The sequence below is a fragment of the Apteryx mantelli genome, chromosome 13 (assembly GCF_036417845.1).
Source record: "Apteryx mantelli isolate bAptMan1 chromosome 13, bAptMan1.hap1, whole genome shotgun sequence".
Taxonomy (NCBI): Eukaryota; Metazoa; Chordata; class Aves; order Apterygiformes; family Apterygidae; genus Apteryx; species Apteryx mantelli.
In genome coordinates, this window is record NC_089990.1 from 6,252,986 (window position 1) to 6,358,416 (window position 105,431).

Below are 105,431 nucleotides of genomic sequence, written 5' to 3' on the forward strand. Positions count from 1 at the left end.
TTGCATTACTCCATGCAGAGACATAAACTGCCCTTCTTGAGCGCTCCTCTTCTTGCTCCTGCAGTGACCCTTCCTGCGGCGTCGCGGCTCCTCGCAGCCAGCCCGGACGATTGCTTCCGCGCTCCGTGGGTCTCCTTCAAAAGTCGTATTGCTCTGCCCGGGGCCTTTTGCACCAGCCCCAGCGTTTTGCAGCTCCCCGGCTCCGTGCGTCGCGCGGCAGCCGCGAGCTCTCGTGAGCTCCGCCGCAGCCTCGGCGGCAAGCGGGGAAAACGGGTGCGGTGGCGGCGCCGACGGGCTTTCGGCAGCGCGGCTCGCCTCCTCTCGGCCCGGGCAGCGCCCGGAGCGCAGCGTGGTCTGCACAGGGATTCGGTTACCCGCCGCGCAGCCTGCCAGCGCCACCTTGTCATTGCAATTTGTCACACGTATTTGCGATGCGTTCAGCATCTCGCTGCGGGCTTGCTCGCCAGGCGATGCATCGCCTCGCTGCTCGTCCGGGGCGGAGAGCGGCTCTGCATTTGCCGGGACGAAGCCGGGTTTCGGCCATGCCGTGTCACCCCGGCGGGGTCCGGCAACACGCCTCCAACGGGGGTATTGCAGCCCGCCCTGGCCAACCCGCTTTGCTCTGAGCCCAGGAGCCGCGGTCCGGCCTCCGCGCCAGCTCCGGGCTCCGTGCGCGCCAAGGTGGCCCTGGAAAGGGCCGGAGCGCTTCGCCACTCCGTTTCCTCCCGCTGCAAAAAGCCGAAGCACGGCTGCGGGCACTGGTACGGGGACGTGCTGCTGGCTGCGTTTCTCCTACCCCTCCTGCTGTTTTCCTTTCAGCAGCCGAAAACGGGTTTCTGACCCATGATAGAGAAACACCAAAAGGAAAAACACCCTGGAAGCTTGTAATTTCTCTTCGGGAGTCTCCGGACACAAAAATAAAACGGACCAGGAAGAGGTGGCAAGCGCCATTGGCAGAGGATGGGCGAACGCCGGGAATCAGGAGCCTTTTGCATCCTGAAAACAAGGCAGCTCTCGCACGTTTGCAACGGCGTCGAGGCGTTATCCAGTGCAGCAGCTCCCAGGCTCTGCTGCAAAGCTGTTAGCGGTTTCGAAGATGAGTATTTATTCCAGCTGCACACGATGACTTTGCTATTGCAATTTTCCCATGTCTAAACAGTCTCGTGTTACTTCCCTAAAACCTGCAGGTTTGGAACTTTTTCTGCCTTGTGTTACCAAACTTGCAGTTTGTCGTTAATACGGTATTCTGTCAGAAATACCCCACTCCGGGCTTGTACGTGTAAATATTGTACTCTCCTGGCAAAGCAAAACGCCATGATAACATGATGTGTAATTTAATACGGAGCTGGTGATTAGACAGGGACATTTGCAATACAAATCAGGCCTGACGTCAGGCATTTGCAAAAATCCTTGTTATGCTGATACAGTAGGAAACTGATATTTTCAGTGGAATATTCTTCGTATCGTGCTCCTTTACCCACCCCATGGACATCTGCCGTATGCCACGTAGTATTTAATTATACTGTCCAAGAGTTATTGAGCACGATTCGGGGCGGTAACCGCAGGAGGCGCCCCTTAGACACGCGAGGAGCCTGCGAAGTAGTAAGTTAAAGCTTGTCTTCAGACGCCGTGGCTGTCCTCCTAGGAAAGAGGGTCTGCTCGTGGCTTTTTACCTGGGGGGGATATGGGTTCCTACAAGCCAGGTCACGCAGGATGGGTGAGAACAAAAACCAAGCAGCGAGGCCGTGCGGTGCTTGCGGCCGACATCCGCCAAGCCACCGGCTCAATCCCGGCGTGCCGCGGGCAGCCTCTCCTTCTGGCCCGGGCTCCGGTGTTTCCTGCCGTTCCCATCTTTCTCCTCCCGGAGCTTGCTGCCCCCTGTGCCCGGCCTGGCGTGGAGGCTTCAGGGTTGAACTGGGAATTTAAACCACATGGTCAAACCTGACTTTCTATGCAAAACTGCTGGCTCGCGCCAGGAATTAATGCAGCAAGGGCCAGCGAAGAAGCAACGGTACAGCAGGCTTCAAACAGTATTTCTCATGCTGTCCTCGGTGCAAAGAGGGGATGTTGTGTCAGGGATCCCAGACCCGCACGCGGCATGGAGCACGACCGCGCTGCGCGCCGCTTTGCAAATCCGTTCAAAACAGTGCCGCTGGGGCAGAGGCTGCACACGTACCTGCTGCGTCTGGCTGCGTCCCGCAAAAGCTGATAACGGCTTCATGCTTTCCACCAAAACTGGACGCTGCAGCGTTATTCGCGGAGGGAGAAGCGGTATAAGGAAACGGGGGTTTTGCACCGTTGCCGGCTGGCTCTCGCAAGCTCCGCGTGTTGCTCGGGCCTGCAGAGCAGGGCCCGGTCGGGGGTCCAGCTGCACGCTGGGGCTGGTGTGGGAGAAACGGCGGCAACCTTTCGCCCCGTGCCGGAGCGGGGAGCAGCGGAGCCGGCCGGCGCGGAAATCCCCGGCGGCTGGGGCTGTGGGCGCGAGCGCGCCGGGAGAAAAGGCGGGAGGCGGCAGCGAAACCAGTCTAACCCCCGAGGCCGCATGCCAAGGCGAGACCACCCAGGCTACGCTTAATTAGCGCTTCTCCTCCGTCAGCGCCTCGCTGCTCGCCCGCACCCGCGGGAGGCGGCAGCCGGAAGGGTGCAACGGCACCTGCGGGGCGAGAGGGGCCGCGGGTGCCGTGGGGGGCCGGGGCCGTGCCGCAGCTCCGTGCTTCCCACGCCCCCCGCGCCGGCGGGTTTCTGTCCTGCCCGGTGCCCCGCTCCGATTCGGCACCGAGCTTCCCTCCCGCCCCAGCGCGTTTCGGCTGCCCTCGCAGCATCGCCCGCGCGCCCGGCTCTTCGCGGCCCCCTCGGCAATTCTCCCGGGCCGGCCGCCTGGGAACGCCGAGGAGCGCGGCACCGCGCACCGGCCGGGCTCGTCCGGCGTCTGGGAGAGGCGGCAACGGGACGGTCTGCTGGGACGGCCGCGTTTTTATTTTCATTCTGCTGCGGGAGCGTGCTGACTACATCTAATAAAATATTTTAATAAAGAAATAATGATTCCCGAACCTCGCTTCTGGGAACGGGACCTAAATTTCTCTGCCTCTTACAGGAAAGAAATCCAATTTTGTATTAAAGAGAGAGAGATTTTAGCCTCTTGGGGAAAATACCTAACTGTAAAGAGAGAGAAGAAAAAGCCCAAATTAGCTGCGTGATGTCAGTAAATGATACCATGAGTTGAGAAATCCAGCACGAGTTTCGCTGAAACCGCTCACGGTTTCCACCCCCCGTCTGCTGAGAAACCCTTTGCGCGGGCTGGGGGGGGGCGGAGGGAGCTCCGTATTCCCACATCTGCTTTTAGGAAGATTTGGAAAAATAATTTCGCTGAAGAATTAACAACGGCAATGAAGTTTATTCGTTTCTCTCGATATATGGTAATATACGGGGACTTGCACACAGCCGCAAGCTTGCCGCGCGGGGCAGGCGCTGCTGGCGGGGCACGTGCGTGCCGGGGACGGCCAGGCGACTCACCGCTTCTGCCTCCGCTTCCCGCCGCCCGAAAAGATGATGGGGCTATTCGCAACCATGGGAAAACTTTCCCTGTTTCATGTTATATGCCTTTAAGTGGGAGAGTTTTGCTCTCCGAGCCCTGGTTCTTTCACACTTTCACTTATTTCAGCTCTGTGGTTTCTTGCACTGAAGGGAAAGCAGCTGCTGATGATACCGAAGAAAGTTTAAATAGGAGACACCTACATGTTTTTAACCATTTATGTGCATCTACAAAACTGGTTGCAGAAAGCAGGGAGCTCGGCTTGGAAACACAAGGAATTTGTCTAGGGAAAGCCTTTTGCTTAACGAGTCGCGCAAAGCAAACGGGTGCAAAGCGCCACCTGCAACAGGCCCCGGAGCTGGTTTCGTTTCGCCGGGGATGCTCTCGGACGGCGTGGCCAGCGCTGCCGCTGCCCGGGCGAAGCGGAGCGTTGCGGAGGCATTTGGGACTGGAGCGGCGTCCGAGTGGGAGCAGCCCGGCAAAGCGCGGGAACTGGCTGCTCTTCCCCTGCGGGAAGAAATTCCCGCGTCCCCCCGGTCCCTCTTCCCGGCCTCGCGGGTTTTTAGCCTCTCCTCACCGAAACTTCTGGGCAGGTTTTGTTTTTCCCAGCGCTCGCCGGCTGCGGGCTTGAGCCAGCAGCTGCCTCCCGCGCGCTCCCTGGGGATGGCGGCGGGCAGGGAGCCACCGGCGCTCAGGAAGCGCCGCTTTGTTGTGCAGCGGAGCCATTGAATTCAGCCGCTTCCAGGGAACCCGCGCTTGTTCGGAAGATTTATTGTTCGCTGCGGAAAGCGGCTCTGCAACGCTGGGCTGGCGGAGCAGCGTCCCTCGGCGGCGCCCAGCCTGCCGGCGGCTCGGGAACGTGGCTCGGGTCGGCACCGAGCGGGGCGGCCGGACGCCGCGGAGAGGCCGGCTCTGCGAGCGTGCCAATGCCGCGGGGCAGCTCCGCCGGCGGGTCGCCGCTCCCGCGATGCTGCTCGGCTGCAACGAGGCAGCTTGAGCCATAAAAGTGCTTTTTATTGGTCATCCGAGACGGTATCCTGGCAGCTGTCATTTACCCGGCGCGGAGCGCGGCTCCCCCCGCCGCCGTCCCCCGTCGCCGATAACTGCTATAAAGCAGCCTTAAACAACCACCGGTTTTCCAGCAGAGCTGGCAGGCGTCGCCAACGCGGAAAACGCAGGGGTACCGCGTGCGTCCAGCTGCGGCCCCCGTCCCCATCCCCATCCTGCGACGTCCCGCCGGGCGCGAAAGCACAGCCCCCCGCTGCCCGGCCCGGCCGTGGCCTCTCCTCCGCCCCACGGAGCCCCCGAAAGGCGCTTTGGGGCGTCCCGGCGCCCGGGAGCCCGAGCGGCCGCGAGGCCTCGGCGGTGCCGCGCGGTGCCGAACGGTGCCGGCCGGGCCAGGCCGAGGACCAGCAGAGGGAGCACAAGAGTGCCGAAATCCCACCTGGGAGCCGGGGGCCGCCGCCGCGCTGGGCCGCACTGGGCCGCACTGGCCGCGCTGGTGCAGCCGCACGGGGTGCCAGGAGAGCGAGAAAAACGTCCCGGGCTGCATCTGCAACCGCAGCTGCAATTTGCAGTTGCTGGGCTGGGCCGGTTGCCCGTTCAGCAGGGCATCGAGACACGCTGCCGCAAGGGCTCAAACGAGCAAAATGACGGATAACGTCCGGCACGTCGCTGCCAGCGGCGTGGTACCCAGGGCCTGGTTCTGCTCGTGGGTTCCAGAGGAGCGGTGCTGGGGCGAGCTGCCCCGCGCCGGGCCGGCTTTGCCCCTCCGGCTCCGGAGGAATTCGCTCCTAGCCTGCGCTAATATTAAAAAGGTGCCGGATGGTTTAATTTTAGGCACAGTTATCTTTCCCGCTGCAGGGGTTAGCACAGTTGCGTGGCAGGGTGTCCGCAGCGGTCCGGCGGGAATAACGGAGGTGTTCGTCGCTCCCGAAAAGGAATTAAACCGCGCCGGGGAGTTTGCGCGGTTGCTTCTGGCACCGCGGCGGGGAGAATCGCCGGGACTCGTCTCGCGGAGCCGCTGGATTTACACGGGAAGGCAGAGCTGGCATTTTTCACATTTTCTGCTGTCTTTTGCAGCGAGCCTGCGTCGCAGCTGCCATGCGAGACCGTCCGGGCCGGGAGCCGTGGGAAGCGGCGGGAGCATCCCGCGGCATGGCGGGGAACGGGAGTGCGGGGGCGCCCGGAGTAGTGCCGCGGGTGCATCCTCCCCAGCCTCAGCCCCCCGGGGCAGCCGCGCACCCGGGAGCGGCGGTGGCTTTCTCGCTCTTGGGTGATGATCGGGGCCTGAATATTGTGGGGGATTTCTATAGGAACTGCTTTCGGATTGAAACGGCCCTGATTGCAGCTGGTGGTGTAATTTGCTGCGAACGAGATTCTTTCTTTGCAAAAAGTTTGGCATTCTGGTTTTCGTTGTGTAATAATTAGTGATTACATCTTTCCAGTATTTAGCCTGTGCTAATCTCGATTTGGGCCTGAAATGCCAGTAGCATGATGACACGAGCCGGCCGCCGTGCAAACCAAGGCATCATTTCCTTTCCGCAGGCCAGGAACACCAAGTGACTCACGACTGCTTCTCTCTCCCACAAACACGTCTCATGGACGCCCAGTTGCTGCCTTAAATTTTATTAAGGGCTCTGCAAGTCCCTCTTGGGGTGTAGATGCAACAAGGGAGATGCATTTGTCAGGCTGGCGCACCCTGTGAACAAAAACTTTCTGCAAACACGTATTCCCATTTTTGAACCCGTTTGTTCCCACAGTGTTCCTTCCCATCATTATGGGATCACAATTTTGGGAATGAAAATAGGGGTGAATTGTCCTTAGCACTTCCACCGACACCGACCACCTACATCACCAGAACTTCTTTCCTTCCATGCCAAATCCTGGCAAAAGGAGGCGTCAACAAAATTATTTGATAAAATAATGATGAAAATCAGCAACTCATTATAGAGATGTAGTTTAGACTCAATGCATGTTTTTGCACAGAAATATGACTCTAAGGACACATCTAGAGTTCCACCGGTTAAACTAAAAATGTGATATTTAAAGTGGAGCAAAAAACTGCATGGGCACTGCTGTGTCTTAGTCTAAACTGGAATAGGTCTGATTTAAATTGTTAGGGAGTGGGTTTTAACTAAATTACAAAAACCCCCGACTTTAGACCAGTGTGATCATGTCTGTCCATGAAGCTGCATCAGTATATTTAAGCCAGCACAAATCTGTGGATAGACAAATCCCGGAGGGGAGGGTCGGCGGCGCGTCCTCACGGCGGTGGCATTTCGCATTCGCAGCGCCCGCTACCTCGTGTGCTGACCACAAACGTGGCGAGTGCTACGAGCGACGGCGGGAGCGTGAAAAAAGGGGAGATCATTACGATTTGCCTGCAGTGATTAGTGAATCCGGGACAAAAAAGTTACGTTAACAAGTCAGCTGCAGCGGATTAGTCACCCGGCGTCTGCTGGCCGTTCTGCCTCCTGCACTGGGTCTCGGCTGGGCAAGAGCATTTACAGGAACTGCATTTTTCAGGCGAAACACGATTTCTTGCAAATCGTGACTTGCAGTAGCCGACGCGGACGGCTGCAAGTCCTCTGTCCGCCTGTCGCTGCGGCGGGTCGGCCGGCGCGTGGGTGAGCCGCGTGGTCTCCGTGCGCGGCCGGGTCGCTGCAGAGCACCGCGAGGGCTCGGGACCCGCCGCTGCTCCGCACGCAGCGAGACCCCGGCCGGGGAGCGCGGCTGGCTCGGCTGTGCGTGCCAGGCTGTATTTATAAACAAATCCGGACTGGAGGGATGGCACGGCTCTATTTACTCCGGTGGCATGTAAAAGTAAACACCCCGCATGAGCTGATCATTAACTCGCTCGCCGTGCTTTGCTTTCGTGCCTTCGTGCAGGAATAGAAACATCCCCCCCCTCGCCTCCCTTGCGCCGTCTGGTTTTGTTTGCTCTGTCTCCACCAGGGCTGATTTAATGGCCCTCCTCGAACCCGGAGCAGGCTATCGTTTGCTCGCAGATCAAAACAATGCTGGCTGCCTCACATCTGCAAAAAAAACCTAAATTCTGCTTTACGATGAAGATAAAAATCCTCCTCTCGGTTTCAGAAAACAAACAAGCAGCAAAAAACTCCGTGTGGTTCAGGACAGTCCCGTGAAAACAGAGACTTTACTGTGCACTTGGTAGCAAGCCAATTTGATGCATTAATCTAGAGAAGTAAATCACAGAAGTAAGAGATAAGCACACGTCTCCCCCAAGCAAGCAGAGGCCACTTGGCTGTGAAAGGCACGTCCTGCTCAAATAACGAGTGGGAGACTTTAATTTCGTGCTCGCAATTGGTGCTTCTTTGGGGGCTTGCAGGCTGCGAGTAGAGGAGTAGCTGCACGCTATCAGCCATCTATTGAAAGCCTATATGTCTTGCACGGTTCCCATAGCTCACAGAAAAGCCAGAGCAGACTATTTTCCCACCCACACACTTTCACAAGGAGCGAGCGGCGCCACTGCTGCGCAGGTCTGGTGGAGGGTCAAGGGTTTATTTTTCTGGAACAAGCAACAAACCTTCCCCCCCCCCCCGCAGTAATATTTTGGGGCTGTAGCCCCTGCTACCACGGGTGCCGCCGCCGCCGCGGGCTCGGGGTGCGTGGCCGGACTGCGGCAGCCTGCAGAAACCCCTTCCTTGCGACAAGGTAAGGTTTCACAGGCAAGGGCCGGGGAGGTAGGAAACACCTGAACGGCTGCTTGTGAAATCTTAATCCGCCTCCCTGATGTTTAATTACGCGAGCCTGTGTAATCAGTGCTCAGGCAACGACTGCCGGCTTTCCAGGCAGCTCCGGGGCCGTCGTACGGGGAGGAAGAGCCCCACGACGTGTCTGCCAGGCACCGGGCACCGGCAGCACGGAGGGGGCTAGCAGGCACCTGCAGAGACCCAGGCTGCCAAAATGGAAAATTAGGCAAAAAATCCATGTTGCTTTGTATCCATCTTGGGCTGTTTTTCCCTCCTTTGGACAGCTAGGATCCAGGGGTTTCTATAGGGAGCAGTCGCGCTGGCGAGGTCTGGTGCAGGTCTCCTCGCCCTCCTCCTCCAGCTGCGGGGCCTCACGGGACGCTCGGTGCGGGGCAAGGAAAGGGTCTTCACGGAGCCTCCTGCAAGGCTGCCGCTCACGTCCCGACCGCGTATCTGCTCCAACAGCGCTTTCCTGCTCGTTTGCAAAGTCCTTAACATTTGCCAGGAGAGGTGCAGCCTCCGCAGCCGATGGCTAGCGGCGGCGCGGTCAACGTACACCCGCAGGCGCCTGGACTGCTTCTGCTGACGGCCTCCGCCAGCTCCGGCGGGGGACGTCACCGGCTGCTGGGAGCCAAGAAAACCAGCAGAAGACCGAGAAGAGACGCTCCATTGCGACAACGGCCAACGGAGGCAACAGCCATAGCGAGCGGAGCCTCTTGGCTGGGAAGAGGCAGCTGCTGAACGGTGCCGGGTTCCCTTCCCGTGCCCGGTGCTTGCCGGGCGGCCGGACGCTGCTCGGGGCCGGGGGGCTCCCCGGACCTCTGCCATGGCTGTGTGTCCATCCGTGTGTCTGTGTGTCTGGGCATGCAACAGCGTTCCTGCTCCTGGCCCGGGAACGTTTTAAACGGGACACTAAAGGGTAGCGACCAATGGAGACCGCACTGCGCTCCGAGTTTCCGGATGAGCAATCGCTGGCGTTGAAACGGCGGCAGCTCTGTGCGCCGGGGGGCCGAGACATCGCCCCGGCACCCGGCCGCGGTCCCAACACCCACCACGAACAAAACGGACCGCCGCGAGCCCGGCCCAGGGAGGGGGAACCCTCTCGCCTCTTCCGGCGCCCGGCGAGGGCACGGGGCCGGCCGGGGAGCGAAAACGCGTCCCAAGCAGTGTCTGCTTTCCTTCGGCCATTCGTACGGCACTCCGGGTAAACCGGAACCAAACCGCGTTTGCAGATTGCTTCGTAACCGCTCCCAGCTCCTCTCGCCGCCAAAGCGTGTGGCCCACGGGGCTCCGGGGGAGACGCGCGTGCTGCCGGCCCGGAGGAGCCGCGCTCCGGCTGCTGGCGAGGAGTACCGCCGTTTCGTAGGGCTGCAAGCGAGCCTCGGCCGCGTGTTTTTCTTGCCCGTGTCGAAGTTAACGCCTTGTGCTGGTTGCTCTTTCTCTAGGTATCAGCTCTGTTGGATTTCAGCTTATCCAGCAAACTTTTCGTCCAAACGTCAGCTGTGCTAAATTTGTGCAAAGCAATTCTCATGCTGTCCAGATGCCACCGCTGCTGAAAATAGTGCAGTCTGGTCCGTTTTCCCAGCTTCTTGCCTTTTATCAGTACTACTTTTAGTAGTCTTTGCAATATTTTAAGAAGAAGCGTCATCTGTTCGTGTCAGGCCAGCGGTTACTGGGAGCAAGAGGCCTTCCCAGTTCCCCCGTCCCCCCCGTCCGTGCTCCCACGCAGAAAGAGAAAACGGCTGTCAGGGAGCCGGGAGCTGCACAAGAGGGCTAAACCTGGCGGCTGCCGGCTCCGGCGGGAGCCCCGTGCCTCGGTTTCCCCATCTCCCGGCAGGCAGGACCACGCTCACACGGAGATGCCCGGGGTGTTGGGGTTGGAGGCGGCGGCAGCAGCGGCGGCAGCGCTGTGAGCGCCGGAGGCAGGTCCACCCCAGGACGCCGGCTCGCTCGCTAACGGGTCGTTTCACGAAAAGTTTATGCCGTTTCTGAAGTATTTCTGCCAACACAGGCGGGTTTTAAGGACGTTGGCATCTTTCAAGCGCCCAGAACAGTTCTTGCGCGTTGCAGCTTTTCCTGTGTTTATTTTTCCTCCTCTTGGACATGTTGCTCAACAGACGGCGGCTTTTTTCTCCCCCGCCGGCTCCGTTTTGAGCACGCGTCCGCGGAGGTGCAGCGCCGACAGGGCACGCGCGGGGACCCGGTCGAGACCGCCGGGGTGGCCGCAGCAGGAGACTTGTTGCGAGCCGGCGGCCCCGAGAGCACGGCGCGGTCGGCCTCTGCCCGCGCGCCCCCCGCTCTGGCGCGTGCAGACCCCTGCCGCAGAAACCCTCCCGGCCCGCCGCCGCCGCCGCGGAGCTGGGGCGGCGAGCATCCAGCCGAGCGGCCCTCCAGGCGTCTTCGTTCCCCCCAAATTCGCCTGTGACCCGGCCCCCACAAGAGCGTCTCGGATTTGCAGCGGCACGGAGCGGAGCGCTCGCTCTTCCGTGCGCTGGAGCGTCGGGGAAGGCTCGGGAAGCGCTGGTGAAGCGTTTGCACCCGGCGTCTAGCAAGCCGGCGGGGAAAATGCGTGGCAAGAGGATCGTTCCCATAGTTCTTCCAAAAATAAAAAGATCCTTGCCGGGGTGCATTTGTGGAGTGGGCTGCGTATAAATTATCCATAAATAAGCTTAGCGGTGCAGCTACGACGGCTCCTTGTTTCGGGAAGTGGGGCTCAGGCCTTCGGCTGTCGCAGGGCCAACAGGGCACAACGGCCGGCAATTTCAGGTTTGACGAAGCTGTTTGACAGCATTCATACGTTAAATGATTATATGCTACCAGCTACTGCTGCAGCGTGCACATCTCAGGAGAACAGCAAACGAATCCGTTGAGGCCAGAGTATGGCGTAACAGGAGATGCAGTTATTAAGCTAAGCAAGAGGGGGAAAAAAAACCCCAAATCTGTTGTGGTTTTACGCAGCAACTCGGCGTGTCGAGTCAGAACAAATGAGCAATACGGATGGACACGGACGCACGCGCTGCCATTGGCGCGTCTCTCGTCTGGATGCGCACGGTTCAGGCAAGACCCCTTTTTCCCACCTTTCGGCACGCACAGGAGCCGCGAGGCATTGCCGGTGCCGGCCGATGCCTGTGGAGGCAGCTCCGGGCTCCTCCGAGGCATTCCCAGAGCAGGGCTTATTTTGCTTTTATGCTCGCTGCCTGTTCGGTCTTTTGTGAGAAGCCACGAGGAATTGAAGGGAATTTGAAACGGCAGCGAGGATTAGAAGCCCCCCGGGTCAGCGGCGCTGGGATGACGGGCACCAGCGTCCCCTCCGGAGCGGCGGCGGCACCGGGGGAGCAGCGGGGGCAGCCGGCACGTGGCCGCCAAGCACAGCAGCCTGCCCTGGCCGGGACCCGAATCACTGCAGGAAACGCGGGATAGAGGCAGCTATACCGAGAAGGCGTTAGGAAAACTGCCTCCTTGCAAGTAATTCGGCAGCGACAAGAATAGCTGCAAACGGGGCGGAGGTGGAACCGTCCTTGCTGGACGGCCCCGGTTCAGGGGGGCTCTGGGACACCAAAACCTGCTGAAAGAGCCGGGTTTCCTCCGTGCCGTCCTTGCCCTGCCTTCGCAGCGAGCCCTGCCAGCCTTGGGGCTCAGCTGGGGAGAGGGAGCGTGGGAACGGCCCGGAGCAGCCCTTCCTCCGGGAGCACCTGCTGGGAGCGGCTCCAGGGCTCCGGGGCTCCGGCGCCGCATCCAGCCCTGCAGCCCCCGCAGCCCCTGCCGCATCCAGCCCCGCGGCCTCGGCACCGGCTCGCTCCCCTGCGGGCCTGCTCCGTGCCCAGAGCGGGATGGAGCGCGGCGCCGAGGAACGGGCCGGGAAAGGCTCTCGTGGCTGCGGCGGTCAGGATCTGTGCCGATAAAGCAACTGGCAGCACCGCTGGGGACGGGATGGGACGGGGTTACGCTTTGGGTCGTGTTTAGGACAGCAGGCGACGACGGAGACGTGACCCCTCTGCCTTTCTTTCTGCCCCATGTCTTGGGCTGTCCTTGCGGAACACCCACGGGCAGCACTAAAGAAACGGGAGTTTGCGGAATAGCTGGGGCGCATGCCTCGTACGCAGCCGGGCGCACCGGGGCTCCCAAAACCCAGCTCTGCTCCAAACACCCGCTTTCTGGATCGCTGGCTCCAGTCGGCGCCGTCTCGATGAGGATCCCGTCTGGTTTTAAATCGGGGCTCTCTAGACTGCGAAGGGATTTTTTTAGGACGCTGTGCTGGTTCACAGTCCGCTCCTGCAGGCACTGGGAATTAATTTCAGTTAATTTGCCGCTCTCTTTATGCTCGATGGGCACGTGCCAGGTTTGAGCTGCCTTCCGAGCGATCTGTCCGGGCTGTCTTAGACACACGGCTTCGGCTGGCCGGGAGTGACGGGCAGGGATGGGGCCAGGCCGGAGGCAGGGGAGAGGGGCCGTGCGGTGCCGCCAGCCCTGCCGGGCTCTCGGGAACCTTTTGCACGGCCGTGGCGTTTCGGGGAGAAACCAGCTTCACCCGAGAGCAGCACGGCTGTATGCGGACCCGAGCGCTCGGCACCGCTCTCTTACGGATGGGGGAGGCGTTTCCAAGCCCTGTCTGTGTGTCCGGGAAGATATTCCCCCCTCGAAACTTTTAATTCCCGCTCCGCTATTGCCAGCTGCCTTTGCCCAAAGCCCACAGATTCCCCCTCCCTTCCTCCCCCCCAAAAAAGAGAGAAAGTTGCAAACTGTGCAGAGACTTTTACCTGGAGCCGGAGGGCTCTTGGAGAGCGGCCGGCGGCCGTGCCGCGGGGAGGGCAGGCGGCGGCGGCGGCCGGCGCGGAGGGGAGCCGTGCAGCCGGGCTGCCTCGCGCGGCGCCGCGCTCGCGGCGAACCACATTGCACTGAAAGGTTTTACTGCCCCGTCCTCTAGCCCCTATCAGTCGACTCTTTGGCCGAAGGAGACGCGTCCATTCAAAGCCAGTTTACAGCGCAGGCTTTATTTTTATTTTAAAAGCATCTGGAAATTAAAAATCCCCTTTGGCGCTCGTCCACTTTGGAGAGAAAGCCAGGCCTGTCGTCTGGCCAAGCAGCCCTGCTCGAGCTGAATTGGGTGGATCCAGGGCCGGGACGCTCCGCTAAGGCGAGCGGACGCGGGCTGCTGGCGTCCCCCCAGCGTCCCGACCAACTTCCCAGCCGCGCGCCGGCCGCTTTCCCGCGCCGCACGCGTGACACCGTGTGCGCATCGCTCAGGCGCGGGGGTGTCCGTCACCCGTGGGTTTGGTCCGCTCGGCGCACGCAGGGCTCAGCCCAGGTAGATGGCACCAGTGCAAAACAGGGCTCATGTATTTCCCTTCGGGGACGGCTTATCCGGAGGAAGAGTTTAAGATCTCCAGATGCAGCTTTTACCTGCCACCTGCTGAGTCCAGGGTCCCTATTGTCACCCGCCAATAGTAGCTGTGCCTGGGGAAGGGCTGGTGGACAGCAGAAAGGTTTGACCCGTGACATTTTAGCTCTTTTGGAGCAGAGTCTCGTTAAGGGGTGCACAACCAGCATGAGCAGCCCCAGGCCCGGGGGACTCTCACACGGCTCCTTCCTCGCTTTCCTCTGTACCCAGCGTCAGAAAATGCACCGGGGATCTCGTGGGAGAGAGTGGGGCTGGGGCGGGAGATGAATTATTTTCTCGTCCTACAAAAGTATTCTTCATTTGAGAAAATCTGTGCCGCTCGGGCTCAGGAACTGAGAAAGTCCCCTCTTCAGGGGTCACGCTCTGCAGGACAGCTCCAAGAGGCTCGCGCGTGGCCCGCTTTGCCCAGCCCGCCGTGCTCAGCGCGTGGCCAGGGCAGCACCTGCAGGTTTGGTTTCCCCTCTCGGTCACATTGGGCCGCCAGCCCTCAGTCACTGGCAATATCCAAAGCTTCTCCGCAGGCAGGATTATGAATTCCCTCCCGGGCCTTTCCGCGGTGCCCAGACTCCCACCGCTCCCTCCTCCGGCAAGGGGCTCGTGGGCCAACTTCACCCCTCGTGCAGGCCAGCGAGGGCCAGGCACCAGCAGACTCAAGCAGAGCCTCTCCTCTAATCTCAGCTAAGCTCTTGCAAAGCTCTACTGCACATATACAAACTAGGCTTTCTCAAAGGCTCGTAAAACTGAAACAACTGTGGTCAGATCCTTATGGCAATGGCAACGCGCCCGTCCTTAACACAAAGCCTATCTTCCCCCATTGGATTTCAAGTCCTCGCTTCAAAGTATGGAAGCATTAGATCTTTCCAAAGAAAGGATTTCCTGAATTATTCTAGCACTGAAAAAACAATGTATTCTTCTCTGCCCTGGCTCTTGCCGGCAGTTGAACTACTTGGCTGAAATTTTCTCAAAAAAAAGAAAAAGACAGAGTCCTGACAAAAGAACAGGATCTTGCAGTTAGAAGGGTCAAGCAACCTTCGTAGCCAGCTGTGCTACCAACTCTGCCTGTAACAATATCTGCCAACTTTGTGAGCTTTGTACATTGTTTAAAGAACCTAATCAAGTTATACATTCCTTTTGAAGTCAGACAACTTTGATTTAACAATGGTTTCAGAGCTTTGAAAATCACGGTCTTGTCTAGTTTGTCTTCCATGATGGTTCCTTACCTGCCTCCCATCATTGAATAAATCATTAAAAACATAAACCAGACGCTGGATGCTAACAATAACTGCAGAGGGCCCTGCTTCCCCTAAACTATAGGGGCAATGACTAACACACTTTTAGCCTCCAGACTTAATTTAAAGCATTCTCAAACTGTGCGCTGGTGAGATGAAGTCTGCCTGAGACAATAACTTTTGCATTAGAAATAATCTCTCTCTACAGCAGCAACAAAGCGAAGATTGTCCTGACACATGACTTCCTTCAGCCCTGGTGTCTCAGCCTGCCCCGTGCGCTCCGCAGGCCACAGATTTCACTTACGTGAATCATGCCTGAAGACGCTGGAAAGGAAGACTTTGCACCACCTTAAAGAAAATAAGATGCCTGTGTTTAAATGCATGGGAGCAGTGGTTTATGCAGCTTGCGGTGAGCATGCAGCAGCCAAGCATAGCTCCTCGCAGCAAAGTCTGCCTTATTTTCAGCTAAAACGTGTGCCTGGTGTGACAAGGAGCAGTGCCGAGTCTCCAGCCTAGGCACGATGGCTCTCTCTGGCTGGAGCAGTAAGCCGTTGAGTTGACCTCAGCCTCCGTGTTGCAAACAGGCATTGAGCTAAAGCACTTTGAAAACTGGAATTTACCTTGCCAGAAGACAGATTACCCATGCATGGAGCTGTTCAGGGAGATAGGATGGTGGAAGATATAGCGTTTCTGACCCAGAGACCTCAGCCTGTGGAAAGCCTGTAGCTAACAGCTGCTCAAGAGCCGACCTGTGGGGAATATATCGCTTAACAGAGGAACGCACTTAACTGCATTACTAGTACAGCTAAATTAGCGTCTGGAGTTCGAGCTCTGGCAAAGAAACAAAGTTTTGAAAACTTAGTTCAATATTCTTTCACTTTCCTATGACTGCACAGCCGACAGCTCAGTTAATCTTGCCATTTTATTTGCATATTTTGTCATCCCTTATTTACAAGGTTTGCCGTATTACTCATTTGAAGCTATAACCAAAAGGCGGGGAGCAGACAGGAGGAGAGGAGGAAATCTTAGGGCCTGCTAAAGCTAGGGAAATTTGTATCAGTGAAAACTCATTCATGCAGATGGGCTTTGTCTTTGCAACGTACCGATGTGGCGCAGCATGATGGGGAGCTCGGTGCAAAACTTCCCAGCGCAGAATGGACCAAAAGGGACGTCACTAAAGATACACCAACAGGGAGGCTGACGGGGGGCTCAGGGAGGAGTATTGTCCTGAAACTGTTCTACAAAAAGCTCGTGGTAACGTGGTGACGGCACCTCTGCTTTGATTTAAGACCTTTGCATGACGACCTCCCAAGTGACCTGGACACACTCAGCCTCAGCGTCGTGTTGGAAGCCTTGATGAAGATATCAAGTGAATATTTGCAGAGCCCTGCAAAATCCATCTGCCTTTTCATTAATGTGACAGAAGAACGGGCAATAAACCAATTATCAGGTTTCCTCAGAAAACCTCCCACATACTAGGCTTACACAGAAGTACAAAAAAAGTAACACTTCCTCCCCTCTAATACTAGAAGCTGAATTATCGTGCCCAGTTTGGGAGTAACATAGTAATGCAATTCCAACATCGGAAAGCCAGTACAAGCTGTGAGTAAATGGCCTTCAGTGGTGGTTTTGGTAAATCCATCATTTTAGTGGAGCATTGCGCTTCTTGTTGCAACAGATCAGGAGCACGTGTTTGCAGTCAAATGCAGGGCTGGGGCCAGCATTCCCAGCGAAGAGGTGGGATGGCCGGACTGTGCCAGCTTGGCCATGCAGGATGACCTGTGCTCAGCTGGAAGGTGGGAACACTCCTCTGTGCCCCGTCGTATCTCCCTCCTGGTCCTTCGCTGCCGGGGCTGCCCCGCTTTATCTTCACACCACATAGATTCATTTCATCAGAGCGGTGATCAAGGAGGGTGAAGAGCCATCGCTGCCAGGAGACACTGAAGTGGTTCATTCCTGATTGTCCTCAAGAAAAAGACCCCAAACCCTTCTTCCTGTGAAACCTGGCCAAAGCGGTAACATACTCCAGAAATTATCCATTGCCCGGGGAACTTACTAGAATATAAAAGACCATAATTTCTTCATTCTTAAGCCATATTTTTGATTAAGTTATGTAGGATGGTGAGCAAAACCTGAAAAGTATCTTTTATAGAAAACGTTAATTCTCTATGATGCTTTTTCCTTATGAAGAATGATTTACCTGTCTCTTAGGTTATGGTCTTTGTACAACACAGCACATGGCTGTTCTGGTTCCTTAAAGCTGAGATACAGACCGCAGGCAAACAGCTGTCCCATGGTATCGTGGGTTGTTGATGACAAATGGGAAGCCTTTACAGGCAGCTTGCGTTTTTTTCATCTGAAAGTCTCGATATATTAGTAGCTGCCAAAGCCTAACATACTTCCATATCTATTATGCCATCACCTCTGCAAATGCTTTCAAATTAACAACCAGCCAGGTTTCCTTTCCGCGACCAGGCAGAAAAATAAAGAGAAAAGAAGACTGAACAGAAGTTATTGCATTACAGACTACCTTCTCCTTGGTCCCACTTAGCAGTCGCTTTGTAAAGTGATACGAAAGGTTGTTTATGTTGGGATACATCTAAGGGGGTGAATAGGAGCAAATGCTCCAGAAAGGGATCACAGCTGTTTCCTTTCCTACCTTTGCCTTTCTCTGATGCTGGAATTGGGATCCAGCGCAATCACCCCTGCGCCGGCAAGCAAGCCAGGGCTGCTGCCTGCTGTAGGAACAGCTGTGGTGAGAATTAAGCATTAATTCATTAGCAATTTCATTTCCTTTTTAGCCCATTACTTTTTTCCTCCTGTTTGTGTCTGGAGAGGGGTTACTTTTAGTCTCTGCGCATAGCTGGAGGCAGCCATGCAGAGGACGGGCCTTTCTGTAGAAGCAGATCCACTGTTCCCCTGGCAAAAACACTCTAGGAGGAATGGAACAGAAAACAGGACCACGTTGCGATAGGAACATTTTATAGCAGTGTATTGCACAGCTGTCCCATCATTGCCAACACGGGCTTCCAAACAAGCAGACGTGAAGGGATGTACAGCGAAAAACTGGAACACGGCCCAACACCTTGTCAGAATAAGGTGTCACGATCCCAGGCTCCAACTCTGTGCATCTAGGGAAAAGATAGTATGTCTAAAAATAATGAGAGTGATACTCAAAAATCAAGAAACTTCACTTTTATGTGTCTTCTCATGACTCTGAATTCTTCCTGTAAATTGCTTCATCTTTTGCTCCTGATTGATGGCCTCATCTGCTTGGCAATGGGAAGCGGAGACAGTGGCTTCGACGATGACTTGCTGGGCAAGGCTGGGTGCTCTCAGTCAAGCAAGAAGGTGCTCCGAGACCTCCGATGGCTGCTGATGGGAGATCACACTAAGGCAATCCCAGGGATCCTCCTTGGCTTCCAGTGTATCAATAAAATCTACATGGGGGGCTTCATATCCTCAAAAATTGCCATGGTGAGTAATCCTCTGAGATTTGAAGTTATTCTTATAAACATAGGCTTGACAAATACTGTTTTTTTTAATATCAAAGGTTTACATTTGCTTTTAAACCAATGTTTAGAAATAAATAGCCATAATATTCTGTTCCTACATGTCAGTTGCTTTGGGGAAAGGCTGTATTTGTTTCAGGGTAAATGATGCAGGATCTGTTCTGCTAACTGATACGCTTTTAAAATCGCATATATAACAGATGCTAGTACACAGTTCATTTATAATATATGCAACTAATAATAGAGTATGTTGTATCATGGGAAACACGTTTTATTTTTACCTTCACCGAGAAGAGGACAGAGTTGCATTCTTGTACTTTTTACAACTCTTCCTAGGCCCAATTATAGCCAGCAGCAAAACTTCCACCAACTTCTTTGGGTCTGGCTCCACGCTCTGACGCGCGGCAGGTCCCATCTCCCAGGATCAGGTCTAAGGTAGCGCAGTGCGGTCTCAGGCAGAAATGAACGCTTCGGTGGTTTGGTGTCTGGTGAACCCAGTCCTAATTTAGCAGCTTTTTTACATGCACAGAAATTGCAGAGCCCTGTTGCCGGCTCACCCAGATGCGCTTTTGCTGCTCTCCTGGCCATCCACCGGCACTGGCAAGGGCGACGGAGCCATGCAAGGAAAGTTCTGTAATTAAATAAAGGTGTTTTCTTTGCTCGGAGATGCTTCTTTGTCAATACGAAGTTGGGCTGGCTTTACGAAAAGAGGGGGAAGCCTGAAGGGATATCACCAGCATTAAGCAAGACCCCTGCCTTTTCGTTTTTGCTAGCTCTGACCCTGGGTCCATCCGCAGCTGCCGCAGGTCCCGTTGCTGGTGGCTGGACCGAGCTTTGAGCTGGTAAACCAAGCGCACTCCCTTGCACAACCCCGCACAGCCGACTCTCCTTGCGCGTGCAAGGCCCATAAGCGACCACCTGAGCCAACTTCTGATTTAAAAGCAGGACTGAAAACGCTCCTAGCTCTCAGGATGGCAAAGCAAAGCTGCTAAAGGGACCCGGGAGCTCCCCGCTCGGGAGACGGATGGCGTCGAGCCCCCGGTTTAAGCAGAGCCGCCGGCGTTGGAGTTGCTGTTGGAGGTATTTCAGCTGCTGCCCCGCGCTCGCAGCAGCTCTCTGCAGGTTGCTCGCCTGCCCCGGGCAGCAGCTTTCCGCTCGCTGACTTCCATCGCGGCACTGCCGTGTTGTCCGTACGGGCAGCCCCAGCGCCGCCGGGGACGGCTACGGTGGGGAGCTCGTATCGAGGGGACTCCAGGGGCTGCTCCCCTCTCCCTTACGCGACAGCTTCAGCCAAAAGGGACTGCCAAGGAATAGGCTCAGCCCCGATTTGTGCAGGTAAATGGTGGGGCAAAAATCAGAAGCGTAGCAAATTTTATTACCCCTGTACTTCTGGGGCAGGCAGAGAGCATCTTCAGCCTCTTTGACACCTCGAGACAAGCCTGGCAGGGCTGTTTCTTCTTGTTTCTATTCCACGTGTAGCTTTTAGCATCGCGCAGGAGGAAACCACAGCAGAGCGAATGCAAGATGCGAACTCTCTCTTCTTAGCCTCTTGGCTAAAACCCAAATATTTTAAACATTTCTGCTAGGGGTCGATTCCCCCAGCGAGTCTCATAGCTCTCATCTCTAACCGCTATAAACCAAAGACTGTTTACATTAGATCAGCACATGCCCATAGTGCTTTACACTTTACAGCGCGTGCACATCGTATATAGCTGCATAAATAGGGAAACCCTCCGAGCAAGCCCTCTAGCGGTCTCGGCTGGGGAGGTGGGGGCTGCTCACACACCCGTGTGCACCGCCGGGGTCCGGGGCACTAAAGGAAACCGGTGGGAGGACTCGAGAGAGCTTCCCTAAGCCTGCGCTCTGAAGCCCTTGAAAGAGATGAGCTAGCAGAACGACTGCAAGAAGCAAAGGCGCACTTTCCATCAGCACACTCAATGGGCAGCCAGGCTTGGGTGATGTGACAGATAGGCAGAAAGAGACTGTCTAACGATAAGATACACACAACACATTTCTGGTAAATGTGCAGAAGTATCTTCTGGGTATGAGAGCTGAGTTTTGCATTGTGTCCTGTCACAGTGCAGCCTTATTTACAATCCTGTGGTTGATTTCTTTACGAGGGGAAAGGAAAAAAAAAGGATGATGGAAGTCACACAAGTGGTTACATGGAAAGATCTGTTGAACTTGCAAGACCACTAGTAGATAATTTAACAAAGATCTTTAACAAGTCTCTTTCTAAAGGAAAAAATAGGTCCACTTTAAACCCTGCTTTTCCAATTTGGATGTCTAAATCAGTACTGCAGCCCTTCAAAACAGCCAAACTCTGTAGGAATTGCCATAGCGAATCAGACACAGAGTTATGGCTGCCAAATGTAAAAGAGAAAACGTGAGAAACTCCGTAACAGGCAAACATGGAGTAATCTTCCTTCCCCCAGAAGAGCTCACCCCAGCCCTGGAGACTGGCTAACACATTAAAGCAAGAGGTTTTGTCCTATACAAACTAGGGGTCATATGAATTCTCCAGCAATGGCTCTTCTCCACAGGAAGGTTCTGCAAAGCATTTGATAATTTTATAGAAACACCTCATTGCATATTTTAAGTATTCCCTTTACCGTCCTCCTCCCAGAAGCATATTAATCTCTCCAATAAAATACAATTAGAGACATAACATCTTGTGGTCACCTGAACATATGGAGAAGCCTTCACTAGCACGACTGTTTCAAAGCCACTGGAGAGGCTCGTGCGAGGAACGTGGGTTCCTCCCCAGGAGACACCTGATTCTCAGGGAAGGAAGTGCAGGGCAATTAGTCATTGTAAAACAGTCTAATGTGGCTAAAGAATTAGGAATTGCCTAGGTCCCAATAAAACCCAGTGCTTTACACGACTCGAGATGCAGTTGGAGGAATCTGGCTAATCTTTGACTCTCCTAGTAAATCATTCATTGAGGCCATCTGTGAAATATGAGAAGAGCAGCTTCGACCCAAGATTCCCGCTTAGCAAAGCTCTTACTAGCTTGGCCAGAAAGAAGCTTTCCTGATAAAGCCGATAGCTAGTCCAAACCCTCATGATTTCCAGCAGCAATAATCCTTCTGCGGAGATTAGAGAAGCAGCCCTTGAAGGTCCTGAAGTACGGGTGTGCATTTCAAAAAAGGTCAAGGGAAAAAGCCCAACAGCACTTGCCAGGGGAGGGTCTGGCCCAGCAGGGCATCTCTTGCTGCTTTCTGATCCAGCAGCCTCCACAGACAGGTCCCACGTGCAGCCCGTGTACGAGGCTGATCACATCCCCCCTCGGGCACCACGGGAGCTTCCATGGGGCACAGAGAGAGCAGCAAGGAAAGACCCTGGTGTCTCGACGGCCTGGACTGAACCTTGGTTTTGTTCAAGGAGGAGCATGGACACCCATCTGGAAACTGCTATTCAGCTCTCGCAGCTCAATCTGGAACCCAGACTTCCCCATTTCTGGAAAGTTTGTACCTGGGTTGAAACAGTGTGGTGTGGGACCATTCCTTGAGGAGGAATAACTTCCAAAACAGCCCCTCTGATTCTCAGCAGCAGACCGCTTGGTGCGCATCTGCTGCCTCTGTCCAGATTTGAGTCTATTTTTTAAGAAGCAATTAGTTTCTCTCCGCAGGTGTTACTGCTAACCTGGGAATAGAAGAAATTCCTTAGGCAAATACTTCATACAGCAAAACAAATAAAATTTTTAGCTTATTGGAGAAATGGGCTGAACACCTAATCACAGCATTCAAAAACGTGAGTTACGATCTGTCTCCTTCGTGAAGTAAGACAATACCATTTTTGACTTTTTTTTTTAAAACCTTCCAGTTTCCAAACTTTTAGGAGCTGCAATTCTCAGATGGCTCAACAACTAGAAGGAAGAGAGAGTTTCAAGGTGAAAGATCAGATGTCCCAGCCCCTGGAGCCAAATACTTAAAGGGAAGTGAAGTGAAATCCCAAATAGAAGGCAAAATAAGATCGTGAATAACGGTCAAAGCCTGCACCTACCCGGTGCTGGGCTCCTAGAGAGGGCATGGCTTGCAACCTTTCCTTATGACTTTATCCTATTCTGACGCACAGAGTGTGAGTGCCAGCCTCCCTGGCTGAGGCACAGCGCTCTCATCTGCTCCTCACCGACAGCCCCGGCTTGGGACAGAGACGCCGTCAGCCACACACATCTACCTGCTCTCCTGGGGGTCCCGACACAGTGCCCTGTGGTCCCTGGCGCACTGACACGTGGCACAGAGAAGATGAGGAGGTCCTACCTTTGAAGACCTTCAGGCCTTATGCATGGTGCAAAACCCTAGGTATTTATACTGTGGTTAGGCACCTTGCAGACATACAGACCAAGAAGCCCAAATACACCCTCTCCTTCCCTGATACATACGCTTAAGCTTGGGCATGACATTCTTGGTTTAGTGTTGAAGGCTTTGGAAAGCCTGAGCCCAAAGGATAGAGCTCCTGAGGACTAAGTCAACTTTGGGAAGTGATTATGTCTTGGACCAGCACATGTCAGACAAACAGTAGGAGTGCAAGTTCCTAGGAAGCCAGTGATCCTCTTTGCTGTTTGAACTTTAACCAAAATTTGGTGTGATAATCCCTCCGTGCTGTGGTTTGTAAGGTTTAAGTACTCCTACTGTTTTCCTTGGCTATCTGGTGTTCGCTGCACTGGGCCTTGAGGTCGGTAAATGTGTGGAATGCATCAAATGTTCTGCCTTCTCCCTGAAACCTCCTCAGATCTAAGCAAAGCAGCATCCCAGCAACCATTACACCGACCAGCTTATTAATGGTGCATTTTCTGTTGTGGAGAGAAATAAGGCAAGCAAGACTGGGAATTGCTCTATTTTGCAAGCACAGGGTTCTTCCTCCCACCTTACTAAGGATATAATTGTTGAAGAAAACATTTTTTCCCTGTGTATTGGCTGAGGATGTTATGGAAATGATTCCTCCATCTCCAATTATCTGCAAAAAATACTATAAAGGAGAAATGGTAGGGATGAGCCAGCATCCTGCCCCTGTGTCAGAAGCAAAGGAGAGGGGAAGGGAGATGATATCCAGAGGGTAACGGAGAGGCACTCAACTTCAGCCGGTCCATGGCAGGACCGGGGATGTGGTACTGATGACTGCCCTGAGCAGAGCTGTGGAGAAGATACGCACAGGATCCACCCCAGCATGGCAGAGGAGACACAAGAAAGGGATCTCATTTCTACGTGTTATCTGGGCTCTGGGGCAGAGGGATTTTCCATTAGCCAGGCAGGACTCGTATCGTTCAGCAGAAAACTACTCCGACCTCCCCAGCACGGCAAACGCGGTGCATCCTCCGCCCTCCAGATCGCACCCAGGGAAGACTGCAGGATCTGTCATAAAACCTCCTCCCCGCGCAAAAGCAGGAAGCACAACTTTCATAGGACTATCTTAAACAGAGAAAATCATCCCAAACCTTCCCTTTGCAAGCATCGCATCCCTCCTGGAGCCCTTTGTGATCTAAGCTGTTTAGGAAGCAAATGAAACTGAATGAGCCAGAGAGACATTAATGGCTATTTCTCCAAGAAAGCAGAGCTTAATTTTACCAGGGGGATCTTGCGTTTGCCATGACCCCTCCAATGGCGCACAGGAACACAGAAGGTTTGTTCTTGCAGATCTGCAAAGAGTTTTGTCTTTGTTCTTAAAAAATTATCCCCCTTCCTGGAAAAACCAAACCCCAAGAAGCAACAGCTCATCTTCAGTTAGTAACATGCAGCTTCTCCATGGCCTGTAGCACCTTTCTGTTTCTCTCTAATCAAATAGACCTTGGGCTTGTAACCTCTTCAGAGACCTTCTCAGGCTGCAGGTAAGACGGTCGATGCATTAAAAGCAGGCAACGTTTTGCAAGTGGTAACCCTCAAAGTGTGTGCTCCAGGGAAGGAGAGTGGAACAGGAGGCAGGGAGGAGGATTGCCAAGCTCAGAACCGCTTGTCTTTTGCTCACAGTTAGTATCTGTTTAGCTAACTGGCAATTGAGATCAACAGCTAATATTTTTCCATCCAATCTAAGTGAGCTAGCAGTTGGGTTTCATTCAAGTAATTGTTCTAATGGATAATAATGTGTTATTATGACTAGAGAGCTTATTACTAGAATGCCGCACTAAATTCAATAACCCCAACTCACCATATATTGTCCCTCTTGTGGGAGGTTCAGCTGCCTGAGAAGGAGCCTCAGAGAGTTGCATGATCATCTCTAAAACCTTCTCCCCTAAGTTCCAACTTTGGAGAACAAGTTGTTCATCATATACTGAATTCAACCTTGGAGTACCTCCAGTGAAAACAAAAGGAGTAACAACAGGAATGGATTAGACCCAATTACTTTCACATTTCTCCAACTTGAATTTCCAATTCCAATACTAAAGGAGGAATAAGAGAAAATGTATGGCACGATGACAATATTCACACTTCAAAACATAAGTCTGCCTATGCTGTGAGTCCATGTCTTTGGAAAGTGCAACAAGGTGAGCTACCATAGGCTTATCCGTAAACAAAATCCTGCTGTCGTCTAGCAGAAGCAATGTATATTCCCACTTCTGCCACTGCGTTGTAATGATTTTTGAACAAAACGGTCAAATTCATCCTGCAGTTCTAGGTTGCTATGCTTGAGACTTACACGTCTGAAGAAAACTAGCATCTGCCAAGCTGAGATATAAAGTCACAAGGATTTCATTTAATGAAAACATACTGAGTAAAAGTAAAGAGTAGGTGTTCTATACTAATGCCATTTTCTAGGGGGAGTTATGCACAGATCAGGAGAGGGCATAATCTCACCCACAAACCCTTTTCTGATAGATCATCTCTTTGGCATCTGCAGTAAAATAGATGCGAACCAACAAAAAGCAAGTGGGTAAGCACTGAGATACCGAACACCACTCTCCTTTGCTGACTATCAAGCCAGCTTTCTCTTGGTGTGTGCTGCACCGCTTACTTATTAGCTTTTAAGCAAGTTTCTTCTGGCTTTGACCTACTCTTTCCTGCCTGTGCTGATGAGCCACGAGTGTGGAGTGGCTTCCTCTGGGCCAGGTCTTCAGCGCGCTCTTTCAGGGGCTGCCACATGAAGTTAGCTTAAGAAAAAATGTTGCTCTTTTGTTTTCGCTGGAGTTATTCCAGGGCTGGATTCAGTGTTTTACAGAGGGTGTAACAGAGTTATCCAGTGATCAGAGAACCAAACTGCAAGTCAGAAATCCTGGGCTCAATCCCTAGGTCTTATTAAATCAACGCTAATCATTTACTCCCTCTGTGGTCTCACATACACATTCGAGAGTTTTAATAATTATTATGACAATATTCATATAAAATTATTCCTTAAGAGATAAATATAAGAAACATCACAGAAGCAAAAAGATTAAGTCTCAGACCAGGTTCGACCCAGGAGCTTTACAGAGCAAACGCACGGCTCCCTTCAGCTGACATGCTGGAAACGGAGGAGTTCAGCTTGGTTGCTATCTAGTTCAGAAATCACTGCACATTGTTTGCAAACTTATCAGGAGTGACTTGAATCGTGAATTAGCCTCGGCGAGGCAGCTGGCAGGCTGCTGAAGCACACAATGCCTGCTGAAGCCGCACTTCCTGCTGGAGACGTGCGAAGGAGAAGGCAAACTATGAACGAGCAGAGAAGCCGCTCCCAACTCGAGTCAAAACTACGTGCAGCACAGTCACAACCGGGCCCGTCGCCGATCCGGGCTCCAGACCAGAACTCCAGGCAACGGCAGCACTGATACTGCTCAACCCACCTACAGCACTGGCCACGGAGAGGTCCCAAAGCAGTTTATGAAGATCAGGCTCACCCACCTTCCCCCACCTCCGCGCTGGCTGGCTGGGGCCGCAGGGCTGCGGTCGGACCCTTCCCGACCGCCTGACCTGCTCCGCAACCCCGCGGGCGGCTCTCCGGCCCACAGCTCATGGTTGGAGCTTGGTCCTTTCTGCATTTTGGCTTTCCGTAAATAATCCCCAGTTATTTGGACAAAAAGCAGCAGCAGACCCCAAGACACGTGCTAGCCAGCCTCACCCAAGTGCTCACCTGGACGCGGTGTCAGAGCACGGCTACGGGGTCGGACACTGGCTCCGCACGGGCCAACGTTCCCCTGGCACTGCGGGGTACAGAGCTGAGTCTGCTTCAAGTTCTCCAAGATCCAGGTCTGCACATGCCCCCCCAGAGAAAGAGCAGAAAGACAACCTTCCCGCGCGTGGTTTGATGGGAACACCGCAGCCTCAGGCTTTCAGGAAAAGACTAAAACTAACTTAAATATGCCACAGCACGCTTCTAAAAGACCTCACGAGCCTGAGAAAACAACCAGTATGCACCATAATCTTTAAAAAGCTCTCTTTCTGTGGCTAGGGCCTTTCATCCATTTCTGGTTGTCAGTGGATTTGATCAAAGTCTCTCCAGCACAGGATTGTATCATTCTTGCATTCAAACAGCTTCCACCTGTTTTGTTTTGGTCAGTTTTAACATTATCAATATAACGAAGTCCAAGCCTGACTCTGGAAAGCCATCACTGACTCCGAGAGGAAGAGTGAAAAGAAAGAAAGCACCAGAAATTTTTAGCAATAGAAGTTGCAGGATGGTCACAATTTAGATGCACTTCAGCTGATATTACCGCTGCTCCTTAAATATCGCTCTGTGCTTTGCAAGCCATGATACGCCATCCTGTGGTCATACGGATAACCATTAACTTCTCCTTTCTTCTGCTCCAAGGCACTGAACACAGTCAGATTATACGCAGTGCGTGCTGACACTTAGGTGGTAAGTACTATATGCACCAAATCCCTTGCTGCTAATACAAAGAAAGGCTAAAAAATCGTAGATACTCCCCCAAAAATACCTGAGAAATCCCGATAAGCACAAGTTGTATGATGTGGCTGTTGCACGGCTGGCTCGCTGGCTGCAGAGCAGTACCACAACTCCTCTTCCTCAGCACGGGCCTTTTACTGGCAACAAGCTAACCATGATACTTAACAGGAAAACCATCATTTCCTCCACACCAAGCAGCGTCCCAGCCTCCCACCCCGCTGTGCCATCTCCGTCCTACTTCCCCTTTCTGCTCCAGCATAGCGAGCTCTCCACAGTCCCTTGTCCAGGCAGGTCCATCGCTCCCCCACCGTGGCATGCTCTCTGGACACTTCTGTCCCGCTCCTACATCCCTGACACGCTTGGTTCCTCTCTCATCACCCCTCTCCCCCATGGAAAGTTTTGCCCACCAGTGCCTAGGACACGCGTTGTCGCTCAAAGGAAGCTGGCAGTCGCGTTCCTGGAGACAGCAAGTTGAGCCTTGCTTTAGTTGGCCAACAAACATGACTCTCGTCTTCAAGGCAGATGCAATCCCAGCTGGGGGTGGTGGTGTTAAAAGCAGACACGCAAATCCAGCTAGCCCTCCATACCCCTCCTTGTCCCCCACCTCTCTTCCAAATGTGCGTTTGATCCTGCTCCGAGAGCTGTAACCCGGCCCACCCTACCCAGGCTGCCTTGATTGCTCACGCTGCTGGGCTTCAATACAGGAGGAAAAAAAAGTGACCAGCAGCAATAACAGTCCTCGAGCGGCAAATGTTTCCTATTACAGTACTAGCTCTTTCAAGCTCTTTGATGTTGCTTCTCCCACACAAAGCAAGCTGTTTCTTTCACAGCCTGTTCTTGCACACGAACAAGATGTTACATGTACTGGACGTAGCACATCCTCAACTCTTATTTAAAGCACATTTGTCCCAACTCACTATACTTTGTTCTTTGTGTCATTTTTCAAACCAGTACTCATACATCACAGGCACAGAGGCATTTTTATTCTAGCTTTCCCTTTCACATTTATTTTTCTTCCAAATTTTTAGAGGTTCTGACCTTAAGTAGAAGTATCGACGCTGAATTAGAGTTGAGATTAAGCTGTGGGGCTCAAGGCTATAGCTGAATTTTCCCCAAATGTTAGGAGCTCAGAGAGGAAAGGGTTTGACGTGTCAGAGGCCAGATACAACACTTAGATTTGGATTCCAGACTAGCTGATTTTGGTTACTTTCTTGGTTCTCCTTAGGTCTCTGCTTTGTGATACCACCCCCTTCCTACCTGTGTATTTGTGCCCAACTTTCTTTTTTTCATACTGAAAAATTGTTGACCACCCAATGCATCGATAAACCACCGTAGTTCTTGTGACAAATTTAAATTGCAAATGATTTGGGGCAAGGAAAATCTTTTTGTTCTAGCACAATAGGGTTTTCGTAATCTCAGCTATAAACTACCCCAACACAAATAATAGCCTGGCGCTTTTGCCAACTCTTTTAACTGTGGGGAAAGTTAACGAGTGGTGGCGGCTGTGGCTGACTGCAGGACATTTGTTCAGGCAACGCAAGAGTCAACACAGGCAGCGGCTGAAAAAACAAGCGCATGTCATTGTCTCCAAGATTCATTTGACTCATGTTGTTAAATATGAGTTACTTTTATAGAGTTCGGCATAAACCATATCCAAATGCCTTGCAGAATTAAAACACAATGGATAATTCTTCCAGAAGAACAACATGGCGTTATCTGAAAAATAATCAAAAGCCCCAAACTCTGTTATACCCCAAAATAAGAGATACATAAGAGTCCATGAAGTCCGATAGGACTTTACCACATCTGTTACTTATAGTAAGACAGTCAACTCATAGTTATTACCAGCAGGTAATCATTTCCGTTTCTATAAAGGTAAAATCTCATGGCCCTCAGAAATAATCTAAGGGAGATTAAAGGTGTCATTATTACAGTCTAAAATGATGCTTTTTGGAGAGAAAGGACGTGCCAGACAGCTTGGTGTCATTAGTGGCTCTGTCGAATCATGGGGGATCGTTACTACAAACCGTTATTCAGAGACCTGAAACAGGTCATGCCCTCTGTTACAAATGAGCAAAACTTGTGGTCATTCAGCAATAAGTTCTTACTTTACAGTAAGGAAAAATGTGTGTGGGGGGGGGAAACGGGAACCTATTAGGTTGTGTTGCTATGTTACTAAGGATATATTCAAAAGATTATTTCCTACATTAAAAAAAAGAGGAGTCTGGTATAAAATCAGCATGCTAAAAATAGGTGTTTCTTTGTTCTGTTTTCAGCTTTTTTTAAAAAAAGAACTTTACAGTCTTTAATGATCACTAAAACTAGCATGCATTCTTTGCTGAATGCAAGAACGTACCTACTCCGCATTTCCAAACTTTTAGAATTTAAGAGCAAAACAAATTGTTCCAGGTTTGAAAAGACAATATTGGCCCAGGCGTGCTAATCAGAGTCAAGACTCAAAACCGAGGCCCAAAAGGCCCCATATCAAAAGGCTTCCAGATCTAAAAGCAAGTAATAAAAAGCAGCTTTAATGCAAAATGGTTTGGATTGAAACAAGAGACTTCCGTTAAGCGCCCAGTGCACTAATAAAAGGAGAGCCTTGAGGTATATGTGCAAGTTAAAAGTGGAAGTTGTGAGCAGTTGCCTTTATGGGAATGGTAGTGACAAGCCAGCAGCCCCAGTCATTATAATCCACTTACACGAAGACTCTTTACTTGCAGCAGGAAGTAAATCCAGGCTGTTATGCTTAAACCAGCACTGCAGCTTATTCACTCCTTAAGAAAACAGACCTGTCCTAAAACGACATCCACTTTTGATTTTAGCCTGAAGGCAAAGGTCCTTGCAGGGAGGTAGGCAACTGGAGTCCTTAAGGAAATCCAGCCGCCAGCTCCCTGCCCTCTCCAAAGACGGCTCCGAAACTTGGGCAACTGTGACTCCCATTTTTGATTGGCAAATGTGGCTTTTTCTTTTGGGGATGGATTGAGCAAACAGTCCTAGACTTGCCAACGAGCTTTTTTCTAGAAGTCTGAATAGGCCATGCCCTCCTGAGGCTCTCTCAGCTGCCGAAAAATGCGTTTTTGAGTTGAAAGTTAGTTGGGGGAGTGAAGTCTACATTCAAGGCTAAAATTCCAATTTGTATTCAAAGGAGCTAGGTACTGGGTCTTTCAGCTGCTCAGAGTCATGTGGTACCTTCAATGACCCACCTTACAGCAATCACCAGATTGGCTAAGGATTATTTAAGTAATTTGGAGAGAGACTAAAATATTGAATGGTAGGCAAGTCTCTCTGCACTTACTGTGGACTGTTGCCATTTATATAATAGCCTTGGAATACAAGAGGCAGTTTGTATAGCTGCAGAAATATTTCTTGGCCTTTGCTCCAAAAAAGCAAATGAAACAGTCCTATGACTTCATGAAATATTTGAACCAAAATTAACGCAAAGCTTTTTTATTATGAAGTTACCAGGAAGATTATATGCAGATGAAATTGCTCCAGGAAAAACAAATTCACATCTTTGTCATCACACAATAGATTAGTAAGGTCTACAGATAAGAACGTGGACAATTAGAAAAGTTCCCAAGACTAGTCAACTCTGGCACACAAACACAGTAAGAGAGTCCCAAACCCGCCTAAGTTCAAGTCAACTTCTGCATACAGCCTGCAACATAGTTCTGTCCAGATAAATCTGCCAGATTGAAGCTTTACATTTAAAATGTTTCTAGCATTTAGAGATGTTGAGTACTTTACTTTTATCATGATTTTAAAAATTTCCACCTCACTGTTTCTATACACATTTTATTTCTCCTTGTGCATTTCAAGACTGAGCTTCCCAAGAAAGTCTGCAGGACTCAGATTTACCTCCTCACCCACTGACAGTTTAATTACTTTCTTTGTAAGAGAACATATTTAATCACACACAGTCAGAAAAACAGCCTCTTAAATAGAGGCTTTTTTTGGGCCCATGATCCCCAATTTTGAAATTCAATGAATTAGAATGAAACATGCACACTGGGATCCATTTCCTGATTCGGAACACTTGATATTATCAAAACATGAAGAATTCTACAGCTGACGTGCACTTTTTTTTTTTGGTTTTCTAAACCACCGATAAAATCCTGCCAGCATTTTAAGCTTGCTAAATGAGGGTTCGTTATGCTTCCAGTAATAATCTAAAGGCAGCGCTAGTCAATGAGCCATACAAAGACTGACAACGTAATACTGTACTAATTAACGTACTAAAAATAGTCTATGTAAAATGCTGCTTGAATTACACTGGTTATTTGCAAGTATTTTTTTCTTCTCAATAGTCGCTGTACCAATGGTAAGCCATCTCTGGGGTTTCTCAGCAATTCTCAGCAAATATGCTTTGAGTAGCCCCTAACTTCCAAAAAGAAAAAAAAGGGGGGGGGAGGGAGAAGGAGAAATTCTCAGACACCCATCATGGCAATTCAGTACAAATAAGTCTGGTGAAGTTAAAAACAAACAGAAAGCCCCCAGAGACTGCATTCAAAGTGTCTGTGGTTATCTATTAAAGCTGGCTACCAGCACCAGCTGGTGTTCTTCCCCAAACCAGTATCTAATTCACTACAGCAAGGGCAGTTAATAAATCCAGAAGACGCAACTTTTAGTTGGTTTTAGTCAGAGCGTGCTGCACTAACCTTTACACTGCAATAAAGATCGCCTCTGTAAGCGGCAGCAACTCACACGCAGTTAAGTGCAAACACCAGCTGTTAGAATATTAGAAAACTTTGTGTGTCCAGTTTTAAAATGAACACGTGGACTTACAGCTGTGTGAAAGATTTCAGTCCTAAATGGGACCTATTACAATTACACAAGGACATTCATTCTGAAACAACAGACACAGCGTGTACATATATATATATATATATATATTTTTTTTATAAAAGAGCAATGTCTTCTGAAGTGTGAAGACTAGTCAGAACATTAAAAAAATGCTGTAACAAGAGTGATAGTTGTGCGTTTGCTTTATGAAGCTTACAGTCTAATGTTTACAAAGGCCAGCACTTATATAAGACTCTCCACTGACAAACAAATCTGGAATACATCAATTGTACAGGTAAGTCAGCCAAAAATAAGAACTATGCTCTTCTCAGTTTTAAGAAAGCATGCAATAGGTTGGCCCCTTCTGCCACCCCGGTTCAGATTTCTAACTCTCAGTACCAATAGACGCATGGTATAATGAAACTGGGGCACAAATAAGTTGAATTTTATCACAGACCATTTATCAGTACTTTGCAAATGTAAAAGCAGCCTTCTTTTAGCATCAAGGAGGCAGAGAAAATACAAGCATGAATAAAAAAATTAAGCAATTTAAGACATCAAAAATTCAAGAAATAGCACTGTGCATATACAAATAAAATTAACATTCAATATTGTAGAGCTCATTTAAAAATGGCACCAATGGACAGTATTTTTACAATATGCACATTTATTTGAGGTGTGGAACCAATGCTCCACAGAAGAAAATGATAATACACATGAAAGTGCCACTGTTGGCCCATTATGGTACTTCTTACAATGTAATGGAAACACTTTAAAAAATGATATTGTATGTACATGTCTTCTGGAAACTAAACAGCTTTTTCAGAACAGAAAAAAATCCTACGGTTCGCCCCCTCCCCTCTTTAGCCAGACAGTATTGCCAGAGACTGTGCTCACTTTTAAAGCACATAATCTTACTTTAAATTCAGTGCTATTTTCTTTCAAAAAGGATCAGAAGTTGTACTTTTAGATAACAAAAGCATTTATGTTACTTACAAACATTCAAAAATGGAAGCTTATGATTCTGGCAGACAATGTTGCGTATTAAATACAAACCAGCCAGCAATTACTGAACATAAAAAACTTATTCAATCATAAAAAAATACTATAATTCATCACCACAGACTTTTTACATAGTTATAAATAATAAATAGCATAACACAGTAGATTACAAACGGATTTATTTTGCCCCATTAAGTCTTTTTAAAAAGTAAAATATCTATTGTCTTACCTTAGACTGACCAAGGTACTGTATCAAGACTACTCATAGCTCAAATGTAACTCCTTAGCCAAACAATTTGCAGAGCTAGTATGCAATCCAAACTTCAAAGTCTTTCCTTAGAAACCAAATGTTCATTTAGTTGCTCGCCCTGCTCATGACAAAGGCATAAACGCTGTACACAGCAGCTTCGGAAGGTATTATAAGGCTGCCGTCTCACAGCGTGGTGGGGGCCGCCCACAGCACCTCGCAACGGAGCGTACACCTTGGAGAGAAACACTAAGGAAAGCAGCACTGACGACAGATTCTGGTAAGCACTCTATAAACAAGCTGTACACAAAGGACTTTTCCCACCCACCCCGCAGGTTTACATTCCATAATTTTGTAACAATGTCCCCTAAGGCACAAAAATACCTATGACCTCAATGCCACAGGAGACATTGATGGTGCCATACATGTTCTCCTACACAGTAGTTTCAATAACTTAGTTATTTGCACTGTATGTCTTAGATTGAGGCATGGATTAATTTTCCTTGGCCAAATGCTTCTGAAAATTGACCATATTCCATATAATCTGTAGGATGAAGGGTCTGGAGAGAGAACTATGCAGCTATTTTAATCACGTTCATAGAGTATTGTTATTTCTTCAACTGATGGCAGAAGTACCAGTCACTATTTTTTTTAAAATGCAATAGAGAGATTTCCAGACCCAGAGTGGTCTTCTCTATTAAAAGAAATGACTAGTAGCACTAGGTAAAAAAGGAAAAAAAATCAATTTTTTTCCCTTCTGCAAGAGAATTTGAGGCTAGTTATTGGAGGGGGGAAAAAAAAAAAGAAAAAGAAAAGCAAATAGAATAGTTTTACTTAATGGTAGAAGTGCCAGAGAATAAGTTAATATTTTCAAATCCTTCTGAACCACATTATTTCCCTAGACATAGTGACCACAGTAGTGATAGAAGTATTTTTCTAAAAACTGCAACACTAATAGGTAGACACCTATCTTGGAATCAAAAAGTGTATGCAAGTTCTTGAAAGCAAAAAAGTTAGTATAATCTGAGCAGACATCTTGCTTATAAAATAAATCCGCAAAACCAGACATTAATATGGTCTAACATGTCCATTAAATGGATAAACCAAAATCACTGGAAAGTTGCCAAGGATTACAGTTACAATAATTTTTCCATTTAATATTAATCCTCGTGTTAATGGTTCAAGGATCCGAGTTCGTTTCTCTGTACAAGTGTACAGTAAGGAAACAGCACAGCCAAACACTGACTCAGAACTGATTAAGTCACTTAGGTGAGAGATCATCCATCAAGATGAATGAAGAGCATGAGTTTGAGCACGTTACTGGAGACTCTGTGGTTATGCTGCCTTTAGTCAGTGAATCAGAGGAAGAGCCAACACTGCTGCTACTCCCATCAAGAATATCTGAAGACAGGCTGGGGAAAAAGAAAAATGGTTATTTAGTAACATGGGCACTACGGCTTTGTATACAAAGTTAATAAAGTTAATGCACTTTCTCCATTGTAGAAGAGATGTAGGAGACATATACTACCACTCAGTCTTTACTACAAGACTGGCAGCCCTGAAGACTCCTTGTTTTTTGTAGCATGTTATATATACGTTCATGCTCCTTAAGGGAATGAGGAGCAGAATGATTTTTTTTTTTAACATGCAGAATAAACTAAGACTCTAACTTTAACCAGTTATAGAAAAGAGGTGATAACTAATGAGAGCAGAACCGTAAAAGGTTATAGGAAAGGAATAACAAGAATCTACTCAGCAATGCAGCAGAAATGTCATTAATTGGCAAGCTTGTTCTTTAATATTACATTATTCAAAGCAAAATACTGAAATGTGTTTTTCCTTTGTATACAAAGAATTCTTCTGGTTGGATTTTGAAGTCTTGTTGTATATCATTCCAGAGGACATGTAAATTGATACTTCATAATTTAGCCGGAAGCAATATGGAAAAAACATTTCTAGGGGGTTCCAATTCTGTAGGTTAGCTGAAATTATGGTATACAGTGTTGATATTTTAGAATACTTTATCTGACTTCTTTTGACACAAAGAAGCCAGCTTTTTATGGTTTACAACAAGGAGACAGTGTATAACACTAAAAATCTTAAATGTATCAAGAACTATGTGACTGCATCAACCATTCACACAGAATAACACATTTTCTAAATATTCAGGCAAGTGCCACAGATACTATATGACCACTGCCTACAACACACTGAAATGATGAGGCATCTTTTACGCAAAGTAACTTTGCTTATGAACCAATTATTCAGTATGTAAGTTCTGACACAAAATCTAGGCTAGAGTCTGCTCAGGAGGAACTGATCAAACAAGCAGGAACATTGTTACACTACATGATCACAACAGTAGTTCCTAGTAAAGTGTACATGCAAGCTATACACAAAAATTATTTCTGGAAAAACAAGAAAGCTTGTGACAGATCTACATTCTCTGTTTTGGCATTGCAGGGCATATAAAATATTTTACCATGAACTGAGATCTGTCAGATGTGTAACATCTGGAGAAAGCATGTTGGTTGTTCCTTGAAAAAGTCTCTTTGGCTGACTTTCAGTTTCCATTTCACCTAAGGAAAATAGTGCAAATAGTCAAATTCACTTGGTCTCTGGAATGTCCATTTGATATTTGTCTACTTTAAGAGAGATGTTTGTCCATAACAGAGCAAGGCTGCATTTGTAATATTATAAGGTCTCTGGTTCAGCCAACTGAGCACTTGGGTAAGGCATGTTAACTTGATGCTAGCTGTTTCATCATCCAGTCCATCCTTAATTTAACTATTGCTTCAGCAGTATCTGAGGGACTAAAATAGTCTCAGTCAAAAAAACAGGCACTTGCTACTTAGAGTACAACCAGACAATATGATCTAAAGCAAACTAATTACCGTGACTTAAATTTAAGCAGCAGCTGAGCTAAGACAAATGACATAAGACAAAACATGGAAATTAAAATTCTTAGTGATGATTAATTTGAAAATAGAAACATCAGCTTTGTACACAACTTCACCCTGAATACAGCAAATACTCATGTGCACGTACAGTTTTGCATAAAAGCTGAATATAAAGATTTAACATGTGTATGCATTTGTATTTATTCATCATGGATCAAACTTTCTTTATACCTGTAATCATTTACTGACATTAAAAGTGAGAGAATTCATCTAATCTGTTTTGTATAACCTGCCCTGAAAATGAGCTAGCTTCTTATTAGCTTCTGTACAATACATCATGAACTCACCAAGAATAAGATTAAAACATAAATATACTGTAGCTGAGAGGATTTTCTTTTTTTTTGTCGTCAGACTGAAAATTAATCAAATGGAAATAATTTTCCTGGCTTTTTACCTATACTTTGCAGCAGTTGTGGTGTCAGTTTAAAAACTGATGAAGGTTAAGCATTATAGTAAAACAGTATATATTAACATTTTATGAAAGAGAATTACGCTACCACTCGTTTTATACAAGACTGACGACCTCCCCAAATTTATTTCCTGTAGCATGCAAGGATACATTCCCTTCTTTGAAGGGAAGGAATGATGGCTTCCACCAGGCGCAATGGGGAGGGGGAAAAAAAAAAAAAAGATATGAAGTACTTAGTCTTGCACAAAAGACAAAGTTGCGCTGCTACAAAGCACTGCACATTCTACTAGTATTAATTCTCCATAGCAATGAAATGCTCTTAAATACATTATGTTTTCTTCCCTCCACATTATTTCAATTTGTTACCATGTAAAATTCGTAGAATATGAACCATGAAGTTGCTGCTAAAATTGAGGAAATAACAGGGTTGTGTGTTTGGAAAATGAAGTTAGGTTCATTTAAATGGATTAGATGTTTTAAAATTAGGTAACATTTTGAAAATTTGTACATCAAGTAAAAAAGGCAAACTCATACCTCCACTTTGTAAAAGATGTCCCACAAGAGCACAAGCATAGGATAAAGAAAGCCTGCCCTTTATCTGTACTGTTTTTAATATAACCTGTATGAAGTCTGTTGTAAAACGTTTTAAATAAAATGTCAGAATATGAATATCTGTTCCCTATTGATCATTGAGTTTGATACACTTTTGTCCAATTTCTAATGCCTCTAAAATTCACAGAATAATAACAGCCAAGATAGAAGTGACATCTCCAAAAAGCCGTCTTTCTTCCTATCAATCCAATATACATTGGACAATGTTACTTAACAAGACAAGCAGTCAGACTTAAGAAAAAATAAACCACCCAGTAACTTTTCTCGAAGGCTAAACCATAAATGTACATCTTGTAAAATAAAAGAACATGCTTTTGGTCCAGTCTAGAATGCTTGAGTAGGGGGGAAAAAAAAAGGCATCGTTAGAGGCATGTTTGCAAATATCTTACAATTCTATTATGAAGACTTGTTCTAGAACGTATTTTAAATATTCTTAACACTGAATGCTTCCAGGAAGGAATGCACTTTTCCCCCTCCAAGAGGAAAGAACACTGATCTATTCCATTTCTCTAATTCTCAAACACTCACCTTCTGAACTTTCAGAGTAAAAACAAACATTTGGTACTAAGTTTAGAAGACATTGCATGATAAGCAACATTCCTAGAATGATCTGAAGGGTGTGCACCGTACAGTGATACTCTTCAGAATTTCACAGCTTACAAACATTCATAAACATTTAATTTTAAATGGATTAAAGTGTGCCTCTTAAGCAGTAGCTGCTTTTAAAGTTTTTTATTCTTATATTTTAAACTAGCTACTTTATATCTGGAAGTTTGGATCAGCGAATTCCAGTTCATCATGGATGCAAGTGCATTGTATTTGTGAGACAATACAAAAACAAGGAAGAGAGAAAACATTTAGCTGCAAAACTATGTCCATGTTAAAACATCTGATAACGTGAATACACATACCTTTTCTTTTAATGGGGCCAAGAACACTGGGCCTGATACAGTTGATTGGACTTTGACTCCTCCTGCTAAAGAGATATTAAGGTCTGTAAAGCTTCCAAATTTGAACATCATACCTAATATCAAATCAACACAATCGATCACATGAAATGCTCTTTAAAACTATTCTGATACAACTGAAATGTTAGCGAATCTGAATATGTAGATAAACAAGGAAGTGTTGCCTATGAGAGCAGACTGTCTGCTGTACAAATGTGTAGTAGACTTTCTAGTCTTCTGCACAGCACATCACATTCTCACTTAAATCCATTTCTAAATTGGATATAATATTGATATAATATTAATAAACTTCATGCAATTTGTCAGCATGTTATACCTGAAACACCCAGGAATTTCCCAAAAGCCTATTTTAAAGTTGACACAGACTATTAAGGAACATCCACAGGAAGTTACCATTGGTAAGGTTTGAACTTTCAGAGCATTTTCGTGTGGCAATACTTCAACTTTGATAAAGTGAAATCTCTTTTAATGCCTGAACATCAGGGGAATTCAGCAATTCAAGCCAATGAATTCCTGTTACTTTGAGAAGTTACTTACCTAGAGAATCGCCTTGTTGGACTGGGAATAGGACTTGGAGGTAAACCATTGCTACTCACAAACATTTGCAATGATGGTGAAAAACATTGCTGCAGAAAGAGTCACATGAAGATGCTTCAGAATTCCCTTTTAAATACTCTAGTGTTCCCTTCCCACCCCTTCAAAACATCCCCAATTAAAGAAAACCTAGTAACAAAATAAGGCAGAGATGATCAAACACAATCTTAGAGGCATTAAAACTGAACTTACAGAAATACATTGGCTAAAGCAATACTGCTCACACTAACCTTAAATTCAAAACCCCATGAAAACAGAAGTTGAAATAGACACCGTTTTCTAAATAAAACTGCTGTTGCAGTTCTTCCCGTTACATTTAAGAGTAGCAGTACTGTACCCAGGACTTTTTTTTTTTTTTTTTTTTTACAAGATGCCTGTTAAACAAAGAAGCAAAGTTTACTCAGAATATGTCTGATCCGAAAGTTTAACACGATCTACCAGAGTAGAACAGAATATTTAACTCTGTGTTCCTGAAACCAATTTGAGCTTAGCCCATGAACGCTCATAGCTAAGTACAAAAACATTTATATGAAGTTTTCTACTGCTGCTTTACAGTTGCAATTCTAAAGGCGCAGGGCCAGCTCCCAACATTACAGCACTACACCAGGATCGGATTTACCCAGCACTAACATGTGGCTGCTCTATGCATCAACACAAATACTGGTAGAGCCACGCAATGATATAGTAGCACTACAAAAGGAGAACCACAAGAGAGCATGAAAACAAGGTCAAGACGACTGTCTTCAAACACAGTTGCCAGTTTCTCTGCGCTACATTTCAGTTCTCCAGTCGTAAATGAAAAAAGTAACAGAAGATCTTTATCTGAAGTCCACTTTCTGTTTTCCAGCATCTGCCAGTCTCCAGTGCAAATTCAATGTGCCCAAATTTGAACAGAGTCTTTTTTTATGGCAACTTTATGCCCTCCTTTCCATATCCAATGGACACATTGTCATCATACAGGTCTGCAGCTTCTCATCTTTACCTATTCTCTTCTCTCCACATGTGGTACATTCAGATCTTAATGCTTCTTCCACAGCATCACCTCAACTTACGCAATTCATGTCCTTATCTGATTACTATAGTGACTTTAGAACCAGAACCCTAAACCTCCCAAACACCACACAAAAAGCAGCAAACACTGAATGTGGCAGAAAAACTAGCACAGTGCTTAAACTCTGCAGGCTCTAAGGCAAAAAGCAACTGAGTGTTAAAAGCCAAGAAAACGTGAACTTCTAGTTGTTAAGTTTGTTTTTTTTTTAATATAATGTCAAACAATTTGTCAAGTTTCACCTGTCTTCACAGTTTACCTTAATCTAAAATTCTAAAATGCGTTCTCCTTTTGGTATTTCATTTATCCTACCTTTCCTATTCCTCTTGTAGGTGAAGGTGCAGGCGAAACAGGGATGAAGTCTATTCTCTTTGGGGAGGAAGATTTCTCAGACTTGTCCAAGTCATTGTCGCTCTGTAAATACAAAAGTTTCAAACTTAACAGTGACACAGGATGTTACCATAGAATCCAAGCCAGAGCTTTCTGATGGAAAGTTATTAGGCCAAATGCACAAAAGAGCTAAACCAGATGACCTTAAGACTTTCTTAAATTATTTCCACAGTTACTTCCTCTCCTTCCCTTAAATTCATCAGTTGAGTGTAGAAGTGGAATTAAAAATGAAACATCTATTACCAGGCTCAAGCTTTCCTCCCATGACTGGCTTATCTGCATTGCTGTTTGCACTTCCCTAGAAAACAAACAAAAAAAAGATCTCATCAGTAGCTACAAAGAGGATAACTCTGGCTACTTCATCATCTTGTTTCAATAACACTCACCTTTCATGTGCTGTTTCCCTGTTCATTAAATCCACTCCTTCCTCCTGCAGAAGATAGATGTTTTAAGTTTCTCCACAACATATGGTTCAAAGGTACTTAGAGTAACACCCCTGGTTCAACAATTTGCCTTTAGAATTGAAATTTGAACAGTAGGAGCACTCCAGAAAGAAGAGACTGATACCAGCCCATTCATCATTTCTCTTTAAGAAAAAAGAACACTTTAAAAATGCAATGAAGCTTAAAAATGACAAGCATTGCAAGTACACTTCCATGCTGGAACTGAGTTTTTCAACTACTAAAGGAAACAGAGCTGAAAAAGAATTAATATGACAGGAATTCCCATTATAGAAGCATTTATGTAAATACTGAAGCACTTATCATCCTGTTACTAAAATATACAGTTAAAAACTATACTCACCCTTCTGATCTGATGAAGTCTGCTACTAGGAATACGAATAGGTGATGATGACAGCAACTGAAAAAAATGACAGCTGCCATGTTTAAATCACATAAATCAATGGCTTGCACACATCCTATTTATTATCAGTCTTAATTCACCAAGAATGTAATAAAACTGAGCTGTACAACTACATGTGGATGAATCAATGTTGCAACAAGAAAACACTGATCTGCAAGAGAAAAGACTAGTCCTACTACTTACAAATTCGTTCCATCACTCAGCAAGCGGCACAGATCTCAGACTTACAAGCAGACACTGCTTAGTACCTCAAATGCAAGAATAGCTATGTATGCCATTAAGAAAAGTGAGGTATTACGAATGAAACTAAGAATGTTATGTAATTTAACTCTCTAATGCCAAGAATAAGACAGACTCCAGTATTAATTTATCCAACCAGCTGGCTTATAGAAAAGAAGAAAGATCTCAGTGTCTCAGCTTCATCTTGAAAAGCATTCCCTAAAACTTTACTTTTGCAATAGCCTAGTATTTTATGCATCTAATCCCTCTAGAACTTTGGCTACTGCCATATACAAATGGGCTAATGCTCCCCACTCAAAATGTAATTTGTCTATTGCAACATCTACTGCTTTGAGTTCTAAAATTTTGGAAACTTATTTTTAAGAAATACTGTAACAAAAGACTTAGAACTAAAATTCTATTCCACTTTTTCTGAATAAAATAGAATGCATGTTGCTTCTCTGTCTTCCAGGACTTTATGTTCTACAGGTTTTGAGAAGCAAAGCTTAATCTTCACTATCCTTAGATGAGAAATAAAAAAATTAGTGGGAAAGAGCAGAGAGGTCTCTGAGCTGACAATAAGGAAAGAGAGAAAAAGAGAAATGCAACATCTCTAAGAAGTTAAGTAACTGCAGTACTATATGCTAACAGACTTATAGAATAGGGGCAAGAGTATCACCCAGCATATAAACTACTCTTCATCATATGATGCTCTGATGTCTAGCGTTCAGCTTTTTGCAAAAAGAGAGCGTGTCTGTCAAAAAACCTGTTTAAAAGAAATTTGTGACTCCCTCTTTTACATTTTAACTAAAAATTAAAGCAACCATTCAAGACTTTCAATTGTGACAGAAGTTTTCTCTTCCAACCCATGCTCAGGTTGCACATTAAGTTTAAGATTGTACTTAATACTAGGATTCTAAAGTAGCTTCAGCCATTTTTCTCTTCTTGGGGATATACATTTAATACACAAGCTTATTTTATATGCAAATTGTGGTTACAGGTGGAAAAAATACACGACATTCTGTAGTCTGGAAGCTTGCTAGGATGTTCAGTGCAAACAAAAACCAAGTTTAACTTCATTTCTCCAAGTCAATTAGTTTTTGTTAGGTGTAAGCAAAAACATGCTTAAGATTCCTTACCATACTGTGACGGCTCATAACTGTTGTACTGTTCCGGCGAGTTCGCAACACATAAGGCTGAAAAACCTGTGAGTTGTCACTGGAGGAAAAAAAAAAAAAGTTTTGCGAATAACTATTTCAGGTGTGCGTTAAAAAAAAAAAAAAATACAGTATCATGCTAGGCTGCAAGTCTCCAGGGCACGGAGGATGCGCGTTTTACCTCAGCGAGCACACGGCTGCGCCTGACGGAGCCCCGCAGGCGCCTTCCCGGGCCGCCCGAGGGGCCGCGCACGGCGGCGCAGGAGGATCGCGCAGGACCCCGCGAGCGCGCCGGGAACCGCGCGACGCGTCTCGGCGGCCTCCGCCATGTAAGAGCCCGCGGCCCGGCCCCGCCGCACGCAGCGGGGCCTCGCAGGCTCCGCGGGCCAGCGCGGGACCCCGCGGCGCCGTCGGGGCGGCGCTCACCTGAGCCCGTGGATGAGGGGGGCGCTGTTCGACCGCCTCAGCCCGCCCCCGTCGCTCGCCGCCGCGGCGCTCCCCGGCGGCAGCTCCAGGTCCAGCTCCATTTTCTCCTGAGCCATCGCGGCGGCGGCGGCCCCAGCCCCGGCTCCGGCTCCTCCCGCTCCGCCGCGACGCCCATTCACTGCCGGCGGCCGCAGCGGCTCCTCATGCCGCCGCTTCCCCGGCGAGGCGCGGCGAGGCGCGGCCGCCCCTACAGGCCCCGCGGGCGGCGCCGCAGGCAGCGTCCGGGGGCGCGGCGGGCCCGGCGAGGGGGGCGGCCCCAGCAGCGCCCCATGCCGGGGGCGGCCCGCGGGCGGCCCCTTCCCCCAGCCGCTGTCGCCGCCCGCCCGCCCGCCCGCCGAGCTCCCGCGCGCGCGCGCTGCCGCCGCCGCCTGAGGGGAGCGACGCCTCGGGCCGGACACCCACAGCACCCCGCGCGCCCGCCGGCCCCCAGCGCGCATGCGCAGCCAGCAGGGCGGAGGCAAAGCTAACCACCTCCCACTACGCATGCGCCCTGCAACTGCATCCCACTATTGCGCATGCCCACGAGAGCCGCGTCAGGCCCGAGCCCCAGCTTCGGCTTCGTAAGGAGTCCCGAGAGCCTCCGGACGCGGGGAGCACGCTGATTGGCTGGCGGGCAGGGCGTGCTTTTGAAACGGGACAATGAGCGGTGAGGCGCGGGTCGCGTCGAGCGGGGGCGTGGCCTGCCCAGGGCCGCGAGTTCGAGTCCAGCGCCAGCTGCGCTGTCCCCGCGTGGCGCTGGCTGTGTGTGCGCGCCGCGGGAGTGTTGGCAGGCAAAGGCTTTGCAACCCCTGTCAGGTTTAGACGCTCTCTCTTCAAACTCGAATTGTACAGTCCCTTCCGGTGTTTCTCCCAGTCTGTGCCGAATTTCGTTTTGCTGCTGAAGCATGCACCGTGTTTTTAATGAATTATTGTAAAATGGGGCTCTGCACTATTAATAGAAATCTGGCATAAAGTTCATTGAGACACGTGATTCTAGTTCTTGGCTGTATTTTTGGACAGACCTTTAGAATTCAATTTCATTTCATTTGATCAAAGTATGTAAGTTTGTGCTTACTGATTTTTAACAGTTCATTGCTTTTCTGCAGTAAGTTACAATATAGACATTTGTCTTTTTCATCCAGATCTTTAAGATCTTTACCAGTATCAAATTTCTAAAGTTTTACATTTTCTTCTGGAAAAGAGCAATAGTTGTCCCAGAGTGCTAGCTATAGAAACAGTTAGGATGGAAAAGTTAAGGTTTTCACCATTTCAGCTTCCTTAAGTGAGAACATTGCTGAACAAATTATTCTCTTACTTTAAAATGATTGGATATAAATGATCCTAGATAACTGAACAAACTGCTGCCTATATAACTTTGCTGTTTATTATGGCACCTGTTTGCACTGTTTTTGTTAATCAAGACTAACGTGAGTGCATTCCATTGTTTCCACATTCAGACTTTTCCACTTTTTCCATGTTCCACTTTCTATATTTCTCATCAACTGTTTTTATTTATGCTTACATTTCTGGCACTATACTGACAGTATTAGCAAAGAACTTTGTGCTTATTATGTATCTGAGACCAGTTAACAGGTCTGCAGAGATTAAATTTTAAAATTTTCAGGCTTTTTCTCAGAATAAATTTTGCCCTCATATCAAAAACCTGGAGACAAAACTCAGTCTTGTATTGTTGCAGAAGGAAAACCTTTTATAGTCCTGTGTCACTGTTCACACAATCATCTATTGTAGCCAGGAATGACACATTCCTATGGGATGATACAGAATTCCCATCCCCTTCAAAGACAAACAAGGTAAATAATATAAAACTTCATTTTGCTTGGTATTCAGTAATTATGATAAGCTTGATTTGTGGGAAAAATTAGGATCTGGTACTGCAAGAGGAAAAATTTGTTATTCACCTTTTTTTGCCATCCATTCACTAAAAGCAACAGCATCCTTGCAGTCTGAGTTTTAATACAGAACCTGCACCATTCTCTTTGTTAAGTATTTCAGCACAAGCATTTCATATGGCAGCTGGACACCACCCAAGAGGCAATTCAACTGACAATATCTAGCAAAACAGCTAGCCCTGAAGGGAATGGATGTTGACTTTGTTAATGCAAAAGCCACCTGCAAAATGTGACTACATCACCAAGCTATTATGTGGATTTTGGTTTTTGTTATTATTGCAGAGCTATTGTATTATGTCCTTGTTGCCACAGACGGCAAAAAAATTCAAATGCTATGTTCCAGGATACCACTCGGAAAGAAGCCAACACCATTCAAAACGTGGCAGAGAGTTCAAAAACATTTGCTCCATGGACAGCAACTTTGCAGTGCCAGACTCCATCACATCAGCTTGCTACCTGACCAGGGGTTTACTAGAACCAAGAGAACCTTAATGGGAATGTGTATATATAAGAGAAAGCGGGGAATGTCAGGGTTACTGTCAAAAGCCCTGGGGGTCAGTGCTAAGAGGAGGAGGACTAATGAGGCAGAGAAAAGGGGAAGTGGCTGAGGGAGAGCTGTGCTAGGGAACAGAATGAGGTGAAAGATGAAAATGAGGAAATCAAACCCAAAAAGCTGGGTGCAGAAACTGGGCAAATGGCCATGGGAACAGGGATTAAGAAAGGAGGAAATATGTTAAACAGAGCCCTGGGAGGATATGGGTGAAGGAAGGAGATTCAGGGTGGAGAAATAGAGTGGGGAGAAAGGGGATAGAGGGGTAAAGTGATGCAGAGGGACTGGTGGGCATGAAGAGCCATGGCCTGGGAGTCAAAGCAGGGACTATTTGATAAAATCAGGGAAATATCTCAGTGGATTAAATACACATTGCCAAACAAAGTTACAAAACACCATTTCTCCCCAGCCTTAAATAAATTACTAAGTGTGGAACCTGTAAAAAAACTGTTTCTACTATCTATAATCTACCTTTCTTCTCCAGTTATTTTTGTTCTGAAAGACTGTCTGGAATACTCACCTGGACTGTAAACTGAAGCAGAGATGTCTGAGCCTGCAGAGAACCACCAACCGTATTTCTGAGAATTGACAATGGCTTCATTCATCTTGGCAAAGTATTAACTCAGATGCTTAGTTATGGATATTTAAATGTCAGCATTTTGGTGCTTAGCAAGAGAGTACTTATGAACATATTTTTAGACACCTGCAATATTTACATCTGAATTTCATATGACTAATATAAGCAGAGCTTAGTTTGAAACATAGTTTGGAATGAAGAAACTCATTCCTCCCTTTCCCCTCATTGCTCTCTACACACATTGAGACACACAAATATCCAAGCGGTGTAATTCAGAAACATGAGTAAAGCTACCAATAAAATAAGCTTATTTTTCTCCTGAAAAAAATACTGTTAAACTTACTAAACCTAGAAGACACAGCAGAAGTAAAAACTGCAAAGATACTGTATGTAGAAACGCACTTCCTAATCAATGGCAAATACAATGAGCTGTTTGTACCTCCACCAGATGTACAGGGAAACGAATGAAAACCCACACTACAACCGTAACTAGTTAGAACAGTACATGGCAACAGTTGAGTATAGACATTAGTATATAAGATAGTGAGTGCACAAGGGTATAATTGCTTTCCACATGAACTGATCTTTAGATAGGGCTTGACAAAAATTACTATGGCATAGAAAATTAAGTGTGCAGATGTCTTCTATAGCATTGAGTATTTGCACCTCACAGTGGAGCTCATCACGGCTGATCTCAGCGAGGGGGTCTAGGCCAAGCCTCTTGCTCGGGCTCTCCCACAGACAGCAGAAGGGCTGGCACCCCACAGAGGTCTCACTCAGGGCCAGGCACCCCTGGGCGGGCCTGTGAGTTAATTTTTAAGTTTTTCAGGCCAAAGACCACTGCTTTGAGTTGCGGCTGTACATCTCTGAGCATAAAGGAGCCCTGCTCCTGGTGGACCTCCTTGTGACCCACGGTGGCAGCCCCTGCAAAGAGGTGACGCCAGGACCTGCAGAGCGGGGCCTGTAGCCTGGTCACCTCAGGGGTAGAGCACTGCCTCTTCGGATCCGTTCTAAGTCTCCCTCTTTTTTTTATTATTTTTTTGTTCTCGGCTGAGAGGCTCCCTGTGAAGAGCAGCACTTATTCCTGCACCCAACCCCTACACCCGGCTGGTCACAGCCCAGGCAGGAGCAGAGAGATCCGGAGGGTCGGACGGCACTATGGCCAACACCGCCCCAACGGCCGCGCGTGGGGGGGGGGGGGGAAGAGGCGCCGAGGCGCTCTGCGCATGCGCCCTGCCGGCTCGGGCCCGCCGTGCAGGGGCTCCCCGCGGCGCATGCGCGCTGGGGGGCGGTGGGCGCGCGGGGTGCTGTGGGTGTCCGGCCCGAGGCGTCGCTCCCCTCAGGCGGCGGCGGCGGCAGCGGTGCGCGCGCGCGCGGGAGCTCGGCGGGCGGGCGGGCGGCGACAGCGGCTGGGGGAAGGGGCCGCCCGCGGGCCGCCCCCGGCATGGGGCGCTGCTGGGGCCGCCCCCCTCGCCGGGCCCGCCGCGCCCCCGGACGCTGCCTGCGGCGCCGCCCGCGGGGCCTGTAGGGGCGGCCGCGCCTCGCCGCGCCTCGCCGGGGAAGCGGCGGCATGAGGAGCCGCTGCGGCCGCCGGCAGTGAATGGGCGTCGCGGCGGAGCGGGAGGAGCCGGAGCCGGGGCTGGGGCCGCCGCCGCCGCGATGGCTCAGGAGAAAATGGAGCTGGACCTGGAGCTGCCGCCGGGGAGCGCCGCGGCGGCGAGCGACGGGGGCGGGCTGAGGCGGTCGAACAGCGCCCCCCTCATCCACGGGCTCAGGTGAGCGCCGCCCCGACGGCGCCGCGGGGTCCCGCTGCGCTGCCTTGCCCGCCCCCCGCGTGTCTCTGTTGAAGCTTTAATCTCCCACATAAGGGGCGAGGTGCGAGGCCTTGACCAGCGCCCTGAGCGATGAGGGGCCTAGGTGAGGTCTCCTCGTCAGTGCGGAGTGACTCGAAGCCTGGGCACCCTCCGCTTTCATTAAAGCGCGTTGCTCGTTTTCATCCTGCTCTGCCGTCTCGCTGCGTAGCTGAGATAAGCGCTCTAACGGTGCGTAGCGTCCGAGTTGTGGCCGTAATTATAGATGAAGTAGCACCTCTCTCTAATTTCTGTGATGGTTTAAATTTGTCAAAGAACATTCACTGTATTATGTAAGGTTAGTACAGTAAATGTCTTCAGAAGAACTAGGCTAATTCAGTGAGGAACATTGTTGGATGGGACCCTGAAAGACACCTGAGTTGCACTTTTAGGTTATGTATAAAACAGTGTGTCAGTTGTTCTGTGAATTGTTCAGGATGATGTTGGTTTTGTTAGTGGGGAGCATATAACACTTGGAGGAACGCATGGGGCTGTGTAGGCAGTTTTGCCTGGATATCGCCGTCAGCGTGGTGGCGACTGGTATTTGCAGGGTGGGCTGGATGTTTGGTCCAGGCCTAGCTCTCTTCAGCTGTTAGGGCGGCGATGGTGGCAGTCCCAGGCAAGGACTAGGAGGAAAGATCTCAGATATGCTTGGTCTGTGTATGGTCTTGTGTTTGGGTGAGTTCAGAACTCGGAAGTCCTATTTCTTGCCTCTTCTGGGTTGTCATAAAGTCGGGAGGTGCCCCCACATCTGCCGCCATCCGTGGTGCGGCTAACATCTAACTTCAAGGTGGTCTATGTGCTGCTACTTGTGGTATGCCTACCACAGTCTGGGAGAGGATAAAGATATGAAAATTTTGTAAAACTTAGTGTAATGCATGATAAGTACTTACTTTTTTTTTATTAAATGTAATGTTTCTGTAAGGATCTAGATATCAAGTGATGAATAAATCTCATAAATCCTTTGTTCAAAAATAGCTAATATTTCATGACAGTTTAGAGAAAATATTAATTCTTGCCTCTTATGTCATGATTTAATGGTAAGTAAATGTATTTGCAATTTTTTTTATGTAACTAATGAAACATCTATCTTTTTATATATTTCCATGGCATATAGAACTTTTGTGTATAGTAGTTGTTCAGCAGGGAGATTTCCAAGCAGGTAAATTAATTATGTAGCTGAGACACAGACATTTTTCATCACCTCCTCAGCCCTATAACTTTTTTCTTATGAACTAGGAGACCCTTGGCTTTTTTTTTTTAAACATCCTATAACCATGCTGTAAACAAATTTTGTTCAGGCTCTGAGCAGGGAGGAGAAGGGTAAGCCTCAGCTCTTACCTTGAAACTGTGCATATAACGGGTGTTTATACAAATTAAACAGGAATCCCATTAAACTAATTTCAGGTGTTTGCAGTGGTTTGCTTGTTACTTAGGATTTTTCCAGCTGTTTTTGAAAGATTGCAGCTCTTGGCGAGAAACTTCAATTTTTCCCAGAATGGCTTTGTAGGGTAAATGGAAACAAAAGCTTCTGCTCTTGGACAGCTTGCTTTTTCTACTCTGCCACTGCCTGCTCTCTTGGTTTCTTCGTTAACAGATTTAATAAGAAGCTTTGGGAATGGGTTGCTTGGAACCAGAGAACATTTTTAGGTGAAATATTTTAGATCATGGAATTTACTTTTCACAAAAGTTTCAATTCCTGTTTTCATGCTGAATCGAAATGATTTTTAATGGGAACCATCAGAATTTTTTGTGAAAAGTGAGTTTGAGATCTGACCAGCTCTGGTGTTTTTGCACGGGAGATTGAAGGTAAGGATACTTGTAGGATTTTTTTCTCTCCCTCTTTTCTTTTCCAGTTAGCACTGAATATTAGACTTGGCCTATGATAAAGGATTAGGGTATCTTTCAAACCTGTTTTCTCCATTCAAAACCTGGATTTCAGAATGTGCTGTTTAAGCCATATGTTGTGTACAACTACATATATACTAAAAAGAAGCTGTAACTGTTGGCCTCAGCCAGTAAATCTCATCTCTCGACTTCAGACCATGGACCCTTAAATTTCTCCTGTTCCAGCTCCTATCAAATCACAACTGTTTGATCTCTTGGAGATATAACCTGAATGAAACTTTTTTGAAGTTGTGAGTGATGTCTATTCACCTGTACTTGATATTTTAGAAAAAGGGGTCAATGCATTCATCTTGGTGGAAAAACACCATGCTTCTAGTAATGGCTAGAACTGTTTTGGATGAGTTTATATAGGCTTTGTATTTCTGAGGTAACCTTTTTTGTTACCTTTTATCTAGCTGTAAGTTTAAAAAAAAAAAAAAAATCTAAAACATGCATGCCTAACTGGTGCATTTTAAACTGGAGGATTCTGTTTATGATGTGTTTTTAAAGTACATCTAATGAAATTTAGTTTGATTAATAGCCTTTAGAACAAGCTAATACTATTGGTCAGGTTAGTTTTAAGAAATAATATTTTGTATAGTGCTTTTGTTCATCTGAGGCTAGCAGTTGAGACAAAGATATAACCCAGTGACTTTTTGTAATTTGGATCTAATTATGATCTTACGTTAGGATATGTGTGCCTGTGCAGATCCTCAATGATTTTTAGGCACAGAGATTGCAGGATTGTGGCTCTGAATTTTAATTCTAATGACCATAAAAATTTATTTGATTTCTGTAGTCTTGTTCATTAAGGACAGATCAACAGCTGTTGATAATACCAGTTATGACAGGATGATGACTTACTTTAGGAGTCAATAGAACTCAATGTTTCCTTGAAAAAAGGAGACCATGTTGTATCAAATAAATAATGTTGTTTTAAATGGATATGTTCCTTCCTGATTAGAGATGTGACTGTGGTCAAAAGTCTTAGGGCTTTCAAAACTGGATTTGCAGTATGTTTAATTTAACCTCTGCTAAAAAAAATCATAACATATTAAATGTTCTTAACAATCACGTTTGTTGAAGTACTGTATTTTTGATTCTACTGGCTTTGAAGCTGCTTTCAATTACTTATTATATGCTATTTACAAATTTATTCTGTTGAATGACTTGGTTGAAGCAATAGGCAGTCTGTAGCCATTCCAGACTTAATAAATTCCCACAGAAATGATCAGTCTTAACAATTGTGCAGTTACTCTGATGACTCAGTATGATTAATCAGCATCATTAAGTGAAGTAGCTGGGACTTGGGGTAAGATTTGTTTTCGGCTCTTGGCCAGCAAACTGAAAGAATACTTTCATACCTATTTCTCAAATGCTTTGCCTTGAAATGCTAGCTGTCTTAGAATTTGAAACTGAGATTATATTAAGAAGTACTTTTTGACGGGGAGGAAATGGCTCTTGCGTTTGACAAGTGTTTCTTTTCACAGTGATAATTCACAGGTGTTCCAGGCTAACGTTTTGCGAACCCGCAGGAACAGTACAACAGTTATGAATCGTCATAGTCTGGTAAGAAAACGATTAGACCAACCATATTAGGCCCAAAGCAGAAGTGTGCAAACAGGATTAAAGAAAAAAAGGAGACTGTAGGCTATGAAACTAATACTGCGTGTTTTCAGAAACAAGGCTCTAGACTGTGACATTAATATGCTGTAGCTATAGTGAAATGCTATTTACAGACCATTTGGCCTTGGAGAGCGCTTATATTTCATTGTGATCATAACTTTGTTTATAAAATGCAAGCAGATGTTCTAACATGGAATAAGAAAGACATTTTACAAAGAAAACTAATTACACAAGATGTACTGTTGTTCAGTAACTGAAGGGCTAATCATCTCTGTTTAAGGAAAAAAAAAAAAGTGATCGGGTTTTAGCTTGTCTTATCTTAATGCCAGAATAGACTGTTGTAATCACCTAGCTGACTGGTATAACGTAGGTCTTGGAAACTTGGTTCCATATCTCTCAAACATTCATTTGTAATTTCAACTTCTGTTGAAATGGAATTATTATTACAGCTCTCAAAATCTGTTTTTTTTTTTAAATATTAATCTAAAAGTATAGTGCTTCAACACAGAGAAAATATCGCTTTTCTTGTATTATAGCATCTTCTGAATAGTGGTGAAAAGGTGTGACTTTGATTTAGAACATCTGCGCAAGATAGCATGGAATGGTTTGCTAGCCCTTATAGAAAGGGGTAAGGTATGTGGGTAGTTACTTCCTCTAACCAAAAGGAATTTTTGGCCAGACTGTGACCTATAACCAGAAACTTAACTTTTCCCCTAAGACAGCCTTACGAAACAGATGCACACAGGGTAAGGAGCCAGCTGCATACAGTTCACTATTAGAGTTTTGGAAAAATTAGGACATGTTGGGGGGAGAGGATTAGTGTTAATTTTCTTTTAAGTATGGGAAACAAAATGATGCTACCGCATTGGTTTTCAGTGCATTCTGATTTGTAGATACCCATAATTTTTGCAGAGCTGGAGTCCCCTGTAGTGCTAATGGCAATTAGCCTGCTTTTTAGCTCCCTTTTGAAGATGCCTTAGAAATAATCTGTTAGCTCTATGTTAGTGGTTGAAGGCTACTGTTCTACTATCTTCTTGACTGATGCCCTGTAGCTATTTTTTTTTTTTTTTTAAATTAGGACATACATCTACTTCAGCAAAGACTTGCATCTATAATAGAATTGGAATACTTATGTAAAGGTTTGGAAAGACTGTTGGAAAAACCTTTCTTCTCCTCCTTTAGCATTTCTGCTGCTAAAAAAATTAAGCATAATGGAACAAATTATGGTAAAGAAATCTTAAACAACAGTCATCTTATTCATGCATTTTTCGGGTTGCAACATAGGATGCTTATGTTTATGCATATGGTCAGACTAAAGGAGAAACAAACAAAGGCGAAAGCTCAGTTTACTGGATTTCCTTCTTAAAGATCTTCAATTAATTGTTGGGGGAGAGGGGGAAGCTAATTTAGGGAGCATTGCCCCATTAAGGCCCAGGGTTTTGTTTTTGTTAACTTGTTGGGAACCAGGAACCCAGAGAGAGAGATGGTGTTGTTTTTTGGATTTTGTGATTTTCTTCTGAATATCGTCAACAGCAGATTGGAACTATTTTGACTCAGTGGCCAAGACGTGAAAAGATAAATGCAGTACTTGAGAACAAAAATTGTTTTACATCTAACAAAGGAATTTTCAGGACACTTTGCAGCTTACATTTAGCTTACATTTTTGGGTTGAGTTTTCGTGTCTGAAGTGGAAGCTTTTCAGGGATGGGAGTGTGGATGTCCAAAGCTACAAGACTGTAGTTCACAATCAAGAGGTTGAAAGTAGGGTAAGTCTCTTTTCCCTTCTTTCCTCTCCCTCCTCCATTCTCCTGCATGAAGAGCTCTTTCTTCATGCTTATCTTACACCTGGAGCGATGTGGGTCTCCTTTCTTCCTGCTGTTTCCCTTTAGACTCCAGGGGAGCACAGGTAAGAGACTCAAAGGAAGCACCAGCAGCCGTGAGGATTCACCCATCTGGCCTTGCAGAGATACAGTGCTTAGGCTTTTAATTCATAGGACTCAGAAGAATGGCTTAAAATGTGTGCAAAATCTATTTGAGAGAACATACTTTTATGTACTATGACCACAGTATAACTTCACATAAGATTTCCTGAAAGATCCAGTGAGCTCTGAAACTTTCTAGTGGAATGACTACTAGCTGTTAATGTTTTGTAGTTTAATTAGCTGATCATAAAGGAACATCTCTGAACCAGTGTTAACTTCTTGGGAAGATGTTCTCAAACCTTCATCTCACTTTATTAAGTTTATTATTATTTAGGTTTATTAAAAAGCATCCTGAAAGTTACCTCTCTTCCTTTCCATTGTTGACCAGGTGCTGATAAAACACAGCTTAAGTTTTACTGATGCTAAAAATGAATGTGGAACCCTACATCAGCACCTTGTCCACTTTGAAATAGCTTGGCTAATTCTTAGTGACTTTGAATTATGGTCTGGTTTATGGTTCTCTTAGGAAGGACGGGGAGGATGGAACTGGAAAGGAACCTGGAGATCATCTCATCATTCTACTGTCTTAAGCCAGGATCAGCTATAGCTAAACCATTTTTGGATGATTAACCTCTTCAGCATTAAGGACTCTAAGTAACTGCACCTGGTATTCTTGCTATAGTGAAGAAATAACTGTAGTTTTATGATGTTTGAGAAACTATTCTAGGGTGCTAGATGACATGAGTTTTGGTAGGTTTGATTTTACAACAGATGGATGATGAAGTGTACTTCAGAAACCACTATTTTTTTTGTAATTAGAAAAACAAGTCCAAGTTTTATTGCAGTGTAAACTAATAAGGAGGGAGAAAAGGTTCAGTAAGTGACAAACTTTGCTAACTTAGTATTGTAAATACAGCTAATGTTTTGTGCTATATTAAACTATGAAAAACACTTACTAACAGTTAGTAAAACTTAGTAAAAACTGATTAGTAGTTCTGTTTTCCTAATCTGTTGTGTTAACTCTTAAGGGAATAATGGAAGTTGATAAAATGCTTTGATAACTGAAGGTCATATTCTAGCTCCATATTCAGGGCTGTTGTGGCTGTCCCAGCTACTCAGCTGAATTCTAAAATATTCTTTTATTTTTTGAATAACTTCTCCAAGTCCCAGGCTCCAGCTCTTTTGTAATGATGATTGCAGGGGCAGCTCTGCCATTCTGACTATGTCTAAATCTGCAGTTTTTTGATACTAAATGTAACTGCCAAGGAAGGCTCAACTATGTTCAGTTATTCAGTGTTTATTTCCTCTCAGAAGTTACCAGGGGCATCTAATGAGTAAATGGTTTTCTTAAAGCAGAGCATTTTAGGCTGTGGTTAGATGCTCAGCTACTGTTTCAGCAAAAGTGGTTTGTTTGTTTGTTTTTAAAAGCTGAACTTGTTCCCTGTTGTGGTCCACTGTGTGGCCCCAGAAATGTGTGTGTTGGCAGAAGACAGGGGGCAGTGCAGGGAGGGAAATGGAAGGGTTTAGGTGCCAGGGGCAGGTGACTGCTTGGTTTGGCTCTGCAGCCAAACTGACATTTGTGAAACTTTACCCTCGGTGAGAAAGTTATTGCACCTATCTGACATACTGGAAGAGGGAGAGATGGGAAGGTGCTTCTCTTCCACGTGATATTCTAATAGTTTCTAATGTTTTCTATTAAGATTGTGCTCTCTTAAAAGATCTAGGATTTAAGTAGCATGATTTTAACAAATGAGTTTAATCTGCTTTAGCAGGTATCCTTTAAAAGCTGCTGAGGCTTCTGATAATTTATTTTCACAAGAATTAAATTAAAGGACTATTAGCAGGGAAAAGCATTTTTTGAGCATTGACAAAAGGATCATGACTTGTTGGAGATGGGCTGTAGGATCCTTGGAATTAATAGATTTAGTCAAATCTGTATTAGATCCTGTAGAGAAATACTTAACTGCTGTTTTCTGCTTTTTACTTTGCACTAGGCCCCACTAGTTTGGTATATATTTTATTAACATTAAACCTTAGAGTAGGTGGATCATATTTATAAAATATAAAGAGTGCATTTCTACTGTGCAGTGATGGAGTGAATGGGCAGGAATGTACTATTGTCCAGAGCCTTTTTTCTGCATGCAAATCAAAGTCAACTGAAAGTGTATGTTGGCTGTTACAGTTTGGAGGAATTTTTACTAGGTGCACAGGATTTTTGGAAGCTCAGTATAATAGTAAAGCTGATGTAAAGTGGACTTAAATAGCTAAACAAAATGTTATAACTGCTAGACTGTAGTAGTATATACTATGATGGCTAAGTTCTGACAAAAGCTTTGGACATTCTATGTGAGTGTGTGGTAGGCTAATATTTTTTGAAAGAAGAAAGGCTTTATGTATATGTGTGGGGGTGTATATAAATTTTTATATAAAAATATATTAAAATATATTTATTTGGAGGGAGGATTCTGGTTATATGACATGTTAATGATCTGTGATAACTTACCATGACTTTGTGTATAAGACAGAGATCTTTACATTCTCTGTGTCACTGATCAGAAGATGATGCAGTAAATAAGTGAATTAATGTTAATTCTCCGATTTCAGCATAATGAAGAGCTCTAGTAATGTTTTGTTTGAAGCTGACGAAGCCTCATATTGCATAATGATATGAATCTTTCTTATTGAGCACATGTCCATTTTACAAAGAGACCTTGTCATTTGGAGGGGTTGTCAGGCTTACAGAGGGGAAGAGGTTAGGTAAAACTGACTAAAGCTTTGAATTTTTGATCCCAGAATGGATTATGACAAATGTCAATTGATGGTTAAATGTTTGAGAGACAGGAAATATATGAAAGGAAATGATATTTTAACGACTTAATTTGGTTTTGAGTATGTAGTTTTAGATCATAATATTCCAGTGAGAAGATCTTCATGCAAAACTGACAAAATTAATAGAAAAGCAATTTTAGTGATACCATGTCTGATTTCATTTTCTATCACTTGAATTTGTGAAGCTGTTGAGAAACTTTAAGGAAGCTATTTAATTCTTTGCTAGCACCAAATTTTTGCTAGCTGAATTTTTTCATCTGTCAAAGTACTCATTTGTAGGCTGACAACAATCCAGAAATCTTTCTGCACGATGTGTGGTTTTGGCTTTGTGTTTTTTAAAGGATCTATTGGGGAGCCTTCTGGACTACTTAAGAACAGATTAAATGTTTATGCAGCCATATCTATTAAGGGTGGCAGCATGCTAGTTAAAAGTCAGTTCATTCTATAAAGAAGGCTCTGAGTTCTGGTAGCCTGGAACTGAAGTGAAAGGCAGATTGATATCCATTAGCATCTCTGAGCATGCAAAACAGTATGATATGGAAATACACATTATCATGTTCTTGTAAGTGCTTAATATGGTTTGTATGCTCTGTAGATGTTATAAAAGTTTATTTTCATTTGGGAGATTTTTTTTGAGATTGGGATAGTGTTTTAGAGTGGGTACTAACATCCTAACACCTTTCCCTCCCTTCTCCTGTGGTTTTTAAGAAGGTTTCAGTTGTATGTGGCTTTGTTTTGCAGTTTGTGCCATCATCTCCTGTTCGTATTCCTAGCAGCCGCCTTCATCAAATCAAACAGGTAAGCACATGTTCTAATTTTTTGGAAATAGTAAGTTGCTTACAGTGTATGTGGTTTTTTTTTTTCTTTTCCCATTAATGTGCAACGTCCTTCAAATGACTATTGATTTTTCTTTGAAACAGTAGTACAGAGTCTGCAGCAGTCTATCACTTCAAAGTGCTTTCAAAAGTAAAGGTTGTATCTGTTTTTAGAGTTCCAAATTTTATAAAAAGTAGAATGTATCTTATAGAAGGAAGATGATTTGAGTGGAAAGAGAAGACAAATCTTGAAACGGACATTTTAGTAAGGAAGCTTTTAATGTAAACCCCTAGGGTAAAGTTTCGCAAAGTTTTTGGCTGCAGTGCCAGCATAAATATTCAGGGCCAATGACAGCGTGTTCCTTGTGTTGGCACAAGAATTTGTGCAGCCAGAAAATGAACTGGATAAGGAAGCAATTTGGCTAAAAAAAAAATAGTTGAGACTTCTGGCTGGACTGTTTTTCATCTGTATAATTTTCTTATCCAGGTCACTGTACTTGTGCTGTTATAGCATGAGTGGAGGGGAAGGGCACAGGAGCAAATACCTTGGAAGGGAGAGGGGTGCGGCAAATATCTGAGTTGGCTTAAATAGCATTACCACCAAACAGATCACAGTCTGCAGACTCAAGTTTCAAAAACAGCAAACACAAACTTTTGTGGCTCTTCCATTTTATATGTTGACTTTTTGATAGTAGAATGCTTATAAAACTGGCTTGAAGACTGGCTTGAAGATGCTTGTTTTTTTGTTTTAACTCGCTAGTTTTCAAATGGATAGGCTTGTTTTCTTACTTTTCACTCTGTAAAATCAATTTATGCTTCAGCCAGCATTTTCAGGGTATGATGCCTGAAGTGGATTGTATGTGCTCTTGCTTCCCACCTCAGAGATTAAAGGTGCATAGCAATCCTGTAGAAAATAAATACTTGTTTTCACTATTATAAATAATTTACTGGGTTAAAGAGACTCTGAAACACTCAAGTCAGTTGGTGTGCTGTTTTTTTATTAATAAAAAAGTTTGGATTAATATGTAAATCCGATGAGAGCAAGGGGATGAACTCAGTGCTGTGCTTCTATTGCTATATTTATTACATGACGTAGTGTTTGATGTTTCAATTTTTTTCAAAATGCTTTGTATCATAATTATTCCATACACACATTTATTAAAGTGAACAATGACACCTCTTAATTTGTGTTTGATCATTAAATTCACAAATTGAAATTCTCTTTCCTGTATACTTATAGGCAGAGATGGGAACCATGTGTTGTACTTATGTTTTTTTTTCAAATCTTAGCAAACAATCATACAATTGAACTAACGTAGGAAGACTCTTCTTACATGTGATGCAGACAGTGAAACTAATTATTTAAACTTTTTTTCTTGAATTATTCCTTCACTGAACACACTGGATAGTACTCAGTTAGTTTTGAGAAATGGTTCATGCCTTAAGAGGGGATTGAATCAAATTTGTTTATACTTGCTGTTAATATTTAGTGTGTTTAATTTTATACCTTTGTTCCATTTTAGTAATATTTTATAGCTGTTTTAGAAAAATAACACTAAAATCCCAAGTTTATTACATATATACAATGCATTGTATACAAATGAGAGGCTGATAGTCTAGTTAGTTTCTAATACATAAAATAAGGTAAGAATCCAGTCATGCTTTTAAGGATTACCTGTGCTAGTTTCTATCCTCTTGAAGTGAGGAGCCGGGAGAAGAACAGTTTCTACTATGAAATGATTTTATGCAAGATTATATAAAGATGCGCTAGCATATGTAAAAGCTTTGGTCATGTTATTGCTCAGTTTTGTAACCATCTCTTGAATGGTGATAAAAATGAAAAAGCTACTTGAGAAACAACCAACTCCCTTAAGCAATGCTTTTTATGTGATGGTTTCTCTCTCCGTCTTTCCCTTCCTTTCCACCCCGTTGTTGTTACTTAAGATAGTTGAATTAAACTGACTCCATACCTGAATGAACTGAAGGTAAAGTTTTTCTGATTTGCTGTAGCAAACTTTTTTTTTTAAGTCTTTATTTTTCATCTGCTAATCTCTTTTAGGAAGAAGGAATGAATTTGATGAACAGAGAAGCAGTACGTGAAAGGTAAGCCTTAAGGCAAAGTATACTTCGTATACTTAATGAAATCTTTTATGGGCCTGGGACAACACATTTCTTTTCTTCTTTATAGAGAAGTGCAAGTAGCAATGCAGATGAGCCAGTCATGGGAGGAGAGCTTGAGCCTGGTAACGCATTCATGGTTTAATTTTTGTTTTCAGTATTAGGACACTAGAGACTTTCATGTCAACATTTTCCTATATAATTTGATCTAAAAATGATGGTGTTAATATATTGCTGCTTTTGATCAGCAGTGTTTCATACTAACAAGGCATAAAGTTATCAGTAGTTCAAGGATATAAGTGGGTTTCTTGGGGTGATATTTAAAAAGAAAATTGCATGGATATCTGCCTGTCCAAATTTTTTTCCATTTTCTGATACTCAGCAAATAATGTTTAAGGCTTTTTTGTTACATGTAATATATGTCCTCATAAGTGTCCACATAAAAAAAATGATAAATATGAATGAGGATAACTTTGGAATCTTATTTAATTCAAAACAAAACAGTCCTTTTTTACATTAAAATACTTGCTCATAAGATTATTATTTATATGTACTATTTACAGAGTGACAATGATTTTGAAAAATTGTCATCACCAAAGCAAGTAGACTTTGTCCCAGTTTCTCCAGCTCCTTCACCTACCAGAGGAATAGGGAAGGTAAGCAAAACGTAGTAATAAAGGTTTTCTCTTGAATCGTGCTGAATAAATTAAACCAAATTAACAGCAAAAGATGAAGCTGCCTTCTCCTTTCTACTTCAGCTGCAAGCAAGAAACTAGAGAGTAAAACAAAAAAACTAAAATCCAGAAACAGAAGACTGCAGTTAGCAGTTGCATATCTTGTGGATGTGAATCTCTGGGAGGTGTTTGACTGTTAACCTGTTGTTAATGTTCTTTATTTGCTTTTCCCTTGGAGAAAGAGGAGGGGGCATACGTTCTTATTTTTATAAACTAGTCTGTTTAATCAGACTATGGCAAAATAAATGCTTCTCAACTTGCATGTATTCTACATGAAAATGAAATCTGTCCAACTTTTTCTAGATTTTTTTTTTTTTTCTCCTTAACCAAAAGTGGTATCTCAATATACCTAGCCAGATTGGCTGGTTGCTTTAAATTGACAGTGGGTTGTTTATTTGCCTGTAATTAGGCCCAGTTGTTACTATATGGGTATAATACAGTGTTTGTACATAAATAACTCAAACTGTTTTGCTCTCAGCAATGCTTCTCACCATCTTTGCAAAGTTTGGTGAGTAGTAGTGGATTACCTCCAAGTCCTAGCCCAAGTCCAACAAGGCGATTTTCAAGGTAAGTACCAGCCTCTGTTAATAATAGGAAGTTGGCATAGCTTGTTCACACTAGGCTTTTGAAATCTCAAAATTTGTTATATACATAATTAAAATTGATTTCAGATCACAAATATCACTTTTTATATTCATCTAAACTTCACATTTTACAACGCCCCAAGTATTTGTTAAAATCCTCATGTCTTAACATCAGGAAGCTGGGCTGCATTTCAGGCTCTGATTTTGCAGTGTAGTCTGTTGCTCTTATTCACACATTAAATAATTGAATTATAAGGAAAAAATGGATTTAGGGGATTGTTAGGCATTCTGGCTTCAGTTGTACTGGATATTGTTTTGAGTGATGTGGGCGCACAATTGAATTTGATCAAGCCATAACAGTTCAGCGAAGTACAGCCTGTTAACTGAGATGTGGTTGGTACCTAATGTGAGCTTTTGGACTGTCCCGGTTGTGAAACAATGTGACTTAACTACTTCTTTTAAGGTCTATGCTGCTTTGTCTGTTTTTCTTCAAAAAAATTATTTTGAATAGGCTGTTTTAATGCCTGTGTTTTTAGCATTTTCTTTTTAGTAGTTTAAGTTATCTGAACATCTTTTGATTCTTTACTTGTTTTGGGGCTTCTTATGTTAATGACGATACATCAGTATAGCATCTGCCTTCTTTTAGCAGGAGAAGCCAGAGTCCTATTAATTGCATTCGACCAAGTGTTCTTGGGTCAATAAAAAGAAAAGGTACAGTATTTATTTCTGACTACTGTAATAGGCCAGGTTGTTAATTTAATAGTAATTCATATAGCTTGCTTCCTCATTCTATTCATTTGGCTGATACTATAAGAATGACTAGAAATAGAGAGTATTACCAGTGATCAAATATATGGAATTGTTTGTAGTGATAAAACAGAAAAATCGATGAACTAGTATTTACTATTTGGTAAAACTATAATAATTATTCTGTCCTAATGCCTCTCCATTGCTGTAATAATATGCATCTGATAAACTAATGTAACCTGTTTAATGAAAGAAGAAATATAACTATTGGTATACTTAATTTCACAAACAGAAATTTGTGAAAGTCCTGGCTAACTGAAGTGCACAAATACTGTGGGTTTAAAATCACAGTTGTACAACACAAGCTGATTTGAGAACCTGATAGACACTTTATAACTTTATTTGGAAATTGAAGAAAAATGCAGGGATAAAGAAACAAGTCCCACTTTGACTTATTTTGTTGCATCTGTTTTTAAATGCATCTGCATACTTCACCTTTGTAACAGAACTCTTCTGGCTCTGAGACAGGTTTTAAAATACTTTTATCTGAGTGTTGCCATAGCCTATTTAAGTATGTGTCTGTCCATCCTTTTCTAGTATATTTGGAATTCACATTCAGTATATGTTTAGTGATAATCCTGGACCTTGTTTTAATTGACTGCAAGATGAAAACAAGCTTTCCTTATTCTCCTCTTCTCTACTTTGAGGGAGCTAGTCAGTGCACTAATTAGCTGAATAAACTGAAACAAAAAAATTATTCTCTACTACTGAATAGGCATCTGATAGGTAATTCCTCAGTATCTAATACCTCAATTCACAACTTTAAACTCTCCCAGTGCTTGGACTAAAAGGTTTCCAAGAAATACTCTTAAAATTTCAGCATGAAACATCTATGTTTTAAATTTAAAATAACACTCAATAGATTGTAATAAGTTTGAACCTCTATTTGGTTTGTTCTGTGGAAATACACTGAAAATAGATTTAGCTTAAATGAGGATTAATTATTTTTTTTATCACCCCGTATCTCTTATTAAGGTGTAACAGAGATGGAAGATCATCCAAAAAGATTATTCCAAGGATCCACCAGCATGCTTACCCCTGAAGTTTCACATCAGGCAGACCTTGGGGGATGGTAAATACTGTGCTATTGTGTGAAATTCATCAAGGGCACTAATATATATTTATTTATTTATTTATCTATCTATCTATCTAGCAGTGAGCATGTTTGAAGCTGTATTTTTTTTGTTATTAATACAAGCATCCTGTATTTTTGAAACACTGAAAGTATTACAGTAAATAGGCAATAACATTCACTACAATTTTAGAATTTCCAGGGCTGACAATCTTCTGTTAATGTGCTTTATGTATGTGGGAGTTAAGCATGTTTAGGAAAAGATACATCATGGCTGGCTATTTTTTGGAGTCTAGTTTCAAGTTGCAATCAAACGCGAGTGTTAATGCTCTGTGTTGGTTTTTTTATGCTTCTTGTTCTTAGTCACATGAGAAAATGAGTCCATGTCTGACCCTCCCTGCTGAGAGGAGATAAAAAGTACTACATACAAAATTATAATGACTTAAAATAGTGAGGGATTTTGCTTTAGTGTTTTAGTCAAGAGGGTAATAACACATAGGGTGTGCACACACAAAATTATCGAGCCAGAGTTGTTTACGGTATGTCTGTCCTTTCTGCCTCCCAGTTAAAGCACATAGCTGTGTGTAAGCTTTTAGCCCATTGCAATAGTAATAGTAAAATGGAAGTGTTAAAGATACTTTAAAAGCATACTTTTTTGCTCATCCTAATCACAGTAGGCATAGCAGTGTAGGTTCAGTTGCTGCATCTCGGTTTAGGAGAGGATAATTTTTAACAGCACTTAAATGCTATCACTAAGTGATAGAACACCTACAGTTAATTTTGTGTCTTGTGAAATAAGCAGCAAGTGGTAAAGAAGTTTATATAATTTATCTTTGAGCCTCCTCAGAAAAGAGGCATCTGGGTATGTAGAGATGCTAGGCTGGGACCAATAGAAGATGGGATTTTTTGAAGCACTGAAAGTATTACAGTAAATAGGCAATAACATTCACTACAATTTTAGAATTTCCAGGGTCTGCTTGATGTGTCCAGTATGTAGACTATTTCTGGGTGAGCTGAGGGAGCAAATTAGCAGAATGTTATCCGTCTGTTTGGAAGTGTCTGTAAAGCATATTATTACAAATTTATTTCAAATTGTAGGGCTTACTGTTTCTTCAGGGATGTACATTTATTTTTAGAATGGTTTTATAGTGAATGGAAGGCAGTATTTGAGATGTTTCAGGAAAAACTAAGTACCTCATTTCTCCTATCTTGATATCACTCTGTTTTCAGTCTGTCGTCACATGGTCTTGATGACAATAGGAGCAGCGCAGGCTCTTCCTGTGACTCACCAGCTGAGGTTGGCACCAACACAGACTCTCCAGTCTCTCTTTCTGACTCCAGATCTCCATTTTTACCAGTAGATTTTACAGCTAAGTTACCTATTAATTAAGAAACATAAGTCTGCTTAATGGACACCAAGAAACATCTGGAAATTGATAAGACTTTCTATTGTGTGTAACTGCATTCTTTATGTGATTGTTCCTCATAGGAACTTCCAGAAATGTCATTATTTCTAGAAAACTTCCAGAATAGTTCCTTGAGGAAGAATTCACGTTTCTAGTAATTTGTATGACATTTACTAAAATACAGTAAGCATTTGAATTACAAATATATTTGCTAACATCAGTATACAAGCTGTTGATTTACAATGGATTTTGTCTCATTGGTGTAAGTTACAAATATTATATGTACATTCTGCTTGTAGAAGCCTTGGCTTTCCAACAGCCTGTCCTCAGGCTGTGTCCTCACTAATATAAAGTGGTGCTGATGTAGTAACAGATAACTTTCGTGTTTGTCCTCAATCTGAAACCAATGAAGCATCTTTCTAATTTATGTTTTTATTCCCTGAGTGTTAGATATTTTTTTTTGTTCTTGAAATGAAAGTGAGAATATTGGAAAAAATTTGATTTTTGTGTTCTCTGATGATTGGCTGTTAATCAATTCTGTATTATAATTAGATATGAAAAGAACAAGTTGATGAATTGTCATCTTATTTTTATATGTTGGATTTTATTCATGATCATGACTGCTGTTGTAACTAAATCCAAATTTGGTGTGGAGCATTCTTTGGGGGTTTGGGGAGCTTTTTGGTTTCTTTTCCCCATTTGATGATGTATTAGAGTGGTAGATGCTCTGTTAAAGGTCTTTTAATAGAGGAAAAAATAGTAGCAATATTTGGAACAATACACTAAATCCTGAGATTTTAGTATTTAATGCTTCAGAAGTGCATTATTTTAACAAACAGTATTCATCTTCATATATGACTTCTGTTGGGAAAAAAAAAGTGAGGGGCCTTGAATGCTTTTATACAGGCTGAAGTGATCAAATATGAACATTTAACTGCAGATTCCTGCAGTGTTTAATCTCTTGATGTCACTTCCTCAACTTAATGGCATCAAGTTATTTCTGCTGATATAAACTTCAAATGGTGAGTAGAGCCTACAGTTTAGTAATCTGATATGGGTTCTTGTACTATATTTGAAAAGTCAGTGGGTTGAGGCATCCTGATCTTAACCCTGAAATTCCCAAGACAGGAGGAAAAAATCTGCAAACCACCATAGACAGCTGTTTCAAATTTTCCAGTGGCAACTTCATTTTGGTTGTTGACTCCTGTTGTACAACTGAACTTCCCTCCAGCTGGGGCCTCATTTGTATGTGTGTATACATTTGTACTATGTGGTCTCTCCCGCATGGTTAATAATGAAGCAAAATATTTTATTTTTAAACACTAAGACTTTGTAATGTATAATAAAGTGAGAAAAGAATAGAAACTTCTTGAAGTGGAAGAGAAGCCTGTTCTGAACTCTGCTGTGAAAAACTCACATGGATGAAGCTTTGATTGACAGCAGCTATCAAAGGTAGAAATGGAAGATGTAGAGTGTGAAGACCTGGTGACCTGAGGACCAATGACCAGTTTCAGCATATCCTTATTACAGAAATAAAATAGAATCTATTTAATAGTTTTACTCAGATCAAGTAAAATATGACATGGTTTACGTCTGCTTTTATTCCTCCTAAATTATTGTAACAGTCAACTTCCATGTTGCAGGGTGGTGTTTTTTTAATTCAAACTGTCCTTCATCCCTGTGGTGGATGGACAAGCTTGTGTTTAATATCTGTTTGCTTTCTGTTATGACATAGTTTAGTTTTGCAATGTCAGATATGTGCCAAAGACTTACTGTGTGTTCACTCTTTCATGGTGAGGGCAAGACTGATTTTTTTTTTTTTTTTTAATCTTGCTTATTTGTTAAGAATGAACCTCCTCATATCTGTTCTGGTCTGTTAAAGATGCATCAGTAGCGTGTGGGTCAACTTGTCTCTTTTCTGTTGAATATTTATACTATTTTTCAAATAAGTGCCAATAAATGGAAAAAAGTAAATGTGATCTGCTATTTCTGCACTTTGTTAGAGTGGTAACCACAATCTTGCTTTCATTTGTGATTAAATGTTTTTGTTCTTCTTGAATGAAAGTATTTATTGTAACCCACTTCACCCTTTTAAGTTGGCCCTAAGTGCATTTAAGTTGGCCCTAAAATCTACAGCACTTTTTTTTTTTAGTGCAATGCTATCTTAAAGTTCTGTGACAACTCTAGGAAAACCCAATAACAAAAATTGAGTATTTTCAAAAGACACTGTTGCACTTTTACCTTACCTATTTCTAGCTAAGTGTGTCCCTAGTGTATGCCCAGAGGAAGTTGTGGTGAAATAGTTTGGAAGCTAGAAGCTGTGGCTCGCTAGTGGACAGCACTGGGTCTCTTGCCTTTCAGGGAGAAGTGGGGAGGTCTCTGTGGTTTGCATTAACAGAGCAATTAATGCTGTTGGGGCAAAGAGAGAAATAGCTGTCTTCAGTCATTCTTTTCCCTGTTTTAGCAAAACAGCAATCACTTTAAACTTGTAGAAAAAGTTATCTTAATATCTTGTCCATCCGTGTCATCAACTAGCTGCAGCTTTGGAATCAGGAGACATGTCTAGTTTTTTCCATTGAAATAAAGATTAAATTTAGGAACCAAATTATGCTGCAAAATATATATCTGGACTTGGGGAATTAGAATGCTATACAGTACACATAATCAACCCTGAACACACATCAACTCATAAGCTATTAGTGTTACCTATATTTTGCTAATTCCCCATTTACGCATGAACAATGTATATTGGATCTCAGCTTGAATAGTGTCATAGTTGCAAGATTATTGCACACTGTTCCCTAACTGATCTAGGTGTCTATGCCTTTGTTCCCATTCGGCAAAGAAATGTGCAGCTTTCTTGTCTCGGTCTGTTTTGGAGCTATTATAATCCTATATATAAACTTTTTGTTCTACAACTCTTTAGGGACATGCACCTGTTTCTCTCCAGGATTCTGTAGCCGTGGAGTTAGGGTGGCTGTGAAAGAAGTAAAACTACTGTCCTCTTGAATGTCACCCTTCTGAACTTGTGCTTGCGACCAGCTTTTGATTGGTCTGTTTGAAAACTATGCTGTAGGTTTTGTTGGCAGCCAAGTCAGGTCTTGGGCCAGTGTGTCTTCCTTGGCAACTGATAGGTGTTTTTCTTCCTTCCACCTTCTCCAGAATGACATAGTTGCCTAGAGAACATCAATAACCGTGCCAGTGCTCAGGGGGACTGTATTTTTGGAATGAACGCTTTAGCGGTTGCTGCATTTAGCAGAGGAATAGATACCTCAAGTTAGAGGAGCGATACAAATGCCAGGGAAAATGAGCCTGTGCATCAGCCAGATTAACTTGCTAGGTTCTTCTCTGTGTTGTCAGCAAGCCAGATGACCCGAATTCTCCACTCAACAGCTGTCCACAGTCCTCCTGAAGATTAATATGCAAACTTACTCTCAAGTTCTTTCTTTTCTTTCACCTTTCTTCAGAAAACTTGAGTGTAAATGATCACCAACCTGTACAAACAGAAGACTGATCTCCATTGTATCTTTTGTATATTTGTGAATCCAAGATTTTTTGATTTATAAAATGTTTATTGTGATTCTAATATTAGTGCTGTATTTGTGAGTCCAGTCGTGCTGTTGTGAGATTATTTGCTAGTGAAGTAAGTAAAGATGGGAGTAAGCTCTGTAGAGCTCTATAAACTAGCCTCAAGCTTGATAAGAGCTTGTGCGTTTCTTAGCAGTAGTCACTCCAGAAATGCTGCTCACTTCATGCTGTTCCATTCTTGCATGTGTTGGAGTCAGAACTCATTTACTTAGAATTCTATTTTGAGAGGGTTTAGGAGTCGTAATTAGACTATGTGAGCTCTTCGTATCCTGTTTTAAGCACCCTTTCTCTCATCGTCAGCTGGCAGATGGAGTTCAAGTTGATACCTCTTTGCTTGTAAGCACCAAGTTAAAATATTTGAAAATATAATTGAATGTTTACAGCTATAGTAGAACAACTAAAAGCTTACCAATCTGAAGAGGAGTACTTGGGATGATAGAATCCTTTTCAGTAACTTGATACGAGAATGGTCGCCTCGCATTTTTGATTTGGGATCTGTTTCCTAAGGGTATATCTTGATTTTTTTTTTTTAATCCTTAACTGTAGAGTATTTTTTTTCCCCCAGTGTCCCATTTCTCTGTATTTGGTATGTGGTTTGTGAAACTGAGCATCCTTGTTTGATCTCGGTATTCGTATGATGAACATGGGCACAACTGATGGCCAAGCTAGTTCTTAGAGGGATGCGCTTCCTCTGACAACGGCTTTCCTTCCACTGTCTGCAGTGGGGCTCCAGGCAGAAAGCTACCCTGCCTCCAGAAGACCCGGACCCCACATAATTACTAGGAGGGAGAGAAATGCTACGAAGGAGAGTAACCTTGCTTGACTTTTGGTAGCTGGCTGGGTGACACAGAAATGTTTGGGGGTAGGAGTTGAGTGCAGTTAAGCCAAAACCAAGCACAGTCTGTTCATGCCTACATGCTGGTTACTCCATGTCTCTCAAGAAACTTGTGAGACTTTCCTGTTCCCATGAATCAGACAGATTTGGCATTTATCAAATTTAAAACTCTTCTGCTAGTTTAATTTCTTCCTTTGTTACTTGCTTCATAAGAGCTTTGTAAAAAGTTCATTATTTAATATTTCCTTCCAAGATTAATAATATATAAATGTTTATTATTTTGCTGGATGTCAACCTAAGTAAGAAGTGCTGTGCTCAAGCAGGAGCAGTTTTTGCTGAAGGTACTGATTTTTGGAAATTTGGCTCTTATAATTACTTTTTCTCCTTGTGAGGAGAGAAATCAAAACCTTATTATGCATATCATGCATTGTTTTTTATGGCACAAAACCAGTGCACTGTTTTGACTTTAAAACCAGCTTAAATCAGGTCGTGCGGCACTGAAATTATTGCAGGAAACTTCCTGCTTACAACAAAAGGATCTTGATTTATTTTTTAAGTGCATTCACTTCAGCACCAGGTGTTGTTTTTGAAGTTTCATGGCAGATTCCTGAGGGAGAGGTGCTAATGGGTTTGGTTGATAGAACATATTATTCTAGAGCATTATTGCAGAATTTTGTTTCTTGATGATGGTTTCTCATTTGTCAAATGATATGCTCATCTAATGCCTTAATGTTCTTATCTCAAGCCACTTAGAGTATCTGCAGTTTCCTAGGGAAAAATGGACTCATTTTGTTATTGTAAATTGTATTGATAATTCCTCTTTTTTTTTTTTAAACTGGACACATAGCTTTATGTTCCATTACAGACTCTTGGGTTTTTTTTATTCCATTTCTTTTATATCCATTTTATCAGTCATGTTTATTCCTTGTTTAGTATCTCTTGGTCCTGCTAGGATCAGGATGACTGCAATTACATGTGTCTGAATTTATATTCCACTCTAGGGCTATTACAGGGAACCTGTTACTCAGGCCTTCTTAATAGCCTCTTCCTTCATAGTGAGGAAGTCATCCATTGCTTTGATTGTGCTGCTATAATCATGATTGTGCTTTTGCTTAAATTATTCCTCTGCATATTCTCTGCTATTTCAAAGACCAGCGTCCATTACTTTGCATGTAATTCCACTTTTTATTATCAGCGTGGTTATACAGCTTTGCAAATTTTCACGAGCTGATATATGTCAGTTACAGTTTATTATCTTAAGTAAATAGAGAGCTATTAGTTTACAGCAGAGAGCTTGTGCAGATTGTGTTGTGTGGAAGACAAAAATACTCATGTATCCCCCTTACTTGACTTTAGTTGTTACACTGTGAGTGTTGCCTGCCTGTGCTCGTATGTGTTCATACCTTCATTACTTATTTCTTGAAATTACATGGGTTCTCTAGACTCCCTTCATTCATATGTTCTCTCAAAATGGCTCTTGTTAGACTTTATAGGAATGGTTTCACGATCTTCACTGCAATACAGAGCAAGCGATAGGCTGCTGGCAACAGCGTACTTTGCTCTCCTTCAGCAGTTTCAGTCTTTAATTTCCTCAGGCAGCAAGCTATGGCTACAAAGAAGATAGACTCCATCACCAACACCATTAACCTCAGACGTTTCTCCTCCAAGAGCTGGTGCCTTCTCTAGCATGACCGTGAGAAGGCTAGTACCCAGTTTCACAGGGACATTGGAAAGAATCTATTTTTCTACGCCCACTAAGCCCTATCTCTGCTGGCAGCTAAACAGCAGTGTCGTGCCAGGATTACTTGGCCCTGGATGCTCTGTACTGCAGTCTATTCCCTTACCACTTCTAGCATTTCTTGCCCAGGAGGGCCTCATAGAAGGTCAGAGGACAAAGTACCTGAGTTGCTTTGACCAAGAATTCAGCCTCCTTCCTGGCAGAGAGAATGATTTAAAGGGTTTTTCTTAAGACCTCCTATACAGCTTGGCCCCTGAATTTTGAGGTTGCACTGAATCACCGCAGAACCTTTGAAGCATATCACTCCGTGACTGAGTTTTCCTTCCTGTAAACAAAGTATTCTTGGATCTAGCTTACTGACCCTGGCAAGTTCCTTTCTGTAGTGTCTCTATGAGTGGAATGGGTTGGCAACGCATATAAGAGGGAGAAGGTGCTGAGTGATTAAATATGAGATTCATACTCCTGACAAAGGAAGGGGGGTGATGGAACTTGACATTTACAAGAAATAAGCCAAGCATCTTAAATAAACATTGAAAACGGACTAAAATATGGTGATTCATTGCCAGGCCTATCTGGCAGCCTCTCTTTAGTTTGGGCTTGTTGGTTATCAGATGATACTTGCCACTTAGACCATAAAATGAAATAACATGTAGTTGATTTTGAAAACTTAGCTAGTTGATTCCAGAAAGGATTTCTCTGTTCTGTTGGTGAAGGCGCAGTTCTGTGCGTGACCTTCTCTTCAAGCTATTTGACTAAGAGCAGTAACTGTCCCCACCAGACACATGCTCGGTTATCGTCCTCGGGCCTGTTTGGAGAAATGTCAGCAGCAGCTGAGGATCTCCCTTTGCAGGGACTGAGTCTGTTTTCAGGTGACTTCCACATACGGCTGCCTGACCCACTCTCCAGTCTCCTGGGGCTTCCTGGGGCCCCTGATGGGAAGAATTGATTACCTGAAGGCCGTATCTGCCCCCAGAGCTCTGAGACAGTAACACAGGATCTATTGTAGTTTTAAGCATTCTGTGATCCACTTCATTGGAGAAAATGGGGAATTCCAAGCATTTTCTGATCCAGACAAGTGCAAACACCTACAGGAGATCATGTACCAAGCCTATAGCTACTAGGAATGACGCTAATGAAAAGCTCTTTAATAGCAGTTTCATTTCCTGCCTGCCAGCACTGCTTGTTTGAGGTATTGGTGCCATAGCAAGTGCTGGGTAAACAAGACAATTGTTTCTGCTGGATGATCTTAAAGCACTCCTAACTGTCTGCTCAAAATACTTTTCCATTTCAAGGAAATGACTGTTTTGTTTGTGTTAAGAGTCAGGAATAGGAAATGACGTGAACACTTAACTGTTTTTCCTGGTGCTTTTAAGAGGAGGCATATTTGCTGTCTCAGGTCTCATGTCCAAAGGCATTCAATGTTTTCCACAGTCCCACTAAAGGAGCCTCTAGGTACTAGATGTGTTTGTGTGTGTAAGGAAAAAATGCATTATAAACCTTGTGTATCCACCTGGTAAAATTTTACTAGTCTCTCCCTGCAATCATACTTTAAAATCAGTTGATACATTCCCCCTCACAGTGCTGAATTAAGTGCTAATGTCCTCAGCTCTTGTGTTTCCAACAGTGGAATAAATTTGTGATTATACAATGCTCTGTAATCTCCCTGAAATAGAAAGAAGTCAAAATTCACATTTTTCATGTTTGTTTTGTCTAAGTAGAAGTTTTATCTGCATCTGCTGAGATACACCATCTATTTAATCTTTTTATCTGTGTATTACTCCTTGCTTGACCTTGAAATGAAATGTTCCAATTTTTTAGTCTTTTTTTGTTGCTGATACATTTTTTGTAACTGATTTTTTTTCTTTCTTTTTCCCCCCCCCTAAACCAATTGCTTTTCTTTAACTTCCTTGAAAAATGACACTGGCAATATAGGTCTCTGTGTCATATAGTCTCACTTCCTAATTCTGGTATGTGTTAGTGCACCGTCATTCAGGACTAAGGTGGCTGCTGGTGTCCAGACTTGGTTATAGCGATTGTGAGTTCCCTGATGTAGGATTTAACTCCCTCTTTTGTACTTCTGCAAGTGCTTGGCAAAACAGGACCCTGGTCCATGATTAGAATGCCGGGGATATGGAAAAGATTTTTTGGTCAATATTTAGCTTAGATATTTAAGACAACACCTTTGAAGAAAGTCCTGCTGTTGCCCACAGAAAAATGTAGGTATCTCAATACATAACATAGACTAATGTACCACATGACAGTTTTTCTCCCTGTTCCACTCCTTTGCCCTTCCTCAAGAAGAGGCAGATGGGGCAGGGTAACCACCTCATGAAAACCAGGTTTAACAGTGTAGGTACTGGAGAATAACAGTGAAGCTACAAGAGTGCAACTCCACAATGGCAGAAAAACAGTTGGAGCTAAATAGGATCTCAGAGTTTGTAGCTGGAAAGAAAGCACTGCACACGCAGCACAGGACTTGGAACACCAAGTTCTCAAAATGGTTAGTAACTTCTTTTTTTTTTTTTAAACTGTTAATGTTTCACTGTTTATCATCTGACTCTGACAGATGACACAATCTCAGTCCTTATGAGAATCAAATTAAAGTAACATTTTATTGCCGTTTAAAGACTTAGTGTATTATATATAAAGAAAAACATACAGTGATTATTAACTTAAATTCAACCTCACCTTTTGTGTAATCCCTCTTTTTTTTTTTTAAGCACTCATGTCTGCATGGTTTCTTTATGCCTCCATGCATGAACAGAAAAGTGACTCATAACATGCAGGGGGAAAGAAGGTTTAATTTCCAAAACATTTTTTATACAAATCCAAGTATATTATAGAAACCTCTTATAAACAAGGGATTTCTGTGCATGAACCAAATGCATGAATACTGGGCCCTCAGTAGAAATAAGATTTTTAAACTAAGTATCTCTACAATGAAATATCAAATGAAGGGAAATACTTGTTAAATGAAACAAGATAAAGTGTAAACACTCACCTAGAATATAAAAAAATAAATTTGAGCAGGAGGTTTCTCATACAAAAGAAATCCACTATCATAGCTGTTTAAGGGGGAGGTGTAGAGGAATGCCTTTGTTGCTATACTTAGTTTAGTCTCTACCAATAGAAAAATGATTTATCTTCTATATTAGTTTGCAGCGTGAGTTCCACTTGTGTTAATGCCACTTCATTTGTATATTGCATGTATCCCTAAAAAAATGAAAGGATCTAATTATAGAATTGTTTATTTTCTATAATCATGATAAAAATGGCTGTTGCAGCAATTATTTCCCCAGGTAAGAAAAGCACTCAGTGGTATACTTGTAATAATGAAGTAAGGAATTTGAGAACTACTTCTTCACCTAAATTTAATGGTTTATTTCATAGTTTCACTGATGGAATTTTTAATTTTCTTCAATGATTAGGCATGACTTTCATCCTTCTGGTATGTATACAGAAGTGTTATGCACCAATCTCGGTATGTACAACCGCGAACCAAATGAACGTTTTACATAAGACAGTTTGCTTTTATAGTGATCACACACTGATGTGAACATAGACTAAAAATAACAAATGTTGCTTTAATAAGGATTTTGTACAGTAGGCGTAGATATAAAAGTTTTTCAAATTATTTTCACAGGTATCACTGAACATTTCATAGCTGTCTGTTACAGAAGCACCTAAAAGTGCTTGAGTCTTTCATTTATTATACATAGTTAAAATATATTACACTTCTGAAGGTATCTTAAATCACTGAACAGTTTTGCTAGCATCTTAATGAGCCAAATGGGAGTAAAAGGCAGTCCACATTCATGATGTGAATATACAGTAAGGTGTTTGACATCCTATTAAATCATTGCTCATGTTCTCAAAATAACCATGGTGATGAGACCTGAAAGACAAGAATTAAGAACTAGACATTTTAATTTCAGTGAATAAAACATTCAAAATAGAGAAAAGTCAGTTATCCTGTCACAGGCCAGAAAATAAGGTGAGAGCAAAAATGCATACAGAATGAGTTTATATATACACACTTAAGTATTAGAACTATTGCTCCAGAACTCGATGTGGTCAAAATCAGTGTAGGAAATTACACTGAAGAGCAGTAAATCTACTAACAGAACTTTAAAGAAGCTGTAAATGCTCCAGACAATCGTAGATCTCATTGCTAGAAAATAATACCCTTGAGATTTTAACTTAGGTAAGCACAATACTAGCACACAAGATGGCAAATTTGACTGGGGTAGTTATGGGCAGTGTAATTCAAATGCTGAATCATCACTAAGGCTAATTAATGGAAAACTACAAGACATTTTTGTTTCTGCTCTGTGCAGAATAGCATCTTTGTCTAAAACTAGTCTTTGATCAGTTAAGCTTCCTTGCCGGTCTGTACAGGGAGCCTTCTACAGACTCTTTGTTGTGACCTTTAAAAGGGGGAGGGCGAGGAACTGCTCTGATAGTTAAAGGTAAAAAACAGTTTAAAAGAGGGGCTCAGCAGACGAAAGCAGGAGATGTGGGGCTAAAAAACCTGTTCATAACACACTGAAAATTTCACTTTAATGATGTGCTGACACAGGAAAAAGTACAAATCTGCAAGTTCTTAGCCATAGGGTTATACTGTACAGGGCAATGAGGCATATGAAAAAACATTAGGCCTCCTTGAATTCCAACCTTACGTAACAAGAAAATAGTAATTTTCTTGAGTTTTCTGAGTTTTTGGGCAATCTTGCTTTCTTCCAGGCTCAGAAAATATTAATATAATAGCCTTTCACTACAGAGAGTTCAGCTAATGTCCAGAGATCTCACCATGGACAAAGAAATTGCTGAGTTATTTTATTATCCTGCCACTACATACTAATTTAAATTATTTACTTTATAAAGATTTCAAAGATAGAAGCATGACAGAACAAAGTTGCAACACTGCCTTCCATTAGATAAGCATTTTATCCATTAAACAGGAAATACAGATCAGCTATTTGTTAAGCTGTGCATTAGCTCAGAAAATCAGTACTACAGGAACTGGAATAGGCCTTAGCTTAGGTTATCTAAATCTTTGCAGAGTAGCAACAGAGGTTACAAAAGGTGCTACAGAAAGCCTATACCACTTCTACAGTGATGTTCATGTAATAAGTGGTTTATTTTGTAAAGCATTTCTGTAAAGGAAATACTTCTCATATGTCACGTAGCCCAGTTGGTGTGGTATAAACCTCCATTTTCAATTAAAAGCTAAGCCTTCCAGTTTGTACTTAGTTGTGGAAGAAAGTGTTTTTGTCTTCTCAAGGGCAATCAAGACCCATAAGAATTGCATACAGAAGAATCTGTCCATGTACCTAAAAACACTGCTACCAAAGGAATCAAAACTGGTAAGAACTTACATGTTACTTTATATTGCATCTAGAAACAGGTAAATTGTTGCAAATGTATCAAGTCATACAGTTGAATACTGTAATTGGCACCAGCTGAAATTGGAGTAATTTTCAAGACTAGAGATAAAAATAAAGCAAAGGCTACTGCAAGGTCCTGATCCGAAAATACATCACCATCAGCTCAGACAGAGATGTGGGCTTTTGGTTAGTGACAGGTGAGTTAAAACACCATTTCAGCACTACAGACTGACTTGAATGAGCCAGTCATTAACATAAGTGTGTACTGAGAACCTGCATCTTTTTCCATCACTACCTCACCTCTATCTTTCAGTTTGAGGCTGCCTAGCTCCTTTCCTTTAACTCCTGATTTCTGCCAGGTAGTGGGACAGGAGAATGAGTTTAGTATGACTGTTCTTCAAATCTGAAACAGTTATAGAAAAATAGTCATATCAAATGAAACGTGCAACTTTTCTATGCTTGCTAATTTAGGAGCAAATTACAAGTCAAGAGTTGTGGATGGTAGTGGTCTATTAGCAAGTAGTTACAACAACTTATTTCTATACATTTCAACTCCTTATTAAGAAGCTAGTGGATGGGGGCTTTCAAACCAGCTCATCTAGGTTGGGGAGAGAATTTAAAATAACAGAAGAGATCTAGGTTCTCCAATATAACAATTCTATATCTCAATGTAAGAATAAGAAACAACAACACATTCCTTTCAGCTTTGTTGGCAGATTATAGGCATTGGCAATTTGACCAGTCGCCAAATTAGCATGTAGGGGCCTGTTTATTACAAATATCAACTAAAATCTAGAATACTTATGATAATTGATTTCTCTTGATATCACTGTGGCTGTACATTAAATATAAGTGGAGATGCAAAAGAAAATGCACTATGGTGCTTTGTCTCCACCAAGTTTCCTGAAGCAAACATGGGAGAAATTTTCTTGAATCACAGAAGTTGCAGGAAAACATTTACAAAATCCAAAATACTTACCTAAAACATAAGCAGCTACTAACTTTTGATTCACACTTAAATGGAGGTAGAGAGGCACCAGGGATTCCATTTCCCCCAAAGTAGGTAGCATTAGTGCTGCAATGCACACTATACCCAGGAAGACTGTTAGTAAACTAGGTCCCGACGAGGCAGTTCTGTTTTCTGAAAAATAAAATTATACCCCTTGTAAGGAATATCTAAGCAGTATAAATGTTAAATATTTTGCAAAAATGTCTGCAGTACATCAGAGCTGCAATATTCTGAGATTTTTTTTTCCTTTGAAGTTTAGGGAAGGGGGGAGACAAGACAAAAACCCATCTTCCTAAATCTTTTGCATTTTGCAGTGAGAAAGCTGCTCCCTGTTCTGAGCCTGATGCTGGAACTTGTTTTCACATGACTTACCAAACCCCTCCCTTTTGCAGGAACACAGCCTGACAGGCCCAGTGGCTATATATACACACTCATGACAGCTGGATGGTTTCAGCAATGCTTGAGGTTTCACCACGCATCCTGACTCCATGCCTTGATATTCCTTCAGTAATTAGTAATCAATTAGGAAAGAATACCTGAAGGAGCAGCACAGGCAGCAAACTCTGTTTACTTCTCCGGAAAAAAACCCAAAAACCTGGCTACAAGAAGAGCAGAGATTCTTGGGCCAGATGAGTTCCCCTGCTTTCCTTATAGGATTCCAGGGCTGCACCTGCCAGAAGCAGTTTATATGCCATAAAGTAGTAGCATTTGAAAGTTACTTTAAAAACTGCGAGTGTGAAGCACTCTGACAGTGCGGTATAACTACAGAAATGCAGACTACGGATGAAATTCTGTCCTTCGTATTCTTTATTGTGCTGCAGTTTAATAGCTGGAACCTACTCAAAGGCACACTGTGTAACCTTTAAAAAGAGCTGATAATGTGTTAGTTGAATATCTCTAACCAAGTTCTTAAGACCCATTAGAAATTAGCCCATGTTTCTATCAAGTTTTTGTATTCTCAAGGAAGCTAGCAGTATGGGTCCTATTTTAATTCCGTCAATCCATTATTTCTAGACTGCAGGTTTTGTACAAAAGACTATAGCTGCTCTGTTTACTGTTTTTCTTTAAGCAAGCCGTATAAGGTAGCAAACAAGTTTCTTTTTAAGCAGAGGAATAGCCATTTGGATTAAGACCAGTATCAGATTCTTCAGATGGTTCAAACATTTTGTTCTATGATTCCAGAGCTCTTATAGGTTTACTTTCTTTAACCATGGATCTTCCTATTATCTATCTTGAGTTTTTTTTAGTAAAAGGTGTTTCACCAGCCAATAAACCATATATAAATAGTGTAACAGTTTGGTTTTTATCAGGAAGAACTTTCTCAAGCAAGTTAATCTATTTTCTGGAATTAATTTTGTTCTCATCTTGAAAAACAAACAGTGACAAGAATATTACAGTATAAATCAGTGAAAGTAACAAGATAGTCAAGAATGAGAACCAGTTACAGTACAGTAAAACTCAATACATTTTATATCTTCTCCTACCATTTCAGTTTAATTGTTCAGTCCAGACTTTGCCCGAGGCTGTTGATTCACCTCCTCATGTACATAACCTGCAGAGAGCTTCCAGCTAGCAACTGTACTTTTCTGTACTTTTCAGACTGACAAGGGAGATGGCATAAAACAAGGAGCACTTTAGAAGTTGTTCTGGCAATATTTCCTGCTCATCAGGAAACAGAGGATTAAGGCTTTGGAACAAACTCAGAAGGGGTATATATTCTGAAAGAAAGAGCCCAAGGGAAAAAATAACTCCTATCCTTTTGCAGATGAGTTCCTATTGATTATAATAGGAATTCTGCACCAGAGGAATGCAGTATGTACTCTTCGAGGCACAATATGCAAACTTCGGGCAGCAAAGAATCTTTATCTTAAGCAGAACAGTCACAGTTTGGGTTCTTGAGCACTACCATCCTTCAGTGATAAAGATGGCAGTCTTACAGGTAATTAAAAGTATTAATTTTAAATTTATTTTAGTCTATTTTTTTCTAGTCACTTGAGCCATTCAAAACTGTTTCAGAGGACCTGAGGAGTAAAAGAAAGATTTCAACTACCTGGTTGACACAAAGTCTGCTCAAAAAAGACACTTTCAGTCAGATGTTCTTTTATTCGTTTTTCCTCCTCTTCCTTTTGTTGTTGTTCCTTTGCAGATGGAAGCAGAGTAGCAATAATCTCCTTTCTCCCCAGTGCTTTCCTCTGGCTCTGCTCAGACACTTGCAGACGGAATTTATCTATCACACCATAGTGAGAAGCCCGAACATCTCTGTGACGGATCACACTGCAGAGGAAAATAACATTTTTGAACAGGGGAACTAATAAAGCCAGGTTTCCTATGGAAATACATCCTACATCCCAATGTTTCCCCTTTCCCCTGTACACAGATTCAATGCAATAGTCCAAATCCTCATTCCCTCCTCCTCCTCCACTCAGCATTCTTGGAGACCTGATCTCGCCCTCTCTCCCCCCTCCCCAGGCTGGCTGCACACGAGAGGGTTCTCTGGTTCCCAAATGCACCTGATCCAATCGGCTGACCTAAAAGAATATTTAATTCTTTATCTCAGAACACAGCCTTTGCCTCAATCTAAGACCTAGCTGCCAATTTTCATGAAGTATCAATTATTTGATAGATGCCTAATCCTTTATCAAAGTTGTTTGACGTTGGCCAATGAGTTCAAAAGGTATGGGGGGCAGGGGTGGACAGGGAAGGAAAGAAGAAGAGCCAAACACTTGGACAGACAAGGTGATGGCAAAAGTCAAAAAGACAAGCTTTTTGAGAAAATCATGCTCAAAGTTTTACAATGTTTTCTCAGAAGTAAAACTCATTCCCCCTATAGCAAAAATTGAGCTTGCAATAAAGACATTTTCAAAATCACTAGCCCACCATTCAGGGCATGTTTACAGTGCAGTCAGAATTATAGCTACACATCTGTATAGACATGTCTTGGATGTCTTTCAGTGAGCAAGTCTGGATATCAATACTAGGGCTCTGTGCTGTCAAAGCTTTGTTTATCTAATCTAGCTAACCTTGAGTATGGTTTGCAGCCTGCGTTGAAATGCATGAAGTTGCAGCTACTCCACTAGCCAGCAAGAGCTAGGTGGGGTACATCTGTGCAAGCGGTAGTCGCAACTCGGACTGCAGTGTAGGCATATCCCTCGAGTCCTGACCAGAGATTCAGTTGTTTTCCAGGTAAACTTCCTCGCTGCCCAGAAACTACACTGAGCTCTACTGTCTTGAATAGGTTGACCAAGATGGCTTCAACAGTAAGACAGAGTGATGGTTGTTATATTCCTTCCAGTTTTACGGTATTTCATAGAAAAACTGTATGCAGGACCCATAAAAAGCAGTTTTAAAATAACACTGATCAAAGGCCATACAGACCTCTCTGTGAATGGTGCTTTGCTCAGCTGTCTCCTCTCTGCAAATATATTATGAAAATACTCACATACCTAGCATTAAGAAAACAATACCATTTAAGTTTTGAAGTCATATCAGTTCTTAGGGTTAATATGGATTGTAATTATTTTTTCCAAAGTGGAATACCTTTTTTTTTTTCCTTGAAAGGCTACCCTACTTTTCTAAGAAAATAACAGCTAATCTGGTTTTAAAAATATATATATATGTATTTGATTTGTAAATCAGCAGTGAGAGTAATATGGTAATAAAACCTGCTGATTTGGCTTCAAGAAAGTTGATGCCTCCTGAGAGGGGGAAAAAAAAGGTCCTTTTACCTTTAGTGATACAGGATAGCACTCTTAAAATTGTTCCAAGAAAAGTATCTTTGTGATAACATACATATTAAAAAGCTGCAAGAAACAGATTTTTATGTTTTAGACTGCATTTAAAGGAACTATATGACATCAAGATATCTACAAAGTCAATCATTAACACATAGCTAGTTCTTGTAATTGGTATTTGGTTTGAATAGACTATTCAACAAGGAAACAGAGAGCAAATCATCTTCTAAGCTAGAAGCTTGCAGGAATATAGGTAGCTCTACATTGCTTTAGAAGCAAAAGCGTGTGCTTATGACAGGCTTTCAGGAAGTAATTTGACTGCTGGCTGGGCAACTGCCTTCACTAAAACAAAAGGCTTTTTTCCAACAATCTTAATTCATACAACTGAACATATCAGGACATCAGGTTCAACTCTTTTCTTCCTTTAACACTTCTTTTTTAAATTTTGTTTCTACTCTTAGTGCCATGGTACTAAGTATCAACCTAAACAGAATCTTTACATAACACTGTGCTATGAGAACATGCATCTGCTGCCAAGCAAAGAGATGTTTCTCTGCAGACCCTTATAAACAGATACATTCTCCTGTTTCTTTTTAGAGATCATTGCATAATTACAAGCTCTGTAGAATATCTGTTTATCTGGCAAATGGCCATACTTAACATAGTACTGCTCATATCCTAGCAGTAAACACTGCCTTTAGACGACAACCATTGCAACAGGGTGGGGTTTTTGCTACAGAAAAAAATCCTGTGGAAGAAGCATACATCTTATTTTTGTTTAGTTATTAAAAGACTTTTGTCAAAATGAACTAAATGTAATCAACATTGTGTAAGTGTCTGCTAAAGACTAGAACAGCTCACTAATACACCTGTATCTTCTGATCAGTTTTGTGCTGATGTTAGGATTACTCCCCTGCCCAATCGAACTTATTAGTCCAAACAGTGTTTTAAACATGCTCTCTATTTGGCGAGTCCCTAGAATTTTCTAAATTATACCCAAGGAAACTAGCATAAGGAAAAGACCAGTTTCCTAAGCACAGTACCGTTTACCTGGCAAAACCTAGATCATTCAGTAGTTTTTTGGTTTTTTTTTTAAATGGCTGTTCATTAGCCAGAGATTCCAGAATCTTACAGTTGGCAACTTTCTAGTCAGAAAGCTCGGTCTGCTCTTTTAGGTACTTCATACTCTCTTTAGCCATACCTGACTACCCAGAACTCACATACATCAGCACAGAAACAATGTGGCAAATGGAAGATCAAAAAGGTCAGGCTATTTTAAATTAAATATCTATTGCTTTCTCGACTTTGAATTATAGCAGCCTACAGGCCCTATACATTGCTGTGGTAACTTAACCGATCTTCATCTTTTCTCTGTTATTGGTTTGGGACCTGGAAGGATAAACAAGGAAAGGAGAGAGAGAGACAACAAGAGTGGTGGTCAGGGGGAAAGGTAGGCAAAAGTACCTTTATTAAACATGTCCCAGGAAAGTGTGCTCAGTAGAACTTCATACATTTTCATTTTGCCAATCTGCAAACAAATATTTCTCACAAAGAAATCCCAACCCTGGGGGTCTTGCTTTTCTTAGAAATAAAGTACTTAGAGGAGACTCATATTACTCTCACTGCTGATTTACAAACTATACTACAGGATGCATTTACTAGCATTTTACTTATGCTTAAAGACAAAATTAAAAAAGAAAATATATCCGCTATTCCAGTACCTCTGCCCTAAAGCAAAGAACAGCAAAGACTGGGCAGCCAGAAGAATATAAGAGATTAGAAAAATACTATATATTTATCCAATTTAATTTATACTATATATGCTGGCATTTACTACCTCTTGAATAATAAAGGCAATCAAGGTATTTTCAAATGTCCTATAATTAGGAAAAAATAAATAACCAACTTTTACTTACATATCAACACAGCATTGAGGCTTCACTGCACCAGCAGCATCAACCACCGCATATTTATTGGGAGTTGTACAAAGAACTGCAATTGAAAAGGACAGTAGTAGTAATAAAACATGAATCCCTCACAGACTGTATAAACAGATTTACATATAGGCACAAGTTTAGTTTTGCCACCAATATGATTTGTTACATGAAATATAGTTAGGCTCTTCAAGATCACAACTAACCCTTTAATAGAACTTAACCTAGGAAACCCACCTTTGAATTTTAAGGCAAACTCATAGGGGTTATAAAGAGTCAACACCTGCTTGTGTGTTGACTGGTCATCTGCATAAAATATAAGTTCTGTAGGAAAAACAAAAACAGGAAGATTTCCTTCCACTAACTCTGGCTGTCTTTTTTGTTGCTGCATTGGCACTGAATCCTCCTTGCTGCTTCTTGTGTTCTTATGATTCTGTATCCTCAGAGACTCCAGTTTTTGAATCGTTTAAGAATTCCAAAGCATTTTGGCAATTCTGAAGGGGAAAAAGGAAAAAAAAGAGAAAAGGGAAGAAGATTATTTCCATAAATCCATAGCAAACTGATGCAGACAACAAAAATGTAAAAAATATAGAACCTGATGCTTGGTTATGAATCTATATTTAAGTTCCTTCAAAAATATGGAAATAAAAAAACATATTTGCATCAGGTTTCCCTCTAGTTAAAAACACCTGAGAAAAGACAGAGCAGAAATGAGGAAGCACAAGATATAAGGCAGCAGTAGTCATCATTTAAGCAGGAATCCTGCTGCAGCAGTGACCTACTCAAAACATTCCAGGATGAAGTGTAATAACTTATGTATCTGCTCACATATGCACTGAGGTATGTCAAATCACAGATTCAGAACAAAAGAATGGAGAACACCTGCATGCCTTGCTTGAACTAAACTCATTACAATTGGATGTTAGTTAAAGGCAATTAATTTAAAAATAACTGGGATGAATAATACCAAATAGATTTTGGATTTGTTATTTGATTAAAAAATAAGAAAGGTATTCTACCACTACTGTCTCTAACTGAAGTACAACCATCATAGTTCTCCCTCCCACCACCCCCAGTTTTGTTTTATTTTGAGTGTCACTCCAGAACTAAAACCAGAACCCATGACCTGATCAAGCAACAACCCTAAATCCAATTCATAAGATAAAGTTAAGGCCAGATTCCTGAATGTACTTATCATTGACTTTACATACTACAGACAGAACAAAGTAAAACAGCTACATATGTCTTTTTCCAAGAACGTTGTATTTTACTGTATCTCCTATAGATTACTAATCAAATTCAAGGTCTCCTTTGCAGCTTAATGTTATTCTACCATAGAAAATATTAAAAGAAGAACACAAATAGCTTCCTGCTGACTTATTAGCTGTAAATTCCACTTCCAATGAAGCTTTATAAAACAATGTCCATTTCAGGTGTTCACTGGACTAGTAAACTAATCTGGTAGCACCTGAAGAAACTTAGTTTCTAAGATTTCTAGCAGAGAATAGCCCTAGCATTATGAACAATCAAAAATATGTGCTTATTTTTATGTTCTGAACATCATAATGTTCACATTTCCAAGCACCAGATAAATTTTTCATATTTGAAACAACACACAAATGTAGACGTTCATTAGAACATGCGTAGACTGCTTTTGTAGTTCCTTTCACACCTTCATATCTGCGGGATCTGATCCTTATTCACAATCTAAGCTTTTCAGCCTCTCTATTTTTTAAAAATAGAAAATTATCCTTGTAGAATTTAAAAGTATGGTTCTTACTGGAATCTCTTTCCCCAAGATCCAGTTTCTTTTCAGAGCACAGATTTATTTCCAGTTCACTGAAATGCTACTAATAATATTCTGAAAACAAATCTCCAGTGACAGTGTTCCAAGTTGATGTTCTGCTACCTTTTTAAGAAGGGTCTAGAAAAAAAAAGCAGATCTGTAAATGGCAATTTGGGTTCTAAGTGCTTGCTAGAATTTTGGTAAATCCCTTTTGTTCCAGAAGAACTAATAAACTCTGGAATCACTTTGCACAGCAAGTCTAGGTATTATTTCTTGAACAACTTAATGTACTATTGCTGAGTAAGAATCATTGTTCCATTCAAATACATGAAGATTATATGAGGATATCTAATGTGGAAAAAACTGCCAGCTCACAAGAATACAAAACAATTTATTCTGAAACTTCTTGCAGGCAGAACATTAAGAAAAAATCCTGTGAAAAGTTAATTCAGTGCAATACACAATAAGCATGTATGCGAACCAAAGGTTCTCATACCTATACATACTGCAAACATTATACATACATACAGGCAATCTTCTGAAGTGAACAAAAGTTATTTTTTCTAATAAATGCTTTAAACCATATTTTAATATGTTCTTCAGACTACCATACAACCAAAACTACTGCTAGGTGTTTCAAAGTGACTGTATTTACTAAAATTAAAAAAGATTATTTCAAATCATTAGCATGATGTTGATGCTTTACTGTTCATTTAAATTCTGCACTCATTGCTGTCATTCTGAATCCTGGAGTCATACTACAAGTCCAGCTCCCCATGATCTTCAGCTCCGCCAACAGCAAAGGTTTAGATTTCCAAAAACTCACAAATCACAACGTCAATGGAGGTATGGATCACTAAGCCTAATAGCTGGCTTCCTTATGTACTCACCAAAAACACAGTGCATAACCCCCGCCCCAGGATTCCACAAACTTGCAGGCTGAAAGCCACTAATCTTAAAAAAAAAAAGTATATCCTGCTATTGCTTCCTTTTCTTATTTAACTTGGCTGGATAAGAAGTTACCACTCAAACCAGCAGAAGTAAAACCTGGCAAACCCAGGTCTATAGCACACATTTGCCAACACAGCAGTGTCACTCAGGATATAAATTTGTGTGACATTTCTATGAAAGCAACAAGCACCCATGTGGAGACAATTATTTTGTCTTAAAAGTCACCTAGCTGGAATATCCCACCAATAACATCAGTAAAAGTACTTTTCCCCAAGACCACATTATAAACTACACATATGCTGAGGACATTTGCTGGTATAGTATTAATAACAGCCTACCTTTCATACAGCACTCATCAACCTGAAACTTTAAAGATCTTTACACAGAAAGTCTGTATTATAAGAACTTCTTTGTGCAGACTAAACCTAAGCATCATTCCTATAAGTGTTCAGAATACAGCTACACAACAGACTGCCTTTGGTATCCCAGCTTGCTCATTTTAAACGAACTTCGATATCGCTATTCTACACTGTGAGCAACACAGGCAGATTCTTAACGTTACAACTAAATTTTCACAGTCAATAGTCACCATGATCACTTGCACAATGTGAAGTTAAGCACAAGCAAATCTTTGCAAAACATAGATCTGTGGCCTTACTTCTACAACCTAAACTGTGCAGATGGAGTCCTCCACCAATGAAACTCTACACAGGTGCAAGACTCTGTCAGAAATAATGCTCGTTACAGGACATGGGCCAAAGCATAACACCTTAGCAATGTCAGCCAGTTTTCCAACACTCTTTGAAGTCAGGACAAACAATTGTCACTGATAATTTTTTAGCTCAATAAAGATCTCTCCTCCCTGAAGTTACTAAATATAATACTGCTTGTAGCACAGTAGCACAGATCCGCCAGCATTTCCTTTGAAATCCCTCTCTTCATAAATTTAACTTGACAGAAAAAAAAAAACATGAAATGTAACTTTCCTCTAGGCTCAGAAATAAAAACAAATCACAGTCAATGTTATTTAACAAGATCCACTGAAAAATTAAATCAAATGAGGAAGTTTTTTGTTCCATTTTGACTTCCAACAGCCTCATCACCATGACTTCTGAATGTTTTTTTTTTTTCCCCTCCTAACAATTGCAAATAACTCTACAGAATATCATCTGGTAAACATTTTATCCAGAACATAGCCTCCTTAGAGTCTTAGTCTCCACATTTCTCTTTTAAAATTTTTCTAATTAGTGTTATCTATTTTTGTTATAATGCAATAATATCTCATAGTCTACCCTCTAAATCTACACAATAAACTTTCCTACACTATATACTCAAGTAAATTCATGAATGAAGTATGTATGCCTTTTGAGCGTGGATTTACAAAATAAGCCACAAACTCTTCTTCAAAAGTCTTTCCTATGTCAAGCTGAGCAATTACTTTAAGCTGCATGCAAATACAGCATAACATCTGGAGCAAGTCTATTAATATTTTGTTTCTCCAAAAGTTTTTGGAGCCCTGAATATGCGCTTACACAATCTAATGTTTAAACTACCTGCAATTATTTGGGAGAGTCATCCAATGATTAGAGCACAGGACCAGGAGTTGGGATGGCTGGACTCCATTACTGCTAACTCCGTCACTGACACTCTGTGACCTTGAGCAAGTTGGTTAACCTCACCTCAATTTGCTAATCCATAAAGGCACATATTCTGCAAAATATTTAAGTAGGCGGATAGTGACGTTTAAACTGGCAGAACTACTCTGAGACTTTGCAAAACCTAGGCCAAAATATACTGCTGTTTACTTCTCTACAGGATGATGTGAAATGTAATTAATAACTGTTTCTGGGATGCTCTGGAGATGAAACAATCTTGGAGCATTACCTATTAGAGCGGATGACTACAACATGAATAAATCGTGCTGATACAAACACCAAGATTTATTAGGTCCACATTAATTTATTTCCTTCTATTTTTCAAACGTTGAAAAAGTGACAGTAACACAGATTTTACTCAAGTACAAACGAGATATGCGCAAAAGCAGAAAAATGGGAAATAGCACCTGTGCATTGTTTCTCCTCCATGCTATTACCTGCCTCGGAAGGACTGACCCTAGGGCAGACTTTCAAGGGCACATCTGCTTTAACCTACATTTTCTCACTTTCAGGTTGCGCCCAGTGTCCCAAACTGACCGTTTCTTAAACATGAACCGTGTCCCTTAGCGCTACGTGGCTTTTTTTTTTTCCTATCTCAGGCCAAATACCCAGCTCAGACGCCAAGATGCCACAGATTATCTGAAGAAAACACCGTTTCCTAAGAGAACGAAGGGAAGAAAGGCGTTCAGATTCGACTCTCAAAGCGCGTCTGCTGAAGGGAAACCAAATGACATAATTGCATACGCCGAGTTTCCCTCTTTGTTATTCGACAACGAAGAGCAGCGATAAAGGCGAAGGTAACTGTGCGCTAACGGCCTTTGCCCACAGCTCGCGCCCTGCCCGCTCTGGCGGGGACGATAACGCCGCCGTGGCACGGGCCCGGCCCGGCACCTTCACGCAGCCCCGTCCCCACCTGCGGCCGGGCCCGCCCGGGGCGGTCGAGGCGGCCCCCGGCCCCGGCGGGGCCTGGCAGCGCGGCCGAGCCCCCCCGCTCCTCCCCCCTCTCCCGCCGCGGCGCCCCGGCCCGCTGGAGGCGGCGGGGGAGGCCCGGTCCGCCGGGGCCCCTCTGGGCCGGCGGCTGCCAGGCAACGCGGGGGGGCGGCGGCGCCCCCCCCCCCCGGGGCGCGCGGCACGGCGGGGTGTCGCGCGCCGCCCTCCCCCCGCCCCCCGCGCACTCACCCCTCCGGGGCCGCTGGGTGCGGGCTCGCGCGGCGCCCCCTTTGTCCGCCCCCCCCCGCCTGCGCCCGTCACTGCAGGTAGCGTCGTCGCTATGGCTGCCGGGATCGCGGCGGACTCGCGCCCCCCGGCCCCTCCCGCTTCCCTCGCCGTCGCCAGACATCGCGAGACGTCACGTAGCGCCGCCTCCTGGCGCCGCGCGGCTTGCTCCCCCCTCAGCCGCCATGTCAGCGGGAGGGGGCAGGCGGGTTAACCCTGTCGCGCCTGAGGCCTCTGCCCGGGCGGCGCGCAGGGGCCCGGCGCGCCCCCGTGAGGGAGCCCGGCCCGGCCCGGCCCGGCCCGGCCCGGCCCGGCCCGGGGAGGCGGCGGTGCTCGCGGGCGGGAGGGCGCAGCCAGGGCCTGCCTGCCCCCGCCGCGCGGCAGCCCCGGGAAGGGCTTCCGGGGGGCGGGGGGGGAACGGCCCGAATGTGGCACAGTGCTCGCAGCTGCCCCGCTCTTCCCTTGCGGGGAAGTTAAAAAAACAAAAAAAAAGCCTGATCTAAGGGTTCCCGAGGGCTAGCGCCTTCCCAAAGGGGCTCCCGAGCCGCCTCGCAGCTCTCGTTACGGCTGACCTTGGAACTGCCGTGCTTTGCTGCGCGCAGGGCCCGCACTGGGTTTCGGGTTCACTTCAGATAGGGGCCTGGAGAGGTCTTGCTGGCTACTTACAAATCCCCCGGCAGGTAGGATCAGCATGCCTCACCTGCTCTGGGTGTATAAGAGCACTGGTAACAACTAGGACACACATTTCGTGATCATCTGATCATACAGTAGTACAATTTAAGTGACGCATGTGGTCTCTGTAGCTCCGTTTTTGTTGCTGCTACCTTTGTTCTCCTATATTCATCTTACAACTTTCATTTGCTGTGTTTTATCTTTATGAAATCAGACTTTTCTGTGGACTCAAACTCATTCAGTATCTGTTACCATCTTTCTTTGTTTTTATTCTAATTTGGGCTTTTAAGCCCTGTATAATACAAAAAATGCCGCAGCATAATTACCATGTAAGATCATTCCCAGCTGTACAATTATGAACATTGCGATATATTTTTGTTGCTAGTCAGATGAATAATTAAGGTTTATATTAAGCCTTCCAGCTAGCAGGATTGCAAAATATTTTACCAATTACCTGACTTTACCCACCAGTGAAACGAACGCACTTCTGTGGTGAAATAAACACAGCAGCCATTAGTATTTCACAATAACATCATGTAACAATCCAGAACAGGAAGTAACATTTTGTCCATTTGAAATCATGGAAGATACTAAATAAAAAAAGTAGTTCTTCATTTTTCCTCCTGCAACTTAAGCAGGATGTGTGTGTGTGTTAGCACTCATCTTTTCCAAATGCTTCCTTCTGCATGTCTTCATCGCTGCTAATAGTTCCATTAGCAGTTTCAGTCTTCCAGCTGCAAATTATGTAATTTTATGGTTAAAATTTCTATATATAGAGAAATTATAAGCTTGTCAGAATTTCTGAAAACATATGCAGTGAAAACAGTGATGAAATAATTTTTTTTTTTTGTTTCTTGACAGGTTTCAATCAGCTAACAGAGTTTAACATGTTTAAAAATAAACTAGAATTCTTGTTTTTAAACATTCATGCTAGCAGACTTCAATCTTCAGGATACATTCAAAAAATTAAGATTTTTTTACTGTGTATTGATCAAATGTAATGTGTTTCTCATTTTGGAAACCTGTCTCAGCAGAAGCTCCTAGTGCAGTAGACATAAACATGCTTCAGAGATATTCAAATTAATAATAAACAGAATGATCAAATTGGAAAAAACATAATTTAAAGTGGCTAGACTTAGAAAGACATTAATTAACCAAATTGATATTTTCCAGTTCATCCAGCTCATTTACAAAGAAAATTCAAAATCTCTGAGGACAGGTTTTAGATCTCCCTTTATAAGTTTTCCAGGATTCAACTTTGGTTGCTTGCTTTTTCTATCACACACTTAATAACATTTGCATCCACTGACCACCTGTTGAAAATCAGAAATTACTCTAGTCTCCTTCCTTTTCCACCCATCTCTCACTACTACTTGTTTCTAGGTTCTTTTGTTATTTTAAAAGCCCTGTGTTGACTCCAATGAAATGTGAAAACTATTGTATACACAAGAGTAGGAGTCAGCGTTCTTGTGTCTGTTGCTAGTGCCTGATGCTCCAGAGAGCACAAAACCCCACATAATTGACAATTGTGCAATGATGTGCCCTTGAGGGAGATTAGGCCTGATACCAGGCAGTATTAAAGGTATGTAGGTGCCACCACTGTTTAGCCAGCTCTGACATCTGCAAAAATATTACAGAGCTGCTTGCTAAGCTCGTTGGTGCCTAGCTTTTGGGCACGCACAGAGCTCACCTAGCTGGATTGACACAGTCCTACTGCTCCTCTCGCTGCCTTGCCAACAGGGCTCGGTTCTTTAGGTGGATGAAAAAGTCCTTGCAAGGACGCGTGTGAGTGTGCCCACGTGCCGAGGGCTGTGGTTAGACTGCTCATCTGAGATGCGGGAGATTGAGACTTCTGCCATGTTTTGTGGCAGGAGCTGGAATTTTTATCTCGCAGGTCTCTGGGAAGTGCCCTCCTTTACCATTAGGTTACTGTTTCTTTCACTTTCTTCTGCTCAGTTTACTTTATTTTGCCTGAATAATTATTTTTTTCTGGGACTAGAGACAAACTGAAGTTCCAGTCCTTATTCTGATGCTGGTAGGGCAGGGAAAAGGTGAGGGGAAAAATGCAGATGAGGAACAGAAGTCCAGAAATATAGAGTGGTCCGAAGAAGTAGAGATATGAGAAGTAGAGAATCTGCGATAAGTTTGTCAGGTCACTAAACCTGTTGTCTGAGGAGTAAAATAATTGTATTCCTGTAGCCAGTACTGGGTCTTCTTGATTTTATACTGATCTTGGAAACCACTGTGAGTTACCTAAAAACATTGGCTAGTCTGCTGTTACATAAAATATTGCCTGCCTGCATTAAGAAACCTGAGACTGGAGTCTGCAGATAGGGAATGCTCCTGAATGACTTATGTCGTGGAAGTGTTTTTGGTTGCTGTGGTGATTATCCATCTGTTTAAATACTTTATACTGGGAGATTCACTACTCATTTATCATGGAGACGATTTTCTTAAGTCATCAGAAACACTGCATTACGCTCAGTTCCTGCAGTTTTCACACTTGCATAGCAAAGACTCTACTCTTTCTGTCATGGCAAGAGGATGCGTGTAGTATTTAGATAGAGAGTGCATGGCACTGGGGTTCACCACTAGCTAGGATACCTCCAATATTGGCAAATATTGTTACAGTGGTGCGGTCAGAAAGGTCCTTTAATGAATCCTCAGTCTGGAGCTGTTATGCAAAATAAATTGTATTTTTACAAAGTCCGATAAGAAAAGAAAGAACTAGTGTGCAGACAGTGGGAGAGAGCTAAACATTTTATATAGATGAGTTTTACCTATAGCTCTTAATGCATTTAATTCTTAATAGTGAATAGCTTAAAGAAAAAAACACCGTAGGTCATGCTTCCTCCAAGCAAATCTAATAGCTCTGTTTTTGAAATAATGTCATATATCCTCTGGGAATTTTGTTTTTTTTGACAGTTCCCTTCTCCACGTCACAACATGGTAGATCCACTTTGCCTTTCAAGTAACTCAGGAGATGGAGGAACACTGTATCTGCATTATTTCCATTCACACCCACGTTCTGTTCTTTTCATCTTGGCTGTCTGTAGAAAATGATTTGAGTTTTCATTCTAATTAATACCAATTTATACAAAAGTCTTCATAATGGATAATTTTTCATTTTAGAGGACGATCGAAAGCAGCAAAATACTGCATTCAAACTACCTCCTTAAAGCTGTGTACATGTTCCAACTTATAACAGAAGCGAGAATTGCTCAACCTAAAAGAACTGTCCAAGCTGTTCTTGTACCTTTAATTCACCCATTAAAAAGTTTTTTTTCTGACTTGTCTGTGTGGCAACTTTTCAAATTTCCACCCCCCAGTGGCAGCCTGCTGTATTCCCATTTCTTGTCGCTGGGGACTTAAACGCACTAGCGTGTATTTTTTGTGTCAGAGGTGAGACTGTTTGTTTTTATGACTAATAACGTGGACCTTGGGAGCCACGTATCTAAGCACCATTGAGGAAATATCTAGGCCTCTGTTAAAGTGTAATCCCATTTGGGGCATGTCTATACAGGAGAGCAAAGACGGCTCTGAGCTCATGCTGCCTGTGCTCTGGCCTCCAGCCAGCTCAGCTCAGAAGTCCTGTAGCTCCCACCGCTCAGCGCTGTGCCCATGCGAATGGGCCCTGGGACATGCCCATGGACATGGTGAGCGCAGCGTACCAAGCAGCTGTGTTTGCTGCAGAGCACACAAAATGATTTGGGGAAAGTACAGCCTAAAGCATAGCTCTCTAAAATACTAAATGTAAACCAAGGGAGCTTTCAAGCCTGCTCATTCTAGAATGTAAGGCCAGCGTAAGATCTAAGCAATCATTCAAGTCCCTCCCAGGTCTTGTACTGAGTGAATTTTGCCTAAAGTATAGTTGTATTGCACTTTAGACAGGTAGCAGGGTTCACTTCCTTGTACTTGGGCGTCTGGGATTATGGTTGTTCTTCCTGTAGGAGTTCTTGCCACATGCTTTGCTCCAAGAAGTTGTATGAAAGAAGCCATAATTGGGTCTTAGACACCACGGTATTTATAATCATTTAAAAACCTCAGAGAGAGCAAGCATTTAGAGGTTTATAGAGAGCCATCATCTTCATAAAGTGTGGGATCTATTTCTGCGTTGTCTGTAGGACCCTGCTGGGAATCGTCATTGTCCTGCTCATCGGAAAGCTGCTAACTCAGCATGGGCTCCGCTTCGTTCAGCGCTGTGTACATACATCTCTTATAAATAAGCATTTACGGTTGTTTCATTAAATCCCTAATAACATCTCTATTTCATTTTCCTTCCAAACATGTTTACTTCAGCACTGACACATATTTATAATGTCATCTCAAAAGTTAGAGGCTATTCTGTCAGTTTTACAGCTATTATAAAATATGATGCTATCTGCATACAAATGGATGGTAGCAGCCTTACAGACATTTCTCCTATTATTACCGAGTAAGGAAGCAATAAAAATTTAACATTTACCATTGGGAAACACCTGCAGAGATTAAATTAAAACTAGATTATATGCTTATCAGTCAAATGTTACGAAAGCAAACTCTTCAGAGATTAACATAAAAATCATTGTTATCAAAATCTTATTAAAGGCTTCACTTAATGCAATCTATTTTGCACTTCAGCTGTTCAAGTCCTCCATGTGTGCAACGTATGAAGTCTTTGTCTGTGCAACCATACAGAGGGGAATCAGGGCAGCCTTGCTGAGGGCTTTGCTGTTGTGTTAACAAATGCCTACACTGATACTTAGATTTGTCCTTAAAAGTTGGTACCCTTTCTGGTTCTGCCTCCCTCTGACAGGGTCTCCGCGTGGTGCCTTCTGTTTCCTGAGCGTGGCACCAAGACGTGCTGCGGTTCCCTCCTGAAGTACGGCAAGGAATTACTCTGGAAACCACTTGTTCTCCCTGTTGAACTTGTTCCTGATTCTGGTCAGCAGGGAAAAGACGAAGGAGTTTTAAGAAGGCTAAAAGTCAAGAATAAGAAGCTGGCTGCTGCTGGCGTATGGTCTTGTGCTTAGGTGGTGCAGCCTTTGGTGAGATGCAAACATGTTGTGGGAAGTAGAGATCTAGGAGGCAACTGGGCTGGAGTTGACCTCAGGCCTGGAAATTCAAAAAGCTTCTGGCTGTGGGCTTTGCTGGCACCAGAAATTGAGAAGCTCACAGTTTATGTGCACTGACTTGAAGAGGATACCATCAGCATAGCCACGTCTGTACTGATTTGGGCATACACCATTAGGGTTTAGTTCTCTATCTAATATTATAATGATGCCTTTGACCCTAAGACATTAGGAGCAACCTGCCTTTGGCATATTCTGAACTTCGTATTGGAGGGTATAACTCAGCAATATCCACGGCCTGAATTACTCAAATAAAGGCCCAGGCCAGAAAAAGCTTTGATTGTAGAGATCTTACTGAGTTTGGTGAATTGGAGAGTTTGACACTAAGAAGGGACTGAGATCATTAATGAGATGACTGTAAAATAACTTGAGTCATGCAGCTCATCAAGGGCCAAATTCAGAGGTGCATTAGTGAGTCTCAGGCCATGGGTCCTCAAGCATTTCTCCTGGAGACAGTTTTGACTTAAGGAGCTCCTGGCCATTTTCTCCCACCCCATGCCATCTCCTCCGTCGCGTCAGCGCCGCAGACTGTAACGTTTAGTTAAGTGAATCAGGGCAGGGTGGTGGTGCAACTTGAAAACAAACCTTGGGTTTATAAAGATACACAAAATAACCCCAAGTTAGCTCTAGTAGCCCAGCGGAGGGGGATGCAGAGGTTGGGAAGCGTAGCCAAAGCTTAAGGGAGTGGGAACAGCTGGAGCTAGCTTTGCAGGGGAGAAAAAAAAACAGCCTGTGGAACCACAGGCTTAACAGTTTAAGTAATAAGCGTTTGCTGGCCCAGCTGATTTTGCCTGAAATAGGTTAGGGAGTGTTCAAACAAGTATATCCAGCTCAGAGGGGTGGTAACCTATTGCAGGGCGATAGTCAGAGGCCTGGGGCGGGCTGGGGGAGGACGCCTCTGCCAGCACGGCGCGGCTTGGCAGGAGTGCGTGTCCGCAGCCGGGCTGCCGGCACCGTCGCGGCACAGACCGGTCCGGCCTTCTGCCTCCCTCTCAAGGGCAAGGTGTCTTCCAGCATGCACCTTGCCTTCCCGCCTGCCTGAAGGGGCATCAGGATTTTCGCCAGAAGCTTTCTTTGGAGGGTAGGCATTGGACGGATCTGGTAACTTTGGCAGAAGCCATGGGCGCATCTGAATCCTGGGTGTGATTCTCTGTTCTGTAATTTTATTTGGACGAATTACAGTATTTAACTTGGAAGGGCCTACGCGTGTCTCTTGCCTGATTTTTGGCCTCTCGGCAGTGTGAATTACTGACACAGGGCTTCAAGTTTTTATTTTTCAAAAAATGACATACATTTTTTGTACATACCGACGTACAGCCAGGATGTAGAAACTACTCAACTATAGTCTGAATTTTCCATAGTCATTATACTAAGTAATTCACTTCTACTGCCGCTAGAGGTATAACATTCACTTGAGCAAATAGCAGAGGAAACATTCAGTTGGCAGCTTTGCCCATATTAATATTTCATTTTTCGAATGATGTTTTAGATCTGCTTTTTTGGAGGCCTCATCCTACTTTGCCTATTCCTGTGGAGTAGTCTTTCTTTTATTGAACTAAAGCTGACTCCTTGTGAGATGAAACGCCGTTTTGTGCTTAGAGGGTACAGAACTGAGTCCTCATTTAAAGTGCAAAAAAAGCTCAATTCCTGTATCAGTCATCTGCAACTGGTTCCTGTGTGAGCGCGTATCAACACATTTCTAAGTCTCGTTTCACATTGCCTGTTATTCCGGTGTAAATTTATGAATGGAGATATTTATTCTGAAACACAGACATGACAAAGTCCGATTTAAAATTAATCTCAGCTTTTTTGTGGGACAACCAGCTCTCACTCGGATACAGCCTCCCCTTGGAAACCCACGAAAGCCTCAGTGGGGACAGGAATAACAATCAAAAGCTCCCACGCACTCCCTGGCACCGCCGGGAGAACTGCTGCGTAACCTGAGGTTTAATCGCAGGCTGGCAGCGTCTGCCCGGTTTGGGTAAAGGGTGGCTCTGTTCAGTGTCAGAGGGGCTTTCTTGGGGGGCTGTTTTTATTTATTTATTTATTTATTTTCAAGATTATTTATTTATTTTTAAGGGTTTTTTAGATTAGCACTAGCTGCAAGCCTGTTGGAGCATAATCTGCCTGTCTGATGTCTGTAACCTTTATTGCAAAGTTCCTGCTGCGCTCAGGACAAGCCTGCCAGCTCGGGGCTGCCGGGGCGCCGGAGCCTGCGGGATGTGCCGGGAAGCGCCCCGGTGTCACTGCGCAGCCCGGGCCATCGGCAGCTCTCCCACTGCAGCCGTTACCGCCCGTTTCCGCTTCCTACTGCGTTTGCACGTGCTGTTTTTTGCCCGCTCTGTCCGAGAAGCGCACCGGCTGAAGCCGAGAACGACAGCAGTGTGCCAGCTCGGGAGTGAGCATGGCAAAGGGCAGCTCGAGCTCTAGCCCAAATGCAAATCTCAAGTCCAAAAAAACAGTCTTTCTGCCATGTTCTCCTTGCAGGAGACTCCTGGCAGGACTGTGCCCACCTAACTCGAAGAGAAATGGAAAAACAGGAAATTCCACGACGAGTGCTGGAGGGAGAAATCTCTCCCGCAGCGTTTGTGAAATTTCCTTTGTTATTGGGACAAAACTGCAAAATTCAGAAAATCAATGCGTTATGGATAGATTGCAATTTCTGTTTTGATTTAGAACCTATTGTATTACAATATGGTGTACATACAATATTTGCATGTCATGTGCCATATATCAGTACTGAAAAATTATTTTGGAGGAAAATATTGAAACAAAACACCAGATGCTCTCAGAACCATCACTTTTTCCTCTAAAATGAAAATTTAATAAATTACTTAGATTTATTGAAGCACTTAATTACAGTAAAAGCAAGCTTTCTAAAGGGAAGGTGTTTGCAGCATAACTGAAGCGCGGGTCCTCATAGAGTTTCTCTGACATAGTGCAGCCTTTGGGTTCCTCCAAATCTAGTGTGCACCAGCAGCACTGTCTCATACAGATAACATAGGTGTAAGACTTAGCTTATTCTTGGTGTGCCTTGTATTTTTTTTATTCTTCATGCTTTTTGTAGTAATACTGATAAATTCACTGGAGTCTTAGAAGAAATTTTTGACTAGGAGAAACAAAGTCTATAAATGGGATATCTTGGGTTATATTAAGATAAAAGTAGGTTAAATAATGCCACTGAAATTATAGAGATAAAAATCTGATCCATCGGATTTATTGAAAACACAACAGCACTGCTATCTGACCTTACGTCTGCCCCATACACTGTCCTCAGCAAGACTGTGCCAGTTTATTTACGGCCTCACCATATTGCATACAGACTCTCAAGCAGTAAATTTGATTGCGGAGGTATTTTGAGTGCTGTTTGCTGGATCAGTTGTGTTTAGAATAATGTTACCACCATGCTGTCTCCCCGCAAAAATCCAGAGAATGGGTGGCAATCCCTTATGCTTTGTCCATAATTTTGATAACACTTCCAAATGATAGAGTTTAGTGTCGAGCTGACCTTTATGGTTTTCACAGCTAGGGGAACAGTTACATAAAAAGGATGAATGAGCAACAACAAAAGAGGAAGGTTGGGATCATATAATCAGAAAACTGGAACTGCTTGCATTTATGCTTTACTATTTCAGCTAGGGAGGCAGCACTAAAGAGTGGTTAAAGCTCACGATTGTAGGTAAGGAAATAGAGGTTCTGGTCTTATTTCTGCACTATACTCACTGCATGGCCCTGCATAAGTCATTTAAGACCACACTGCAGCTGTCACCTAATTTAAATTACGGGGGCAGAAAGTGTAAAACTTTTGAAAACAAAACAAATTTGGAACCAAAGATCAAAATTATTCCTTCTTTACTGGTGAAGAAAATGGGCACACAGCAGTCAACTGTGACTTTCAGAGAAAAAAGTGCTTTTGGCTCCTACTGATTTGACTTTGATTTCTCCCTCAGTGAAATGAGAATAAAACGCTTAAACCATTTTGAGCATCTTGGAAGAAAGTTAATTTATATGACTACTAGTAGTTGCAATTAATATTTGTTACCAAACCAAAATATTGGCAAGTATGCCAGAAATATGAAAGGGTCACTGATTCTCAATCTTGCTGATCATTTATGCTCCCCTGTTTTGTTTTTGCCAAGATACAGAAGGTTTGCTTTTGCACAAAATAATAGTTTATTTGTCACTAGAGCTGTGCAAAAAGCCCATAGCTATAGCTGGGCTGAAGGGTTTCATTTTGTTACGAGCCCAGACTGGATCTGGGGTCATCCAGAGAGCTTCTTCCAGCTTTGTGACGTTTTGATTTAACTGGACCCTGCGAAACTCGGGCCGGGGACTGGCCGTCTTTCCTTGCTCCGTGGGAGTCAGGGCAGACATCTGGTACAGCTCCAGCACCGCTGCTGGATAAAGCTCTGTCCCCTCAACGGAGTAACAGATAGTCCCCACGCTTCGAAGACAGAAATTCATATGCTTTTTTCCCTGAGTTCTCTGAAAATTGACATATTTGTTCCCCCCCTCCCAAAATTCAAAGCAAAAGGGAATTTGCTGGCGAAGTAGCAGCAGATCAGCCTTGATGCCACTCAAGCCCACTTAGGTTTTCTCAGCTGCTGTATTTGAGGGCTGCTAGTTGTGATTTTGATCATTCTTCAGGTATTTTCAGGACTAACAATGCAGAATATCTGCATACGTAAGTTCATGGAGTTTGCTAAAGCAGTTTGCTTGTAGTTTCATTGACCTTGGCAGCAATAAACAATAGTGTTTTCTGAGGGAGAACTGAGCTTCTCTGTACATCTGTCATATTAATTCTTAGTTCAGGATTTTTTCCACTATTGTCTGTTAAAATTTGTTTTATGGCCTGGGAGACACAGTGACTGATGGTGAAATCCTCTGATGTCTTCCGGAATCGCATTAGAAGCAGCTTCCAGTCCACGTCGCAGGAAACCCATATGTTCCAATGAAAAAATTAACATTAAAGCAGAGTCTGTGGAAAGACCTGGCTGTAACAGAATCATTTCCGCCTGCTTTCTTGGTTGGAGAGCAATCACAAAGTGAGGATCTGTACCAAGCTTGTTTAGTTCTTCGTATAAGTGGATTTTGTCAGGAGTCAGGATATGGCCACTCTGTCTTTGATTTCGTGGTGGTTGCAAGGCACAAAACAGAGCATAATATCAGTTGAATGACTGGCTCAAACCCATCCAGCTGCCTGTTGAGTATGTGCATGTTCTGTATCTCTTTGTAACAAATTATTAGGATGTGATGAAAAAAGAAATCTCAGTAGGAAAGAACAGTGAGCAAAAACCCTACAGCTCATAGGTCATTCATTGTCCTCAAAAAGTCTAATTTCTTAGATGGGCTTTATTTCATTTTAATGAATTTAGTGAAAAATTCCATTCTGAGAGACAGAAGCCGTAGCATAGACCTGGCCTACGAAATCGGAGAGCGCTCTTAACTATCTGCTGGGAAAGGAACAGCTGAATATGCTGTTTGTATACAGACAGCGCTGTGCAGTGTTTTAAGAATAACTTTGAAAAGACAAGATATTCCTTGCTGCTTTCATTTTGAAAATAATAAATGAGTCAGAAAAACATTGTGGCTTTATCTGGTGCACAGCAAGGCTTTAAGTTCGAGTTTACTTAGCTTCCAAGCTCTTCCGCTATCCCTCGTCCGACCAGGGGCTGTCAGACGTGGCCATGGGAGCGTTAGAGCGGGAACAACCCCGGGACTGCACTGCTTTGGCGAGGGACGCAGCCGCTTCAGCAGCCCATCACAGGTGAATTCCCCAGCATCAAACCTGTGGTGCATTTTACATTTTTTTATGCCCCTGGTTGACCAGTTCAGGACAAGCATCAGCTGCTGATCTGATTGACTTCATCTGGAGTTTCAAGTGGTTGAGACTGCTGAGAATTAAGCTCAAAGTGCACCAGGCTGCACTGCCTAGAGCTAAAATACCCCCAGTCAAAGCCCATTAACTGAAATGTCTGTATCTCACCGAAACTCTCTTTAGAAAGTTGAAGGTAATTTTTGCTTTGCTGCCACCAGTCTGAAGTGTTGCGCCTTGATGCTGTGATGTAATGTTCTATCGTGCAATATATGAAAAAAAAAAAAAGTAGCCTGACGCCTAGTGAATCTATATGGTACCAATTTCTAAATAAAAAAATTAAATTCTATCTTTGTGCTTATGTTACTTTTATTGTGTGACTGTGGTCACCTTGAATATGGTTCAGGTAAGCTCCTGTTGTGTGTATTGATGGGTAATTCATGGCTTCAGTAGAATAATTTATTTATTTCATGTAGTTTTGGCCCTTCCTAAAGAACAACGGGAATCTTGTTAGAACTATGCCTCTCTCTGTTTTCCTTTTGAATCACACTTTTCAAGACTGCCTTTCAAAATGTTTTTTCCCCTTTTTGCTTCCATATGTCCATCCTCCTGCAATTGTCATTTCTCTCCTGTCTCTGTTGCTTAATATGTGCAGGGACCTAAGAGAGCTGAGGATCTGGAGAGCTGCAAAGGGGCTGTGAGGTCCTAGCAGAAGACTTCAAAGCATCTGCATGGAGATGCTAACCCTCGAAGGGCGCGGCAAACCTTCCCGCACGAACCTGGTGAGCAGGGGCCCTGAGCAAGTGAGGACCCTCCACCCTGATGCTTCTTGTTCGGTGTGCTCCAAAGCTGAGGATGCAACGCTAGGGAAACCTTGAGGTTTTGGAGGATCATCGCAAACTTCCACTGTCCGAGACCATCACTAGGCCTTTGTGCTTTTCCTGTGAACTTTCAGTCCTGTTTACTTTCTTATATATATATATGTAGAGTGTGTGCCCAGCATTGATCACCCACCGCGTCCGGTTCCCTCCTCCTTTCTTTGCTGCCTTCTCCTCTCTTCCCTCTCCATCTTGCTGCTGGATGGTGAAATGAGGGAGCAGGAGGTGTATGTGCTGGAGGAAAAGGCAGAGCGGGGAAGGGAGGTTGAGGGGGGCAGCAGGAGGGAGCAGGGCTGCTGGGGGGTCAGGGCAGGCACCTGCCCTCGGTGCGGCGGTGCCGGAGCGCATGTGTTGTGCCAAGGTGGAGAAGTGCTGGGGTGACAAACGGGTGTGTTTTGTCATGGGAAATAGCTGGCACGAGCTCCCAGTTCAGCTGTATTTTCCTTGCGAACACAGTGGATTTAGTTGAATAGGGAAGAATTGAAGTTTGAAAATGTTTCTGACCTGCCTGGACGCGATCCTGTGCAACGTGCTCTAGGTGACCCTGCCTGAGCAGGGGGGTTGGACTTAGACGATCTCCAGAGGTCCCTTCCAACCCCAACCCTTCCGTGATTCTGTGAGTCTGTTCTGAAATTGTTTGGAAGAGGGCTGGCATTATTATAGCTTAAAAAAAGTCTGGGGCATAACAATAATTGTAAATTCTGGTCTTTTATAAGTGTCACATATGAAATCTTTTATTAAAGTTGCTCATTTTTTTGTTATGAAATTGAGTGGCTTTGTTTTTTTTCTGGTTTGTTTGTTTTTCCTCGTCTTTTTGCTGTCTGCGGTAAATTGTTACTTCCACTTGATTATGCAAAGCTGCTGTTTGGTAGCCTTATTTGTCTTTACTTTTTTTGTAGATAATATCAAATCATTATTGGGGACTAGGGAGCTCTTTGAGCAAGAATGTAGGACAACGGGATTTTCCCCTCTGTGAAAAATGAACATGAAATACAGAGGCTACAGTTAATCGCTGAAGGTGAAACGTGGGATTAAAGGGCTGAGGAGCAGATTGTGGAGACCTGCTTGTCGCTCCTCAGGGATGCACAGCTCTCGGCCCCGCAGCGCTGGACGCAGCAACTGCCACGCTATTTCCAGCAACCGCCACTGGCAAACGCTTAGAGAAGGAGAAAGCAGGTATGTCCTGAAGGATCTTGACTTTGTGCGTCCTCCCAGCTTTGGGAAATCAGCAGGGCAGGGCTTTGGAAACCCCAAAGTTTCATCTAAACTGCTGTGTGTATTTGCCATTGATCATGCTCTCCGCCATGAATTTGTTTAATGCCATTTAAAATCCATTTTCTGGCTCCACAGCCTCTTGAGGCAATGACTGCCACGATGCAATTATGGACTGCATGAGAGAGTCCTTCCTTTTGGGTGTGTTTGTTTTAAACCTGCTGCTTAATGACTTTTTTGGATGCCCCTCAGCTTTTATACTGTAAGAGAAAGCAAACAATTATTCTGTATTTACCTTCTCCATTCAGGATTTTACAGACTGCTATCATTTCCCCTCTGCAGTCATCTTTTTTTCCAACCTGAAGAGCTCTTGTCTATTTAATTGCTTCTTGTATGGAAGCTGTTCTGTACCTCAAAAAGATAAATGTCGGCTTACTATTACTCCTCTCTTTTCTCTCAGACAAAAGTGTCAGGGAAACCTTTTGCAGGAATGCCTTAGTTAAAGATTCTTTGATATCTTGTTGTGCTAAAATAATTAGCTTTCAGCTCGTAGAAATTGCAAAAGGCTTCTGAAAGGAAGTGACGATTTTGTTCTTGTAACCCTCTCCAGCTTGAGGTTGCATTCGTATCCAAAACTAGGTAAGAGCACACAGCAAGTAAACAGAAGCGTCTGGGTGTGAAGTTCTCCTTTACTGCCGACAAACCTTCAAACTGAATACACAGGAACTGAGCGAGTGCAAGGAAGTGACAAAATCAGGACCTTAGAGATCAGGAAGTTCAGTAATTCAGCCTGTACTGAGCAAGGTCAGCAGAAAGAGACAGGAACAAAGACAGCAGTTCTGGAGAGATCAGATATTTTTTCACTTTGTGCAGAATAAGTACAGCATCTTCTATCGTGGGTAAATCTTAAGAGACAGAGAAGGAACGAAATCAAAATAAAAATCTTGTATTGCTTCTGTGCTGCTATCTGGCATAAATACCCCTTTGACGAGGGGAATGCAAATCTCTTCAGCCCCAGGACGCCCCCTGAGGACACCGTGGTGGCCTTCGCCTGGCGGTGTCATGCACCTTCTCCCACCGTGGTGCCCTTCTTACCCTCTCCATCACCTTCAGGCTGGCTCTTCAAGACTCTGCATGCCTACTGCTTGCTTGCTGCTGTCTCATTTCTTTGAAACTCCCATCTGGTCTGTCCTGCTGGCGACACCAGCTTCACAGCACTGTCGGCTCCTGCCATCTCCTTTTGCGGTGTTACACCATGCAGAGAGCCGGCCTCAAAGGACGAGGTGTCGTCCCTGCCGAAGCTCTTCCTGGAAACCTGTTTCTTCCGAACACTGAACAGGCGCTTCAGGAGATGAGGCTTTGCTTCCTCTTCATTTATCTAAAAAACATTATTAAAGAATGAAAGCAGCTTTGTTGTATTCTGCTGGGCACTTGCTTTTTGCTGAGTTTCTTTATAATCTTACTGATGTTGCCTAGGCCTTTCTCTCCTGTCCCGCCTCGCTGTCTTGTTACCACCCACTCATTAGGTCATATCTGAAATTAGCTTGCAAGAGCTACAGGGCAGGGCTGATTTCTCTTGTCTCTTTAGTGAGGGCTTGGCATGGTTTGGAGTGGTATTAAAAAGTAATAACAACAATGAAATAAGCCTTTGTGCAGCTGGGGAACCTGAGGCAGGACAGCCTGGTACCTCCTGAAGATCATGCAGAAGGTCTTTTAGCAAAGCCAGGAGGGAGCTCGTGGCCCGGCAGCTCAGCTTGTGCTCCCACCTAGATAATTCTGTCTGCTTTGCAGCTGTCATTAGGGTAAAATATTGAATTCTTTCAGGAAAAAAAAATTATGCTGTGAAAAATGCTTATGATAAAATGCAACCCTATTTTATTGCACAATGTTTTCTGTGGTAGCTCTGGGGATTTTTGGCAAGCAAGTGATGATGAGATAAATTTATTGATGCTGTGAAAGAGTTCCGTTTCTGTAAGGTGATGATGATGAGCTGTTAAGATGATGCTGGAAATGTTCATATTCATCCCTAAATAATACATCAGACTTCTGATCCGGGACCAGTAACTCTTGATGTTGGGTGCTCTCAGAGCACTGAGTTAATGTCCCCTGCAGTGGCATTCCTCTGTGTTTTGGGGGCTGTCCCTAATTTTTTTGAGACGCTACCCTCTTGCTGCAGCGTGCCCTGCCACCTGGGAACAGTGGCTGCTCTCGGGGGGCTGCAACGATGCTGAGGGCTGAAGAGCGACTTCCGGAGCCCGAATCCGAGACTCATCGGCCCGTGTGAGGGCCGAGGCTCCCTGAGACTCGCCGCCGGCTCCAGTCCGCTTTGGATCAGGCACAAGCAGGATGTGGAGCGCGCAGTCAGCTTAGGTAAACTTTCTCTGTGGGAGACACTTTGAACTCTGTAAGGGACGATTTCTGCTGCAGGCAAGCCTGGTACATAGTAAAAAACCATAATTGTGTCCAGAGATGATACAGTCAAGCGTGGCTTTCCTTTTGTGATGAATCCTGTCAGGTCTGAGTAGGTCCCCAGCGGAGGGGAGTATTCCTGGTAAAAAAATAAATACTGACCGGGAATGGACAGGGCAATGTTCACCTCTCACTCTGTGGCACAAATCGTGTGCCCTAGCCTTGGAAAATGACTTTCCTAATCATGTTGGCTCTGGTCTATTTAAAAATCACTGCGTGTTTTAAGGTGTCAGGTCCAGTAATGATACACTGTGTTTAGGACTCTTCTTCTCAGAAACCCAGCTAGAAGGGTGTACTTTTCCTGAGAAGGGGAAATTTTTGAGCTTCTCTTTATATTTTACCTTGTAGAATGTAATTAAAAAAAATCATGCTTCTCTGCACATTCATTTGATTCATATTGTTGCTTTCCACATGGGTAACACTCTGGATTTTTTTTTTTTTTAATAATGCCTTTCATCCAAAGATCCCAAGCTGATTTGGCCCGATTCCCAGGTACGGCTTAGCAACACTTAGCATAAGACCAGTAAAAGGAAGTAACAGGGAATTTCGCTTCAGTTCTTGGCTGGCTGTCAATTCAAACACACCTATAGGTTAGAGCATCCTCAGGGCTCCTCCAGCACCGGCCCAAGAGCCCCGATTCCCACCGTGTTACCTGCCCGGCGCGCACACGTCTCCCGCCCCCGCGGAGAGCTAGAGAAGAGACGGTGCAAGAGCTGCCACCATGCCTCAGCCAGAAACCCCTCTTCTTCCCTCTCTTCCCCCAGAATAAGCTCCAGTGTCACCAACATTTACGAGAGAGAGAGCCCAATCTTTACGTGGGGAAAGCACAGGGAGACACATGGGATCTCAGGGCCAAGGACACGGAGCCAACACCACTAATCTGACATTATTTGCAGTTTGATCACAAGGATGCACTAAACCGGAACAACATACTTTCGGTTTTGTGTTTCTCTGCATATGCATAGGTATGTGCAATATTTTCACCTCTTTTTCTCCTCTTCACATGTACAGTAACTCATTCCTCCAGTCTGCTGAATGTACTAAAAGGCTTTCAGTTTCTTTTTTAGCGGTCAGAAAGTTTTTCAAACTTTTTTTTCTTAATGTTTTCTCTTCTCTGGAGAGACTTGTGGACTTTGAGACCAGCTGTCATATGAAAAGCCTTCCCTGTCTGGAAATTTGTTGCAGCTTGTTTTGCTGCTCGGAGTGCTGCTTCATGAATTCATTTTATGTCTCCTCGGAGACATTTTGTCGGATTTTTGCTTATCTACCATTATTGCAAAATGACCCACCATCTTAGGCAACCAATCACTTCCTCATCCCCTTTTTATTGGTCTTTAAAGCAAAATGGGAATTAAAGTGTGCCTGTTGTGCAGGCTGCCGTGATCTGCTTTCACCTTTGGACCAGGGGCAGTACTGCCTGTGCTCACGGAAAGAGGAGAGGTCTTCGGGGGGCCTCCGTGCCGTGATGCTCTTTGGTAGAAGTGGCCGGCAGCCGCACAGCGGTCCGAGGGTCCTGGGTCCCTTCCCGACTTTGAAAGCACCAAGAAACAGGCGGGTCCGGTCTCCGTTTTGTGGTGTTGTGTTTGCGCGTTGTCGCCCTTGCATTGCACTCGGCCGGCGGTGGCTTTCCAGGAACGGCCGTGCGGCGAGGAGCCCAGCTGGAGCCCCGCACCTCTCCCCTTAGCGCGGTACCAGCGGGAGCGAGGGACGCGCCGCGCTCACCCCAGCTCCCCGCACACCGCGCCGCGCCGTGCCCCCCAAAGCGCCGGTCTGCCCCTCGGGGAGAGGAGGAGAGGACAGTGCGGGCTGCACTCTGCCCCTTCACTATGAGGCCTCTTTTT

General features: G+C 43.8%; 3 protein-coding genes, 1 long non-coding RNA gene and 1 other non-coding gene across 6 annotated transcripts; 2 read left to right on the forward strand and 3 right to left on the reverse strand.

The window, feature by feature from the left end:
- Window positions 1–32,421: 32,421 nt before the first annotated feature.
- On the reverse strand, window positions 32,422–43,178 carry PABIR2 (PABIR family member 2). Its single transcript, XM_067304032.1, has 10 exons — window positions 42,879–43,178; window positions 42,435–42,513; window positions 41,017–41,073; window positions 40,599–40,642; window positions 40,456–40,510; window positions 40,135–40,236; window positions 38,718–38,806; window positions 38,124–38,188; window positions 35,714–35,810; window positions 32,422–34,643 (listed from the first exon to the last, which is right to left on the reverse strand). Exons 1-10 carry the CDS (start codon window positions 42,992–42,994, stop codon window positions 34,493–34,495), a joined length of 855 nt encoding a protein of 284 aa, XP_067160133.1. The 5' UTR covers window positions 42,995–43,178; the 3' UTR covers window positions 32,422–34,492.
- On the reverse strand, window positions 34,738–34,882 carry LOC136993318 (small nucleolar RNA U109). The gene has a single exon (XR_010885606.1). It is a non-coding gene; the product is annotated as a small nucleolar RNA U109 (small nucleolar RNA).
- A 4,251-nt stretch (window positions 43,179–47,429) lies between the features above and the next one.
- Window positions 47,430–65,583, forward strand: LOC106484786 (P2R1A-PPP2R2A-interacting phosphatase regulator 1). Its single transcript, XM_013943054.2, has 10 exons — window positions 47,430–47,729; window positions 51,182–51,260; window positions 56,810–56,866; window positions 58,943–58,986; window positions 59,072–59,126; window positions 59,565–59,657; window positions 60,214–60,302; window positions 60,966–61,030; window positions 62,102–62,198; window positions 63,429–65,583. Exons 1-10 carry the CDS (start codon window positions 47,614–47,616, stop codon window positions 63,586–63,588), a joined length of 855 nt encoding a protein of 284 aa, XP_013798508.2. The 5' UTR covers window positions 47,430–47,613; the 3' UTR covers window positions 63,589–65,583.
- A 7,741-nt stretch (window positions 65,584–73,324) lies between these two features.
- MOSPD1 (motile sperm domain containing 1) lies at window positions 73,325–87,495 on the reverse strand. 2 transcript variants are annotated; one of them, XM_067304034.1, is made up of 6 exons: window positions 87,398–87,495; window positions 82,064–82,320; window positions 81,809–81,884; window positions 78,212–78,435; window positions 76,132–76,293; window positions 73,325–73,660 (listed from the first exon to the last, which is right to left on the reverse strand). In XM_067304034.1, exons 2-6 carry the CDS (start codon window positions 82,215–82,217, stop codon window positions 73,629–73,631), a joined length of 648 nt encoding a protein of 215 aa, XP_067160135.1. In that variant the 5' UTR covers window positions 82,218–82,320; window positions 87,398–87,495; the 3' UTR covers window positions 73,325–73,628. The 2 variants fall into 2 exon arrangements, with proteins under 2 accessions (XP_067160135.1, XP_013798495.1); XM_013943041.2 differs by lacking the exon at window positions 87,398–87,495 and adding an exon at window positions 86,626–86,701.
- Window positions 87,496–88,030: 535 nt separating this feature from the next.
- Window positions 88,031–91,395, forward strand: LOC136993245 (uncharacterized). The gene is made up of 2 exons (XR_010885484.1): window positions 88,031–88,113; window positions 91,238–91,395. It is a non-coding gene; the product is annotated as an uncharacterized lncRNA (long non-coding RNA).
- The last annotated feature ends 14,036 nt before the right edge of the window (window positions 91,396–105,431 follow it).

What these genes read in the sequence shown, in the direction of transcription:
- LOC106484786 (XM_013943054.2), top strand. Translation starts at nt 47,614, where the DNA reads ATGGCTCAGGAGAAAATGGAGCTGGACCTGGAGCTGCCGCCGGGGAGC. An exon ending in CTACCAGAGGAATAGGGAAG is followed by an intron (nt 59,658 to 60,213) that starts GTAAGCAAAACG and finishes TTTTGCTCTCAG; the next exon opens with CAATGCTTCTCACCATCTTT. An exon ending in CCAACAAGGCGATTTTCAAG is followed by an intron (nt 60,303 to 60,965) that starts GTAAGTACCAGC and finishes GCCTTCTTTTAG; the next exon opens with CAGGAGAAGCCAGAGTCCTA.
- PABIR2 (XM_067304032.1), bottom strand. Translation starts at nt 42,994, where the DNA reads ATGGCTCAGGAGAAAATGGAGCTGGACCTGGAGCTGCCGCCGGGGAGC. An exon ending in GGGAGGAAAGCTTGAGCCTG is followed by an intron (nt 40,237 to 40,455) that starts GTAATAGATGTT and finishes TTGTATTTACAG; the next exon opens with AGCGACAATGACTTGGACAA. An exon ending in CTACAAGAGGAATAGGAAAG is followed by an intron (nt 38,807 to 40,134) that starts GTAGGATAAATG and finishes CTCTTTCTGCAG; the next exon opens with CAATGTTTTTCACCATCATT.
- MOSPD1 (XM_067304034.1), bottom strand. Translation starts at nt 82,217, where the DNA reads ATGCAGCAACAAAAAAGACAGCCAGAGTTAGTGGAAGGAAATCTTCCT. An exon ending in GTTTGCCTTAAAATTCAAAG is followed by an intron (nt 81,885 to 82,063) that starts GTGGGTTTCCTA and finishes TTTCAATTGCAG; the next exon opens with TTCTTTGTACAACTCCCAAT. An exon ending in GCAGACTTTGTGTCAACCAG is followed by an intron (nt 76,294 to 78,211) that starts GTAGTTGAAATC and finishes TTTATTTTTCAG; the next exon opens with AAAACAGAACTGCCTCGTCG.